General features: G+C 52.0%; 3 protein-coding genes across 5 annotated transcripts; 1 reads left to right on the plus strand and 2 right to left on the minus strand.

The window, feature by feature from the left end:
- The first annotated feature begins 11,362 nt into the window (after nucleotides 1–11,362).
- On the plus strand, nucleotides 11,363–24,105 carry ALX3 (ALX homeobox 3). Its single transcript, XM_029069671.1, has 5 exons — nucleotides 11,363–11,588; nucleotides 14,111–14,236; nucleotides 19,534–19,838; nucleotides 22,567–22,695; nucleotides 23,745–24,105. Exons 1-5 carry the CDS (start codon nucleotides 11,363–11,365, stop codon nucleotides 24,069–24,071), a joined length of 1,113 nt encoding a protein of 370 aa, XP_028925504.1. The 3' UTR covers nucleotides 24,072–24,105.
- Nucleotides 24,106–30,968: 6,863 nt separating this feature from the next.
- Nucleotides 30,969–53,371, minus strand: STRIP1 (striatin interacting protein 1). Its single transcript, XM_029069442.2, has 21 exons — nucleotides 53,147–53,371; nucleotides 48,260–48,329; nucleotides 47,684–47,758; nucleotides 46,579–46,713; nucleotides 46,315–46,435; nucleotides 44,941–45,009; nucleotides 44,291–44,397; nucleotides 44,081–44,208; nucleotides 41,908–42,090; nucleotides 41,464–41,681; nucleotides 39,717–39,782; nucleotides 38,979–39,042; nucleotides 38,779–38,850; nucleotides 37,696–37,770; nucleotides 37,346–37,443; nucleotides 36,078–36,204; nucleotides 34,947–35,047; nucleotides 34,513–34,579; nucleotides 33,425–33,529; nucleotides 32,876–33,080; nucleotides 30,969–31,961 (listed from the first exon to the last, which is right to left on the minus strand). The coding sequence occupies exons 1-21, from the start codon at nucleotides 53,339–53,341 to the stop codon at nucleotides 31,714–31,716; spliced, it is 2,529 nt and encodes an 842-aa protein (XP_028925275.1). The 5' UTR covers nucleotides 53,342–53,371; the 3' UTR covers nucleotides 30,969–31,713.
- Nucleotides 53,372–57,811: 4,440 nt separating this feature from the next.
- AHCYL1 (adenosylhomocysteinase like 1) lies at nucleotides 57,812–100,260 on the minus strand. Of its 3 annotated transcripts, none has more exons than XM_029068834.2 (17): nucleotides 100,056–100,259; nucleotides 73,152–73,263; nucleotides 71,240–71,383; nucleotides 69,580–69,680; nucleotides 69,169–69,271; nucleotides 68,001–68,095; nucleotides 67,115–67,221; nucleotides 66,589–66,705; nucleotides 66,301–66,364; nucleotides 64,535–64,623; nucleotides 63,955–64,025; nucleotides 63,447–63,541; nucleotides 63,247–63,345; nucleotides 62,820–62,888; nucleotides 61,997–62,075; nucleotides 60,854–60,974; nucleotides 57,812–59,791 (listed from the first exon to the last, which is right to left on the minus strand). In XM_029068834.2, exons 1-17 carry the CDS (start codon nucleotides 100,179–100,181, stop codon nucleotides 59,785–59,787), a joined length of 1,599 nt encoding a protein of 532 aa, XP_028924667.1. In that variant the 5' UTR covers nucleotides 100,182–100,259; the 3' UTR covers nucleotides 57,812–59,784. The 3 variants fall into 3 exon arrangements, with proteins under 3 accessions (XP_028924667.1, XP_028924670.1, XP_028924669.1); XM_029068837.2 differs by lacking the exon at nucleotides 100,056–100,259 and adding an exon at nucleotides 74,459–74,483; XM_029068836.2 differs by lacking the exon at nucleotides 57,812–59,791 and having other exon boundaries at nucleotides 60,850–60,974; nucleotides 100,056–100,260.
- Nucleotides 100,261–121,911: the final 21,651 nt, after the last annotated feature.

Below are 121,911 nucleotides of genomic sequence, written 5' to 3' on the forward strand. Positions count from 1 at the left end.
TATTTGTCCCTTCTTGTTTTGCCCTTATCTCTCCTGCCATTCACATCAGCATCTTCAGAACTCCGCCTCTCTCCCAGCGCTTAGCACTTAGCATGGTGTCTTAGCACATAAGAAATTCTCAATAAATACCTAAATAATTACCATCATTAATGGTACTTACTGATCACCTACTGAGTGCTCCTCCTGCCTTGAACTCCATCCCCCTTCAACTCTGCTGGACCATAACTTTCTCCATCTTCAAAGCCTTCCTGAAATCCCACCTCTCCAGGAAGTTTTCCGTGATTATTTCCACCCCCCCCCCACCCCCAGAATGTATCATCCCTTAGGACTTAGATATATAACTGAGTATTCAATTCTCTGATTGTCTATTCATTTTCCTCTACTCTCGCTACTGTCAGCTGTAACTATGATTTTCCTCCTGCTCATTCATTCATTCATTCAATCATATTTACTGAGTGCTAACTGTGTGCAGAGCACCATACTAAGCACTTGGAAAGTACAATTCGGCAACAGATAGAGAGAATCCCTACCCAACAACGGGCTCTCCCAGTGTGTATGTTCTGCCTATGTCTGCTTGTCTCCTCCAAGTGATTTTAAGCTCCTAAAGGGCAGGGACAAAGCCTATGTCTTTTACTTCTAAAGTTCTTTCCCAAGAGCTTGGTACAGTGTTCAGCAAATAATATTCATAAATATGAATTAATTGTGGTACTTATTAAGGCATTTTTATGTAGATACAAGATAATTAGGTCAGACACAGTTCCTATCCCACATGGGGCTTACAGTCTAAGGAAGAGGGAGAACAGATATTGAATCTCCATTTTGCAGATGAGTTAACTGAGACCCAGAAAAGTTGGGACTTGCCCAAGGTCCTACAGCAGTTAAGAGGCAAAACAGAAGATTGTCTATCAGAACTAGTGTGGACAATGATGTTATTTGAGGTCAATACCTTTTTCTGGATATAGAAAAAATGTTTTTGGTTCTAGAACCACCAAACATTATTATTATTAATAATAATAATGACATTTGTTAAGCACTTATTAATGTGCCAGGCACTGTACTAAGCATGGGGTTGGATACAAGCAAATCATATTGAACAAAGTTCCTGTCCCACGAGGGGCTCACAGTCTCAATCCCCATTTTACAGATGAGGGAATTGAGGCCCAGGGAAGGGAAGTGACTTGCCTAAGGTCACAGAGCCAACAAGTGGCAGAGCCAGGATTAGAACTCATGACCTTCTGACTCCCAGGCCCATGGTCTATCCCCTAAGCTATAATGCTTTTAGAAACAAAGCCTAAATATTTCAGGATGGAACACTGTATAATATAGTCGGGAGTGCTGCTGAAGGAAGAATTTCTCTTCTGTTATTGGAAATGGGTCATGGTCTGAGATTTGTTTTGTTATTGGAAATGCATCATGGTCTGAGATTTGTTCTTCCGTCTCCCTCTTTTTATGAAATTTATTGAGCAGTTATTATGTGTCAAGCACTGCTCTAAGTACTGGGGTAGACAAAGTTTAATGAGGTTGGATACACTCCTTGTCCCACGGGGGGCTCACAGTCTAAGTACAGGGAGAACAGAGAAGCAGCGTGGCCTAATGGATAGAGCACTGACCTGGGACTCAAAAGGACCTGGGTTGTAATTCCAGCTCTGCCACTTGTCTGCTAGGGAACTTTGGGAAAGTCACTTCACTTCTCTGTGCTTCAGTTCCCTCATCTGTAAATTGGGGATTAAGACTCTGAGCCCTATGTGGGACAGGGACTATGTACAACTTGATTAGTTAGTATCAACCCCAGTGCTAAGTACAGCGCCTGAGACATAGTAAGGGCATAACGAATACCATTTAAAAAAAGGAATTGAATCCCCATTTTACAGTTGAGGAAACTGAGGTAGAGAGAAGTGCAATGACTTGCCCAGCCTCAGAGAGCAGGCAAGTGTCAGAGCCAGTATTAAAACCCAGGTCCTCTGATTCCCAGCCCCATGTTCTTTCCATCAGACCATGCTGCTTCTCCCTCTGACTTCTTCCTGAGTTGGTTGTTTCCCTTACTGGTGATTTACTTTATTGTGTCTCCCCTGCTAGACTGTATGGTATTTGTGTATAGGCATTATGTCTTACCAACCATACTGTACTCTCCCAAGCACTTAGTTCAGCACTCTGTACAAATAAAGTACTCAAGAGATACAATTGATTGATTAATCGATCCATCTAGAAACCATCTTTTCTTCAGCTGCAATGTCCAGGGCCAGAAATGGTCAGAGAATAAAGTGGTCCTAGCATATTGTTGCTACCAAGAGGGACCAGAGAGTATTCCAAAGGCAATTTTGTATCCTCTAGTCCAGCCAGAAATAAGACCTCCTTGGAAATTGCTATCATCAATCAATCAATGATATTTATTGAGCATTTACTGTATGCAGAGCATTGTGCTAAGTGTTTGGAGAATACAATAAAGTTGTTAGACCCAAACCTTGCTCTCAAGGAGTTTACAGTCGATTGCACATAGAGCACGGTGCTGAAAACTTGGGAGAGTACAATCTATCCCCACTCTCATAGACCTTACAATCAAGTGAGGAAGATTACATCATCTTCCATTCATGCTTACTGCGTTGATGGCTTTCTTGTTGCTCTTCCAGAAGAAATAAATAAAAAAACACAAATTGGGGCATCGTGGGATTGGGGGAAGTGTTCAATCAGCTCAACAATTTAGCAGAACGAATCGAAGCCTCAATTTTTCTGGATGAAAAGCACGGCTAGTGAGATACCCCAGGACTGATGCTAAGAGTGATTTTATTTAACTTTTCATAAATGATCTGTAGAGGAAATGTGCAGTGAAATCTCTGATCTGGTACATGGTACTAAGCTCTTCCAGATGAAACGCTGGGTCGATAGTGAAAGACCAATCAATCAGTCATCGTATTCTTTGAGCAAGTACTATATGCAGAACACTGTACTGCGTGTTTGGGGGAGAACAATTTAACAGAGTTGGTGGATATGTTCCCTGTCCGCATTGAGTTTACAGTCTAGAGGGAAAAGATGGTAGGAAGATCTCCTAAATCAGAGTGAATTGGCAGCAAAGTGGCACTTGAACTTCAGTGACAGCAAGTCCCAAGGGATGTTCCGTGAGAAAAAGAATCCAAACTCTAGCTGGTGATGGCTCTGAGCTATTAGTCATGATTCAGAAAAGACATCAACTTGATGCTGACCTCTCCCCCACTAGACCAAAAGCTTTTTGAGGGTAGGGATCGTGACTACCAGCTCTTTCATATTGTGCTCTCCCCGGGACTTAATGCAGTGCACTGCACACAGTAAGCACTCAATAAATATCTGTGATTGATTGCTTAATTGATCAACTCTTTGAGTTGAGTTCCAAGAGATACAAGCTCCTTGTAAGCAGGGAAGATGTCACTTGCTTGTTTTGAATTTCCCAAGTGCTAAGTACAGTGAGCTGCTATGCTAGTACTATTCAGATCTCTCCAAACATTTATAATAATAATAATAATGGTGGCATTGTTAGGCACTTAGAACATTCCAAGCACTGTACTAAGTGCTAGGGTACACACAAGATAATCAGGTCCCATATGGGGCTCACAGTCTAAGCAGGAGGGAGAATAGGTATTAAATCCCTATTTTGCAGATGAGGGAACTGACTCTCATAAAAGTTAACTGACTTGCCCAAAGTCACACAGCAGACAAGTGCCAGAGGCTAGATTAGAACCCAGCTCATCTGACTCCCAGGCCTGTGCTCATTCCCCTAGGCCACGATGCTTCTCCACCACGCAGCTGCAGCAGTCACAGCAGTAGCCAAAAAACCTACACAATACTGGCTATCAGAAAAGAGAGTGAAAACACAGAAAGCAGAATTTTGATACTAAATGATTTCTGCCCCTGGAATATCGTGTGTATGGTTCTGGTTTTAACTGAGCTCGAGTAGGTACAGAGGAAAATAAATAAAGCAATCAGAAGGGTGGAGTAGCTTTTGACTAATTCTGACTCCCAGGCCCTTGCTCTATCCAATAGGCTACACTGCTTCTGTTTCTCTGACACAGTTCTCTTTTGGTTCTCCTGTCTCTCTGGCTACTCCTTCTCACTCTTTTTCACAGGCTTATCCTCTGCCTTCCACTTCCTAACCGTGGAATTCCTCAAGGCTCAGTACTGGGTCCCCTTCTAGTCTCCATTTATATTCACTCCCTTGAAGAGCGCCTCTCCTCTCATGGCTTCAAATACCACCTCTGCACAGTTGACACCCAAATCTTTCTCACTAACCCTGATCTTCCAGACAATTTCACATCTCCTTCTGTCTCCAGAACAAGTCTACATGCATGTCCTTCCAGCACCTTAAACTCAACTTGTCTAAATCCTATCATCTCTTCCTTCACAACATCTCCAGAACGTAGTCTTTCTTCTCCATTCAATCCACCACCATGCTCATCCCCGAGCTTGTCATATCCCAATTTGACCATCGCATCAGCCCCCTTGCAGTCCTCTCTATTTCTCCCCTCGCCATTCCATACTTCTCTCTGGTGCCAGGATTATTTTTCTAAAACATCTTCAATGGTTGCTCAATCCTCTCAGTGTCAAGCAGAGATTCCTGATGATTGGCTTTAAGGGACTCAATCAGATCTCTCCCTATTTCTTATCTTCATTGCTCTCCCACAACATCCCAGCTCATACGCCGACCTCTCAAGCCAACCTACTCACTGTGCCTCATTCTTGTCTCTGTCACCAATAACTTCTTACTCATGCACTTGAACTCCCCCTTCTTGGATCACCCTCTACCTTCACATCCAGCAAACCGCCACTCTCCCGATCCTCAAGGCCCTTCTAAAATCACATCTCCTCTAGGAGGCCTCCCCTGATTAATCTCACCTGCCCCGCCCTACTCCACACCCCACTACTGTCACTCCAGCACTTCTTCGTCTTATTAACACTTGTGTACTAGCCACTCCCCGACCCCCGCTCAATACCCCAAAGGACTTACCTACATATCTTTATACTCTGTTTCTTCCCCCTACCTGGAATTTATTTTAGTGTTTGTCTCCCCTACTAGATTGTAAGAACCTTAAGGGTAGGGATCATGTCTACTGTCTCTACTGTACTCCCCCAAGCTGTTAGTACAGTGATTTGCACAGAATAAACCTTTGATAAATATAATTGCTTGATGATTGATTGACTGATTCCATACCAAATGCCTGCCGGGATTTAGCACTATGCAGGGTCAGAAGAAATGGTTTTGCCCATACTTAGGAAAGCAATGTGGCTTAGGGGAAAGATCATAGACCTAGGAGTCAGAGGACCTATTTTCTAATTATGGCTTTGCCACTTGTCTGTTTTGTGACCTTGGGCAAGTCACTTAACTTGTTCCTAACTTGTAACTAAACTCTGTTCCTCAGTTCCCTCATCTGTAAAATGGGGATTCAATCCTTCTCCTACCTACTTAAACTGTGAACCCCAGCAGGATAGGAACTGTGTCCAATCTGATGATCGTGTATTAACCCCAGCTGTTAGTACAGTGCCTGGCACATAATACACTGCTTGGCACATAGTAAGCTCTTAAGTATCATGATAATAACAATAATGCTTGTGGCATTATTACTGTGGCATCTGATCAACGGCGAATATTTCAGTGCAAGCTTCCCTTAAAACAGGGATCTGTTGCTCTGCACTTGGTGAGCACTCAATAATTACCATTGATTGACTGATTGGACAAAGAGGGTGCTTTGAAGGTAGTGGAGGCAGGACCAGCATTGGCCACTGGGCAAAAGAGGACCACTGATCTTAGCTCAGTGGAGTCCTCTCCCCAGTGGAGTCCTCACAGCATCCTTTCCAACCAAACTCCATTCCCTCCTCCCCTTTCTTGCCTGTCCACTCTTTCCTCAGTGTCAGCCTCCATTGGGCTAAAAATAGCATGTCATTGATGTGGAGGGGAGCTGAATGTGGAGATAGTGTCACATGCTCGGGCGGAGGAGTGGGAGGGATGGAACTCTGGCTTTGGGGACTCCCAGCTTCCTTTCCCAAGGCCCACCAGGGTTTTAGATGGGGTTCATGCAGGGAAGGGTGGAAGGTGTGGGGCTGAATGACAGCCAATGCCTTGGTTTCCGTGGAAAATGAATTATACAGCTGCTCTCATTCATTCCCAAGAGGTTAAGGGGCAGGAATCATTACTCCCACTGGGCAGGCAATAATAATTAATTATGGTTCATTCATTCAATCATATTTATTGAGCACTTACTGTGTGCAAAGCACTCTACTAAGCACTTGGGAGAGTATAATACAGCAATAAACAGTCACATTCCATGCCCACAGTGAGCTCACATTCTAGTGGGGGAGTAATTCTAGTTTGAGTACTTATTATGTGTCAGGCACTGTATTGAGCACTGGGGCAGAAACAAGATAAGCTAGTCGGATACAGTGCCCATTCCACATGTGAGTCCCAGTCTAAGATGGCAGATGGGAAAACTGAGACCCGGAGAGGTTAAGGCAACTGCCTGGAGTCACCCAGCAAGGCAGTGAAAGAGGCAAGAATCTCCAGGTTTGACAATCAGGTTGGTGTTCTGTGCTCCCAAAGAAATTCAACATTCTCCCTATCCCAGCCCTCTTCTCCTCTGCCGACTCCAGCCAAGGCAGTGATCTGGTTTGCGTGCTTGTCCTAACTGACCACTGGGCACAAATCTTTTGTAGGAGCTAGGAGGAAGAGCCAGATCTGAAGGAACATATTTATCCTCTTAGAGCCGACTACTAGTAAGGAAACAAGCTGCTCTTTTGCACATTGACCTCACTTTTCCAGGGGGATTTCTTTAGGATTTTGCCAACTGAACAAGGAGAAACTATGTCTCTGCTTTCTGTCGAGGGCATTTGGGATCCTTCCACCCTTAGGGAAGCTGGGAACAGTTGTATTCCTCCCTCACACTCTCCTAGCAGAAATCCAGAGCCCAAAGTGGAGGTGGATGATTTCACAGTGAGGGACGCTCACCAAATCTTAGACCCAGATCCGTTTTCATAACTCATCCAACTCTTTCTGGGTTGTTACAGAGAGGAGAGGCTGGGGAAAGCACCTTCAGGTATTATTATTATTATTGTTGTAATAATAATAATGGTACTTGTTAAGGACTTACTACAAGCCAAGAACAGTAGCAGATACATTATTAGCACATCAGGCACACTCCCCATTCCACATGGGACATAGAATCTAAGGGGTAGGAAGGACAGGTATTTGATTCCCATTTTATAGATGAAGACACTGAGGTTCAGAGAAGTTAAGAGGCTTGCCCAAGATCACACAACAAGCAAGTGATGAAGCTGGGTTTAGGACACAGGTCCTCTAACTCCCAGGCCCCTGTTCTTTCCCATCATCATCATCATCATCACCAACAGTGGTATTTATTAAGTGTTTACTGTGTGCAGAGCACTGTATTAAGCACTTGGGAGAGTACAATGCAACAGTTGGTAGACACGTTCCCTGCCCACAGTGAGCTTACAGTCTAGAGGGGTATCAGACATTGATATAAATAATTTATAATAGATAATGTATAGATGTGTACATAAGTGCTGTAGGGTGAATATCAATTGATTTTCTCAATCAATCAGCGGTATTTAGTGAACACTTACCGTGTGCAGAGTGTTGTACTAAGTGCTTGGGAGAGTACAGTATAACAGAATTGGTAGACACATTCCCTGCCCACAAGGAGTTTACAGATCTAGAAGGGGAGACAGACATTGATATAAATAAATGACAGTTATATAGATAAGCTGCTCTGGGCCTGAGAGGGGGATGAATAAAGACCACACCATTTCTTTATCGATAAGGGGCAGGGAGGACAGGACAGGGAAGAGATATATCCCTGACTCTCTAAAAAATTCTGATACCTGAGCCAATTTGAAATGGGATGGAGAGGGACCTAGATCTAAATCAGGAATTCTGGATCCTGTGATTCTAGAGAAGATGAGTAGGGCTGACTAGTGGTTTGTGTGTGTCTCCAAACTATTTTATCTTCCTGACAGACACTAGATGCCAACCCTCAGCTGGGCCTTCGGGGTTGAAGGGAAGTGAAGAGTTAAGATACTTTCCTGGGAACAGAGACCAGGTCTACCCTGTCCAAGGAAATGGAGAAATGAGTATTTATCCCCAGATATTTGCTCCAAATAGACAGACCAAACAATCCAGGCTCCAAAGAGGATTTGAAAGATCTGAATGATCTGGTTGGGCTGTCTACAAGGAGACAATCCATCAGTGAATTGTCCGATCCTCCATTTCTCTTGGTCAGGCAGACTCGGTCAAAATATCTGGTTAATTCAAGCTAAAACCCCGTTCTTCCACTGCCAAGTTTGGGTCTGAATTATCCTGAGTTGCCTCAGCTCTGCTTTCCTTGAGGGGACCAAATCTCTGCAACCAAATTTTTCATTCAATTGGTCATTAAACAGTGAGATTGGGGAATTTATAAACCCTCTTAAAGCTCTCTAGAACATCTGGTAACCAAGGTAATAAAACTCCTCAGGTGTTGGCAGCTCCATTTCACTCCACTTTTCTCTAGTCTTCGAAAAAAACCTTCAGAAGTTGGCCTGGGGTCCAGGCCATTTCGTAAACTGGTTCTGCCACAGAGCAGACGAGAACGACTCCTGACCTCAGTTTCCCCATTTCAAAGGCACCACCTCCTCCCCGTCCCTTCTTTCTCCCCCTTTCCCCTTTCCTCTCCCCACTAAACTGAACCAGTATCATCTAGTTCATGCCTAAGTGCTTAATTCCAAGGAGAGGGAGGCTGAAACAAGTCCCAGCCCAGCTTAACAAGGATGTGGCTATGTGGGTATTGACCACCGCGATTTATGAGCCTTTTCTCATAAGCATGAGAAGCAGTGTGGCTCAATGGAAAGAGCCCGGGCTTGGGAGTCAGAGGTCATGGGTTCGAATCCCTGCTCTGCCACTTGTCAGCTGTGTGACTTAACTTCTCTGTGCCTCAGTTACCTCATCTGTAAAATGGGGATTAACTGTGAGCCTCACGTGGGACAACCTGATTACCCTGTATCTACCCCAGCGCTTAGAGCAGCAGTTAAGCACATAGTAAGCGCTTAACAAATACCAACGTTATTATTATTATTATTATTGTTATTTTCTTCCGCAAGGGGAGGGCCCCCTGATAGTGCCTGCGTGACTGGAGGGGCAAAGAGGCTTGCAAGATCGCGGGTCCTTTCCCCTCCCCCTCTCTCCATCGCAACTGCTACTCAGTAAGGCGGGGGAGGGGAGGTGGAAGGGACGGTGGATGGACTGTAGCCCGGTTTAGAGGCAGAGTAGCCAGGTTCAGCCTTGAATACAAGGGCTCGTTTCACGGTTTCTCTCCTCACCCTCCCCAAACCCCTGCAGGCCTCTCAGCGCCCACGAAATCTAAACGCCCCAACAAACGCCCAGGGTACAGAGGGTGAAGGGAGAGGGAGTAAACCCGGGATCTTGTCCCAGGCCCTTCTCCGGAATGCTTTGCTTTCCAAATCCTCATGTCATTTACAGTAAAATGTGTGCGTGCGGCCAAGGAAACCGCTGCTCTGGTCACAGCCCTGCAGAGGGCGCAGTCACGCGACTCCCTTAATTGCTGCTGCTCTGTTACTCTGGGCCATTGTGTTTCTCTATCGCGAAGAATAGTAATACTAAATAATAATAATAGTACTTTTTAAGTGCTTAGTACGTGCCTAGCACTGTTCTAAGCGCTAGGGTAGATGCGAGTTAATCAGGTGGGACACAGACCCTGTCCCACATGGGGCTCACAGTCTTAATCCCCATTAAAACGGAATGAGGTAACGGAGGCGCCCAAGGTCGCACAGCAGACAAGTGGCCGTTTCGGGATTAGAATCCAAGTCCTTCTGAATCCCAGCCGTTCTCTATCCACTAAGCCACGCTGCTTCCCTATTATCTCTTGCTGCGGCTGCTCCGGCTGCTCTGCCGAAAGTGGGGGCCGCGGGGGGGGGGGGGGGGGGGGGGCGGGGGAGGTTGACCGCAACTCCTTGAGGCCAGGGATCCGTGAGACCGTGGGGGGCTAAAGGCAGAAGCACCTGCAGGTGGAAGAAAGGGCAAAGGGCTCACCGGATCCCAAGGAGTGGGTGCTCCGGTAAGGCAGAGCCTGAGGGCGAGGGCCGGCAGGCCTGTAACCCTGACCCTAATTCTCACTTGTCCCTGACAAATACAAGACTCCAGGTGCTGCCCTGGGATCGCAGGAACTGACTGGCCATAAAGTTTCGGTGCTCGTGTTGAAGGCTTCATAGAGGTTACGGTATGTTTAATAAAGCTTAATGCCTTGTAGCCGGCCTGGGGCCTTCTGGTTTCTGCCGGTGGTGATTTACAGCCCGGCGGGGGCCGTGTGGACAGCTGAGAAGGCCCCTAAGCCCCCAGCGGAAGAGGAAGGTGTTCACACCAGCAATCGGGTTCGATTTTTTTTAATTGTGAATCAAACATCAATGCAAAACTATTTCCCCTCGCTCCCTTTCAGGCCCCTTGCCCTTCCCACACCCAATCATCCACCTTCAACCCCCGCCCCGACACGTCCGGGCTGCTGGAACCTCGGGCCGGGGGCCTGGTCTCCACCGCCAAAAGAAAGCAGGTGACCGCTACCAAAATCCGGGTTGAAAAGATACTCGTCCAGATCATGAAAACTCAAGTTTTCGTTTCTTTGTTTTGTGCCCGAAGCATCGGGGTCACCTGACACTAGACTGTGACCTCATTATGGACAGGGAACGTTTCTGCTAATTCTAAGGTACAGTGCTCCGCATATAGTAAGTGCTCAATAAATGACCACGGATTGATTGATTGGTCGATGGGACTCACGCTGCGGGTCACGTATTCCGGGCCTATGATTAACAAATTATCCGGATAAATCAGGTCCCTTGGATTCTCTATATCGTTTCAATCTACAGGTATATTGTAACGGGACTGACAGGAGGAATGCACAGGCCCAGACCCACCTTTCTGTGGCCGTAGCCGCTCTGAAGACGGGGAGGAGGGGGGGTGGGGGAAAGGCGGGGAAGATCTCAAAGCGCCTAGTCTAGAGCTCGTACCCCTCCAAAGCGGCCCAGCCGGGGGGGGGGGGGTGTGGGGGGAGGAAACTGGACCCCCAGGGGTTAATCGGGGCGCCGCACGTGACGAGATGGTTCGTGGATTAAGTCAGAAGGCGCGCGGACCCCCCTCCCCTCCCTCTTTCTCTTTCCCCCTCCCCCTTCTCCATCCTCTCCCCCCTCCCCCCACCCCCGACACCCCCTTTTCCCTACCCGGCGGCGCGCCTTTCTCCCAGGGGCTGGGCAGGACCCTTCCCCGCTCGGCGTGCACGGTGGGAGCCTGCCGGCCCGCCCGGCCAATTCCCTCCCACCGGACCCCCGAGCCGGGCCGAACAGGGCCATGGACCAGGGCCGCTGTTTGCCCTTCGGTCCCTCCCCGGGCCCCAGGTCCTACCTCGCCGGACCCAAGCCCACCCCTCCCCCGCAGCCCCCCGCCCCCCGGTCCGCCCGCTCCCCGGCCTGCCGCCCCTCCGCCCTGGACAAGCCCCCGGCCCGGTTCCCGCAGGACCCCGGCTCGGCCCTCCCGGCCCTCCCGGTCCGGCGCTACTTCGACAGCCCCGCGGAAGGTAACTCCGGGGTCGGGAGGGCGGGGATGAAGGGGGCATGAGGGATCCACGGCCCACCCCTCAACTTTCCTCCTGTCTCTAGGGTCTCCCGCCACCTGGTCAACCCGAGCTGCCGGCGGGGGCTGGAGAACAGGACCGGGGGGCCGGGGGGGTGGGACAGAGAGGGGCAGGGATCCGCCGTCTGGCCCAGTAGAGAGTCCACGGGGTTCGAGGGTGGCCTGATCCTCCAGGACCGGACCTGGGCCAGAGCCCAGAGGTGCGGAGAATAGGCCAGAGGCGGGCAGCAGCCCCGGGCTAACGTCTTGTTAGCCCACTCCCCTCTTGTTCCGGGGACCCCCGCGCGCTCGAACACCCCACTCCCCCCAAACCCTGGCCGCCAGGACTGGTCACGGTCCCTTCAATCCCAGTCCCCTCTCCCGGCTGGCCCGGGCCCAAACCCACCCGCTAGGAAGATCCCCAGATATCAGCCCCCGCCGCCTGGCCGGAGCCCCGCGCCTGGAAAAGGCCGCCGGACCCTTTCCTTCCCCTCTGGCTGTGCGCCTTCTGCTCCCCGACGCTGGAAAGCCGGGGATCGGGTCTCCCGGGTCCTTGGGGCTGAAAGGGACCCCAAGACGGAGCGCTTAATACAGTGCTCTGCACGTAGTAAAAGCTCAATAAATACGACTGAATGAATGAATGAATGAGTACTGGCCGCCAGCTGGTCGGGGTCCCCCGGGGACCGGGCTCGGAAGGGTCCCCTCGCTCGGCAGAAGCTCCGGGCACAGGGGAAAGCTGGGCGCGGGTGCCGGCCTGGATAGAGCCCGGGCCTGGGAGTCAGAAGGTCATGGGTTCTAGTCCCGGATCTGCCACTTGTCTGCTGTGTGATCTTGGGCAAGTCACTTCACTTCTCTGGGCCTCAGTTCCCTCCTCTGTAAAATGGGGATTAAGACCGTGAGTCCTATGTGGGACAGGAACTGTGTCCAACCCAATTACGTTGTATCAGCCCCAGCGCTTAGAACAGTGCCTGGCACAGAGTAAGCGCTTAACAAATACCATAATAATAATAATTATTATTATTATTATGTCATCTCGGGCTGGACGCGTTAATGGGAAGCGGACTCCCGGACTCCAGAGAAAACGTCGGTGCCGGCGCAACAGGTATCACGTCCAACAGCAGCCCCCCGAAGCCACCTGGACGCTTAGCAAGGGTGTCTTCCCTCTCCTGGAGCCTCTCTCCTCCTTCCCTCCCTCTTCTCCCCACGTTCGTTCTTCTCTCGTTCCTTCCCTGCCCCTCTCTCCCCTCGCCACTTCCCTCTCTCCCGAAGCCCCGGGCTTGGGAGACCCGAGACCGGCTTTCCCATCGTCGGAGGGCGAGGGGTCTCCCGGAGAGGGAAGCGGGAAGCGGCAAGGCCCTGTGATTTACGAGGGATCCCGGGAGAGCCAACGGGAGAAGAGCGAGGATCCCAGGGAAAGGGGAAGGGGAGTGCGACGGAGATATCAAAGGAGAAGGAGAGAGACAGAGAGGCAGAGAATCGAAAGAAAGAATAGCGAACCAACGGAGCGAACGAAAGAAAGTACAAGAGAAGGCAAATGCCGAAGAAGAAAGGACGAAAACGAGAATGGAAAACGAAAGGCAACGAATGAAAAAAGAGGGGGGAGAAATGGAAGAAATCGAAAGAAAGAAGCTACTGGAACGGGAGAAAGCGCGAAGGAGGGAAAGGAAACTTTAGTTCTTATATAGACAACGAAAGAACGAAAAGAGATCGGCGGAGGAGGAAAAGAGGAAGAGCGAAGAAACGAGGGAAGCGGAGAGAACGAAAAAAAGGCAAGGGACGAGGAGTGAAAGACCCATCGGGAACTCAGGAACCGGCGAGGGGAGACCTTGGGAGGCCGAAGCGCCGGGCTTCGCCGGAAACAGCCCGCGGGACCCAGGCTTCCGCGCCGCCCAGCCGGGGCTCGAGGCCCAGTGCTCTGGCCCGGGGGGTCCGGGTTCAGAGGTCTGGGGGTCCGGAATAGGAGGCGGTAGCCCGGGGGTCCGAGTTCGGAGGGGGATAGAGCCATCGGTCCTTCCAACCAGACGTAGGGAGGCGGCGAGCGATGGAGAGAGATGGCCTTTTCCCGCTTCTGGCGACCCGGCTGGTTCGCCCCGGACTCCGAAACTTTCCGGCCAGCTCAGACCTGGGCAGCTGCGCCCCAGCTGGGGCCGGCCGGTCTCCGCTAATTGCACCAACCCCTGGCCCCCTGGATCCTGGCGCCCCGGCCGCCCGGCCCTCCGTCCTCCAGCTCGCCCTCCGACTGCCCCTTTCCTTTGTGAAAGTGTCCTCCCCCTCTTTTTCCTCCTCCTTCTCCTCTCCTGCCCGCCGCCTCTCCGTCCTTCTTTTATGTGTCTTCCTTTTCCCGCTCCACTCCTTTCCTCTCCGCAAAATTACATTTCCCGAAGATCGGTTTTATCCCGTTACTTCAGCCAAGCGGAATCGCAGGGAAACGCTTCGGGAGAATTATCCCCCGTAACCGCGCATTAACTACCGCCGTCCTAACTAAAGTCGTCCGTCAACTTTACTTCCTCAGGTCAGTCTGGCCTCCACAGATGAATTTTGCTCAGAATATTGGCGCCGTTTTAGTTCACATTTTGAAAAATAAAGAAGAAAACATTCCTGGTTATAGGACAGGTATCAACTACTTGTGATTTTCGTTGGACCGACGGAGCTCGATGCGAGGGCTCCGGGAGAGTGAGGAGGCTGGGCGTGCCTGGGTTCTGCCTGGTCGCCCGCCCGCCGCGATCGTCCTGGGTCCGGGGTTCCTTCGGACTCCCGGGGGGCGCGACTGGCGCGGGAGAGGGGCGCGGAGACGAAGACTTAGAGACAGAACTGGGGATCGAAAACAGGCCAGGCCGGACGGGCAACCCGGGACGGAGTTCTGGGCCACGCTTTGATCTCTGATCTTTGATCTCGGACGCGTCGATGTTTAGTGGAGCCGATTGTCGGCGCCTTGAAGGGGGTGTCCTTTGCAACCCGGGGCGCCCCTTACCCTGGCCCCCCGCCCCCAACTCCTTCCTCCTCTCCTCAAGACCTGGAGTCTGAAGCCCTCTCTCCCTCCAGGGCCGGGACCAGCCTCGGACCGGCCGCCGCTGGACGTGGGCCGGCCCGGCCTGCTGGGAAGGGAGGGAAGAGGAGAGGAAGGGGAGGAAGGGAAAGCAGCCCCCCACCCGACTTCCCCGGCCCCCCGCCCAGGCCGGACACCCGTTCGGTTCGGAGAGGCAGGGAGATGGAGCCGAGCCGAGCCTGAAGAGGGAAACGTGGGCTTCCCAAACCCCCATTCCGACCCCGACCCCGACCCCGACCCCGACCCCGCTCCGCTTCTTTCTGCCCTGCCGCCCGGCCCGGAACCAGCCCCGGACAATCGTCAGTCCGCAGCCCGCTTTCCGTCCAGCTCCCGGGGCCGAAGGACGGTCGGTGAGCCAATTCGGCCGGGCTCGGGCTCGGGGTTGGGGACGGCGCTCCGTTCCTGCCTTTCCTTCCGAGACCCCCTTCTCTCTTCCCTCTTTCCCCGTCGCCAGCCCCCCTCACCTCCGACCCTTCCCGGCGGCCCGGACTGGGTGGCTCGGACTGGGGTAGAGCTCTGGGGTTGGCACAAGAAGCTGGGGGCCTTTGCACTGGTGGGGAAATGGAGGCACCAAGAAAGGGGACGTGAGAGAGGGAAAGGTGCAGGCCAAATAAGGAGCTGGGGCTGATCCAATAGAGAACCCCATGCTTCTTGGTATCTCACAAGGAATCACATTTTTCCCCTAGGCCAAGTCCCCGAATCCCACTGCAGGAATCTCATCCACACTGCCAGCCTCTTTCCAGTGTTAAGACCCCCTTTTCACTCTTATTATTAATAATAATAATAATGGTTTATGTTAAGTATTTACTATGTGCCAAGCACTGTTCTAAGCCCTGGGGCAGTTTCAAGGTAATTGGGTTGTCCCACGTGAGGCTCACAGTCTTTATCCCCATTTTATAGATGAGGTAACTGTGGCACAGAGATGTGGCTTGCCCAAGGGCACACAGCAGACAAGTGGCGGAGCGGGAATTAGAAACCACGTCCTTTGACTCCCAAGCCCAAGGTCTTGCCACTAAGCCTCAGGCACTAACACTTGGCAGTCTGTTCGAAGAGGTCCTTTCTTCATTTCTTTTTCATTCTTTCCCTTCTCTAATTTTCCCAATCCTCTTCGGCACCCGCCCCCCCCCCCCGCCCCGCCCAACTCCCATGACCCTGCCCTGAGGGCCTTTTCTCCAGATGCCAGGCTGGAAATCTGGGCATCAAATCATGGGGCACCACAAGTCTCTCGGTCCGAGCGTGCACTGGACCTGGAGCCCCCTCAGGAACCCACAGGGAGTCCCTGAGTGTGAGCCACTTCCTTCCCTTCCCTGGGAGAGTTCTGGGGTCGGGGCTGGACTGCAGCACCTCTCCCCTCCCTCCCAGCACCCCCTCCCCACCCCACAAACACCCCGGGTCTGGAGTCTGGGGAGAGCCAAGCTGGATTTCTCAGTTGAAGATTTGAGGGCTGTCAGGGAGTCAGGAGGAGGAGCCCCTGAACAGGCAGATGGGGGCCAAAAGATGGGGATCTTTCCCCAAGATAAGATGAGAGAGCTACACGTGGTCAGAAGGCCGAGTCCAGGACATTTCAAGGCCAAAGGTCAAGGTTCTGGGGGAAGGACTAACTGGCCCAGCAAGACTGTGGGGTTTGACAAGGACACTGATGGATTGTTCTCCTCCACAGCTTCGGGGAAGTGAACAAGAGGAGATGAAGCAGTAGATTCTGTGAAGGCACATCTCCTCCAGAGGCCTTCCCTGATTAAGCCTTCATCTCCTCTTCTCCCATTCCCTTATGCGCCACCCTTGCCTTTGGATTGCACCCTTTATTCACCTCTCCTTCAGCCCCGTAGCCTTTATGTACCTATCCGTAATTCATTTATTTTAATTAATGTCTGTCTCCCCATCTAGATTGTAAACTCGTGGTGGGCAGGGAACATGTCTACCATCTTTGTTATACTGCACTCTCCCAAGCAGTTAGGACAGTGCTCTGCACACAGTAAGCGCTCAGTAAATATGATCGATTGAGGGAGTCTGCTTACCTCGGATGGGCATGAAAGACTGAAACAGGCTACCAAGCAAGGCTGTGAAGTGTCCATCTTTGATCTGGAGGGTTTAGGGGTTAGACCAAAGGGGCCTGCTGAAGTCCCCTCTCTGGGAGTCTTTGGTTGCAGCTCCTTAACTCACCTACCAATCAACCAATCGTTTAATCAATGGTATTAATTGAGCATTTACTTTGTGCAGAGTGCTTGGACTACATCACAGTACAGAAGATTAGGAATAGACCATCCCTGCTCTCAAGGAGCTTAGATTCTACAGTGTGCAGAGCATGGTACTAAGCACCCGGGATAGTCCAATATAGTTTGTAGACATAATTTCTGCCCTCAAGGAGCTTACAGTTTAAGTGGGGAGAGGGACATTAAGATAAATTACAGGTAAGGGAAGCAACCCGGTGCCAAGATGTGTTGGGACAGGGTTAGGAGGGAATATTTAAGGATTTGGGGGTGGGGCTAAGTGCCCTGGAGAGGCAGTAAGGAATGAAAGTAGTGTGGGGGTGGAGAGAGCTTAGCCCAGGAAGACATCCTGGAGGAAGCTCATCCAGGCTGCCTGCAGGTACCAGTGAGGAAAGAGGAATGTATCCCATCTAATCTTTCTCCCCTTCCTGCCCCAGATTGTGGCACTTCCACCCAGCCAGCCCAAGAGTGGACTAGCAGATGCCCTGCTGGTGGCCTGGGCTTGTGAATCAATCACTTCATCAATCAATAGTATTAAGTGCTTGGAGGAATTCCGTAGAGTTAGAAGGCACAACCCTGAACTCAAGGAGCTGACATTCCAGCAGAAGCAGTGGATCATTCATTCATTCAATCATATTAAGTGAGCACTTACTGTGTGCAGAACTCTGTACTAAGCGCTTGGGAGAGTACAACAGTAAACAGACATATTCCCTGAGCACTCGGACGGCTACTGACTACCCTAACTCTCTGCTTCCCAACACCTCAGTGCCCTTCCCCGTCTCCTGGCTCCCGCCTCTGGGCACCATTTCCCACTGCCTGCCTGGGCTCTCCGGGCACCGCTGCCCACCCAATCCCCAGGCCCTGGTATGTGGCATCTTTGTGCCTGCCGAAAATCTGGTCCGGGCTCCCACTGGGTGACTAAAAACGTGCTTGGGAAGTTTCTCCCCGTGAGGCTGCCCCTTGCCCAGTGGGTGGGGAAGATGTTGATTGGGGAGGGCAGAGCTGGGAACTTCAATCGCAGCTCTGCCAGCCCGACCCCACCCGGTGGCCCCCAGCTGGGAGGCCCCGGCCCCAAAATTCCGAGAAAGCTCCCGTGCCGCCCTTCTCCCCTCCTCCTCCGGCCCCGCTGAAGAGGGTGTGGAGCCAGCTCCAGGGGGAGGAGTAGCAGTGAGGCTGGGAGAATCCACCCTGCATTCCTGCTGTAGGCCCCAGCAGAGAGTTTCAGGGGGAACAGCCAGGGGCAGCTCGTGTTTGGGGGTGGGGGTGGGGGAGGCGGTGACCTATTTCTTGTCATTCCTGGTTTGTGGTTGAACCCCACCAGGATGGTCTCAGAGGGTTTGTACGTCAGAGGGCACGGCTGGGCTGCCCAGAACGCTTCCCAGGTTGCTTTGCAGGTTCATTCATTCATTCAATTGTACTTACTGACCATTTACTGCGCGCAGGGCACTGTACTAAGCGCTTGGGAGAATACAATCTACTTTAGAGCTTTTAAAAACCTTTCAACCAAAACACATCAAGTCAGTGTGGTTATCCCTCAAGAGGAGGTTGAACCACCCTCTCGGGCATCTTTCAAGCACAACCGTGCCTACTGAAACGACCCCCTCCTGCCCGTCTCAGGAGAGGGAAAGCCGCTTCTGGATTCTCCTTGTTCTGTGGCCGGAGATAGTGGGGGCCTGTTCCTTCCTGGATGAAGAGAGGAGGGGGAGACAGGGAGAAACCTCTCCTCTTCTCCCTGTTGTCATCTCTATGGCCCTCAACCTCTCCATCGCACACAGTCTTCCCTCCTAAGGTCCCAGTAAATAATAATAAAGTATCTTTTCAGTGCTTACTATGTACCAGCCACCGTGCTAAGTGCTGGAATAGATGCGATGTAATTGGACCAGATGCATTCCCACGTCCCACATGGGACTCACAGTCCAAGGGCCACTGCAGCCCCTAAAATCCCAGAATCCCTGCTAGCTCCAGCAAGAGATTTGGAGTCTCTAGGAGACAAGATGAGGTGGACACTCTCTGGTTTCTAGTTTTCTCTGCCTCCGTTAAGGTTGCCTCCCTCTCTGTGTGGGTCCTCTGTGCAGGTCTCTCTGGATCTGTGTATGTCTCTGACTCTTTCCTCCCCTCCCACCTCATCAGATGTTGACTTGAGGGTCTGGGCAGAAGTTTCCCCAAGATCCTCCTGGGTTGTCTGGGGGAATACGAGGGGAAGGGGGTGGAGGTGGAGAGATCTCAAACCCTGAAGAGAAGGGTCAAGAGGGGCTAGCCCTGCTTCTTCAACCGTTGGGCGAGGGGAGGCTGGAGCTCAGCCACCTCGCTTAATATACTCACCCTTGGGGTGTGAGGGACAACTGGCCTCCTGCTGTGGAGCCAAGAGAGATACCCATAGAGCACTTCCCCGAAGTGTAGCCCCCCTCCGCCCCCATCTCCTCCGATTCCCGCCCCAAGCCCCATTTGCTCCCGGCCGGACCGCAGAGTCCGCAGGTCCCCGGGGCCTCTCTCTGCCGAAGCTCTGTCATGTCGGTGCCCATAGGGGGTGGTGGCCTGCAGTAGGGGGGGAGGGGGAGGTGGGGCCTGAGGCTCCAGGATGGGTTTTCCCTCCCCTCGATTCCTCCCACAAAACCCCAGGTTGGATTCCACCCCTCCCTCTTGTGTTTCCACCCCAGCCGCCGTCGACGACGAAGAGAAGGTCTCCAAAGCCTCCGGCTTCCTCCCGCTGCCCCTGGGCTGCTGCGACCCCCTGGACGAGCAGCCCGAACTGCTGGCCTCCCCGGCCCCCCGCCTGCCTCCCGGCCTCCCAGACCCCATGGAGCTGTCCAAGAGCAAGAGCAAGAAGCGCCGGAACCGCACCACCTTCAGCACCTTCCAGCTGGAGGAGCTGGAGAAAGTCTTCCAGAAGACCCACTACCCCGACGTCTATGCCCGGGAACAGCTGGCCCTCCGCACCGACCTCACCGAGGCCCGGGTCCAGGTGAGGGGGTGCCTTGATCCGGACTGGGGTGGGGACCAGATTCCCGGTGGCTGTCCGGGGGAGGGCCCCTCTTGGGTTGGATTGAGACGGCTAGAGCGGAAGGAATGGGAGTGGGCTGTTGTCAGGGAAGTCTGGGTCTCTTCCACTCGGCTCAGCTCCAGCCAGCCCTCCTCTGGGAAATGCCATCGACCTCCCAGGCTCCCTGCTCCATTCTGGTCTAAGATTCTGGTTCCTCCTTGGTCCTCTAGTCCCTAAGCAGGATATTCTGGAGGGGAGGATGGGAGGTGAGGGGCCCACACACCCCACCAGAAGAGCCACCGGCAGCAGAGTCAACTCCAACCCCATCACCCACCTCTCTCCCCCGACCCTGAGCGAGGAGGTGAGGATCCCACCAACGGAAACCATCTTGGAGGCCACTGAGGGAGCTCTGCAATCCGACAGGAGATGAGGAGCAAGTGGGGAGAGGGTGGTAGGGAGCAGCAGCTCATCTGATAGGGCACTCCTCCCTTTCCCGCCTGTCCTGCCCACGGGGAGCTAGGGGTCCTAGGCCGGCGAGGTCCCTGGAGGTGGGGAGGGGGGTGGTCTCAGACAGGGTTCCCACCAGTGCCGGCGCCATCCTTGCCTCCGGAGGAGACAGAGGAATCACATGTGGTTTGGAACTGGAGATCAGGCTGGGGAGGGAGGAGCCGGGGTGGGGAATGTAGGAGGGAGAGAGACCATCCAGTCCGTGGCTCCCGGGGATTCAAATGCACATCTGTTCCACAATAAACAGGACTGACACTGGCTCCGTTTGGGCCATTAAACTGGCCGAAGATGGACCATGGTTCGCTGGGGGCTTCCCCAGGAGGAGATCCAGGTGCCCAGAGCGGGCAGGACTAGAGCACAGCGGTTGCCCAGCTAGGACAATGGTCTCTGCCCAGACCTCTCCCCATCCCAACCTTCCCTTCATTCATTCATTCAATCGTATTTATTGAGCGCTTACTGTGCGCAGAGCACTGTATTAAGCGCTTGGAAAGTCCAATTCACGAACAAATAGAGACAACCCCTACCCAACAACGGTATTACAGACAATGTCACCGCTGGCAGGAGCCCAGAGGGGCAGAGACCTATGAGGGGCAGAAATCTGGTGGGGGGGGGGAGGGGGCCCAGGGCATGGCAGAGGATACCTGGGAGATACTGAGGCCTGGGAAGCGCAGAGGCCTGGGAGGAGTTGGGCAGAAGAAAAATGGGGAAGAGAGAGAGCAGCCGAGAGATGAAGGGGAAGAGGCTGAGGCTCAGGGTCTCTGGGGAACCAAGATGAGGACACCGACGGTCCCATGGACAGTGGGATTCCCCTCTCAGGGCAGATTTCTTCTGGTGGGGACTCGGGATTGGGCAGGGATCTGCCTCTGGCCAAAGTCCTGCCCCTCTCCTCTCCCCCCACCCCCCCGACCATGCCCCCCACCGCCCCCTCTGGAGCCCAACACGTAGGAGAGCAGCGCCCTCTGCTGTTTCTTAGGGGAAGGTCCTGGCAGAGATAATGATGTATTTGTTAAGCGCTTACTATGTGCCAAGCACTGTTCTAAGCGCAGGGGGAGATACAAGGTAATCAGGTTGTCCCCCGTGGGGCTCACAGTCCTAATCCCCATTTTACAGATGAGGTAACTGAGGCATAGAGAAGTGAAGTGACGTGCCCAAGGTCACACAGCAAGGGGCCCTAAGGGGTAGTTCTGGTTGCCCAGCCCCAACTAGAAATACCACTTAGGGCCCCATGGCCCAATCTCTGACTCCCAAGCCCGTGCTCTTTCCACTAAGCCACGCTGCCTCTCTGAGATGAAAATGATGAGGGAACCCATGGCCCACAGGAATTGGGCTGGGAAAGGGGCTATACTTTTCCAGTAGCACAGTTTGGGGGGATTCTGGGATAATTACTGGGACTGCCTGGAGGTGGGGAGGGGAAGAGGAGGAGGGAGAGGGAATGTGGAGTTCCCCGGCCCGTGGTCTCTGAACGCCCTTGGGTTTCCCTGCCCTGGATGGTTCTAGCCAAGCTCCTAAACTCTCCAGGGTCGGATGATCAGTTGGCCGGATGGCCGGTTGGCCTCGGCCAGGGAAGCTCTTTCTGCCTCCAGAAAATCCTGAACTGGAGAGGCTCCACTGAAGAGCAGGTTCTCTAGGCTCATTTTAGATTCTAAGACTTGGGAACACACGCATAGACACACACCCACACCCACCCACATATCCACACACATATATGGGTGTAGCCACAGATGCACAATCACACACACATGTGGATTCATGCACATCCAAGCACACATATACATGCACACACAGGCACACGCATCCTTGCACATAAATGGGTGAACACAGACATGCACATTCAGGCACATATATGGATGTGCCTGCCCATCCAAGCTCAGAGACACGTGGAATCTCTCAGTGGATGGAATCCCTCAGTGGATGGAATCCCCACCCCGTGAGGGACTCTAGACTGTAAGCTGATTGTAGGCAAGGAATGTGTCTGTTTATTGTTATACTGTACTCTCCCAAAAATTTAGTACAGTGCTCTGCACACGGTAAGTGCTCAATAAATATGACCGAATGAAAGACTCGTGATCTGGCCCCTGACCCCGAACTCCCATCTCCCGCCCACCTCTGCTGTGTCCGGCACTGAACCTGGTCCCCCTGGAGGCCCCATTACCTCCAAGCCACCTCCCCCAGACCCAACCGGGCCCCATCCCTCCCCCGACAGGTCTGGTTCCAGAACCGCAGAGCCAAGTGGCGGAAGCGGGAGCGTTATGGGAAGATCCAGGAGGCGAGAAATCCCTTCCCTACCTCCTACGACATCTCTGTGCTGCCCAGGACGGATAGTTATCCTCAGGTGAGAGATTGGGGCTCTGGAGTCCAGAGGAGGGGGTCAGGGATGCTTGGGGTTCCCTGCCTCTGACCTTCCTCACCTTCTGCTGCCAATCCCACCCCCTGCCACCCTCCCTGCTCACCCCCAACCAGAAATATCGCTTAGGGCCCCATGGTGGAAGTCTTGGTGGAAGTGGCGTTGGTGGGGGACAGGTGGGAGTTAGGGGTAGGGGAGAGGAAGCAGAAGGAAGGGAGACCAGCCAGCTTGGGACTGAAAACACGCTGGCTGGTGGTGTGGAGAGAGAAGGAGGCTCCACACTTCCTGGCTTGCCACCCCAACTTTGCCAGTGGCAGCAGGCACCTTGGAGGCCCTTGAGGAGTCTGGTGGGGGGAGGAGAGGGCAGGGCCGTGGTACATGCCGGACCCAGTGGAGTATTCTCACCATTCCCACCCACTGTACCCCCGGCACCTTCGCTCCTCTCCAGACCCTGAAATAGAACCAGTTTGCCCGGGGGCGGAGGGGGGAAGGAGGGGGTGGAGGGGTGGAGGCAGATGTAAAGAGTTTCTGGGTCCCATGGTTCTAAGGATCTCACAGGAACACTGGAATTCCTTGAGCTTCCTTCCCACCCAAAACCAAATCCGCTCCAAACCCAAATGCCTGGGGGCTCCCAGAACTGCTCAGAGCAGATTCTTGAAACTGTTATCCTCCAAAGGATCTGGGGTTCCAGTGGAGTTTCAGGATGGGAGGGGGGCTGATGCTGCGAGGGAGCAAGACCCAGAGGGAGAAGAGTTGCCAGCGGAACGACCAAGCAGGGGGGCAAGGAGCATGGGTCCTGGGGAGGCTGGAGGTGCTGGAAGCTATGAAGGAGTTTTGACTTGACGTGAGGGGTCTCTGGAAGCAGCCACCACTGTTTCTCTCAGGGCATTCCCTGAAACCCTTCTGGGCCTTCTGGAACCATCCCCCCATATTTTCCCCATGGGGGCTGGAGGGGTAGCCAGAAAGGGCGCTGAGCAGTGGGCTCTGGGCTCAGCCCTAGGTCGCCCCTAATTAACCCTGTGTCTCTTTCGTTTCAGCTGCAGAACAATCTGTGGTCCAGTCCAGGGTCTGGGAGCCCCGGGGGGCCAGGAGGCCCTGGCCTCATGCCCCATGATGGGGTCCCTTCCCCCTGCATGTCCCCATACTCGCATACCCACGGGAATATGGCTGGCTTCGTGGGGGTCCCGGCTTCCCCAGGCCCCCACCCCGGGATCAACGGTCTCTATTCACTCCATGGCTTCCCTCCTGCTCTGGGGGGCCACGGCTTTGAGCCCGCCCCTGAGGGGGAGTACAAGCCTCCCGGTCTGGTCACGCTGCGCATGAAGCCTAAGGAGCCCCCCAGCCTGCTCAATTGGACCACGTGATGGGGTGGTCTGGGTACCACACATACTGAACTGACTGCCCGCCTGCTGCCCCATCTAGTGCCCCTCCCACCACTCTCTCTGCCTTCTGCTCCCCCGGGCACTGTGCCAGAGGCACGGGGAGACTCTGAGGTTTTGGTGTGGAGGAGGTCCTCTCTACCCTCCCAGGGAATTTTGAACCAAGCCCACTCAGCCTTTCTCCTGCCGCCTTCGACAGCTTCGCTGGAGCCTGAGCGTGGCCGGGCTCCAGGCTGAGCTCCAGGTGGGGATCTCTATGCCAAGCTCCAGGAGGGGCTCCAGGTGAGCTGGAGGACTCCAGGCCAACCTCCAGGTTGGACTCCAGGGAGGGCTGGGGCCCTGTGCACACCTGGAAAAGAGGGAGGAGAAGAGGGAAGTGATAAAGCAGCGGGAGGTTGGGAGAGCACAGTACCCCTTCGGTGAGCTCTGTGGGTTCCTCACAGTTTGTAGAAAATGGGCAAAAGCAAGGCAAAGAGGGGACTTGGTCATCGGGGTAAGGTGGGATGTGGAGGAGAGGTCTGGCCCGGTTTGGTCAATAGGCCTGTGACCGGCTCCTGGAGGGCATCTCATTAGGAGACGGCCAGGCCAGGAAGGTGGGTGCCAGATCCAGCAGGAAGGGGTGGTGGGGGGACTCCGGTCTGATCCAGAAAATGGAGAACGTGCGTGGGTAGGAGAGACGGCTCTCTTCGTCTCTTCCGGAAGAGAAGACACTCTGGAACTCTGAATGGCCCCAAAGTGCCCTCCCACTCCTCTTCCGCCCCATTCCTCTGCAAGCTGTTTCACTCTTTCCCCCTGAGGGACCCAAATTCTGAAGAAAATCACAGACTAGGGCAATTTTCCCTCAACCACCAGCATCCCCCGGCCCTGACCCTTCCACTGCCTTCCCAGGTCTCAGCCACTACGGGCCTCCCCTGTGCCCTCGGCGGTGTCCTCAGCTGTGCTAACCCCCATCCTGCCACCCCTTTCCCTCCCCAAGGCACAGGAGGAGTAGGAAGGGGTGTCCAGCACCAACCAGGGCTTCGGCAATGAAAAGCACCCCCACACCGCGATCCCTCTGCCCACCCTCGACCCACCTCTCCGCCCCTTTTTGGGCCCGGGTGGGCTTGCCGAACCCAATAAACTTTGCACCCATGATGGTTTAAGCAACCTCCTTTTGTACAAATACATCTGCAAATATTTTGTCATTCATATTGAACAATAAAGGGTTTTTGTACGAAGTGATTTCTGGCTCTTCCAGCCTATTCACAATGGAGCCTTCAAATGTTTCACATCTGGGGAGGTGACGGGGGCCGGGCAGCCACGCCCAGGGGAACCCACCAGGCAGGGTATGAGCCCACCATTGTGTGCCTGTCCCTGGGCGGCTGGCTGGCTATGCCCTTGACAAACAGTGGGACAGATCCCCTCCTGTGCCTTTCATACATTCATTCAATTGTATTTATTGAGCACTTACTGTGTGCGAGACACTGTACTAAGCGCTTGGGAGAGTACAATGTAACAATAAATATTCCCTGCCCACGACGAGCTTACCCGTTGAGAGGACCCTGGTCGGGGGTCCGGGACGGGCAAGAGGCATGAGCCCCTGACACCACACCGCAGGAGGGGCCCTGACGGACCCCACACCCCAGCTCCCATCTAGGAGCACACTGCGGGTGAGGTTCCTAATGAACTCAACACAGGGAACAGCAACAGTGGCACTGAGCTGCCCACACAGCAGCCCCTGGCCACCCCCAAGACCTTGCAGCTGGTGATCTCGGTGGCTAACGAGGGTGGGGATTGATCCTTGGACCAACCCAACGGCAGGGCTGCGGATGGGGTCAGGTGAGACAGAGGAGGTGCCGCCGTGGGCCATCTCCTCTCCGGTCATGCCCTTCTGAATGGGGCCTGCCCTGGGGAAGGCCCAGGCTGGTGCTCAACCGGGAGGACCTGTGGCCTCCCTCCAGCTCCTCCTTCCTTCCTATTCTACAGATGGGGGAGTTGAGGCCCAGCGACGTGAAGAGACTGAATGGCCCCAAATTCTGGGGAGAACTCCTGAGTCCCTATTTCCAGCTACCTTAGCTCCCCCTCCCCGAGAACAGTCTCCATCACCCGCAAGGGTCAACCAAGAACAGACGAGCTGATCCTACAGCAGAGTTCTCATCAGGGTGCCAGGAAGAACTTCTGGGCGGTAGGGGCAGCCAGATCCTAGAACAAGTTTTTTGTTCTGTTTTGTTTCTTACAGTATTGAAGTGCTTACTATGTTCCAGGTACTGTACTAAACTCTGGGGTAGATACAAGCCAATCAGGTTGGCCACAGTCCATGTCCCACATGGGGTTCACAGTCTTAATCCCTATTTTACAGATGAGGAAACTGAGGCAGAGGAGTGAAATGACTTATCCCAGGTCACACAGCAGACACGTAGCGGTGTCCGGATTAGGATCCAGGTCCTTCTGACTACCAAACCTGTGCTCTATCCAGTAGGCCACGTTGCTTCTCAACAGGTGACCAGAGGGGATGATTGACTTTCCTCTGACAGTCTGGAGGAGGAGGGGATTTGCAAGGGGAGGGAGAAAATCTGGAGGGCCGCCACGGCCGGGCTGGGTCCCAACTCAGGCGTGGCTGCCAGGCTCTGGGTCAGGGAGGCCCGTGGGGCTGGACGCGATCCCCAGAACTAGCCCAGCTGGCACATCCCTGCTCCCAGACGGCGGAGTAGCGTGTCTGCGACTCCTTGGAGTTACCGGAGCTGCAGGGCAGAGATGAAAACCAGGGCCCTTTCTTGTGGTTTCGGAAGTATGAACCATTCAACCCTCTGCCTTATCTCTCCAGGACCCGCCAGGCTTGCTAAAACAGCCTCTCTCTCCCCGCCCCCTCCTCTCTCCTGCACCCCTCCAGTAAACATAACCACATTGCTCAGAAAATCTTAACCTCCCTGTCCCCGCTGCCCCTCCTCCCCCTCCCCCAGCTCCTCATTTTTCAACCCCTGAGACGACCAGGAACACAAAGAAAATCAAGTCCATTTTTATTCCCTGGCAGGTCCTCGGGAGAGAACCGTTCGGGAGGAAGATTAGGTTTCTCACCGCAGCAGAGACAGTAACAGAACCCAGGCATCCTCGCCCCGCGGCTCCCCCGGCCACCCCAGCTGGCTCCCCTTGGCCTGGGGGAAAAAGTGGCTTCTTTCTTGGTTCCTGGGGGGTGAGAGATCGTTCAGGGACGTCGTGAAGGGTCTGGGGGGATTCCAGTCCCGCAGGCCAGGGCCCGGCGGGCGGCCGGACCCTGGCCTAGGAAACAGAGGGGGGTCAGTGGCCCGGGGAGAGAGGGTGCTGGCTGGGAATCGGGACTCGGGGTTTTCCGCCACGGTCTGTGCAGAGCCTTGAAAGGGCTGCTTCCTCGACAATCATAACAATAATACTTGTGGTATTTGTGAAGTGCTTACTATGTGCCAAGCACTGTTCTAAGCACTGGGGTAAATACAAGGTAATCAGGTTGTCCCACGTGGGGCTCACAGTCTCAATCCCCATTTTATGGATAACTGAGGCGCAGAGAACTTAAGTGACTTGCCCAAGGTCACATAGCATCAAGTGGTGGAGCCGCGATTAGAACCCAGCGCAGGTCTGTGCTCTTTCCACTGGGCCACCATACAGTAGAGTTAGTGAGCAGATTAAAGAAGAGACGAGGGACCGGCTTTCCCACTTTCTCGTACTTCCCCCATCCCCCTCCCCACCCCTGGTAAATAGACTTGCTTTCCCGACCTTCTGGGAGGAGGCTGGAGTGATAAGGTTACCAGGATGGGCTGCGGGAGAAGCGGGGTAAGTTGACCTGAGGGAGGTTGGCTGTGGGGTGATTTACCTGAGGGAGTTGCCAGGATCCCCAAGTGTTTCTATCCAGCAGCTCTGGTGTCTTTTGAGGTTGCAATTCCCTGAGGCCACTCACCATGATCCCCACTCCTCTCCTCACAAACCTAGAATGGCCATTCTCAGAGGGAAGGGGTCCGGTAGTGTTTGAAGCAGTGTCTCCATGCCCCCTTGGGTCCCCCATGATGCCATGGATTCAGAAACCAGTAACCCACCCTCTCTCCTTGCCCTGGGCAGGTCCTCTCTCTCTCTTGCCCCCTCCCCGGGAGCTGATGACAGAGCTGCCATCTGAGATGGAGTCCAGTGGGTCCCGGGCCCTGCAGGACCGGATGACATGGCCTGGAGCTCAGGCCAGGGAGGGGAAAGGGCTCGGGCCTCCAACAGACAATTACTTCCTTATCGAAGGCACATCTCCTCCAAGAGGCCTTCCCTGTCTAGGACCTCCTTTACTCTTCCACTCCCTTCTGCGTCATATTCTCTCCATTCCGGCACTCATGTACATAGCTGTAATCTATTTATATTAATGTCTATCTCCCCCTTCCCCTCTAGACTGCAAGCTCGGTGTAGGCAGGACACGTGTCTATTTTTGTATTGTCCTCTCCTGAGCGCTTGATACAGTGCCCCCCACACAGTAAGCGCTCAATAAATAAGATCGAATGAATGGGGTGCAGGGGCGGGGTGGGTCAGGCTGTCTCCTCCTCATTCGTCTCCAGCCCACTCTCGCCAGCCACGGAAGACACAGAGCCAGACCCGAAACAGAGCCAAAACTCAAAGCAGCTGTGAAGCGGAGAGGCATCTGCCAGCCCAAGGAGGCTGGGGAGGACGGTCCAGCTCCTTCTAAACTCCTGGACCCCACCTTCAGAACCACTTTGATCTAGCCTCCGCATTCCACTCAGGACACGCTCCAGCCTCCAAGCTACACTGACTTCCTGGGAAGCTCCAGGCGTGGGGAAGGGGGTGGGAGAGGGACCAAGAAACGGGAGGAAAGTGGAAGAGGAAGGGTCCTTCTGCTCCAATCCAGACCAATGGGCAGGCAGCAGGGCCCTAGCCATGAGCCTGAGACTCCCAAGAGTCCCGTGCCATGCAGAGATTTGTGTCCGACCTGATTATCTTGCATCTACCCAAGCGCTTAGCACGGCGCTTGGCACAGAGTATGTGCTTAACAAATACCATTTAAAAAGCAAGAGAGAAAGAGGAAAGCAGAGTTCACAAAAAGCAGAGAGATGGGAGAGAAGTGGCTAGCGAGACCCAGCTGGCAAGACAAGGAGGGAGAATGAGAGAAACGAGGGAGACAAGCGAGAGACTGCGGCCAAGACAGGGAGATGGTCAGAAAGGAGAGAAAGGGAGACCCCAGAAACACCCCAAGGGGAAAGGCGGCAGAGACAGAGAGAGTGACAAGGAGGGAAGGAGGGGGTGTGACAGGCCAGTTCCTGACTACTGGCTGAAATCCCGTGGAGATCAGAGCACAGCTCATATTTCTCTGGCCTGTGACAGCTAAATGAAGAGAAAGCAAGCTTCACAGCCAACCGCTTCACACGTAATGAATATGAATGGGAAGCCCAGAACCTGTTTCTCCGTCTTATCTCAAACCCGACAGGCCTGGCCCCTGCCAGTCCATCTCCATAACTCTGGCTGTCCCCTCTCACCCCTCTCCCAGGGGCAGGGCCTAATTGGCCCCTCCGCCTGCTTCTCATTATCTCGCCTTTCTGACTCCTCTCCTGCCCCCACCAAATCCCGCCAAGGTCCTGGAGGAAGATGCGAGTATTTATGAAGCACCTAAGTGGCCTCCGTCAAGCCCTCTGCCCTGCTCAACTTGTTCTGGCCGGCTCCGCTCGGCACCCCCGGAAACATCAGGTCTTCCACGATGCTCCTCTCCTCGTCGACCACGCAATCGTTGCGCTTTGGTTACCTCATCTCTAAAATGGGTTTAAGAGGGTGAGCCCCGTGTGGGACAGGGACTGTGACCAACCTGATTAACGTATCTACCCCATTGCTTAGAACAGTGCTTGGCACTTTACAAGTACCGTAATTACTATTATTCTCATCTCAGCCTTCCACTTCTGAGCATCCCACCTGAATTCTTCCTCCGTAGCTTCTGGCCAGCCCTCTGGTGTCTGTTGCCGAGTTGTACTTTCCAAGCGCTTAGTACAGTGTTCTTCACACAGCAAGCACTCAATAAATACAATTGAATGAATGAATGAAATCCTAGGATGATGGGGAAGGGGAGAAGGAAGGCAGGCTGCTGCTTCTTGTTAAAGATATTTAATCCCCACTCCTCACCTCCCCCAACCATTTACACATCAACTTAAATTAAAGAACAAAAACTCAGACCTTCTGCAGCAACCAGTGCCCTAGCCAGGCCTGCTAGCCAGCCTTGCCAAGGGAGGCGGGGGAAGGAAACAGGGAAGTAGGGAGGGGAGACAGGGCAGGGAAGGACGACTAAACCCAGGTGCAGTGGTTTGCTGGCATCTAACCCCTGCCCCAAAGCCCAGGGCAGGGCAGGAAAAGTGACTCTTGGGAACTTGGATCTGAAGCCAGGGGAAGGTCTCCCCCACGTACCACACTCTGCTCTAGCGAAGTGTCAAGTAATAATAATAATAATTGTGGTATTTAAGAGATAGATAAGCAGCAGCATGGCCTAGTGGAAAGAGCATGGGGCTGGGAGTCAGAGGACCTGGCTTCTAATCCCCATTCTGGGACTCGTCTTCTGTGTGACCTGAGGCAAGTCACTTAACTTCTCTGTGCCTCCGTTCCCTTATCTGTAAAATGGGGATTAAGACAGAGCCCCATGCGGGATAGGGATTCTGTCCAACCTCATTATCTTCTATCTACCCTGGCCCAGGGTATAGTGCCGGACCTACGGCAAGCATTTAACAAATACCATTTTTAAAAAACGTAAGATTATCAGGTCAGACATGGTCCCTGTCCCACATGGGGCTCAGAGTCTAAGGGGGAGGGAGAACAGGTACTGAATTCCCTTTTGACAGATGAGAAAACTGAGACCCGGATATGTTAACCAACTTGCCCAAGGTCACAGAGCAGGTAGGTGGCAGAGCTGGGAAATAGAACACAGGTCTGCCAGCTCCCAGGCTCTTTCCCTAGGCCGTGCTGCTTCTCAGATGGGCAGAAGAGACAAAGAGGATTCCTTCCTTTTTAATGTAAAGAGAACACACAAATACATGGAAAAACCATGGAGTGAGAGGACGCACACAGATTTATATATATATATATATATATATATATGTATATATGTATACGTATGTATATATATACACAGCAGGCTGCTGAGAGCAGAAGAGGGCCAGGCCTCTGTTTCCCACGGGGAGATTTCCATTCCTGTCCCGCCTGCCCCCCCAGTCCCTGGCTGGCAGGAGTGGTGAGCGGCAGTTGGCCAGGCATGCCTGAGGCAGAGCTGGGCTGGTGCCCGTAACACTGGCTCCCGGCCCCCGGCCCGCACCGGGACCCTCGGGCCTCCGGGGCGGGCTCCCGGCCCCCAGGAGCTCCGGCCTCGGGCAGGCCGTTTCCAGGCCGGAGGCGGGAGGAGGTAGGGCCGAGATGCTCGGGCTTGGTTGCCGACGGTGCCCGGGAGACGCGGTTGTCTCCCGGGCCGGCCGGCCCACCAGCCCAGCCCGGCCCGGATAAATTCCCGCAGGGGGCTCAGTCGCGGCCGAGGCCCGCGGGGCCGTACCGCCACCTGGAGGAAGAGCCCGGGATCGTAACCCGCAGGGGGAAGACTGACGGCGCCGTCGCCGGAGCCCCTCGGCGGGGACGGGGGCGGCCCCCGGCCGGGTGGAGACCCTTACTGCAGCAGCTCTTCCCAAGAGATGGGTTTGGAGAAGACCTCGCGCTCCAGCCAGAGGTCATAGTTCATCTGGAAGTCCTCCGGGAGCTCCACCCGCTGACCCAGGACGCTCTGCAGGCAGTTGTCCACGGGCAGGAAGTCGGGGTTGTTGTGCGCTCGGTCGTAGCGGCGGGAGTTGAAGCGCTCGATGTTGGCCCGCAGAGCGCACTCCTCGGCCTGGAAGTCCCAGGGGCGGGCATCTAGATCTGGGCAGGAGCAGTAGCGGCGTGGGTCGGGGTGGCGGGGGGGTCGCCCCCGACTGCCCCCCGCACCGGCCCCCACGCCCCAGGGAGCCGAAGACCAGGCCCTCGCCCCCGGAAGGCACTCGGAAGACGCCAGACTTCCCGGAGGAGGCCCCGGACCCCGGGGGAAGGTCTCCTGAGCTGGAGATCTAAAGGATCTAAATTAAGATCCTTCTTGGAAGGAAGACAGGGACTCACCTGAGCCCTAGCTAATAACTGTGGAATGTAATAACTGGTTTTTGTTAAGGGCTTACTCTGTGCCAAGCACGGTACTAAGCACTGAGGGAAAATACAAGGAAATCGCATCAGACACAGACCCTATCCCTCATCAAGCTCACGGTCTGAGTGGGAGAACAGGTTTTGAACCCCATTTAATAATAACTATTATTATTATGGTATTAGTTAAGTACTTACTAAGTGCTAGGCATTGTGCTAAGTAGTGGGGTAGATACAAGGTCATCGGGTTGTCCCACGTGGGGGTCATAGTCTCAATCCCCATTTTACAAATGAGGTAACCGAGGCACAGAGAAGTGAAGTGATTTGCCCCGAGTTGCCCGACAGGTAAGTGGCAGAGCCGGGATTAGAACCCAGGAACTCCGACTCACAGGCTCAGGCTCTTTTCGCCAGGCCGGGCTGCTCGGGCTGGGGACGGACGTGGAGAACGGAAAACTTCCAGGCCCACATTCTGTTTGGGGAGCGACGGGTGTCCCTGTACGGAGGTTAGCCGTCCCCGGGAGGCCCCTTCTAGTTGTAGTACCTCAGGCCGGACGAGTCTAGGCACCGGTGGCTCAGTCCCTCCCCCCGAGGTGGGTAAGGGACAAGCGAGGGAGGGAAAGGCAGGAAACACCGGTGCAGGGCAGGGTCCGCCCGCGGCTCACCATTCCCGTAGGCCCAGTCGTCATTGAGGCGATGCCGCACTTTCTGGTAGATGGCGGACATGGTCTTCATGTTGCTCTTTCGCCACTGGCGGCCCAGGTACTTCGTCTGAACCTTAAGCAGCTTCAGCACGTACAGCTGCATCATGGCCTGCTTCACCTTGAGGGCTCGTTTCAGGATGGGGGCCGACTTGAAGACCACCAGCATCTGCCACACAAGCGGGCGGAGGTCGGGCCCGCGGACAGGCAGGGGCGAATCCAAGGCACCGGCCACCCACCATGCGGCTCCCGTGGGCGCCCGGGGGTGGAGTTGGGGAGGTGGGGGTTCCGGGAGGAACGCGCCACGGAGCGATAGGCCCTCTGGGAAAGGACCCAAGCGTCTCCCCGGGCTCTATCCTCATGGACAAGGATTTGGGAACCTGGACGGGACTGGGCCCCTGGCCTGCTAGCAGTTCCCTCGGTTCCCCTTGACTCATTCCTTCTCACTCCCGTGAGGCCCGGGCTCGCTCCAGGTGCCGGCACAGCCCCTGCCCTCTGCGCGGCCCCCCTTACCATGGTCCGTGAGTGCTTCCACTTGGTCAGCTTGTTCAAGATGCGCAGCAGGTTGATGCAGGAGAAGAGGTTTCTCCAGCAAAACTGGTTGTTGTCCCCGGCTTCCTGTAGGGCAGACCCGACCGGGGGTGGGTGAGGGGGGCCGGTCGGGGGAGGGGTGGGGCTCAAGCCACAGAGAACCCTGGGTGGGAGTGGCCCCAAAAGACCGGTGAGACCAGCCAGGAGTGGTACGGGTCCGTCACTCGCCCTGGGGCAGGTAGAAGGCGGTTTCTCACCGTCGACTCCCTCGACCCTTCGACTGTCACTGGCCACCAAGGGACTCAAGGCCACTGCAGGATGGGACACACTGGCCCCAGGCATATGAGCCCCAGGGAGTGGAGCTTGGCACCAAAATAGGGAAGCAGCGTGATCTAGTGGAAAGAACAAGGGCCTGGGAGTCAGAGGACCTGGGTTCTAATCCTGGCTCTGCCACATGTCTGCTCTGTGACCCTAGGCATATCATTTCACTTCTCTGTGTCTCAGGTACCTCATCTGTAAAATGGGGATTTAATACCTGTTCTCCCTCCTACTTATACTGCAAGCCTTATGTGGGGCCTGATTATATCTATCTCAGCGCTTAGGACAATGCTTGACACACAGTATGCACTTAACAAAAACCACAATTGTCAGGTGGGAGAGGCCAGGACCCCAGCTCTGACGGCAATTTCAAAGAGCAAGGCTCCGCAGTCCCTTTTCTGCACCTCCCCACCACACGACCACCCAGATGCCCCAGAATCAATCACCACCCTCCTAGGAAATGGCAACCTGCTTCGTGGGAGATCCTGTTGCCCCTGGGGCCAACGTGGCCTACTGTAGACAGCACAGGTCTGGGAGTCAGAAGGACCTGGGTTCTAATCCCAGTTCTGCATGTCTGCTGAGTGACCTTAGGCAAGTCACTTCACTGGGCCTCAGTTACCTCGTCTGTAAAATGGGGATTAAGAGTGTGAGCCCCATGGGGGACGGGGACTGTGTCCAACCTGATCAACTTGTGTACACCCAAGTGCTCAGAATAGTACGTGCTTAACAAGCACTATAATAATTATTATTACCAGGCTCTCTGCGGTCAGCTCCGGGAGCTCATGCACCACACAGTGAGGATAATCCAGGACAGAAATGCTGCAAGGAGAGGAACCCATTGGAGGTCTCTCAGCCGGGCGGAGGTCGGGGAGAGTGTCCAACTCCCCTCCCTGGCTCTCCGAGACCAGTTCCTCAGCCCGTCACGGGATCTCAGCAGCCCATGCAGACCCATCACCCCGGAACCTGTTGGGAGTGGCAGGACCAGGAGGGTCAACTCCTCTTGCCTCTTAAGCACCCAGCCTATGTCTGTGGCAACCCCCGAACCCCAGGGGAAGGCTCTCAAGGGGCTGTGCAGGCTTGCCAGCTTAACCCACCAGGCCCAACCAGCTCAATGCCAGGCCCTCCAGCCCCTAGACTCTAGTCCCATGGGCCTGGATCCCTCCCCTCCTCACCCCAGCACTTCTACCTGTTCTTGGCAGTAATGTAAGACATGATGTTTTGATTGAAGAACTTCAGGATCAAGGGGATGCAGTTGGCAAATACCAGGTGCTGGGCCATGTACTCAAACTGGAACCAGAGAGTGAGGGAAGGAGCTCAGGGTGAGGGAGAAAAGGGAGAGGGAGGGAGGAAAGAAATGGAGGAAAGGGAGAGGAAGGCTCCTGGCCTTCTGTCTCCTTCTATCCCCAAAGACCAGAGAGTTGGGCCTCCATTAATCAATCACTGAGAATTATTCAGCACTGTGTGCAAAGCACTAAGCTAAGAGCTTAGGAGAGTCCCACAGAGTATGGAGACCCGCTCCTGCCCTTAAGAAACTTACAATCCAGCAGAACTAGACTTGAACTCATTTGATATTAAGTATATTCATTAACAGGCAGGGGAATAACTGTCTGGTGAGCGGGCAGAGGTGGGCGGGCTGCCAGTTAGAAAGGTCTCGACTCCAACGCTCTCTCGGTTGGGGGAAGCTGTTTAGACAGGCTCATGTACAGGGCTCATTTTACCTGAAACTACGGAATGTTAACCTTCCCCAAGAATATTCTACTGTGTACGTCACAGACAACCCACACCCCCATCAGCCAGCCCCGCGGGACAGTCTCCCAAAGGAAGTCCCAGAACCCAACAGGGCAGCGGGAAACGAGATCTGCAAGCTCAAGGCCTTTCCCCTCCCATGGGAATGCAGCTCTGGTGATGCGTGGCTGCCTCAGGCTCTCCAGCGTGGCGACCGGAACCCAGGGTGCATGTGCTCACACGTGTTTGACGCACACACTCACAGCTTTGGGACGGCGTGGCTGCTCTGGCTCTCCAGCATGGCCAACAGAAGCCAGGGACCGTGTGTGTGTGTGTATACACCCCCACCCCCCCCCCCACACTCTAGAAAGGAGTGGCCACCCCAGCTCTCCAGGGTGGCAATGAGAATCCAGGGCACCCATGCTCACACACACGATGCACACACACCTCCCCACCCCAATTTGGGGAGGTGTGACTGCCCTGGGCTCTCCAACATAGCTACCAGAACACAAGGCGTGCACCTGTCAATTCCCCACAATGCTCCCCCCACCCTCACACCCCTCTGCACATGCATGCAGTTAAGCCCGGGCACCTGGTAGACGTGGTTGAGCTTGAAGTGCTTCAGCAGCAGCAGGAGGACGGCAGAGATGGCTTTCACGATGATCTCCTTGTGCCGGTTCACGTCCACTCCCAGCTTCATGCTCTGGAGCACCGTGGTGCTGAAAATGAAAAGCTGTCCGGTGACCCCCCTGCCCCGCACGCCCCCTATTACCAGGGGTTCTCTCTGCCACACACGCCCGGCTCACCTGTCAGAATGGAATCTCAGTTCTCCTCCAAATCCCTCTCTCCACATCTCTGGACCTCATCAACGTTCGGCTGGGGGCAGGCTACTGTTCACCCACAAGAAACCCCACCTGCCATCCCCTTGACCTGGACAAAACCTGCCCCTTCCTGTTCTTCCTTCCTCTGATTTCCTGTCCCCCACCCCACTCCATCCAGGCTCTTCCCTAGTCCCTGAAAATCAAACTGGCTCCCACTCCTTCCTCCCCAGATCCCATCCCCCAAATCTGACAACTTTGATCTCCTCCCACAGTGACTTTTCTGGATGGGTCCTTGGGCTGAGGACCCTCAGCTAGATGGAAGGGGATAGGGGGTTGGGGGAGGGGCAGGCTGAAGATTAACCAGACGGCTGGGTTATTTAAGCAGCGAACATCAATATAGAAAGGTTCCCTGAGATCGCGGGGCCTGGGAGTTGGGGACACACACCATTTGTTTCCCTTACCCACCGTCACCGGCAGAACCGAGGACCACCCGGAGCCCAATTTTCTTTTTCTTAATGGTGTTTCTTAAGCGCTTCCTCTGTGCCGTTGTGGGCGGGGAATGTGTCTACTGTTATAGTGCACTTTCCCACGTGCTTAGTACAGTGCTTTGCACACAGTAAGGGCTCAATAAATACAACTGAATTGAATGACTGAATGCCAGGCACTGCACTAAGGTAGTCAGAATGGACACAGTTCATATCCCAAAAGGGCCGCTCAGTCTCATTTTACAGATGAAGGAACTGAGGTACAGTCAAGGACTTGCCCATGGTCAAACAGCAGGCAAGTGGCAGAGCCAAGATTAGAACCTAGGTTCCCTGACTTCCAGACCCGAGCTCTTTCTAACTAGGCCAGAATTCGGGTCTGTATCCCCTGGAGCTGCCCCGAGGTTGACCCCACAGCTTAGCCATTCGCTGGGGTGCCCGGTCGGCAGATACCCCAGCTACACCTGGAGAGTCTGGGTGCTTAGTCCACACAGGTCCCTGGAAGCTTCCAGGATGGGCGGAAGAAGATCCTGCCCGTTCCTGGGAACGGTACTCACGGCATCTCCTCGGGGAGGACGTCAGCCAGGATGTTTATCGAGTCTGTTTTGGCTTTGGATGTGGGAGCCGCAGCCAGCAGGATCTTCAGCAGGGCGATCTGCGTTGGGGATCGGGGGAGGGGGTGGGGAGGAACGAGGCCTCAGCAGCAGCGAAGAGGCCGGACTTCAAGGGTCTGGGGACAGGCTGGCCCGCAGGCTTGGGTGGCGGGAGGAGAAAGGGCAGCAGTTGGGCAGGTTCCCAGAGGGTGAGGGGAGACCCCGACCTAGGCAGGATCGCGGCCGACAAGGAAGTAGGAAGAGGCAGAGTAGGGGGAGACGGAGGTCCCGACAGGCCCCAGCGCAGGACTCACCATGTACTGCGGCAGGCTGGGAAGCAGGCCCTGGTACAAAGTTTCCGCCGGAACCTGCTCCACCTCCTCTTCTCCCTTTGAACAGCAAAAGCCGGTGGAACCAAAGGTGTCGAGCTGGGGCCGGGACCATGGCAGCTGGTCGGGCCCAGCTGTTGCAACTGGGGCTTCCCGAGGGGCAGCTCCAGAGACTGGGGTCCCTCCCAACCCCCTAAACCCAGTCCATGTAACAGGCCCGGCATTGCAGGAGGGGCTTGGCCATCAAGTGATAGCGTCTCCCAATCTGACTTCAACGGAGAGGCTGTAGGGTGGAAAGGGGGCAAGAGGTCCGGCCAGGGCCGAACCCGACTGGACTCTGGTCCGGCCCAAGGCCCAGGAGCGAGAACCGTAACTGACCAAGCCAAGGTAGGATTCCACAAGCTCGGCCAGTTGGGTGGTCGGCTCGGCTCACAGAGGTCCCATAGAAAGAAAGAGAAGCTGGTGCCAACAAAGCCTGGACAAACAGCTGGAAGATCAGCCACCCAGTCTGCCCTATGGAGCCCCAGACTGGGGGGCCTCCGGCAGGGCCAGAGAAAAGACACAGGCGGGCCTGGGGATAAACCAGTCTGATGCTGATGTGGGAGAGTAATCACGCAGAGCACGCACACGCACATACACCCCCCCCACACCCCCCCCCCCCCATGCCTCCGGTACCAGGCACCACGGGGATGTGGTAAAGAAATAAGTTCCTGCCCGTCAGGAGATCACAGCAGAAGTGTAAACATGCCAAATTTGTGAGGGAGAAGGTAGAGTAAGGCAGAGCTAATCTGGAAGGGCTTCAGGGCGGGCGCAGGTTTCTGGCCAAGCTGAAAAGGAGGATCGCAGTTTGGCCAAGAGAATGAGGGAAGCAACTCAGGCAGGGAAAAGAGTCAGGGCAAAGGCTTAGAGGCCCAACAGAGCTCATTGTGGGGTGGGTGGCGGGGATAGAGGGGGGGAAAACTAGGTCATTTGGGAATCACAGATCTTGAAGTGAAAGGATTGGGGATGAAGGCGGAGACATGAGGCAGGAGGGAGGTGCTGAGTTCAGGAGTCCCCTCCTACACTTACCCCTGACAACGGGGAACGCAGGTACTCCTCTTCCATCTGTGCCTGGACCTCTGCGATCGACGTGTACTTGTGCTGTGGGAGGGAGGAAAGGGAAGGTGTGTACTTGTGCGGCAGATGTCCGGGCCCTCCCCTGCTGCCTCCCGGCCCCACTGCCGCAGGCCTTAAGGCCACTTGTTTCTCTCCCCACCCCAAGCCCTCACCAGCTTCAGGGTTTTGATGCTCTCGTGGATCGGCCTGGGTAGCCCCACCACAGTGTTGGTGTCACTAGGAGGGAGAGACGATAATAATAATTACTGTACTTGTTAAGCACTTACTTCATGCCAAGTACTATTCTATGCACTGGCACAGATACAAGTTAAATAGGGTTGGACACAGTCCCTATCCCACATGGGACTCACATTCTACATATGACAGGGAAAGGATTTAATTCCCATTTTACAGATGGGGTAACTGATGCAAATAATAATAATGATGGCATTTGTTAAGCTCTTACTATGTGCCAAGCACCATTTTAAGCGCTGGGGTAGAGCCAAGGTTATCAGGCTGTCCCACGTGGGTCCCCATTTTACAGATGAGGTAACTGAGGCTCAGGGAAGTTAAGTGACTTGCCCGAAGTCACACAGTTGATTAGTGGCGCAACCAGGAATAAAACCCACCACCTCTGACTCCCAAGCCCGTGCTCTTGCAAAGAGAAGTGAAGTGACTTTCCCCAGGTCTTACAACCCAGGTCCTCCAACTTCCAGGCCCGAGCTCTTTCCATGGGGCCACACTGCTAAACTAAGACAGGCCCATCTTTCCCCCTGGACGGCGAAAAGGCCCCAGCCCAGGCCCCCAGCCATGGCTGACAGCCAGAGGGGAGGCGGGCGGGCTCCGGAGTATCCCGAACCGCAGACCACAAGGATCCTCCCCGCAACATGCCCACAAAGGTCCAGACTCACCTGCCTAGCGTGTAGCCAATGAATTTACTCCGACTGGATTCCAGGAACATCTCAATATCTTTCTCCCTGCCAGAAACCAGAAGGGAACAGAGCAGGACAAGATAAGCAGTGGTTGATCATTGGGGTGAAGCCAGAGCACACCCAGGCCAGAATCACGTCTGGCGGGGTCCCCAGCGGCACCTGGAGGAGAGCGCTGTGTCCCACCGCAACAAGCGTTTTCATTCTAGGGCCCAGTCAAGGAGTCAGGGACCCTCGCCTGAGAAGGCCAGCCCGTTTGGAAATGGCGTCCCGCGCTGGTGTGGGAAAAAAGTCACTTGTGTGCTCTTGTGAGATGTCAGAACGGGAAAATACTGCAAGATGGGTTTTCTAAGAACACAGTCCCTGCTTGGCAGGAGGCCCGGGGGAACTGTGATGACTGCCCTCGCTGGAGATGGAAACTTTCACAGATGGAAATGTTACATCCACCACCCTTCTAATAGCACACTGTGGAACTTGCATCCTTGAAATGATCCAAACCCTCCTAAAATCTGCTGACATTTCAGCCTTTGCCAATCTCTTACTGCCTGAAGAAGTGTGGATGTAACATTTCCCCTTCTCGATCCTTCGCCATTCCACATGGAGATTTCTCCCCCACACTGCTCAATCTGACCTCCCTTTCCTGGATCTCCTCCACCTCACCCCACCTAAGATGTGGCTTCCACAGGCTTTCAATCAATCACTGTGGACCCTCTTGTGGTCAGAGGTCCACAGACCCAAGAATTAGGGAAGAAATCACTAAACCAGGGTCTTTCCAGCAGAAAGGTGACCCCTCAGCCCCTAACCCTGTTATTCCATTAAACCCCATAAATGGCATCATAGGAGTGACGCCAAGGAGGGTCACTCCTCCTTGGGGTCCTCAAACCCCACTTGAGGGCAGCATTTCTCAAAGCAGGCCAGATGGGCAGCCCAGGCGCGGTATGGGGCGAGAGGGTCGAACCCAGCTCATTCATCGCTGCCCCACCTGATTCGCTCCTGGTTCTTCCCCTGCCTCCCTTTCCGCCAGGGTCAAAAGTCGCAGTGACTCCAAGAAGGGGCAGAACTTGGAGTTCTCGGAGAGGGAAGCTGTGGACGACAGGACCTGAACCCCTTCAAGCACTTGACTTTCTCCACCTCAGCTCCACATCACTCTTGTCCATAGCCTTTCTCTCCACCATGTCCCCCCATCTGAAATCTAGCCTCCCTCTCTAGACCTTAAGTCCTTTGTGGGCAGGGAACATGTCTACCAACTAACTCTACTGTAGTGTTCCTCTCCTTCTAGGCTAACTCCCTGTGGGGAGGGAACACATCTAGCAACTCTGTTATACTGTACTCTCCCAGGCACTTAGTAGAGTGCTCTGCACACAGTAAGCGCTCAGTAAACACCATTGATCATGAGATAAAAATAAACTCAGTTCTGCCTGGCCACGTGCTTTCGCTGCTAGAATGTGGTGGGTGGCCATCTGGGGGTGGGGGGCATCCTTCCCACGATGCACTGTGAGGCTGAGGAAAGAGTCACATAGTGCCCAACCAGGAGGAAGCATGACGGCAAGTGTTTTCCCCAACGGGACAACCTGCAAGAACACCCCCTGTCACCGCCAACCCCTGTCACGGGAGACCTAGGAGTAGGTGATAACCTACACCCCACCATTCAGCATCTCCAGCCAAGCCCAGGGGATTTAGGAATGGCTTCCCGGGATGGAGAGCTTGTCCTCCAGGAACAAAGACTTACCGGACCTTAGGGGCCCACGGGAGCCCCTTGGGGCAGGCAAGCCGGTCGCTCTGGGGGTGCTGGGTGGGAGGGGGCATCACCTCGTCCCGCTCCAGGGGGAAGGTCTCGCCCTCCAGGCTGTTGTCATCGTCGTTCTCCTCCTCCTCCTCGCGGGAGTCGTCGGGCTTGTAAGGATCCCGCTCGTTAAAGGCGTCCAGGTTGTCCTGTTTGATGAGAGCCTGAAAGCGAGGGAGGGAAGAAGGGAGAGACTGAGGTGGGGGAAGCAGGGTCAAAAAGGCCATTTGAAGGGCAGGGGGCCGGCAGAGGGAAAGCCGAGGGAGACCGGTCCCCAGGGGGTGGGTCCCAAGAGTCAGACAACCCAGCCTGCACCCGAGTTCCCACCCCTCCCGGTGAGGCGTCACGGCCCAAGCTCTCCCAGCCACCGGGGGGTTCCCGAGGCCCCACCTTATGCTCCCGCCGGCCCCGTTTCTGCTGCTGTTCGATCAGGTCGGAGGCGGAGGCGGGTGGCGAGGCAGCCCGCATGCTGCGGATCACTTTGATGCTGTCTTCAGGCAGCGGAGGCAGGCCCAGGATCTCCCGCTTCTCAGCTTTCATGATCTGGAGCTCTTCGAACCCTCCCAGGGTGCACTGCCAGGGACAGCGGGCACAGTGGTCAGTGATGGACTCGGCAGGAACAGCACTCAGGGCCAGGCTAATGTCCACGGGCCCCGGCCCCCCGAGAGAACAGGGCTGGCAACCTACATCCATCTCTACCTCCCCCAGCACAAGTGAGAAGTAGCGTGGCCTAATGGATACGTCAAAGGCCTGAGAGTCCGAAGAACCAAGGTTGTAATTCTGGCTCTGCCACTTTATCTGCAGTGTAGCCTTGGTCAAGTCACTTAACTTTTCTGTGCCTCAGTTACTTCAGCTGTAAAATGGGAATTAAGATTGTGAGCCCTGTGTGGGACAGGGACTGTGTCCAACCCAATTGGCTTGTATCCACCCCACTGTTTAGAATGGTGCCTGGCACACAGTAAGCGTTTAACATATTCCACCATTATTAAGTGAGCGGCCAGGCTGCCCAAGGCGACAGTCTCTTGGGGAATTTTCCTACTGAAAATCATGCCTCTGTTAAATCCTGGACAAGGAAAGCCTTCTGCTCAATCCTAGCCATCCTTAGTGGGGCTTGAGAACAAACTAATAAACCGGCCTCCACACCGATCCTAAGACGCCTGATGTCATCCCAGTAGGGAGGGTCTCAGCAATTGTCAATGGGCAGCGGTGGCCAGTAGTAAATGACAACAGGACAATAAAGGGCGGTTGGACACAGACACACAAGCCAGACAGACACACACATTTATTCTCTCTCTCCCTGCCTCCCTCTCTCTCTCATCTGCTTGACCCCAAGTGAACATTTTCCAGTCCTTCAGGGTGCAATTCCAGCAGAAAGGAATACCCCAAGCCTTCTTGCTAAGGAGTCAGACCACACGAGCTCCAGTAAGGGACAGATGGGACCTGTGGACGGACAGGATTCATCCTGCCACCAGGCTAGTCTGCTGTACCTGGGCAGGATCTTGGGCCTCCGTAACCAAGACAATTGAGGCAGGGACTGGGGTCAGTGTTGGCACCGGAAGAACTGAAAAGCCGGGGCAAAAGAAGCAATGTGATGGAGAAGTTTGAGAAAGTGGTCTCGGGTAGCGGAAAGTGGGCTGGACTTCAGGAAGCCTAGGTCCCAGCTGAAGCTCCACACTGGAACACACAGATGTGTCCTCATCTATTTAAGGTGGATGACCATCCCTGCCCCTTCTGGCAGACATTGGGGGGGCCAAGATGGTTACGTAAAGTGAGCCACTCTGTTAGTGTCAGTGTCTTCAGAAGTCCACAGACAGCGACACTCCTCAACTGGAGTTGGCGAAGTGAGCTCAGCTTTTAGGCCGAAGTCTCACCTGCCTGTCTTGAATGAGGAGGGCTCTTGGGGGAGCCTGGTGGCTTCCAAGATGGAAATATAACTGCCACCCACTGCTCTGGATCCACCAGGTCTGGGCCCAATCCAGGCGAGATGATCCACAGAGTCCAGGCAGAGGTTTGCTCCTATGCAGCCTGCGGACCATGTGTTCTCGCTCCCCCAGGCCCGCCTCCCTGGCCGCCATCCACCTCAGTGCCCTCACTTTCCCGCAGAGTCCCAACCACCCTGACCCTCGCTGCCCAGACTCAATTCGCTTTGCCCCCAAATTGAGCAGCATGGTGTAGTGGACAGAGCACAGGCCTCGGGCTCCAAATGACATGGATTCTAATGCTGACTCCACCATTTGTCTACAGCATCACCTTAGGCAAGTCCCTTCAGTTCTGTGCCTCAGTTACCTCAACTGTAAAATGGGGACTGAGACAGTGAGCCCCGCAAGGGACAGGGACCGTATCCAACCCGATTTGCTTGTATCCACCCCAGTGCTTAGTATGGTGCCTGGCACAAAGTAAGCACTTAAATACCACAATTAATATTACTATTTCTGAGCTCCAGTTGCAGAACGGCCTCCAGAAAGGAAGCAGTTCTCTGGGGGTGGGGGAAGCAGTGCCTGACCCTGAGGGGCCCTTGGAGTGTGGGCCTTTTCGTCTCCCAGCCAGGGCAACCCTTCCTTACCAGCACTGTCTTCCAGAGCAGTAGCAGGACCTTCTTCATGGGGAAGTGTGGAGCATGGCCACTGCAGAACTTGGTCACCATCCCCAGCAGCATGATGGAGAATGGCTCGTTGTTGTACAAGGGAGAGCCTGAGGGAGGGATGCCCGCCGGTCAGAAATTCTCCAATCCTCTCCTCCCGCCCACGGCCTCGCTCGGCGACGGGAGCCTCACCTAGCTCGGCCCGGAAGGTCTGCCTCATCGTCTTCCAGTCAGCTTTGTCTCCTTCGCCCTCCTGGCGGACGGTCTCCACGATCAAGTACATGATGTTCAGCAGGACCCTGAACGAGGCGGAGAGTCAGGCTGAAGACAGGCCGGGGCCGGACCAGGAAGAGGAGGATCCCAGGCCCTACCCTGGGACTTCCGCAGAGGGGTAAAACTGCCATTTCTGAAGCTCGGCTGTCTCGCAGGCCCAAGGTCCTGCTCAAGTCCCATCTCCTCTGGGACGGTCTTCCTGCTTGAGGGCCCCCCTCCCCATTCTCTCCCTCTCTGACGCTGCAGTCCAAGACCACCTCCTCAAGGAAACCTTCCCCACTGAATCCCAGCCACGGCAGGGTCCTTGATGCGTCCTCCCCCGACCGACTCAACCTCGTCACTGCCGACGCCACGTGAACTACGTGTCTGTCCTGCCTCCCTGCCTACATCAGACAAGGAGCTACCTGAGGGCAGGGACCTCATCTTCCTACACAACACTAACCGCTGAGCCCCGTTCATGGCCGGACGATGGAGAGCAGGCATGACAGGAGAGGGGTCTCTGACCCTTGGGGCCGGTCGGACCTCCCTCAGTGGCCCGCTCGCAACGTGGGGCTCGGCCGGGGCCTCACCTCAGGTCTGTGCTGTCGGCCAGGGAGATGGCCGGCTTCCTCACGGCACTGCTGCAAGCGGCGCTGTTGCTGAAACGAGAGGCTGGCAGTCATTCTCCAAGAGCGGTCCCCACTACCTCCAGGAACAGAACGGGTTAGGGTGGGAGATGGATGGAGAGCTCCTCCAGGGCAGGGATCCGGTTTACTAATTACTGTCCTCTTCCAAACGCTTAGTACCGTGCTCGGCCCAGAGTCAGCACTTTATAAAGACCATCAGTTGATCGACAGGGTAAAGAACTCAAACTGGACGGTCCTCAGTGTAAACCTGGGCCCTCGAGGGGAGGATAATGGGCCATGGGGGGTTTGAAATGATGGGTTCTAAGGTGCCTCTTTCCAGGAGGAAGTCACCATTTTTTTTTGATGTTTTTGTTTCTTAATGGTACTTTTTAAGCGCTTACTATGTGCCAGGCAATGTACTAAGCACTGACGTAGATTTTTTTTTATATGGTACTTATTAAGGGCTATGTGCCAGTCCTGTACTAAGCCTGGGAGTAGATTTTCTTTTAAATGGCATTTGTTAAGCACTTACTATGTGCCAGACAGACAGGGCTCACAATTTTAATCCCCATTTTACATATGAGGGAACTGTGGTACAAAGAAGTTTAGTGACTTGCCCAAGGTCACAGAGCAAACAAGTGGTGTAGGCAGGATTAGAACCCAGGTTCTTCTGCCTCCCAGGCCTGTGTTCTATCCACTAAGCCACACTGCTTCTCACCAGTTCAGGAGCAAATCCCCATAAGGTGAATCCAGGGACCCAGGCCACATCCCCTGGAGACCTTATCTGGTCTGTTGAACCTGAACTGCATCAGAAACACTGGACTCGAGGCTAAACACAAGTGATCAGGTCCTCCCTCCCAGCTGACCCGCAAAGGGCAGGACCCAAACAGAATCTGCTGAGTTTCAGTTGTTTGAAGAGTTGGAGTTTCTGGGGGTTCTTTTGGGGGTCACCTGGAGGTTTGGGTCAGGAGCTTCCCTACTGCCCTGGGGCAACAGGAATCCCTGCAGCTCAGCCAGCTTGTGCTCACCGCATCCTGCATTCAGATCAGTTCAGCCTCCTGGCAATCAATCAATCAGTGATATTTCTCGAGCATTTACTCTGCGCAGAGCACTTTATAAAGTGCTTGAGTACGATAAATTTCGTAGTCACGATCCCCACCCCCGGGGCACTTCCAATCCAACATGGCAGACAGGCACTACGATAAATTGCCAGTAGCAGCTCATTGGGATGCCCTCAGGAAAAAATTTCCCAGAGCCCAGTACCCGGGTGTAAGAGAAGGACGACACACCCCCTGCTTCACCTCCCTTTCCGCCAGCACCTCCCATTTCAACACTCACTCAATCTCCATGTTCAGGAGCTCCACAAGAGCATTAAACGTCCCCACCTCCAAGAGCAGGAAGATGTTGTACCGCATCCAGAACTGCACTTCCACTTCTGAGCCGCACTCACCAAAGGTACCTGTGGACCCAGAACACAGCTCTCTCAGCTCTTTCATCCTGCTCCGCTAATTAGAGGATGCTGGGAAATCCCGTAGGCCACCCGCATGGGGCGGAGGGGGAAAGGGGAAGGGGGGTGTTGTGGAGGTGAGGACATCTCCTCACCTTGGGCCAGGTAGAGAATCGCCCGGGCTACTTTGAGCCTCCTCTCCCTAGCTGTGACCTCCAACCCATCCAGGAGCCTCATGGCGTGGGTGCGGTGCTGACTGGTGTCCAAGCTGGTCCATTTCTGATCGGCCACTGGAAAGCAAAAAAATACTCAAAACCACGGGTCCAGGGAGGAGTTGGGGCTTTATGACGGTTAAGAGAGACAGGGCGATGACCATCTGGGTCAGGACATCAAACGAGTGGTCGGAGGGCTCTTCCTCGGCTGGCTTGGGATTGGCCTATGCTGCTGTGTTTGACCCCACTCCAGGGCTGGAATTCTGACATAGCTTGACTACAATAAAGACTGTAAAAGGAAATGACTCTTACTTTCGGCATTCTGCTCTTATCTTGTATTCCTGCATCCACCAAGGACACTTAGGACAGTGCTTGGCACGTAGTAAGTATTTAATACTATTATTATTATTCTACAAAGAACACCCAGGTAGGCAGCTGAGCAGGGATGCCTCGCTGGCTGAGTGATTTCTGATGTCTCTTCCAAAGGCACTTCAAGTCTCTCACTTGCTTATGACCCCTAGAAGTCCCAAATTATCACCCTCAAAAGTATTCACTGAGCTTTTTCAATAAGCACTGTGCCCAAGCGGACGGAGAAAGGTCCTGGGTCCCAATCGCACTCCACTTGCTTGCTGGGTGACCCCAGGCAAGTCATTTAACTTCTCTAGGACTCAGTTTCCTCATCCGTGAAATGGGGATTCCCATTCTCCCCCCATTTAGACCGTGAAACCCATGTGGAATAGGGATTGTGTCCGGCCTGATTATCTTGGATCTACCCCAGCACAAATACTGCGCTTGGCACAGAATAATACCCCACTTCTTATTTTCCAGTGCCCATGATGCTCCGCCAGGCTCTTGGGGAATCCCCAGAAAAAATGGAAGAGGAAGTTCTCATTCACGGGAGTGCACAATCTGGTGGAAGGGCTAAAGGTGGCTCAGGTCAGCAGAGTGGGCTCCATCACCGCCCCCCACCCCCCATTCTCGGTCCAGAGGAGGGATCTGGACCCCAACATTCCAATGAGACAGATGCGAGAAGGAGTTGCCATCTTACCGTGGATACTGAAGTCTTCCTCAAAGCATTTGCGATTCATCATAAACTCGGGCCCTTCCGTGTAACTATAGAGTTCTGCCAAGAACACAACCACCGGTCACCTCCGGCCCAGTTTCAGCACCCACTACAGACTGCACACGGCCTAAGCCCGGGTCAGGGCATCCAAGAGCTGCAGCCCCACGAATAGCTCAGGCAGAGGCTCCTGAGATGACCGTCCCAGAAGGAAATGGGAAGCACAAAGCTCCATCTAAATGCTGCTTATTTCCCCTCGGGAGCGTTTTCCGGCCGATTCCCTCTAAGCTCCCCAGAGCCTGAGCTGCCCTTAGGTTGCCAGCTTTCTGAAGGTAGGATCTGCTGGTTTCCCTTAAATAATGCTCGTATTCGGGGACCAGGAGTCCCCCTCCATTGCCTCTTAACCAACCATCCAAGATCTGGAATGATTTCCCCCAACTTTTATGAGCTCACCTATCAATGTAAACTAACCTCCCCACCGCCCCCGCCCAAGACCCACCGCTTTAATCAGATGCAGATATTGCCAGAGAAAATGAGCCCTAAGTAAGTGGGATTCTCCCTTACCAGAGAGCTCTGCAGCCCACTTGTCCGTGTCAGCATACTCAAACTCGAGGTCCGGGGACTCCGAATAGCCCTGTTAGAGAGCAAAGTGTGGCTTAATCTGTAAGAGTACCCTGGGATCCTCCTACAAGAAACACAGCCACGCTTCCCCTTTCCAGCCTCACTCTAACCCATTGGTGGGCAAATCAGAAACGGTGTAGCCCAGTGGAAAAAGCACAGGGCTGGAAGTCAGGGAACCTGGATTCTCATTCCAACTAGCCCCTGGCTTGCTGTGTGACCTTGGGCAAGTCACAATAATAATAATGGCATTTGCTCAGCGCTTAATTATGTCCCAGGCACTGTACTAAACGCTGGGGGGATACAAGCAGATCTGGTTGGACACAGTCCCTGTCCCACGTGGGGCTCACAGTCTCAACCCCCATTTTACAGATGAGATAACTGAGGCCCAGAGAAGTGAGGTGACTTGCCCGAAGTCACACAGCTGACAAGTGGTGGAGTAGGGATTAGAATCCATGACCTGTGACTCCCAAGCCCAGGTTCTTTCCACTGAGCCGCGCTGCTTCTCACTCTGCCTCAGTTAAATGGGGATTCAACACCTGTTCTTGCTCCCCTTGTGAGCCTCATGCATCTGATCTAATTGTATAGTACCTACCCAAGCACCCAGTAGCGTCTGGCACCCAGTAAACACTTAAATAACAAATTATCTTTTTGAGCTGGCGATTCCTCGAGAGGCTACTATGACACCTACTCCCCACTCCCCATCCTACTCTACATAAAAAAATCCAGGACTGAAAGAAAGAGAGCTCAGGTGAGGGGGTTGGTGTGAAAGAGGCCGAAAGGCCCAGGTGAAGCCCACACGTCCCGCATTGGGTTGCCTTTCCTGAGCTTCCAGTGGCCAGGGTTCAATATCGACTAGCGAATGGCTGGGAGCAGTGGAGGAGCACTGATGATTGGTGGCAAAAGGGACACAAAAAAGAGAGGCCAAACTGCCCGGCTGCTCTGGCTGGACGTCTCATTGATAGCGAATTCTGATGACTCCTCTAACTCCCCCCGCAAGTATTCCCTGCTGGTCCAATGAGGCAGGTGGTTTGTATAGTGGTCTGCACAGAGAAAGCACTTAATAAATACTCTGAATGATCCACATAAAGCTCTCCTAACCCGCTCTGAGCAGAGCTTACTGCCCCACCTCCCCGCACCCATCAGCGCTGTGCAACAGTAATTTCAGGGATCAGGACTGGCAACATTTTGATGCGAGACTCATTACGCATTGGATCCCTGAATCAAAAAGGACACACGGACTTGGTTCGGGCCTAGACGGTGTCTAGATTTGGGTTAGGTCAGGGGCTACGGCCCGTCGCAGATTCCCAAGGTTCACTGCTCGCCATAAAAAAAGAATTAAGTATGAGTCCATCATTTCCGGTTGACCAAACATACCGGTCCTCCCACTTCTACACTGCCACACCTCCCAAAGGAAATGACACTTCCCTTTACCTCTGTCCGACAAAAAGAAAATGAAAAAGGCACAGGGCGTGGCCCCACCACACCTCTGACAGGCAGGGCAGGTAGAGGGGGTGGAGGAGGACAATTTTTCCAGGTTAAACCCAAAGATTAGAGTTGGTCCCCTTAGTGCTCTCCATCCCACTGGGGCTCTCCTGAGCCCTGTGTGGACAGTCTCGGACCCTCAAATGATCTTTCTGAGCTGGCGATTCCCCAAGAGGCTACTATGAAATCTTCCCCTCATTCCAGTCCTATTCTGCATAAGAAACCAGAACTGGGAGAAAGGGAAGCTCAGGTGAGGGGGTAGGTGTCAAAGAGACCAATAGACCTAGTAGATAGACCATAGGTCTGGGAGTCAGAAGGACCTGGGTTGTAATGGCACCTCTGCCACTTGTCTGCTGGGTGACCTTAGACAAGTCACTTAGGTTCTCTGTGCCTGTTACCTCATCTGTAAAATGGGCATTAAGACTGTGAGCCCCACGTGCTTGAATCTCTGACCTAACCTCGACACAATAAAGGCAAACTTTGAGCTCCCGGGTTCCTAAAGCCCACGAAGGAGTGTGGGGGCATTATCTATTATTAATAGTCATAAGCATTCTCTACTTCATTTTGTGTTCCATAAAATAATGGGCCCATCCACTCAGAGTCTACTCTTCATCAGTTGACACCTGGGTCCAGCCATGGCATTAACCTCAACAGTATCGATTGAGCACTGACTCTGGGCAAAGCACTGAACTGGATGAGGAACAAAAGTAAAACATGGTCTCCAGCCTCAAGGAGCATGCATGTTTTTGGCATCTTGAGGAACAGATCCGCATCTGTCCAAGGCAGGTTTGGCACTCTGCTCACCACCTCGCTGTCCACCGTTCTCTCCTGTCCCACCGTCGACCCCTGGCCAGGAATGCCCTCTCTCCTCACATCTGCCAAACTAACTCTCTTCCCCTCTTCAAAGCCCTCTGAGAGCTCACCTCCTCCAGGAGGCCTTCCCAGACTGAGCCTCCCTTTGCCTCTGCCCCTCCTCATTCCCCCTACTCCCTCCCTCTGCTCTTCCCCCTTCCCCTCCCCACAGCACTTGTGCATATTTGTATTATTACCCTATTTGTTTTGTTAATGATGCATATATCTATGATTCTATTTATCTTGATGGTATTGATGCCTGACTCTTGTTTTGTTGTCTGTCTCCCCCATTTATTCATTCATTCAATAGTATTTATTGAGCGCTTACTATGTGCAGAGCACTGTACTAAGTGCTTGGAATGGACAATTCGACAACAGATAGAGACCATCCCTGCCCAATGAGGGGCTCACAGTCTAATCAGGGGAGACAGATGGACAAAAACAAAACAACATAATCACAATATATAGAATCAAGGGGATGTACACCTCATTAACAAAATAAATAGGGTAATAAAGATATATACAAATGAGCACAGTGCTGAGGGGAGGGAAAGGGGGCTTAGCTGGGGGGAGGTAAAGGGGGAAAGGGGGAGCAGAGAGGGAGCAGAGGGAAAAGGGGAAGCTCAGTCTGGGAAGGCCTCTTGGAGGTGAGAGAGAAGCAGCGTGGCTCAGTGGAAAGTGCCTGGGCTTGGGAGTCAGAGGTCATGGGTTCGAATCCTGGCCCTGCCCCTTGTCAGCTGTGTGACTGTGGGCAAGTCACTTCACTTCTTTGCGCCTCAGTGACCTCATCTGTAAAATGGGGATGAAGACTGTGGAGCCTCACATGGGACCACCTGATGACCCTGTATCTTCCCCAGCGCTTAGAACAGTGATCTGCACAAAGTGCTTAATACCAACATTATTATGATTAGTACAAGGGGAATTAACTGTGAGCCTCACGTGGGACAACCTGATGACCCTGTATAATAATAATGTTGGTATTTGTTAAGCGCTTACTATGTGCTGAGCACTGTTCTAAGCGCTGGGGTAGATACAGGGTAATCAGGTTGTCCCACGTGAGGCTCACAGTTAATCCCCATTTTACAGATGAGGTAACTGAGGCACCAAGAAGTTAAATGACTTGCCCATAGTCACACAGCTGACAACTGTCGTATCTCCCTCAGGGCTCAGAACAGTGCTCTGAACATAGTAAGCGCTTAACAAATACCAATATGATTATTAAAATGGGGGTTAACTGTGAGCCTCACATGGGACAACCTGATGACCCTGTATCTCCAGCACTTAAAACGGTCCTCTGCACAGAATAAGCACTTAACACACACCAACATTATTATTAAAATGGGACTGTGCGCCTCATGTGGGACCACCTGATGACCCTGTATCTCCCCCAGCGCTTAGAACGGTGCTCTGCACAGAGTAAGCGCTTAACAAATACCAACACTATTATGATTATTAAAATGGGGATTAAGACTGTGAGCCTCACGTGGGACCACCTAATGACCCTGTATCTCCCCCAGCGCTTAGAACAGTCCTCTGCACAGAATAAGTGCTTAACACACACCAACATTATTATTAAAATGGGACTGTGAGCCTCATGTGGCACCACCTGATGACCCTGTATCTCCCCCAGCGCTTAGAACGGTGCTCTGCAAAGAGTAAGCACTTAACAAATACCAACAATATTATGATTATTAAAATGGGGATTAAGACTATGAGCCTCACGTGGGACCACCTAATGACCCTGTATCTCCCCCAGCGCTTAGAACAGTCCTCTGCACAGAATAAGCGCTTAACACACTCAACTGTATATATTTTCGTTACCCCATTTATTTTGTTAATGAATTGTACATCGCCTTGATTCTATTTAGTTGCCATTGTTTTTACGAGATGTTCTACCCCTTGACGCTGTTTATTGCCATTGTTCTTGTCTGTCCGTCTCCCCCGATTAGACTGTAAGCCCGTCAAACGGCAGGGACTGTCTCTGTTTCCGACTTGTTCATCCCAAGCGCTTAGTACAGTGCTCTGCACATAGTAAGCGCTCAATAAATACTATTGAATGAATGAACACACACCAACATTATTATTAAAATGGGACTGTGAGCCTCATGTGGGACCACCTGATGACCCTGTATCTCCCTCAGCGCTTAGAACGGTGCTCTGCACAGAGTAAGCGCTTAACAAATCCCAACATTATTATGATTATTAAAATGGGGATTAAGACTGTGAGCCTCACGTGGGACCACCTAATGACCCTGTATCTCCCCCAGCGCTTAGAACGGTGCTCTGCACAGAGTAAGCGCTTAACAAATCCCAACATTATTATGGTTATTCTGAGCCCCCAACCGGCTGCCCCTGCCCAACAAAGCCAGCTCGGCAGGACCGGCCCTTCGTCCCGCAAGGCGCCCGCTGCTCCTCGCCCTTCGGCCACCTCCCCGTTGGTTTCTCGCGGTGCCCCCGGCCGGGTGCCCCCCGTGCCCACCCCCCCAAGGCCCGGACCTCCGAGTCCTTGCGCTGGTTGCGGTTGAACTCGCGGCCCTTGCCCCCGGGCAGAAGCGCCCCTCCGGCCCTCGGCCCCGCCAGCTGCGGCTGCGGAGACGATGGAGGTGGCGGAGGCTGCTGCTGCTGTTGCTGCTGTTGCTGTTGCTTGTTGTTTCCAACCAGCGTCCCTGGGCCTCCTCCTCCCACCTCCATTTTAGTTCCTCCACCCTCCCTCAGCCCGGCGAACGCTCGGAAGGCCCTTCCAACTCTCGCGAGGCTTGGCCTGACTGAAGCGACGCCATCTTGAGTGTGGCGGGGGGGGGAACACGACTGGGCAGCCATTTTGGGCGTGATTCTAAAAAGTGGTATTTGTTAAGCGCTTACTATGTGCAGAGCACTGTTCTCAGCGCTGGAATAGATACAGGGTCATCAGGTGGTCCCACTTGAGGCTCACAGTCTTCATCCCCGTTTTACAGATGAGGGAACTGAGGCCCAGAGAAGTGAAGTGACTTGCCCACAGTCACACAGCCAAGTGGCAGAGTGGGATTAATAATAATAATAATAATAATAATAATAATAATGTTGGTACTTGTTAAGCTCTTACCATGTGCAGAGCACTGTTCTAAGCGCTGGGGGAGATACAGGGTCATCAGGTTGTCCCACATGAGGCTCACAGTTAATCCCCATTTTACAGATGAGGGAACTGAGGCACAGAGAAATGAAGTGACTTGCCCACAATCACACAGCTGACAAGGGGCAGAGTCGGGATTCAAACTCATGACCTCTGACTCCCAAGCCCGGCCTCTTTCCACTGAGTCATGAGACAATAATGTTGGTATTTGTTAAGCGCTTACTATGTGCAGAGCACTGTTCTAAGCACTGGAATAGATATAGGGTCATCAGGTGGTCCCACTTGAGGTTCAGTCTTCATCCCCGTTTTACAGATGAGGAACTGAGGCCCAGAGATGTGAAGTGACTTGCCACAGTCACACAGCTGCCAAAGGGCAGAGGCTGGATTCAAACCCATGACCTCTATGATTTTTATTATTATTATGTGCCATCGAGTCGTTTCCTTTTCAGAGCGACCCCATGGATATACTTTCCCCCAAAACTCCTCACTCTTGGCTCCAAAGCTGTCCATCACCGTGCCCCCTCCTACCTCACCTCCCTTCTCTCCTCCAGCCCAGCCAGCACACTCTGCTCCCCTCCTCACTGGTCCTCGTTCTTGCCTGTCCCGTTGTCAACCCCTGGCCCACGTCCTACCTCTGGCCCGGAATGCCCTCCCTCCTCACATCCGCCAAACTAACTCTCTTCCCCTCTTCAAAGCCCTACTGAGAGCTCACCTCCTCCAGGAGGCCTTCCCAGACTGAGCCCTCCCTTTCCCTCTGCCCCTCCCCCCATTCCCCCTACTCACTCCCTCCCTCTGCTCTTCCCCCTTCCCCTCCCCACAACACTCCTGCATATTTGTATATATTATTTATTACTCTAATTAATGATTCAATTGATCTTGATGGTATTGATGCCTGACTAGTTGTTTTGTTTTGTTGTCTGTCTCCCCCCTTTGAGACTGTGAGCCCATTGTTGGGCAGGGATTGTCTCTCTCTGTTGACGAATTGTACACTCCAAGCACTTAGTACAGTGCTGTGCACATAGTAAGTGCTCAATAAAGAAAATTGAATGAATGAATGAATGAATGAATGGTTCTTCCGTTACCGTTGTTAGTCTCCATCCATCAAGCTGCTGGTCTGCCCTTCCACGTTTTCCTTAGACTTTTCCTAGCATTAATCACTAGTTTTTTTCAAAATTATTATTACTTATAATGTTACATATAATAATGTTATATATGCAATAGTCTATTAGATTAATATTAGAACAGTGCATACTATAACATAGACATATATTATTGCATCATACATATTATATATAATAATGATCATTGTGGTATTTAAGCACTTACTACATTCCAGGCACTGTACTAAGCACTGGGGTAGATGCTAGATAATAGGGTTGGACCTAGTCCCTGTCCCACATTGGGCTCCCGGTCTTAACCCTCAATTTACGGATGAGGTAACTGAGGCACAGAGAAGTTAAGTGACCTGCCCAAAGTCTCACAGCTGACAAGCGGCTGAGTCGAGATTTGAACCCATCATCTCTGACTCCCAAGCTCATGTTCTTTCCACTGAGCCACGGGGGACAAGGCCAGGGAAAGGAGTAGGGAGCAGGAGAACACTTGCCATCCTGAATTAATTTCATTCATACTGCATACAAAAGCAAGGCCAGTTGACCTGCTGGTTTTGAAATGACACTCAATTAACCTTAGAGCTCCCTACCTAACTTTCCTCTGTAATAGGGTGTCCATACATGTGGCTTTAGAGAGTGGGGATTTCAGTTTGTTTGGCCCCATCCTTCATTGCATACTTTAATGTTAGCTCTACGGCAGATACGAGTTAATCATTTGGACACAGTTCCTGTCCCACATGGAGCTCACAGTCTAAGTAGGCAGGAGTAGGATTTAATCCCCATTTTACAGACGAAGGAACAATAACAATAATTGTGGTATTTAAGGGCTTACTATGTGCCAGGCACAGTACTAAGCACTTGGAGCGGATCGAGTAGGACAGTCCCTGTCCCACATGAGGCTCAGTCTTAATCCCCATTTTACAGATGAGGTAACTGGCCCAGAGTAATTACGTGACTTACCCAAGATCACATAGCAGACAAGTGAGAGAGTCAGGATTAGAATCCAAGCCCTCTGACTCCCAGGCCCGGGTTCTTTCCACTAATCCTCGCTGCTTCCCTACTTATATAAAGAGTTGTTCTTTGTACTTGAAGACACTGCTGACGGTGAGATTCACCTATGGGAGTGTGGGTGACAAACTTGTACAACTACTCCTGGCACCAGACCCTAAGTAAATAATAACGTTGGTATTTGATAAGCGCTTACTATGTGCCAAGCACTGTTCTAAGTGCTGGGGTAGATACAAGGTAATCAGGTTGTTCCACGTAGGGCTCACAGTCTCCATCCCCATTTTACAGATGAGGTAACTGAGGACGAGAGAAGATAAGTGACTTGCCCAAGGTCACACAGCTGACAAGCAGCGGAGCCAAGATTAGAACCCATGACCTCTGATTCCCAAGCCCGTGCTCTTTCTGCTAACCACATGTTCATGCCTGGGGAATCCACACTTTTGTAGATCCTAAGTAATATGGAGATTGGCTGTGGTGCCAGGGGGAGAGGGCATCCCTCCAAACAACAGCCACCAGAACCTAGGGGTCAGGACCGACTTAGCTGAACCCTAGCTGCTTCCTGAGCCTTCTGGACGTTCATCAAACCACCAGGTTCACCAAGAGTCCTGACCTAGTCTCTAAAGAACAGAGGGCATTAGGAGCCCGAGGTTATCCCTGGGCATCTTAATGTAAAATAATAATAATAATGTTGGTATTTGTTAAGCGCTTACTATATGCAGAACACTATTCAAGCGCTGGGGTAGATACAGGGTAATCAGATTGTCCCACGTGAGGCTCACAGTCTTAATCCCCATTTTACAGATGAGGTAACCGAGGCACAGAGAAGTTAAGTGACTTGCCCACAGTCACACAGCTGACAAGTGGCAGAGCCGTGATTGAAACCCATGACCTCTGACTCCCAAGCCCGGGCTTTTTCCACTGAGCCATGCTGCTTCCCATAAAGTCAGAAGCGGCGGCAAGAGAGTAATAATAATAATTATGGTATTTGTTAAGCACTTATCAGGTGCGAAGCACTGAACTAAGCGCTGGGGTGGATACAAGCAAATCGGGCCAGACAGTCCCCGCCCCAAGTGGGACTCTCAGTCTCAATCCCCATTTTACAGATGAGGTAACTGAGGCTGAGAGAAGTTAAGTGACTTGCCCAAGGTCACACAGCTGACAAGCGGCAGAGCTGGTATGACCTTCTGACTCCCAGGCCCGTTCTCTATCCATTGCATCATGCTGCTTCTTCCACCCAGTTTCATTCCCAGCAGCGACATGATCCACAAGGGCTCGACCCCTGTGCTGTAGAAGACGGGACCGGGAGTTTTCTGGACAGAGGCCTCCTGAAGAACTACTATCTTTGCCCACTGATGGCACTATCATAATAATAATAATAATGTTGGTATTTGTTAAGCGCTTACTATGTGCAGAGCACTGTTCTAAGCGCTGGGGTAGACAAAGGGGAATCAGGTTGTCCCACGTGGGGCTCACAGTCTTAATCCCCATTTTACAGATGAGGTAACAGGCACAGAGAAGTTAAGTGACTTGCCCACAGTCACACAGCTAAGTGGCAGAGTCGTGATTCGAACCCATGACCTCTGACTCCAAAGCCCGTGCTTTTTCCACTGAGGAGGGGGTGCCGAGGGTAGTATTTTGTCTGGGCCTGGGTTTAGGATCTGCAAGGGAGAACCCAACTCTGATCTAACAAACTCCAACAGCAACTTAAAGGCCACGGGGAGACGGCGGTCAGTGCCAAGGTAACCACAGCTCGCTCCAACTACTGGTCCCGCTCCACGGGGGAAGCCCAGGGTGGAAATGGCCCCAACACAGCTGTTGCCGCTCCCACCCTTCCTGCAGCTAGGGATTCCCGGGTTTCGGGACGGCGAGGACCCCAAGGGCCCCGTCAAGTAACGCACCCACTGATCGGCCCAGAACGACCCAGAGAGGCGCAAGGTTTTCTCATCATTTTAATCGACTTTAATGATTATTGCTCATCTGCGAGGATTAATATTGCATTCATTAAAAATCATTCATATACAAAATAAACCTATTCCATCCAGGTTGCTCTTAACATGCTCCCTCCGCTGTAAGATCTCATTCCACAGTCATCTCGGTTACATGGCTTTAGGGAGATGGAGCTTCTACCTAGTGACACAGTAACAGATACAGGAACGGAGGGGCGAGGGGGCCCTGGTAGGAGTGTGGACCTTGGCCTTCTGGAAGAACCAGACCCCGCGGAGGGGCTGTCCTCACCCCGCCAGTGGACGGGATATTCTGATCGGCTAGGTGGGTGCCCACCGGGCCACCTCGGACAATGGGAGCCGACCCGCTCGCAGCTCCGGAGGTAACAGGGGCCACTGTCCAAGAGGGAGAGGTGAGAGGATGGGCCTGATGGTAGAGATGCTGGAGGGCAAGAACCTAGGCGGGAAGTACCTGCTAGGCATGAAGAAGCAGGCTGGAAGCCTCCCTTTTGTGTGGTCCGGATGAATCTCTCTGCCCAGGGTGGGGGATCGGGGAGAGGGGGAGGCTAGTTCAGAGAGGGAACTCTGCCTTCCACCACTAACTCTTGGGCAAACCCACAATGAGTCGAAAGAAGGGTTTGAGATCCTGAGCAAGTGTCCCTTGCACTCCTGAGCACCAAGCTCTCCTGACCAAACAGGGTGCGTGGGAAGCTAGCAGAAGTTTCTCTGCCCCGCCCCAGTGAGGCCACAGCCCTGCTGCTGCCTCTAGAGTTGGGGTGACCCGAACCTGGAACCCACACTGAAGCCCAGGGGCCTGGCTGCTCTTTCCTCCTTACCCACTGCTGGAACTTTTGGGAACAAAGGGACAGCTGGCCAGGCAGTGGTTTGCTCTTTGAGGAAAATCCCAAAAATTGAGCTCAACATCTAACCCAGCGACAGGTTGGGAAATTCACCTTCGACCCCCATGAGAAGCTGGTGGATCTGACCGCTTAAGCTGCTTTAGCCCCAACTCCTGGATTCTCTAAGTTACAGAGCTAGAAACAAAGTGGGCCACATCTCCATGGGTCTCTCCGGACCCGAGCATCCTGTCACACCAATTCCGAACCCTCGCCCCAGATGAGCAAAGGAGGGAAAAGAGAAACCAACAGCAACCACCCCAACAGTTCCACAGTGTTAACGCTAAAAGTTTTCCTTTAAAAAAAAATTTTTTTTTTTTTTTTTTTTTTACAACAGAACAAAGTGGGGAGGAGGCCCCAAATGTCCAACTGGGTAAGGTGCAGTTTGATGAGAAGCTACAGGAAAATGAAAGGTTGCACGTTTGAACTCAGGCGGGGTGAGGCTTGCAATGGCCGATGCTCGGGGGAGGGGTCCTTCTCGCAGCCGGCCATGGAACCACCTGACGCAGGAAGCAGGGCTTGGGGCTTCAAGGGGAAAGTGCCCCAGATGCCCCGGGTCCTGCCCTTCCCGGCGGGAGGGGTGCGGCCGTCTCCTCCAGCACAAATTAGGGAACACTGATTCAGCAGCAGCTTTTAAGGCAATTTGAGAAATTGCAGATTGTTCCCCTTTAAGAGGGAGTACCTCAGCGTTCCCCAGTAGAAGGTACCACCCGGTTAAGACTAAGGTCCCTTGGAGAGGGTGAAGAGAACCGCAGGAAAGAATCAACCCTGCGAGTGGGGACGCGGGGATGGGGCTTCACGCCTTTTCAAGTGAGTTGGATGAGAGGCCCGGTTGAACCCTCAAGGTTCACCTGTACACCAGAAAAGCAGAGTCCCTCTGTGGTCTGAAGAGCTTAGACAAAGACATGAGGAAGGGTGGGGCGGAGGGGAAATCACAACGACAGAGAAACCGGAGAGGGAAGGAGCAAAATGGTAGGTAGAATGAAAATAAAAGCTGTTGTCATTTTTTTAAAAAAATTTCTCTTCTAAAGGTGTCGGGTACAGTTCCGGTCCCATGGACTGTGGCCCGTCAGTACCTGTAAATCAATGAGAATCAGTCAATCGGTGCTATTTATGGAGTGCTTAATGAGTGCACGGTACTGGGAGAGACTACAATACAGACGGCAGACTCGATTCCTACCCTCAAGGAGCCTATAGTCTGGTTAGAGGAGGCAGACATTAAAATAAATTTCAGGTTAGGGAAGCATGTGAGTATAAGGATGTGTACCTACGTGCTTAAAGGGTGGGACTAAGTGCAGAGGTGAGGCAGCAGGGAGGGAAAATAGGGTTGGTGGGGGGTGGACGATGACAGCTTCTTTGGGGAAGGCTTCCTGCAGAAGATATGACTTCAGCAGGACTTCGAAGATGGGGAGGGTGCTGGGCTGTCAGATGGTTAGGGGGAGGGAGTTTTAGGCAGGAGGGAGAGCGTCTGCAAGGGGTCGAGAGCAGGTGAGGTGAGCGGGAGAGAAAACGGGCAGGGTCATGAGAAGAGGTGGATGGATCGGATTCTCCGTCCCAATAGTCTGGTAGAGGATTCTGGGAGATGGGAACCTGGTTCCCCTTGAGCGGTTGATGCCGAACTCCCTCACAGTCACCTCCCCATATTCCCATCCCCGCTCTGGCAGCCTTCTCTAACCGGGCAATTCCGTACCATATTCATCTGCTTCTGCCCTGGTCAGAATCTGTCCCTGTTCGGACCATACCCCTTCCTGGCTGTGCTCTTACCTGCTCCACCCAAGATTATCGTGGTAAACACTCCATAGGTGCCCAATCACTGTGCTAAGCATTGAGGGAGATACAGGTAATAAGGGAGAGTGCAGACTCAAACTCTTTCAGGGTTCCCATTCTAAGAGTCGGGGAGAGAGGTCTAATCCCCATTATACAGATGAGGAAATTGAGGTTCGGAGCAGTTATGTGTCTTGCCCAATGTCACCAGATTGGAATCTGTGCCTACCGACTTCCAGTCCAGTGGTCTTTCCACTAACCAAGGGAGTTCCATGTCCCGGTGACGGGAGTTTGCCAATCCTGGGCTCCACGCTCCCCTTTCAGAGACAGAAGGGAGCTTCCCTGTCCTTTGGCCAAGCTCCCCTCCAACTTACCTGTAATAATTGGGCTTGAAGGGCCCGTTCTTATTGAGTCCCAGGTATTTAGCTTGGTCGTCTGTCAGCTCAGTCAGGTGGGCATCGAAAGAAGGCAGGTGTAAGCTGGCCACGTATTCATCTGAGAAGAGCAGAGGGCCAAGCCGGTTGCTTTGGGCCGTAGCTTCCAGCTGCAAAGCCAACACCCCCGCCCATCCCGAACCTGGAAGACCCGTGGCTCGAGGGCTTGCTTAGTCCTTCAAAGGGCAGAAGAGAAGACACCAGCAGCTAAAGGCTCCAGCTAACCACCGGCACCTTTTCTGGGGCCCAGTTCTCCACATCAAGGTCGTAAGATGAGTTTGGTGGGTGCCTCAGGCCCCGTGGGGGCTCATCACCGGCTGTGGTCTTCACCACCAGACCGGCCAGTCCATTAAACTCCGCCAGCTGCACGACCACACAACGATCCATTTCCTGGGGTGGAGGAGCACCCGGCCGGCCTATTTCAGGGGAACCGCAGATAGCCACACTCAGAGACAGATGAGGTGGCTTCAGGTCTGGGACTCTTGAGGAGAGAACTGGGACCAAAACCTGGTGAGCTCTGGGAAGGTGAAGCTAAGGGTCCTGGAGGCCACTTTGACTTCTCCTCAAGAGCGATCCTTGCTCCTGGCATTTGTCTTCTCCCATCCACCCCAGAACCTCCTAATCTTTTCTTGCTCGGGGCCAGGGGCCAGTCACCAGGCAGAGCAGCAAAGCGGGAACGGAAAGGGGTGGAGGGGAGGTGTCTTCAGCAACGGTTGGCCCCCCCGGGCTCTGGTTGTCCTTGGATCTGTGACCTTAAGCATTTGGATGAACCTCACCTACAGCCCTAGAGCACTTAATGTACAAATTATTTATTTATAGTCATGTCTGTCTCCCTGCCTAGGCTGTAAGCTTGTTGTGGGCAGGGAGCTTGTCTACCAATTCTGTGGCACTCTGCTACTCTCCCAAGCACTTAGTACAGTGCTTTGCACATAGTAAGCGCTCAATAAATAACAGTGATTGTCTGAGGTGAACCCCGGGCCACTGAGTACTTGACCTCCCCAACTACATAGGAGATCTAGTGGGAGAGCCTTTCTCCTGAATGTTTTGAGAGGAAGGGGCAGCTCCCTGTTACTTTTCGCTCACCCATCTTCTTAGGCAGCAAGTACACATCCTGCTTGTAGCGGCCGTCTGGGGCGTTGTAGAGTTCTATCAGCGCCAAAGCCTGGGGGGTGGGAGAAAGACGGACAGAATAAAACTACATCGCTCTGGGCTACTTACAAGGAGCTGGGGAAGGTGCCGCAGAATCAGATCACACCCTGGGCTGAGGCCAGCACCAGCCCAAATGGGCCTTAAACCCCAATTTCCCCAGTCCATGGTTGCTCCTCTATGGAAGAGTGGAACAATCTTCTCGGCGATCTGGGGCCGGAAGTTCCACTTCAGGGTCCCTGGCTCTCCGGGGAACGTGAAAGTAGGAGTCGGGGGGGAGAAAAGAAAGGGGGACTGGGGATTCCCGCCGGAAGCTCCACAAATTCCTGTTTCACAAGTCCCAACTCCTAAGAGGAATCTGCCTGCTCCCAGATGTTCATTCATTCAATTCGATCATATTTACTGAGCGCTTACTGTGTGCAGAGCACTGTACTAAGCGCTTGGAAAGTACAATTTGGCAACAGATAGAGACAATCCCTACCCAACAACGGGCTCACAGTCTAGAAGGGGGAGACAGACAACAAAACAAATAGACAGGCATCAGTGTGCTTCCAGAAGGCCGGAGCTTCCCCAGAAAGAACCGACTCAAAGCAACCAGGATTGCTGGGACCCTGCTCCTGCCTTTGCCCCTCCCTTCCAGGCTCTCTTCCAGGCTTGCCAGCCTAAGCCCCTTGCTAATAACCCCAGGAATCAAGAAAGCCAGTGCCAGTGGGAGGGAGGGGAGGAGGGAGGGGCGGCCGCCAGGCCCCCAGGCTCATACCTGAGTGGTGGCTGTGATGGACAGGACAAAGGTAGGGACCGTCGAGCAGCTCAGATTGAGAAGGCGACCCTGAAGAGGCGGTGGGAAGGTGGAAAGGGGGTCAGGATGGCTCTTATTTTCCAGAGCTCCGCCCAAACACCACCTTTTCCACCGGGACCACCAGAGCCAGATGAGGTCTGGGCCGGCTGGGGTAGACAAAGGGAAACTTTTTCCCAGACCCCCTACCCCATGTGCACGTGCACACACATACACACACCCACACATACACACACTCTCTCTCTCTCGGGGGTCAGAGCCCACGGCTATCTCGGTGAGCACAGGAGTCCAGAGCACCCCTTCAACCCAAGGTACCCCCCGACCCAACCCCGCCTTCAGTCTCCTCCCTCTTCCGGCCCTCCGGACCAACTCCCCTCCCCCGGAGACAGACCTCAGCCAGTAGAACGACGCGCTTGCCGTCAGGCCAGATGACGTGGTCCACCTGTGAGCGCACTCGCTCCCACGTCAGTTCAGGGGTGCGGAGGCTGGTCTGCAAGGGACAGGACGGGGTCAGCTGGTCTGGCATGGAGGGGTGGGGGGAGGCGGTGGCATGAAGGGGGCCCAGCTCCCGAGGACGGGCACCCTCCTCACCACATCAATCTCCGTGTTGGAGTGGCCCATGTTGCACACGATACAGCTGTTCTTCATGCGGTCCAAGTGCTCCCGGGTCACCACATTCTTGTTACCTGGCGGGAAGGGGACAGAGGCTGAGGACGGAGGGGGCTTCTGGGCTCAGTCAGAGTTGGCGGAGGTAGCCACCTAGTGCCAGTGGCTGGCCCAGGAAGCGAAGGGGAGGGATGAGTCAGGGTGGGAGGTGGAGAAGGGAGAGTGAACGAGCAATCCGGAGTGGGCTACAGAGCTGAGCTGGGCAAGGAAGCGGGCAGGGCTGAAGGGCCCTGGGAGAGATGCTTTGATCCTGGAGCCACAGGCAGGGTCTTGATGTGCCTCCCCTCAGCTTTCAAGCTGAACTCAGGGCCCAGCTGGTCAGGAGAGCAGTAAGCACCTCCCACAGGGGCTTTCCAGGATTCAGCCTCACGTCCCTCTTTGTCCTTGGGGGAAAATCAGACTCCCACCCAGCCCGGGCCCCTTGGGAATCTACCTGTGCAGGTTATAACCACGTCCACTTGCCGGATGACTTCATTTAGTTTCACCACCCGGAACCCATCCATGCTGGAGGAAGAGGAGAGAGGCTTGTGAGGACCTGGTGGGCAGCCCGTCTGGGCAAGCCAAGAGGGGAGGCAAGGGGATAAATGCCAGCTGCAGAGATCCTGGAGATCCAATCACATCCTGAGAGCCAGGCCTAGGGCCCTCCCCACATCATTCTGTGGAGCAGTCTGGCCTGTGACCAGTTGGGCAGATCGACTGAACAACCACCCCAGGAGCCCCAAGCCTCTAACTATTGAGGTTAAAAGAGGGGGTCACCACTGTCCTGGGACAGCCATCACTGTGGATTCGGGGGGGGGCCGTCAGCCCCCATCTGCCCTGGGCCAGCCAAGAGCTCTGGAATTGTTACAGGGGAGGAGAAGGAGGCCCAGATTATTCCCTAGGCAGTAGGCTGCACCTCGGCTTCCATCTCCCTCACAGGCTGGAGACCCAACAGAGAGCACTCAGCAGTTGCTCCAGAAAGAGAGGAGAGCTCATAAGGAGTCCCCAGGACCATGGACCACCCTGCTCCTTACCAGGCCTGGAGAGCACAGATGGGGTCGATCTCCGTGATATACACTATCGCTCCTAGAGCCTTCAGAGCCGCACAGCAACCCTTTCCCACCTACAGAGCAGGAGAGAAAGGAGAGACACACAGAGCAACAGAGAGAGAGGACAGAGATAGCGAGACAGGGAGAGAGGCATGGAAGAGAGAGATGTGGGGCGGGGAGAGAGGGAAAGAGTGTGCGGGTGGGCTGCCAGAGGCCTGTCATGCTTAGGAGGGAGGGCCTAACTCCCTCCTTCCCTCCCTCCCTCAGAAAAGACCCTGCTCCTGAGGACAGACAGGGCTCAGCCTCATCTCAGCCCAAGGGGCAGAAGCGGAAGCGGCAGCACGGCCGGCCGGAAGCAGAGGTGTGCCAGCCGAGCCCTCGGGGCCGGACAGCTGTGCCTACGACAATAAGGCGGTTCCGGGCCTAGACGGTCACCAGATGGGAACTCAGGCAGGCACACGGGGGGGACCGTGACCCGGGGGGACTGAAACCAACAGCAGCTTCCAATCACTCAGTCTTCCCAGACCCAGTTCCCCAACCACCAGTCTCGTGAACTAACACAGTAGTCACCTGGTCCTCGGGTGTATAAATTACATTTGGGTCTCTCCTGGATCTTCAATCAGACTAAGCTAATGGCAGGGACCGTCATCTTCTTTGGTCTCTCCACAGTGGCTGGTAGAGGGCCCCATACAGAGTGTGTGCGCAGGACAGACCGTTGGCTGTCTGGTAAGCCGGCCCCTCTGGTCTAGCGCCCACCCCTCTCTTCCAGATCCTTCCCGGGCCCAGTCATCTGCCAACCCACCCCTGGTAGGGGCCCAGGCTAACACTCTGCTCTGGAAGGCAGGTGGCTGGCTTTGGGTTCCTCTGTGCCCACTGGATGTGTAGCCAGTATTCCAGATAAGATGAGCTCTCTGAGTTGGAGAGCCGGTACTCTTCACCTTCTTCTGCTCATTTCAAACTCGCTGGCCAAAATATAGGTGGGCACCACTGGCACTTTAGAGTGGAATTAGGGAAATGAGGCTGGGCTACCGTTCAAGAGCTGCTCGAGACCAGTGCCAGGAATAATTCCCCTGAAGATGAAGAAATTATGAGAAGCAGCATGGCCTAGTGGAAAGAGTGCACGAGCCTGGGAGTCAGAGGACCTGGGTTCTAATCTCGGCTCCGCCAACGGCTTGCTGTGTGACCTCGAGGATTCACTTTATTTCTGTGCCTCGGTTTCCACAACTCTAAAATGGGGATTCAATACCTGTTCTCTTTCCTAGACTGTGAGCCCCATGTGAGTTAACAACTGGATCCATCGTAATTAACTTGTACCTAACCCAGTGCTTAGAACAGAGTTTGACACACAGTAAGCCCTTTACAAATACTATTTTAAAAAAGAAGGAGTTGGATAACAGGTCACACGCCACTGATTCTCAACCGAGAATGAACGAAGTCAATTTCCTCCGGGCCCATGCCAATATCGTGGCCTGGAGCAAAGCTCAAGGGGACAGTTTGTGCTAATTTGGGTTTGCTTGGGGTAGAGGCTCTGGCTACTGTGGGAGGTAAACACTGGCCCAGAAAAGAAGTGAAAATTTTACTGGCAGTGCCGGACAGGCTCTGGGCCACTCCCCTCTATTAGACCGGAATCTCTGCTGCACATGTGGCGGGCCCTGGCTCTGACACTGGAAAAGAGAGCTATGGCAACTGTGAGGGAGGCAGGTGGGGACAACCCGCAAAGCAATGTCCCTGTCTCTAACTCGCGGGCTTACCTCCCCATAGCCACACACTACAACTTGCTTCCCTCCAAACATCACGTCAGTGGTCCTCTTCAGGCTGTGGAAAAGAGACGAGGGCTTGAATGGAGGCCGCGTCCACACCCCTGGATGAGCTACGTGCCCAGACCCACCCGGCCCGAAGGAAAATGCCGTATTAGAGCCCGCGGTGCTCGGCTAAAACCAGGACGTTTTTAGGTCCTTGAGGACAAGGGTGGCTAGGGGCACGGATGACTTCTCTGAGGTCCACCCGCCGAGGGCCGCCATCCTCACGCTCCTACTCACCCATCCAAGATGGACTCTCGGCAGCAGTATAGGTTATCAAACTTCTGTTTAGTAACAGAGTCATTGACGTTCATGGCTGGGACACACAGTTTCCCCGCCTTGGAGAGCTGGTACAGTCTAGAAAGAGAGTCCAAAAAAAGCCAGGTGATTGACAAGCAAAATGCCAACACTGCCCAATTTCCTTCCCCACCTCGTCTACCACCCCCATAGCTCATCTAGCTAAGTAAAAAACACCAACTCCTTGTCTTATAGGGACGCACCATCACATCTTTCAAGAGTGTCGCAAGATTTGGCATTTCCCTGAACCCTGAAGAGCCCGAGAGAGAGGACTTAATTGGGAATTGAGTTTTCCTCCATTCCACCCACCTCTCCTTGGAGACCACCCCAGCAGGCTGGAGTAGTTGGATACGTCACAACTCCCACAACAGGGGCCTGTGGGTAGCTGCTATGGGCTGCCCTACTCTGTCTGCCCCAGGAGAGGTGACTGACATCATCTGAAGCCTGGGTAAGTAGTCAGAGCCATTACCTGTGCACGCCAGTCACGCTCTCTTCCACAATGCCTCGGATCTTCTTAAACACATTTGGGTACTTCTTATAAACCCAGTGGGTTAAATCTCCCCCATCATCCAGGATCTACAGAAGAGCCAGAATACTGCTTTGGGCCTCCAGCTCGGCGAGAGCCAAAAGGAATTTTTAGCCCGATTTCCTCAGATGCCAGTCGAGTGAACCTTGCAGTGGTCTTTGCTGGTCTACAGCAGAAGAAAGCTTATGCACTGAAGATGCGTGCTGCAGCATTTTGTTTTTAATGGCGTTTGTTACGGGCTGATTACGTGCCAGGCACTGTACTAAGCGCTGGGGTAAATTCAAGTTAATCAGGTGGCAAAAAAATGGGTCTAGGAGTGATTTCCAAGACTGGAATGCAGACTCCTGGCTCTGTTTGAGAGCTCTGCCAGAAAATGTTAGGTAAGAGATCACCCTGGACCTCGGTTCACCTCCCACATTTTCTCATTACAGGGAGGAAGCTGGCGCTTCAGCTGAAAAAAGAGTATCTGCAGCCAGAAGCCCGGACAGGTCATTTCCTCCTAGGTCCCCCCCGCCAAAGGCACGCTGACGGGCCACGCCCACCCTTCCTACGCTCAGGCACCTTCCACGTCGGCAAGAGGGAAGACGTCTGCTCCTGCCAGGCAGCACCACCTTCGGGAAAAAGAAAACCCTCAGAATTTTCCATTAATTAGGCGGCTACAAAATGGCGGAAATGATCTGAAGGGGAAAGGCGAGGGAGAGAAAAGTCAGGAGGGAAACTCCATCGGCAGGAAGGGGAGGAAGGAAGGAAAGGAAGATTGTGGGAGAGGGTGGGAAGGAAGCCCTAGTGGGCAGCGGGGCTGGAGAGCTGGAAAGGAAGTTGTTCTTACCATGTTAGCCTGCCAGCCGTCCATGCTGACACAGCGGTCGATGCACCACCAGAAATCATCTTCCGATTCTCCCTTCCAAGCAAACACTGCCACACCTTGAGATAGAAAGGTAGAGTCCGTCAGCTCTTCTCCAGACTCTTAAGACCATAAGCTCCTTGAAGGCAGGGATCGTGTCTACCATCCCTGGTGTTGTGTACTCTTCCAAGTGCTTAATACAGAGTAAGCGCCTAATAAGTGCCATTAATTGATGGATTCTCCTTCCTGACCAGAGGTCCCTTAGGGAGCCATTTGCTCGGGGCCTCATGGCCTTCTGAAGATATGCCCCTTGCAGGTCACCAAAGGCCCAGCACCAATCCAGAAGGAACTAAGGAGAAGAGAGAACATGGATCCTGTGCTGTAGCCTGGGGGTTTCATTCGGTACCGATGGTTTGGAGGATGAGATGTTCCTTGAGGAAGTATTACAGGGCCTCAAAAAGGGCCTGCCTGGTTGGAAAATATTGTGGGAACATGGGACTACGTGAAGCTGAATGCACAGAAACTTGCTACTGAACATCCCAGGCTGGCCCACTGACCAATTGGGACGAGCTCCAGGGATTGTCCTTCTGGGAATTTCCCAGAGAGAGGGGCCAGGTGGGCTAAGATTCACCTCCTTCTCCGCTATACTCTTTGGCAGTCTCCATCACTTCACCCCGGCTGAGCTGAGGGACACCTCAGGCTCCTCTCCCTCACCGGAAAGCTGACCAAAAACCTGGCTTGGGGGTCCTGCTGAGGAAGGGCTGAGGAGAGCAATCGAACAATCAATCAATCAGTGGTATTTATTGTGTGCTAAATGCACAGCACTGTACTAACTTCTCAGGCGAGTACAATATAATAGAATTGGCAGACATGTTCCCTGCCCAAAACGAGCTTTCAGTCTAGAAGATGAGCTTACGATCAATCATATTTATTGAGTGCTTTGTGTAAAGTACCATACTAAATGCTTGGGCGAATGCAACATATCAGAGTTAGAAGACACATTCCCTGCCCACAACGAGCTTACAGCCTTGAGAGAATACAATGGAGTTGGAAGACGTTCCCTGCCCACAACAAGCTTACAGTCTAAAGAGGGAGATGGACATTAATATAAATTACAGATATCCGTACCTAAGCGCTGTGGGATCACACTTACCCGCTTCAGCCAGGGCCGCTGCGACCTCATTCTGGGTCGAGTAGATGTTGCAGGCGGACCAGCGGCACTGGGCTCCCAGGGCACACAGCGTTTCAATCAATACCTGCAGTTTCAGAGAAGCCCGGGTGAGGACAGGGAGGCTAACGGCAGTCGGAGGGAGCGGGGGAGGGTCGTCGTACAAACCTCGGCGAAAAGCAACGCCCACCAAAGCCGACGGTGTCATGTTCTAATCAGTTGGCATAATAAGACCACCCTGCCCTCTGGCAACACTGGTGACAACTTCCCACTACGTAGGAAGTTATCGGAATCGGGAAGGAGCGGAAATCTGGGAAAGGTTACTGCCGGGCCCAGACCGTCTCTCCTGCCGCCGCCCCGGCCCCGCCCCGAGGCCCGGCCCCTCCGACCACTCACCGCAGTCTGCGCCGTGATGTGCGTGCAGCCCACTATCTTAGCGCCGGCCAAGGGCTTCTCCCCCTGTGCACGTTTCCTGAGTGAAATCAGAGCAGACATGTCTGTGAAAGAACAGAGGGTTTGAGCTAGGTCTGCGCCCAGATCGAATCAGTCCCGTCCCAGCAACCACTGGGGCCGGACTGACCCGTCCCACGCTGGGCCTGGAGACCGGCCCAGTTGACTTCGGGTAGCACTGTGTTTCTTTCCCGATCCCTGGAAGGATCGAAGGCGGTAAGGGGAACCAGCAACGGGCCCGGCAGGAAAGGCTTTTCTGGAGCAGGTCACCTTCCATGCACGAACTGCCTCGTTTCCTCCATCGCTCAATCTGCGTGTGGCAGAGAAAGATCTCGAGGCGCTGGGGATGGAGGAAGGAGAGCCCCATATTGAGCAGGCTGGTGGGAGGCCCTGGTCCTCCACGGAAATGACAGCTCTGACTAACGTACAGTGAGTCAGACCAAGGAGAGACTTCACCCTCAGCGGAAGCCGCTTGCTTTGACTTTTCCATGCTGTCTCATCCCATCCTGGAGCTGTGACTGGCTCCCCATCTCCCTCCCCGCACAGCACAAGCCTGAAAAGTGAAAGCGACATAAGGGTCACTCGGCACTTCCGGGGCAGGGTGGGCTAGTGGGGTGCCGAGCTTTGATTGGTTTTCCTGCTTCTCCAGCAGGGGGCACTCTAACACAGAGCAACCGTTTCACCCCAATATCCACCCCAAAATTTCATGCCTCTCCCCGCCTTGGCTTCTGGAAAATTTGTCTTCAAAAACGGCAGCTTCGGTGGTCCCTGTGGTCAAGAGACCATTTACCTCAAGAGTCACCCTGCAGTGCTAACAAGGGGTCCAGCAAACACACGACCCTCTACAGTGGATGTCAGAGGCGGGCGGGGAGGAGACGGTTGGGAAGACAAAAAGGAACCTTTCTAAATGGGACTTCTGCTCACTGATGAGGGAGGCAGGAGAGAGAGGGAAAGAGAAAAGGCCTCAAGACTCCAGGGAAGGGTGGGAGAGGCTTCTTTTTCTGCCCCGGAAGCTATAGCTGCTACATGGCGAGAGCAGGCGTGGACTAGCAAGAGAGGAGACAAAGATGTGAGGGGGCAGAAACCGATCCCGGAACTAGCACCCATCAGTGGTACCTGTTAGCATCAAACATGAGGCAGTGTTCCCCTCAGCAGCCCCCTCAGGAGGGTGGAGAGGGGCCTCCCGGAAGAGCTGCCTCCAAACTCTCCAGTGACCGCAAACTATCAAATGAAAGGACCCGAGTGGAGCTGGCCATTCCAAGTGGTCTCTCTTGATGGATCACTGAGCTCCAGGCTGGGTGCCTGCTGAAAGCCCCAGCCCGGTGGGGCTCTGGCAGTGCCCGGTTTGGACTCCCTGTGGCACCGGCCCCCCAGTCTTCAAATCCCCCTACCTCCATCGAGCATATAAATACGGGGCCAGGTGGGTCCCACGGCTCTTCTGAGCCACCTGCCGTGTGCAGAAGCTGAGTTAGTTGTGCCCTTTGGATCCCAGGCCCTCAACGGGGGGTGGGGAGCAGGGTCAGGAGGAAGGGGTCACCTAGCTGTATGGCCCATGGGCTTCAGCACCTGGAGGGGCTCGGCAGGATCCCGGTGACCACCCCTTTACCTTGTTCCGCAATCTCAATCTCCCGGCGCCCAAATTCTGCCTGCTTGATATTCTTCACACAGAAGTTGCTGCTGCCCTTGGAGTTCGTCTGCTGCTTCTCTCGGGGGGAAACCTCATCATCGGAGCTGTCGGTATACGATGCGGCTAGATCGAGGAAGGAGAGAGACCACAGCCCCAAAACTTAACATTCCCCAAAGTCAACTGTGGGGCGGTCTCCTCTGGGGTTCCCTTCTGAGGGCCAGCCCTTCTCGGTCACAACTACAACTGGCCAATTCAGTCATAGCAGAATACCCCCTTGCTCTGTTTCCCCTTGTCTTGCAACCCAGTCCCTTTCCCAAAATGCCTGGTTCCCTCTCCCTGGGCTACTGCCAAGTCTCCTACCACCTACTTCAAGCAGGCATCCACTCCCACTGTCCTATCAGACAGTCAACATTCACTCCCACTGTTTTGATCGGGACCTGGCCCTTCTCAAACCAGCCAATCCTACCCCGGGATTCACCAAATTCCCTCAGTCTGCCAGGATCCCCTTTGATCCAACCTAAACGTCCCTGCTCCTCACCTTGTCAGTGCCTCACTCACACTTTTGGCTACAATAAAGAGCCCATGCCCTCAAGGAGCTTACAATCTAACTCTTGCATCACCTGAACAGCCTTTCTACCGGTCCTACCACTCTTCAAAGACCAGCACCCCTGCAGCTGGGTTTCCTCCAGTCCCTATCCCTGGCCTGGCTGCCTGCCAGCCCCAGTGAACTATGGAAAAGCTGAAAATTCCACCCAGAGACAGGGTCATCAAGCATAGGGTGAAGCCTGCCAAAGGGCCTCAATAAATGGGAGCTGAATGACAAGATGATCAGTTCTAGGTGCTGTGCTCCCTCCTAATGAAGGTGCCCTGACTTTGGAGTAGCGAGGCTCCCCTCCTTTCCCATCCTATCCCCCCGCCCTCCTTCCCTAAGGAAGGAAAGCCTTAGGAATTGAGCTAGCAGCCTGCACTGCATCTCAGGGAAATAGGTCCCTGTAATGGCATGTGCTTCTAGGAAACCCATCCTGATTCGGGGAGGGAAGGGCTAACATTTACATTCTCTAATCTGTAAACTAGTGGTGGGCAGAGAACATGTCTACCTAAACTGTTGGATTGTATTCTTCCAGGTACTTAGCACAGTGCTCCACACATAGTAACCACTTAATAAATATCATTGATTGGCAACCACCTTTTCTCTCCACATTAAATTGGCACTCCAAAGACACAAGGTCAACCAATCCTGTGCTCTCTCCCGGATCTCCCGAAGAGGCAAAGCTTGAGAGGTGGGGCTCTTCTCTGGGACCCCAGCCCCTCCCGAGCCCTAGCCCTCAGAGGATAGAAATAAAGCCTGTTCTCTGGACTCTGTTCTTGCCCAGCTGGGCAGGGCCAGGATACGAGGGTAGAGCTGGGGACAGGGGCATCGAGGGCCAGTCCTACTCCTCCCAAAGGTCAGGACCCCCTGGCAAGCTGCGGGAGCTCAACCAGGAGAGTCTGGTCTTCCTACTCCACCAAAACAAGACTCGGGTAGGGAGGGAAAGGCGCAGCAAGATGGTTGGGGGGAGTGTGGGATCTACTTTACCAAAAAACTGCCCTTGTTTGGAGGGACAGCTGAGTTGTCGAGTGAATTTTAATAGCCCAAATGCCACCCAGCCTTTCCTCTTTCCTCAAAATGGAGCGGGTGTACCCAGGGACGGGCACAGCTCAGCATCACCGGCGCCAACGGGCAGCTGGGAGCAAAGGTTCAGGGTGGGCAGGGGAACCAAAGCCTCCCCAGCAAGGGGGCCATTGGCCAGGAACCCAGTCCCCAACCAGGCCTCATCGGCCTCCAGCCCAGGTGTCACAGTCAGGCAGCCGTGGATCCCCAGGGGCGAGCTGGAGTGGGACGTCTGCCTACCTGAACTGTAGCTGTCAGTGGACGACTGAGAGATGGAGCGAGACAGGGACCTCCGGCCGGTCTTGGTGGGAAACTTGGAGAACTCCTGCATGTCATCAGCAAACTGGATTTGCTGTGGAAACAACACAGAGGAGAGGCCGGACAGTCAGACCCCCCACTCCGAGAAGGGACCCTCCGCAGCAGTCTGCTGGAACAGTCACTGGTTGCCAGAGTAGCCGAAGGGGGGCTGCTGGCTCTTCTGTGCTTATTCATTAAAGCAGCAAGCGGGATTCTCTTGGAGCACCTCCCGCCGCGTTCTCAGCTAAATCGGCCAACTGGGCGGCTAAATGCCAGTGAGAGAATGAGCCCCCAGACCAGAAGCCCCTTGCAGCCCTGGCGTTCTCCTCCCTGCCATTCCAACTCTTGTAGAACAGTCTTCTGCTAATGGCTGCCCCCAGTATAGGAACAGTTTCCCCAAACTCCCCTCAGCTGTCCAGGTACTGACTTTTCACTTATGGCAAATCGAGCACATCTTCTCCCACCCAGGTCTCCTCCTCCCGTTTCAGACTACTCCCTTGAGGCTTACACCTCCCGAACCAGAATCCCAGAGCTGCCACCGGACCTTTCTGCTCCCTTTTCCGCTCACTCCAGAATGCCCACATCCTTTCGAACTTGGCTCGTGCCACGGCTTCCGGGTCCCAGCTGCTAGCCTGGAACCGTGGCCACCCATGCTCCAGGGGCAGGAGGTACTGAAACAGGTGGCCCAGGTGATAAGCAAATGAGGTCTCAGAAACACTCCAGAACCCTCAAGCCTGGAGAAAAGGTACAGCCCAAAGCTGCCACCCAGGCGGAATTTACTTATTTATATTAATGTCTGTATCCCTCTAGTCTGTGAGCTTGCTGGAGTCAAGAAATGTGTCTGTTTACTGTTACATTATACTCACTCAAGTGTTTAGTACTATGTTTTGCGCACGATAAGTGCTTAATAAATAAATAAATCCGGCCAGGATCCCCTCCCATCAAAGCCTGGGCCAATCCAGAGACATGGTGGATATCTGGGCATAACTGAGTAATGACCAGTGGGTGCTCCACACCTCCAAAAAGGGTTCCCCCTGCTGCAATGCCAAGACAAGGCAGAAGTCACAAAAGAACCCTGAAACCGTGCCCTCCCCATCCCCCACCCACCGTGAGAGAGCCTCAAGAAGCGTTTCTGGAAATAAACTTCTTTCCACAATTTTGGGATACGCCAAGAGCCAACTTGGAACCAGAGTGTCTAACACCCATAGGGCTACAGAGCACTTTGCTGACTGGCAGCTGAAACTTCCCACCTCCTGGGGGCTTGGAGTGTCCAGCTGAGATCCCAGCTGCCAGCATTAGGAAGAATTGATGGGTGTGGCCTAGGCGGCTGGAGGCCCTCTGGGCTAGCAGGAGTCACATGCAGAGCAGGCAACTGTGACAGGCAGCAGTGGCCTCGGTTTCTATCTGGGCGATGGCAGCTTGGGGGCATCGACAGGCTGAAAACACACCAGCCACAACAATCAATCAATCAGTAGGATTTATTAAGCGCTTACTGTGCACAGAGGACAAAGGATAAGAATTCAAGAAGAGAAGTCCTGGGGTGACAGCAGGGGACAGCCCCGGTTCCACTAAACCTTGGCCTTCAAACCTCTTTCAGTAGCACCGAACCAGAGAGATCTGTTCTGCCTGGGTCAGCCTGGGGACCAGAAAGCCTGGGATCAAAGTCCCATTTCCTGCTTGGGGAAGAGTTTCAAGTTTTAACATGAGAAGCTAAAGTCCCCGGCCCACATGAACAGTAGCTCAAACTCCACAACCATTCTACTCTGTCAAGGGCCTTAGGGCCTTTCTTGAAATGCAAGCCCCTGAGGGCAAGGCCTCTGGACTAGAGAGGAAATGGCCACATCTAGTTAAAGACAGAGGCTCCAACTCTACCCACACACCAATCAGTGGATCGATCAATCAATGGTATTTATCAAGCGTTTAGGATTAGCAAACGCTCTGCAGTTTAGATTCCATCAATAGCACCTCTGTGTACAGAACACTGTAAGAAAATCTTAGTAGAATACTCTAGAATTAGAAGACCTGAAGCCTACCCTCATGGAGCTTGTCATTTTGCAGAAGAACCATGCTAATCTTTGATTCAGAAGTCTAGATTTTAATTTGCAAGCAACTTTGGGCTGAAGGCAGGGCTGCGTTTCAGAAATTCTTTTCAAGGAACCAGCAGGTGAGGGTTTGCTCTTGGGGATAGAAGGGGCCAAGCATGGTTGACACATGACTTGGGCGAGCAGAGGAGCTAAATCTATTCAAGACTTGTTAAAGGCAGATTTTGGGTGCTGCCTTTCACACATGTCTATTATTGTAGGTGGAAAAAAAAAAGCCAAATCCAGGGACCCTCCCAGCTACTCCGCATCACCAACCTGCTCACCCTGTCCAAGAGCCTACGCCCCCTCCCTTATCCATCTTTTCAGAGGGATCTGAGCCTGCTCCTAGTCCCCACCCACAGCTCTAGGGAAGGCAACCTTTGTGGTTGCAAAAAGAATCACACAAAACAACAACAAAAAGGGGGGATTCTTTTTTCAAGCTAGAAACTTGTTTCTTTAGCAACCGGGAGCTGAAATAGCAGCCGTAATCCCCAGCCAGGAATTAACGGAGCTCATCAGGAACCCCAGAGCTTAGCAAAATCTGCCCCGTCTAAAAATACTAAGACGGTGCCACAAGCAGCTTTACTACCCAAGAGAGTTGCCCCCATCCATCGAACCACTACATAAGGGATCCCTGGCAGCTAGAGTTGGGGGAGAAGCTAAAACGGTTCTTGAGCCGGAACGGATGAGGACCCAATTACTGTTACTCTTTGCTTCCCTGACTCAGATAAGCCGGAACTAGTGGGGACTGTCACTCAGTGTTACTCATTCACCTTGCTCCCTCCTACTTCACCTCATTACTCTCCTACCACAATCCTGTCTGCACACTTCGCTGCTCAAATGCTCACCTTCTCACCATACCTCAATCTCGTCTATCTCGCCGTGGGCCTCTCGCCCAGGTCCTGACTGTGTCTCTTGTAACGCCCTCCCTTCTCATATCCAACTGACAGTGACTCTCCCCATCTTCAAAGTCTTATTGTGAAGGCACATCTCCTCCAAGAGGCCTTCCCTGACCATGCATTCTTTTCCTCTTCTCCCACTCCCTTCTGTGTTGCCCTCACCGGCTCCCTTTATTCCTCCTCCCTCCCAGCCCCACAGCACCAATGTACACATTTGTAATTTATTTATTTGTATTGTCTGTCTCCTGCTCTAGATTGCAAGCTCCTTGTGGGCAGGAAATGTGTCTGTTTACCTCCTTGTGGGCAGGAAATGTGTCTGTTTACTGTTGTATTCTCCTAAGTGCTTAGCAAAGTGCTCTGCACACGGTAAGCACTCAATAAATATAACCGAGTCTTTGCTTTCCTGACTCGGGTGAGCTGAACTAGCGGGGACCCTTCTCAGCCCTGACTCGGATGGGCACCTGTGTCTTCCTTTGCTCTTGGATGACCCCCAGAGTGCCTGGCTCCCAGGGAGCTCTTGGTGGTGTTAAGTGACCATCAACCCAGCAGCTTAAAACCCCACCATACTCCCACCCCCACCCTGTCTTTACAGAGCAAAGACCACATCACTGTTGCCCACCCACTACGTTGCGTGCCTCTATGGACGGTCATCTTCCATCGGGCCTGTGAGTTCCGCTGTATGTATCCAACTGCCTCTCAGCCTGGGTGGCCCCCACCCTCGGGTGATAAAGAAGCGCTGGCCAGAAGCCACCTTTGGGGTCACAAGCTTTTGGTCCAATGGACTGCCCCTCCAACCTGGCTCTTCTGGGTGGGTGGCAGACCCAGCACTGAAAGCTAAATACAGTCATTTGGGACAAAGAACAAGAGCTGCCCGGAACCCATTCCAGTCTGGTTGCTAACTGCTGCTTAATCAGGCGAATGCACTTTTGTGCTTGTTTTCCTCCAAACCCATTACTGCTGACCCCTGAAGCGAATTGGTTCAGAGATCACCTCTGGCCAAGGGGGCTTAAACACTGTGGGACAACCTATTTTTTTTTTTATGAACGGGTTCTTTAGCACTCAACACCGGCCAATAAACAGAATCGCTGTGTGACCCTGCCCTGGGCTAACAGAGCTGCTGACCAAGGCTAGGAGGATAGAGTGGCTTCTTCCCCAACAGCTGGAGACCATTCAGTTCCCTTTTACTGGCTGGGATCACAATTCTCAAATCGGTGCCGCCCGGGACAGTGCATAAGGGTGGCTATCTCTGGTTTGGGCTCTTGGGAGAGGTGTAGTGGGGTCTGGAGGAAGGCACTGGGGTCTTAGAATGGAAGGGCCAAGAAGACCAGAGAAGCAGAAGTTGGAAGAACATCCCAAAGGAACAGCAAGTCAAATCTGACATGATCCTAAAATGAATTCAGGCGATTTTTCATTGAGAAGGGCAAGTTGCAGGTGATGGGAGAGGCTGAAGGAAGCTACAAGCTTCAAGTGTGGGGGAAACAGTAGCTTATAAACACCATGGTTTTTGTTAACTATGTCAAGCACTGCTCTAAATACTGGGAAAGATACAAGATAACCAGGTCAGACACAGTCCCTGTCCAATCCGGCATTCACAATATAAGGAAAGTAAACAGGCATTGAATCCCTAATTTACGGATGAGGTAACTGAGGCCCAGAGAAGAGAAAAGACTTGCCCAGTATCAGAGAGCAGACAAGTGGCGGAGCTGGAATTAGAACCCAGGTCCTCTGACTTCCAGGCCCGTGCTCTTTCCACTAGGACACACTGCATATCCACTGGGCTGGAACCGCTACCTCTCATCCCTCAAGCCTGCAGCTCCGCTAGGATGCGTTCAGAAAAAATGCTCCAGATACACCCAAGAGGTGTTCCCAAACTGCCGAACCGCATCCTGCCCTTTCAGTTGCTTCCTCTGGTTCCAAAGCAGAAGCAACTCAAACACATGCAGGGTTTGGAACTGGCTGGATCTTCTCGCTTTCCTCCCAAGTCCTGGATTTCACGGACGTCCCGATCGCTCTCCTTGTCCTGACCCGCCCGTTCCCCTCCCTCTCTCTCCGGTGCATCTCCTCAGACTGCCAGAGGGGAAAAGACAGACCAGAGAAAAGAGCTTCTGGAAAGAGTCCAAACTCGTTGGCAGAATCATGATGAGCAGTGGCTCTTTTCAGCCAGGCTGGGGAGTCGTCCAACTCCCCAGAAGCGTTCCGAGTAGCAGTTGTTGGCCGCTCCTTGGGCCAAGAGCTGCAGAAGCCGTCCTTGAAGCACCTGGGGGTGACTCACCTGGAGGTTCAGGGCAGGACAGCACCTTCGGCAGGTCTGGGCTGCTCACGCCCCCGCCTCAGCCCTCTTCCCCGCCCCCGATTTCGGAAGCAGATGGGGCCTGGGTGAATTCTGGAAAAAGGGAGCTGACTAATCACGGCATGGCCTCCACCTCTCACGGCCCACGTCTCCACAGTTACAGGACACGGGACACGCAGCAATCACAGGTTCTGGCTTCCAACAGAGCTCAACCTGATCCATCCGGGTTGGTTGGAGGAAAGAGTGGAGTGAAACCCAAAGCCTGGGTTATTTTATCTTGGGGGGCTTGTCGGCCCTCTGCCCTTCCCTGCACGTACGACTCGGGTTTAATTGCTCTTCTACTGATTCCTCACAGCGAGTGGTGAAGATCAGGGCCTGATAGGGCAATCCAGACCCCGATCTCCTAAAGGTGGCCACACAGTTTGAAGGAAAAGAAAACAGTGCCAGACACTGCAAACATCACACCAATAAATAGCACTTATTGAGTGCTTATTATTAATAATAACACTAATGATGGTGGTGATGATAATAATAATGATAATTGGATTTGTTCAGCATTAGTACATTCCAAGCACTGTACTAAGCACTGAGGTAGATATGAGAAATTCAGATCAGTTTTAGTGCCTGCCCCAACCAGGGTTCACATTCTAAGTAAGAGGGAGAACAGGTATTGAATTTCCACAGAAAAATTAAATGACTTACCCAGGGTCACACAGGAGATAAGTTGCAGGGCGGTACTAGAACTCAGACCCTCCAACTCCCAGGCTCTTTCCACCAGGCCATGCTGTTTCTCATCGTGCATCCAGAACCCTGTACTAAGCACTTTGGGAATACAATACACCCCTAGAGGAAAGCTGAGCCCTAAAGTGCTCTAGATTGTAAGCTTGCTGTGGGCAGGGAATTTACATATCTACCAACTTTGGTATATTGTGCTCTCCCAAGGGCTTAGTACGGTGCTCTGCACACAGTAAGTTCTCAATACAACTGATTGAGCTGGGAGACATGATCCCTGCCCACAAGAAGTTTAAAGTCAAACATGACAACACAACACGGGGCAGCCTTTTAGTGTGCACAAAGTGGCTGGCACTGTGGGTGCTGCCTTGGTCTTTTCAGCCACAAACACTCTCTTAGGTGTATTTCACTGCCAGGGGTACCTTCAAATGTGAGGGACACACACACACACGTATGAAGACCAAAAACTAGACTAGAATTTCTCGCCAAGAGCCTATGCTCAGAGGATTCTGGGATTTTTCTCTTTCAAAAAGATGAGAACTTGCCAGCTGCCCAAATCTACAGCAAGGTCATTCCCACTGTGGGATGTAGGGGTTGGGGAGAGGAGTAGGGAAGAAGAATAGAGAGCACTGTGCTAGGCGCTGGGAAGTACAGAAGGCGCTTGGGTAGTACAGTTTTACGTTCCCTGCTCACTTGGAGCTTGCACTCTAAAGGGGAAGATAAATAAAAAACATTAAAGTATTTACTTGGGTAGTCAAAAGATAGAACTGAATTATTATTATTATTATTATTATTCTGGTACTTGCTAAGGACTTACTATGTGTCAAGCAATGTTCTAAGCACTGGGGTTAGTACAAGATAATCAGGTTGGACAAAGTCCCTGGCCCACATGGGGCTCACAGTCTAAGGAGGAGGGAGAATGGGTATTGAATTCCCATTTTACAGTTGTGGAAATGGAAGCACAGTTGAATGTATAACTGAGCAAACAAATACACCGGAATGCTGGAAATAGGTATAAGTTCAAAAGTGCTAGAGTTGGCTGATGGGTTTAAAGGATGCTGAGAAATTAATCAGGGAAGACTTATTGGAGGAGATGCTCACTTGCTCGCTCAATGTGCTCACTGAACTCATCTATTTCAACGCTGAACTCTTTCCCACATCCCCCCTTTGGTCTGGAACTCCATTCCCCTCCATATTCGCCAGACCACCACTCTCTCCATCTTTAAGGTCTAAATAAGGTCACATCCCCTCCAGGAGCCCTCTTTCTCCAACTCCCTCTCCCTTCTGTGTCACCTCTGCCTTGGAGCCCTACCCTCTTGGGCAGCTGGTATAATAATGATGGTACTTGTTAAGCGCTTGCTATGTGCCAAGCACTATTCTCAGCCCCACAGCACTTATGTACACATGCATAATTTATTTATATTAATGTCTGTCTCCCTTTAATGTCTGTCTCCCTCTCTAGACTGTAAGCTCACTGTGGGCAGCAATCCTGTCTACCAACTCTGTTGCACTGTAATCTCTCAAATGCTTAGCAGTGCTCTACGCACAGTAAGCGTTTATAAATACCATTGCTAGATTGATTTGAGATGGGATTTTTGGAGGGCTTTGAATATGGAGAGAACTGTGGTCTGACAAATTTGCGGTGGGGGGGGGTGGGGCGGGAGGCGGGGAGATCCACACTGTGGGAACAAGCGTCAGGAGAGTCATGAACAAGGAACGGCCAGAAGATTGGCTTTGTAGGAGTGAAGACAGTGAGCTGAGGAAAAGTGAGTGAAGAGAGCAGATTGGCTCGAGAGAGTGAGAGCCTGGAAGCAGACAGGGAGGAGTTTTTGTTTGACGTGGAGACACAGGAAACTGGGGACAGTTGAGGAGGGGAGACATGTGGGTCAGGCGGCGGTTAAAGAGGGTGATTCGTGAGGCTGCCTGTGGTACAGATTGGAGTGGGGAAAAGTTGGAGGCAGGGAGACCAGCGAGGAGGCTGACGCAACAGCTTCTCTGCAACAGGACCACAGCTCGTACCCATGGCGTGAGCCGACTGGGTGGAGAGGGAGGGAGGGGATCTGGGAGATGTTGTGTAGGAAGAACCTGCAGGATCTGACGGTAGACTGATAGTGACAGTTGGAAGGCAGAGAGGGGTGGAGGTTGTGGGCTCCTGGGACAGGGAGGGAGATGGTATTATTGACTGGGAGGGGGAAGAGTGGGCTTAGGGGGAAAGATGAGAAGCTTGCTTGCATTCATTCATTCAATCAATCGGATTTAATGCCCGCTTTCTCTGTGCACAGCACTGTACTAAGTGTTTAGGAGAGCACAATACAACAGACATTCCCTGCCCACAACGAACTTACAGTCTACAGCGTAGACTACGCTTTAGACATGTTGAGTTGGAGAGCAACAAGCAGACGTGGCTTTCGATCCATCGACTTCTGGGTTATGGGCTCAGCCGAGGGTCCGCAGACTACAAGATCCATAGGTAGGGCTGTGGGATCCCATGCCCCACCTTCGCCAGCTTCCCCGCCTTGGCTGGACCCTAGAAAATGCCCAGCTGGCAGTGGAGGAGCGACATCTCTTGCAGATCCCACTCAACCAAACCAAGCAGATTGTTCTTGCCCCAGATCTGCATCTCTACAGGCCAACCTCAAACCTCCAACATAGGGTTTCAGCGGCAACACAGATGAGGGTGTCCCAGGGCAGTCGGGGGAGGAGGGAAAGATACGAGAGCAGGGCTTGCTAGGGGCCGGGGGAAGGAACCCTCTGGGTGACTTTTTGGATGAAAGAAGCGGAACTGGATTGGAGCTTTGGAGAGGAAGTTCCTTCTCTCCCCTGGCTTGGCCTCTCTGCTCTCACCCACAAGCTTGGTTACGGACGAAAGGTCCTAGGTCTCCCCCACCACCACCCAGTTCACACGGCTTGGGACTGGATGGAAGCCATGATGCAGCCAGCCAATTGCCCGGGCAGCCTCAGCTGGGCCATTGAGAGGCAAAGGCACAGTGACGGGTAAATCTTGGAAAGGGTTTTTTCTACATGCAGGCACCTGGCCCCCGGTGGCAGAATAGCCCAGCGGGCACCATGCCCGAGATCAATGGAACAGAAACTACAGCACACCTCAGACTTTTAGTAAAGGGTCGGTTCAAGGACGAGACCAGACGCAACTCAACGTTAAAACAAATGGGATTTTAAGGGTTACTCTTTAACCACAGCGGTAATTGTTCCAGGATCCAAGCCCAACTGGAGCAAAGTTGAGAATTTTAGTGATTCTTTGTGCTCAGGGTCACGCTGGAAATAGGGGAGACCCAAGCAGAGAGGACATAGGAGTCAGAACCTGACTTGCATTCTAGCTCTGCCCCGGGCCTGCTGTAACGCCTTGGCAAGTCCATAACCTCTCTGGGCCTCAGTTTCCTCTGCTGTGAAATGGAGATAAGACATCTGTTCTCCCTCCTTCTTCAAATGTGAGTCCCCTGTGAGATGGGGTCTGGCTCTCACCTAATTATCTTGTATCTCCACTGGCACTTAACACAATGCTCAATGAATACCATAACAATACTTATTATTATTATGAGGTTTCATTCCTTCAAGGACAGAAGAGCACTAAGGTGACTGGGTTTTGTGTTTTTTTTAACAGCTCTAGGAAATGTGAAGCCTTTTATCCCGCACAATGGGAAACACTTTTGTTATGGTATTTGTTATACGCTTACTATGTGTCAGGCACTGTCCTAAGCGCTGGGGTAAATAAAAACTTACCGAGTTGGACACAGCCAATGTCCCACATGGGGCTCAGTCTTAATCCCCCATTTTACTGATGAACTAACTGAGGCCAGAGAAATGTAGTGATTTGCCCAAGGTCACATAGCAAACAAGTGGCGGAGTCAGAATTAGAACGCAGGTTCTTCTTACTTCCAGGCCTATGCTCTATCTACTAGGTCAGGCTGCTTCTCTAACTTGGAAAATTTAGTCTCTCTTTGATAAGAACATGGCCTAGGGGAAATGGCCTAAGGAGTCAGAGGACCTGGGTTTTAATCCTGGCCCTGACACTTGCCTGCTGTTTGACCTTGGGCATGTCACTTAACTTCTCTGTGCTTCAGTTACCTCATCTGTAAAATGGGGATTAAGACTGTGAGCCCCAGGTGAGACAACCTGATTACTCTGTATCTACCTCAGTGCTTAGAACAGTGCTTGCACATAGTAAGCGCTTAATAAATGCCATCATTATTATTATTATTCTCTGGGTCTCTGTTTCCTCATCTGTAAAATGGGGATTTAACACCTTTCACCCTCACAATTAGACTGTGAGCCCCATGACACAGGGAATGTGTCCAACTTCTTTTACCTTGTACCTACTCCAACACTTACTGAGGTGATTGGTACACAGTAAAGTGCTTAACAATTACCACCATTATTATTAATTCAGTCAGTTTAGGCACGTTTGAAAAACTGGTTTCCCACTTCTCTTTTCTTGAGTTTAAAAGATACCATCCTGGGAAATGATTTCTAACCTTTTCTCCTCATCAGTCAGATTCACCCTCTTCCCTAACCCAGGAAAGGTGCTTTCAGTGAAAACCTTTTCACAAGCTGCAGGGGATTTTGTGGGTTATAATGAAGAGTTTACAAGGTTCAATCGCTCCATTTGCTCAGGACAAGCTGAGGAACCTGAGGAGTTCTGAAAAGACATTTCTGTTTGGTGGGGAGGTGGATGAGTAACCACTGGGGGTTCTTGAAAAGTGGGGGGATGTGGACTGAACTTTTTTTTATAAAAATGATTCAGGCAACAGAATTAAGAAAGGAGTGGAATACGGAGAGACAGGAGGTAGGGAGGTCAGAGAAGAGGTTGATGCAGTAGTTAAGGTGGGATAGGCTAAGTGTTTAGATTACCAGAATAACAGTTTGGATGGAGAGGAAAGGGCAGATTTTTAGCAATGTTGTGAAGGCAGAACCGACAGGATTTGTGACAAACTGAACAGGATAATGCCAAAGTTATGAGCTTGTGAAACAGGGAGGATAGTGGTGCTGTCTACAATGATGGGAAAGATGAAGAATTCTATTTTCAGGAGGAAATAGGGGACTGCAGAGAAGACAGTTCAGGGCTGTAGAGGTAGACTTGGGAATCATCTGCGTAGCGGTGGCAACTGAAGCCATGGGATCGAAATCAGTTCTCCGAAGGAGTGGGTGTGGATGGAGAATAGAAGGGGACTCAGAACTGAACCATGAAGGATTCCTAGTTTAGAAGAGCCTGTGAAGCAGACTGAGAAGGAGTGGCCAAAGAGATAGGGGGAGAACCAGGAGACGATCATATAATCAAATTTCTGAAAGAATCATAGTTTCAACTGTGAGCATCCTCTCCTGATACAGACCCCATGAAAAAGAATGGTGAACAAAGCCTCCCCCAGGGCATTTTCCAACCTGGATCTTCACCCATCTAATAATAATAATAATAAAAGTAACACTACTTTCCTCAGTGCGAGATCATGGAGCTGGATTCTTCTTCATGCTAATTTTTAAAATTAACAACTTCTTACAGAATTAAGTGCTCACTATATGCCTAAGCACTGGGGTAGATACGAGAGAATCAGATGAGACCGCCCTTGTCCAAGTAAGAGGGAGGAAGGACAAGCATTGTTTTCCCCGTTTTACAGATAAAGAAATTGAGGCAAAGAGAATTTAAATGACTTGCCCAAGGTCAGTGGTAGAACTGGGTCTAGAATCTGGGTCTCCTGACCTTCAAAATCACAAGGCTGCCACACACAAAGGATTAGTAAAATGATCTATCACTACCAGCAGAGACTTTGATTTCTAGAGTGATTTTAAAAACAAGATTCTTGGGGTTTTTTTGGTATTTATTAAGTACTTACTATGTGCCAGGCACTTTTCTAAGAGCTGAAAACAGAAGAATGCCAGCCTTTTTTTTTTAATGATATGTTAAGTGCTTACTATATGCCAGGCACTGTTCTAAGCACTGAGGCAGATACAAGGTAATCAGGTTAGACACAGTTCATGTCCCACATGGGGCTCACAGTCTGAGCTCACAGTCTTAAATCCCCATTTTACAGATGAGGTAACCAGAGCACAGAAGTTAAGTGACTTGCCCAAGGTGGCAGAGCCAGAAATAGAACCTAGGTCCCTCTGGCTCCCAGGCCTATGCTCTACCCACCATACCACACTGCTAAGGGGCTTGTCACCATTCTGCTACAGCTGCCCAATCAGTCAATCAATCAAATCCTGGTAGAGGAAATGTGACCTCCAGGTCCAAGAGCAAGGAATCAGAGGGACTGGGCTCTAATCCTGGCTATTCTACTTGCTTGTTGTGGACCTAGGGCAAGTCACTTAACTGCTCCATGCCTTGGTTTCCTCATCTGTAACATGGGGATTCAAAACCCGTTCTCCTTCCTCCTTAGACTGTGAGCTCTGGGGACTGTGTCCAATATGACTACAATGTTGTCTACCCCAGTGTTTACTACAGCGCTTGAAGGCCCATAGCAAGCACTTAAATACCACCATTATGACAACTAAGGCTTTGTTTCTGAGGACATGGTGGCCACGTCTCTCTTTCAAGGACCCTGCAGCCTTTGGCTGAATGAAGTCTTAATAATTGTGGTATTTGTTAAGGGCTTACTATGTGCCAAGCAGTGTTCTAAGCTCTGGGGTTGACACAAGGTAATCAGGTTGGCCCATGTGGGGCTCACAGTCTTCATCCCCATTTTCCAGATGAGGTAACTGAGGCATGGAGAAGTTAAGTGAATTGCCCAAGGTCACACAGCAGACAAGTGCCAGAGCCGAGACCAGAACCCACTTCCTCTGACTCCCAAGCCTGTGCTCTTTCCACTAAGCCATGCTTCTTCTCAAGTCTTCCATGCCCAGAGTCCAAAACGTGCCCAGCAATCATAGAGGCTGAAGAAAAGGGTGGGTTCCAGTTCCAGGAACAAGACGTGTTTTGGGGATTTAAGGTAAGACGTGCTGCAACCCAATCCTCAGCAAAGGCAGTAGGTGGGACTCCAATGAGGAGCTCTTTGTTTTTACTGTGATCGGATGCACTTCGTGGGGCCCGGGCGGGCGGCTGCGTGCCACCAAATACAGCATTCAGAGCCATTGGAGGGATCCCAGCCGAGGTAACCTTTCCCAGAAGCAGTGTGGCCTAGCTGCTAGAGCTTGGGCCTGGGAGTCAGAAGGCCCTGGGTTGCTAAGTCCAGCTCTGCCACTTGTCAGCTGTGTGACCTTGGGCAAGTCACTTTACTTCTCTGGCTTCAGTTCCCTCGGGTACAAAATGGGGATTTAATACCTGTTCTCCTCCCTACTAAGAATGTGAGCACTATGTAGGATCTGATTATCTTGCATCTACCCCAGCATTTAGTACAATGCTTGGCACATAGGAAGCTGTTAACACAAACTACGGTCACTGTTATAACTATTAATAATAACATTAAAAAAATTGATTGACTAGCATCCAGATAACACAAGTCTAAGAGGAGAAAAAGTCTCTCTGAGTGAAAGGTTCTCAGAGACGAGTTCTGCTTGCTCCCACTTCATCTACTGAACAGACCTCATGAGAAAGAATGGCGACCAAAGCTTCCCCCAGGGCATTTTCCCACCTGGATCTTCACCTATCTAATAATAATTATAATTATAATAGTGGTATTTGTTAAGCGCTTTCTATATGCCAAGCACTGTACTAAGTGCTCGACTGTACTAGACTGTAAGCCTGTTGTGGGCAGGGATTGTCTCTACTGCTAAGTTGTACTTCCCAAGCGCTAAGTACAGTGCTCTGCACATAGTAGGCGCTCAATAAATATGACTGAAAGAATGAAAGCGCTGGGACGGATACAAGAAAATCGTGTCGGACAGGCCCTGTCCCACGTAGGGCTCACACTCTTAATCCCCATTTTACAGGTGAGGCAACTACGCCCAGAGAAGTGAAGTGACTTGCTCAGGGTCACAGAGCAGACATGTGGCGGAGCCTGGATTAGAACTCATGATCTTCTGACTCTCAGGCCCGTGCCTGATCCACTACGCCATGGAAAGCAGAGAGTCATTGGAAGATGCAGGAGCAAGAACCAGCCGCCCGTAGTTCCAGCGACCTGAACAGGCCCTGGAGGAGAGCGAGTAGGATAAACAGCAGTAGGAGGAGATGGTGCAAGCTCATTGTGGGCAGGGAAGGTGTCTACCGACTCTATTATTTTGTACTCTCCCAAGTGCTTATTACAGTGCTCTGCACACAGTAAGTGCTGAATAAATACCATTGATTAAGCGCTTAGTACAGGGCTTTGCACACAGTGAGCACTCAATAAATTCCACTGAACGAATGGAGAATTGGCTCCACCCACTGGCCATTCGCTGGAGAGATTCACCATGAGAAGCCCCCAAACTACAACCCCTAAACCCTCATTTCCCCTACTCCCTCCCCGTCCTGCATTGCCCTGGCACTTGGACTTGTAATGATAATAACGACAATAATAATAATAATGGTATTTGTTAAGCGCTTAACTATGTGCCAGGCACTGTACTAAGCGCTGGGGTGGATACAAGCAGATTGGGTTGGACACAGTCCCTGTCCTATGTGGGGCTCACAGACGCAATCCCCATTTTACAGATGAGGGAACTGAGGCCCAGAGAAGTGATGTGACTTTCCCAAGGTCACAGAGCAGACAAGTGGCAGAGCCAGGATTAGAACCCATGACCTTCTGACTCCCAGGCCCATGTTCTATACACTTCACGATGCTGTTTCTCTAACATGTACCTTTTGTACCTTTTACTCACCCCACCCTCAGCACTTAGGTCCATTTTCATAATTTAATACCTGCCTCCCACTCTAGACTGTAAGCTCTTTGTGGGCAGGGAACGTGAATATCACTTCTGTTATACCATACTCTCCCAAGCACTAGTACGGCACCCTGCACCCAGTAAGTGCTCAATAAATACAAATGATTGACTGATTGACAAGGTCAGTTAAGATGGCCCTTTCCCTGCTTTCTTAAATTTCTGTTGAACATTTTAATTTTTCCAAAACACCTTCACATTAGTGATCAATCTCATCTTGTCCTGACCACATCCCTGGAAGTTAGGGAGGAGACATGTATAATAATAAGCAATAATAATACTAGTACAGGGACTGTCTCTGTTACCGATTTGTACATTCCAAGCGCTTAGTACAGTGCTCCGCACATAGTAGCGCTCAATAAATACTAGTGAATGAATAATAATAAACGTGGTATTTGTGAAGTACTTACTATGGCCAGATAATAATGATAATAATAATAATAGTAATGCACAAGGCCACCCAGCAGACAAGTGGCAGAGCCAGGATTAGAACCCAAGTTCTTCTGACTCCCAGGACCGTGATCCATCCACTAAGCCCTGCTGCTTCTCTATCACCACCCCCGTTTTACAGATCAGGAAGGGCAGCACGGAGAGGTTATGAGATTGGCCCCCGATCCCGCAGCAAGCAGTCTGGGAACGTTTACGTTCTGTGGGATGGGAAGCTTAAACTAGGCCTGCCCACTTCTTTGAAGAGTAAGCAGAAAGCGCTGCTTCTCCCCTGGATGGAGGAGAAGCTCAGCGAGGGCTACTGCGTCCGTCCGTCCATCCGTCCTTCCCTATGGGGGAGCACAGCAGGGGCTCAGCTCACCTGCAGTGTCGGTTCACCTGGGAAAGGCTTGGAAAGTTCCACTTCCCTCTCAGGAACCGGAGTAGGCTTGCACAGGGCCACCTTGGAATGACTTTGGCCAGAGGCTGCGTTCGACCCCAGATGGAGCAGGGTTGGGGGGGAGGGGGCTTTAGAACCCATCCAATTCTGCATAAAGACTGGGCTTCCTCTATAATTTCCTCTCTCACTTCCCTAAATTCAATTTCCCCCATGGTTCTCCATGGACACGTCTCGCTCTGCTCTAGGCCTGCGGCCAGCATACCGCCCTCTTCCCTCAAGTTTTTCAGAGAAGCGGCGTGGCCTAGTGGAAGGAGGATGATCCTGAAAGCCAGAGGACCTGGGTTCTAATTCTGGCTCTGCCAGCTGCCTGCCATGTGACCTTGAACAAGTCACTTAACTTCTTGCTTCAGTTTCCTGATCTGTGAAATAATAATGTTGGTATTTGTTAAGCGCTTACTATGTGCAGAGCACTGTTCTAAGCTCTGGGGTAGATACAGGGTAATCAGGTTGTCCCACTTGAGGCTCACAGTTAATCCCCATTTTACAGATGAGGTAACTGAAGCACTGAGAAGTTAAGTGACTTGCCCACAGTAAAACAGCTGATTCGAACCCATGACCTCTGACTCCAAAGCCCGGGCTCTTTCCACTAAGCCACGCTGCTTCTCGTGGGATTCAAAATGGGGAAATGGGGATTCAATATCTGCCCTCCCTCCTATTTAGACCGCGAGCCTCATGTTGGATTGAGGCTGAATCCAATCTGATTGTTTTGAATCTACCTCAGTGCCCAGTACAGTGCTTGGCACATAGTAAGAGCTTCTTAACAAATACCATAATAATAGGAAGATGAATTATTAGAGGGCCCTGGACCACCCACCACTAAACCCTGGTCCAGCAAGCAGCCTCACCTCCTACAGCTCGATTTAAAAACCACCCTTTCTGGCCAGGGGTGAGTGGAGCAAACTCAGGAGATCTGTGCTCCCAGCCTGGGGACAGTGTCTTTCCCCTGTCTCCTAAGGGTTTCGCCTGCGGTAATTAGTCCATCCTCAATCAATCATTGGACTTTATTTAGAGCATTACTGTGTGCAGAGCACTATACTAAGCACTTGGGAGAGTACACTACAGCAGGATTGGTAAAGACTTTCCCTGCCCAATAGGAATTTAGAGTCTGGAGGCAGAAAAACGTGTCAGCCATCTCTGTTATATAGTAATCCCTCAAGCTTTCAGTATTGTGCTCTGCACACAATAAGCGCTCAATAAATACGAATGATTGAATTGAAGGGGACTCAACTCTTGGGGCATTTTGCTTCCAGCCAATCCTCAATATCACCTTTGCCCATCACTGATCCTGACCAATATGATTATCTTGTATCAACCCCAGCGCTTAGTACGGTGCTCGGCACATAGAAGTTTCCCCACCTCAAGGCTTCATCTCTTAATTCCTGAGACATTCTGCTATATTCTGGAAGTGGGAAAGAAGTAGATCCAATAATAATGATGATGATAACGGCATTTGTTAAGTGCTTAAGATGGTATTTGTTAAGTGCTTATTATGTGCCAGGCACTGTACTAAGTGCTGGGGTGGATACTGCTGTACTCCCAAGAGCTTAGTAGAGCGCTCTGAGCCCAGTAAGTGCTCAATAAATACAACTGAATGAATGACAGAAGGGCTTCTAGGGCACAGGTTCTTTCGAGGGGCATGGAGATGAAAGTAGACGAGCCAATCAATCAGTGGCATTTATGGAGTGCTTACTATGTGCAGAGCTCTGTACTAAGTGCTTGGGAGAGTACAACATAATTAGCAGATATATTCCCTGCCCATAATGAATTTAGATTTTGCACACCGATGGCAAGCAGTCACTTCTACAGCTTCATGGGTGCTTCTGCCACTGTCCCCATAACCCTGCTCCCCTTGGATCACTATTTCTCGGTCCCAAGCCCCTAAACCAGCAGTTTACATGGATGGGGAGATGGGCAGGGATCCCGGGCTGGACATAGAGGCCTGAGGTCAGTAGGGCATAGGGTGCTGATGGGTTGCAAAACCTTGAAGCCACAAGGAGAGGGGCAAGATTGCTGGGCCACCCGGTGACCATGTGATGGGGGTCGACCCAGAGTGCGGGTATCAGGGCAGATGGAGTTGCCCAAGGGAGACAAAAGCACCAGTCTTGCGACAGTTTGATCCAAGCTCAAAAAAAAGAACTGGCAAAGTGCTCTCATTCCACGCATGCCCGGCTCTAGGCTAATCACCCCCCTGTGGGGTTATTAGGGAATGTGCAAAAATCTGAGCCCTTAACTGGAGGTGCGGGGGACAGCAGCAGCCCCTCTAAGCTCAAATCACCAAGCCAGACAATGGGCTAAAAGTCTCTTTTTTATGGGAATTGTTAAGCGCTTACTTTGTGCCAGGCCCTGTAATAAAGGCTGGGGTAGGTACAAGGTTGGACGCAGTCCATGTCCCACATGGGGCTTACAGACTTAATCCCCATTTTACAGTAGGGATTACAGTGTGCCTCTGAGAAGTGAAGTGATTTGCCCAAGGTCACCCAGCAGACAAGTGGCAGAGGTGGGATTAGAGGTGGGAGTCCTCTGGCTCCCAGGGTCCACTAGGTTTAGCTGCTAGCTCCCACCAGTTTCCCTACCTCAGCCACGGGGCTTTCCCTGATCTCTGAACCACTTCAGAGTTGGTGTACGCTCAACTGGCCCGTGAGAACGTGGCCTGCCCAGGCTACACGCTTTTCTCTCTGGTTCCACCGGCGCTGGGGGCCAAGAAGCAGCCTCCCGCTCCAGGCTGCTTCCCTTGGCATCACCGGGCAGTTTGTTACTCTCAGAACAGCGTGTTCCCTTCCCCGCTCTGTTCCCGTTCCGCCTGAAACCGGCAGTGAGCAGATTCTCCCGCAGCCAGGAGCCCGTTACCAAGGCCACCGTATTGATCAGATGGAGAAATTAACATTCGCCACTCATCCGGTCCAGCAGAAGGGGGCAGTTGGGCCGTGCCCTGCATGGGGTGAATGATCGGGCCCGCCTTGTCCTGTTTGCTCAAAGTCCCGGTTCTCAGAGACTGGGCTCAGCTCCTCGCCCTCTCACGATACCTTGGTCGAGCTCAGATGTCACCCGGCGCCCAGACTATGCGTTTGCAGTGACTGGAAAGAGCTGGGCAGTAAAGCCTGAGGGAGGGTCAGGCTGGCCCGGGGTTTTCTGTCCATTCAGGTTTCCCTGGCTGGGCTGGAGGCGCAGGAACGAGCCACTAAAGCACTTCAGATCCAAGTGGGTTCCCAGGCCTTAGCTGGAGTTGACACTGCCCTGGTTCCCCACAGACTGGCATCCTCCAAGACTCCATCTGACTCTTTCCCCTTGGCTTCCCAGTTGGGTCACAGCAGTAAATCAGGGCGGTGGACATGGGGCCAGGCCTCACAAAGGCTGTTCCCACTGTCCCTAGTAGAACCCCAGCTGTCCCCACCCCCTCCCACCACAGGAACCTCAGCCAACCCTGCTCCACTAACAAAGGGCACTTACGACCCGTGTGCCGGGCGCTGCGGCCGGCACTCCCAACTGCTGCAACAGCTTGGGGGCAGCGACTCCCTGGTTCTAGGGTTCCAGGGGTCCAGGGCTAGCTCTCCTGTGGTTCCGGCCCCAACACCCTGCCGCTTGCCCCGGCCGGGTGAAGAACCAAAGGTTGCCGCTTTTACACCGAGCTCCTACCCTGCCTCCTCCCGTCTCCCTGGCAGCCTGAAGGGCTCTGCTGAGCAGTTTGGAAAATTCCAGAAATCCCTCACCTGCACGTTCACAGAACTCACTATCGCCCAGCGCGTGGGAGAACCATTCCTAAAACACGGGAGACAGGCCCAGGCCAGGGTGCGAGCCAGCTCAGCTAATCTGGCTCCAGGCAGGGCATCTCGCGTGGAGCCTCGTGGAAAGGAGTCAGATTCCAGACGGTGGGGCAAATAGCTGGGCAACTCAGGACATTCTACAGCAGGCCCTGTGGGACTACTGCTAATGATCCAGCTTGGACTTGGTCTTTAAACAAGCTCAGTGAATCTCCTCATGCCAAGTGTCCCCACGGGTCAAAAAAAAGATTCCCGCACCCAGGATGGGATCTGGCAGAACCTGGCTGGCAGGACCGATCGCCGCTCAAGAAAACTTTCTAAGTGATAGGACCGACTGGCATGACTTCGACTCCCCCAGCGGGGCCCTGGAGACATTTTTAAGTGGGAGAGGCAGAGAACCCAGGAGGTGGAGAGCACGTGGAGACCCTCAGTCTGGTTCCTTCCCTGAGGAAGGCAAGCCGCAGGCTGGGAGCGTGACCTCCCGTCCTGGCCCAGTGAACCCTGCCCCTGCAGGTGAGGCGGGTGCTCTGACCTTCAGCCTCCCTGGCATTCGATTGTGCCACCTGCCTCTTCTCCTGATGACAGGAAAAGGGTGTTCCAGGCAAACTGTTCTGTTAGCCACTTTCCCCGCAACCACTTCAGTCAATCAATTGTATTTATTACTTTTGGTGTGCAGAGCACTGTACAAAGCACTTGGGACAGTACAATATAACAGAGTTTGTAGACTCACTCCATGCTCACAAAGAACCTGTCCAGCACACTTCAGAGCTCAGTTTTTCTCTAGGGGCCTCACTTGCCGGTGGGCTGGCTGAGAGAAAGACCTTGGGGAGAGCCGGCTAGGAATAGTTCTGGATTACTATCCTGCCTCCCAGAATCCTCTGGCCACGAAGCGCAGAATGCTGGGGTAGCCCAGCGAGTCTTTCCTGCAAACACCTGAGTGGCATAGAAAGCAGTGTGGCCAAGTGGATAGAGTGTGGGCCTGCGAGTAAGGGGGCCTGGGTTCTAATTCTAATTCTGCCACTTGCCTACTGAGAAACCTTGGGCAAATCACATCACTGCTCTGTGCCTCAGTTTCCCCAAATGTAAAACGGGGATGAAACATCTGTTCACACTCCTACTCAGACCATGATCCATGTCAGACTCGACTAAGTTGAATCTTCCCCTACGCTTACAGCAGTGCTTGACATAGTGGGTAGAGCACGGGCCTGGGAGTCAGAAGGTCATGGATTCTAATCCCGACTCCATCATTTGTCTGCTGTGTGGCCCTAGGCAAGTTATTTCACTTCTCTGTGTCTCAGTTACCTCATCTGTCAAGAATCAGGGGGCACCGACTCCTTGGTTCTGGGGGTCTGGGGGTCCAGGGGTCCAGGGCTAGCTTTCCTGTGGTCTTGGCCCCAGTGCTCTGTTGCTTTCCCCGGCCAGGCTGAAGAACTAGATGCTACCACTTTCACATCGAACTCCTCTCCTGCCTCCCCCCATGTCTCTGGGGATTGAAAGTGTGAGCCAGGGACAGGGACTGTGTCCAAGCTGATGTGTCTGTATCCACCCCAGCACTTAGTACAGTGCCTGATGCATAGTAAGTGCTCAATAAATACATCTATTATTATTACAGTAAGTTCTTTACAATTGCCATAATAATTATTATTATGGGGTGGGGGATAGTTGGGGGAAGCTCTTTTCCCTGAATGACAGTTCCAGATGTCGGGGTGAAAGGAAGCTCTTCACTTTCCAGCTCAGGACAGAGACTGGGACGGTAAACTGGAGAGCACAGATCGATCGTCCTGGGGCCAGTGCCAACTCAGAATCCAACTGGCTCTAGGCTAGCCGGGACCGGGAAGGCCACGGTACAGAACTTCAGGATCTTCCTCACCCAGTGGCTTGCAGAGAGCTTTGCCCTAAAGAACTAACCAAATCAGAGGCCCCCCCACCCTCCCCGACCCAGCTTCCCTCCCCAACGTCCCACCCGACCGGCAGCCCACACACAGCAGTAGTGCCAACCACCTCTCTCTCTGCAGAACGGCTGCCTATTAGAATTCTCCGAGGCCCTTGAAGCTCACAGGCTCGGTGCAGTCTCCGCTGCTGCCATCATACGCCTGGTGGGTTGGCAGAGGAGAAAAAATAGAAAGAGCTGGCGGAGCGGGGCTCCAAGGAAAGCGAACTGAGCAAGCAGCTTCTTGGGCTGATGGAAACCAGAAGATGATAGCCCCCTCTCCTACTGCAGTCCCAGCTCTTTCACTCCAGCCCACTGTATGCTGGCCACGGCTGGAGTAGGAAGTCGGCCCCTGGATCAGGTGCTGGCCAGGGCTAGCGATTGACAGCATTTATAGAACACCCCCTGGGTGCACAGCACTGTACAATGTCCTTGGAAGAGCACGACAGTCTTAGGAGACACAATCCCTACCCTCGAGGAGGCTTCCAGTCTAGCAGTGGGGAAGATAGAGCCAAAAATAATTTACAGATAAGAGGAAGAAGGAAAGTGAATTGGTAGTTGGGAGGCTAGGGGCAAGGTGGCCAGGTTGGTTGGCCCATGGGAACCAGAAGAGGGAAGAAGAAGAGGGAGAAAAAAGAGTGGGGAGGAGACCGAGGTGAGTCCAGAGAGATGGACCCTGTTATATTTCTACCAGAGCACCTCTGAGTTCAACACTACATATCTGCCTCCTTCCAAATGGCCAATTATATGGGAGAATGAGAGCAGTTTCACCACATACAGCCTATGGGGAAGGAAAGAAGGGAGGGGAGAGAAACTAAAGCCAGAAAAAGATGGACAATCAGATTTCTCAGGGAGAAGGCACCCACCACATCCAACTCACGGAGCATGGAGCACGGAGCACGGAGGGGAGGATGTACACATTTTGGACACCACAGAGTAAGAAGTCTGAACTGTTCAACTCTAGAATGAAGCTTACTGTGGGCAGGGATTGTGTCTGCTATATCGGTATACTGTACTCTCCCGAGTGCTTAGTACAGTGCTCTGCACACAGTAAGCACTCAATAATCAATTGAGGCAACTGCCAGAATTGGTTGGTTTGAGAGATCCTGAACCGGTGTGAAATCTTTCACCCAGTTTGTCAACTGAACGGAAGAAGAGTCCTGAGCTACACCTAGGGGATGACTGGAAGATCCGGGATTACGCCCAGGGCTAGCCAAGCCACCTAAGGAAATTACTTCCTTTGGTGAAAGCCGCAGCTGGCCTTTTCATGAACCCGTAGAACATGAGATTTCTCCTCCTCGGTGTATCAAGAAAACTAAGGTCAAAGCAGCCTCCTCACTCAAAAGCAAAATGCTGAGGGTAGTAACAGCATTTACTGTGCACCTCCTGAGGGCCATGAAGTAGGGCTCGTGAGAAACTACAACCGAAAGTGGATTGATCTGCCCCAGACCAGAAGGGACCTGTTCTCTCTGAGCGTATGTGGAGGTCAGAAAGAGGCACATACTCAACATCCATTAGATCAGGTCTCTCAACTACTGAGGAGGTCTAAATGGGGTCACTGAAATGGGGCCAACGTTCCAGTAATTACCACGGAGCTCCCAAACCCAAAGGGACGGCCAGTTTGGAGCAGCACTGAGGGATCCGGCCCAGCTGCAGGTCTTCTCCTCACCAGGGAAAATGGAGCAGTTGCAAGAAGAGTCGGGATTCAGGCTCTGAACAAAGATCGGTGGAGGAACCGCCCGGCCTCCCAACACTACTCCAAGTGGGTCCCTCTCGGGGCTAGCTGAGCCCCTCGAATCCGAGCTACACTTCTGGGGTCTGGTCTGAGTCGCTGCAAGGGTGAGGGTGGGGAAGTAGTGCTCTGTTCACCAGGCACTTGGCTCCATTTCCTTCTCTAGGAGAAAGGGGAGAAGCGGCGAGGCCTAGTGGAAAGAGCATGGGTCTGGGAGTCAGAGGACCTGAACTCTACTCCTGCCTCTACCAATTGCTAGCTGTGTGACCTTGGGCAAGTCACTTAACTTCTTTGGGCCTCAGTTTCCTCATATGTAAATGGGGATGAAATACCTGCCCTTTGCCCCCACTTAGGCCATGAGCCTCATGTGGGGCAGGGACTGTGTCCAACCTGATCAACTGGTAGAGAAGCAGTGAGGCGTAGTGGCTAGAGCATGGGCTGGGGAGTTAGAAGGTTGTGGGTTCTAATTGCAGTTCTGCCTCTTGTCTTCTGTGTGATCTTGGACATGAGAAGCAGCGTGGCTCAGTGGCAAGAGCCCAGGCTTGGGAGTCAGAGGTCATGGGTTCGAATCCCTGCTCCGCCACTTAGCTCTGTGACTGGGGGCAAGTCACTTAACTTCTCTGTGCCTCAGTTCCCTCATCTGTAAAACGGGGATTAAAACTGTGAGCCTCACGTGGGACAACCTGATTACCCCGTATCTACCCCAGCGCTTAGAACAGTGCTCTGCACAAAGTAAGCGCTTAACAAATACCAACATTATTACTTCACTCCTCTGTGCCTCAGTTACCTCATCTGTTAAAAGGGAATTGAGACTGAGCCCCATGTGCACAGGGACTGTTTCCAACCCCATTTGCTTGTACCCACCCCACTGCTTAGTAACGTGCCTGGCACATAGTAAGCGCTTAACAAATACCATTATTATTATTATTATTATTGTATCTACTCCAGCAGGCAGAACTGGGCTTGACACAAAGTAAGCACTTAACTAATATCACAATGATAATAAAGGGGAGTTTGGGGTAGCCCTTTGCTGGGGCAGACTAAGAGGCAATCTGGTAACCAGCCCTCTGAGGAAGTGGCCGCTGAAGTTCCCAACTCCAGTTCTGCCTGGCCCCTGGGACCACTCAGCTCGGATCTCGGGGCTGCAGCTAGTCCATCGGCAAAAGCCACGCTCCTTGACTTTACTGAGGATGAGGAAGAATTAGGATCACAAAGTGTTACAGGTAACTGAACCCCAGAGTTTCAGGAAGGCCAGACTTGCTGAGAACCAGAGGGGGTTGGGGGAGGTGTTCACCGGCAAAAGAGACCCAATTATGGGCTCTGGGTCTTCCCACATCACTGGTAGGATCTCTTTCAGCTAATGGACTCTGAGCCCGTGAAACAAGAGCACTTAACCTAGCAACATGGCACATTAGCAGCTGGGTGGGGGGAGGAGGAACAGGGAAAAGAGAAAGGAAGCAAATAGGGTAGCAAGGAGAGTGAGAAGGAGACAAGTGTGTTGAGGGGAGGCAAGTGAGAAGGGGTAAGAGCAGGAAGAGGAGACAAAAGGGGAGTAAAGAGGCAGGGGACTTTCCACTGCCGGCTCAACCACCAGCTAGCTGGCCAGGTGGATTTTCAGGCAACCGAGACCAGAATCCCTGGCTTTGACAACACAGACATTTCCCGGAAAAGCACGAAAGCACCAAACCATCTTACAAGTCGGGGCTCTCTGCCAAGGGATGATGGGCCTAAGGTGGTGAGCACGAAGCAGCAGTAAGACAGCGAGAGATGGAATTTTCTTCAGTTTACCCTGGAGGCCCTGGGAAAAGCCCAACCATGTGTCCATCTGTTCCTGGGCATTCTATCAGGAAAGACTTCCACAGGGCTGGTATGAGGCAATGAATGGCCACAATCTTTACATCTCAATCCTCAGCACCACACCATCCACAACAAGATCGGAGGGGTTCTTTGCTTCTCCCCTAAATCCACTGACGTTTCAGTAGTATTAAATATTCCCTGGGCAAGTCAGGTCTCTTGTACGGGGCGGGGAGGAAGAGGAGGGGGATCGAATGCCAGAATCAGACACTGCTCCTGGACTGGAAGTTCCGATTCCTTCCTAGGGGAGACGGCTCTGCCCAGGTGTAATACCTCCGGTGCCCGGGCCGTCCGCAATGCTGCCTTTGCTGGGCTTATGCAAGCTCTGCGGCCCGAGGAAGGTTGGGTCTTCGTGCCAGTTCAGAACCCAATCCCAGGCCTACGCGCTCTCCCACTCGATGTTACCTGCTGCAGGCAGCCAAGTCTTATATCAATTCAGATTTATAAACCAGGCTGTGCGCTAGTCATGCTAAAAATCCAGGATGCGACTCTCAGGCTCACTGCTCTCCCGGCCCCAGGACCTGCCAGAGATCTCAGGGATCTCGCCAGGCACAATAGACTCCACTTGCTCTGCCTCAGGAAAAGCAGTGAAGGAGGAGAAATTAATCCTGGCCCGCAGTCCACCAAGGGGCTGCTCCCTGGGGCTGCCTTGATTCATATGCCTCTCTGCTGTCCTGGTCGCCAGTGTGGTACCCGCTCTCCCATCTCTCCATCGTTTGGTACCAGGGGCACGTCTTGGAAGGTGATCCCGACCGCGTGGCTTCCATTTTGCCACCCCTTGCCCCTCACTCTGCCACCCTGTGCCCTGCTGCCCCAAGAAGGACTTGGCTGGGGGTGACCCCACTGGGCACCTTGGCTGTCCCCCGCTGCTCCTCGTTTTGGGGCAGATGGAGCCCCGGCAGCCGGACCCATCGGAGCAGTGGTGGGGCAGCTGCGGGCTTGGAAGCCTTGTTCCCCCCCGCCTTGATCCCCAAGACCCCCGAAGCCGAAAGCAGAGGGGCGCCGGCCCGATCCGGGGGGGCTGCCTCGAGACCTAAGAGGTGGGACGGGGGGGACGGGTGGGGTGGGGCACAGAGGAGAGGGCGGGACTTGGGAATGGGCCACGAATGGGAGGGGGTGGGGGGGTGAGAAGGGGCACGGGGGCTGGGGGGGAAGGGGCATGGGGTGGAGGGGAGTGGGAAGGAGCACGGGGTGGAGGGGTGGGAAGGACATGAGGTGGAAGGAGGTAGGAAGGGGCACGAGGTGGAAGGGGGTGGGAAGGGCACGGGGTGGAGGGAATGGGAAGGGACAGGAGGTGAAAGGGGGTGGGAAGGGGCACGGGGCGGAGAGAGTGGGAAGGGGCAGGGGGCGGAGAGGGTGGCAAGGGGCAGGGGGCGGAGAGGGTGGCAAGGGGCACGGGGTGGAGGGGGATGGAAAGGGGCACAGGGTGGAAGGAGGTAGGAAGGGGCACGAGGAGAAAGGGAGTGGAAAGTGGCACGGGATGGAAGGGGGTGGCAAGGGGCACGGGGTGGAAGGAAGTAGGAAGGGGCACGAGGAGAAAGGGAGTGGCAAGTGGCACGGGATGGAAGGGGGTGGCAAGGGGCACGGGGTGGAAGGGGATGGAAAAAGGGGCACGGGGTGGGAAGGGGTACAAGGATTTGTCGGGGAGGGGCCCTGAGTGGAGTCAGTGGGAAAGACCCCCCGGGCCGCAGAGCCCAGGGTCAGGGCCGGGAGAAACAAAGGGCGGCGAGGCGAGGCGAAGGCCCGGCTCCGGACGCCACGAGTCAGCGGGGAGGAAGGGAAGGAGGGAGGGAAGGAAGGAAGGCGGGCCCGGACCCCTGGGCCCTCTGCCCCGCTGCCCCCCGGGCCCCCCGCGCCCCCCGGGCCCCCCGCGCCCCCCGCACCTTCTTGGGCGCCTTGGTGACGGTGGCCATGAAGGAGAACTTCTCGGCGTCCTCCATCTCCTTGGCCTGCTTCACCTCGTCCCCGACGCCCGCGGCCGGCAGCGGCACCGCGTCCGGCAGCGACATCCCGCCGGGAAGGGGCCCCGCACAGCCCGGCTCCGCTTCCGACCCCGGGCTCCGCTTCCGACCCCGGGCTCGGCTCGGCTCGGCTTCGGGCTCGGCTTCGGGCTCGGCTCGGCTTCGGCCCCCGGGTTCGGCTCGGCTCGGCCCCCGGCTCGGCTCGGCTTCGGCTCGGCTCGGCTTCGGCTCGGCTCGGCTTCGGCTCGGCCTCGGCAGGCGCTGCGGCGTCGGAGCCGGCGTCCGTCGGCCGAGCAGCAGCACGGCGCTCCGCGGGGCCGCGGCGGGCACGCACTGTGAGGGCAGAGCGCGGCCGCGCCACGTCGAGTCCTGGCAGGCGCGGGGCGGTGGGAGGGGAGCGCAAGGCGGAGGACGCAGGGAGACGTCAGCGCGCAGGAGCCTGGCGCCTGGCGTCTGAAGCCCGGCCGCGGCCGCCCGGTGGCCCGCCGGACGCTGCAGGCGACGAGCCGCCAGGTGGCGCCTTCAGCACGAGGACCAACCTGGCTTAGACCCCCCCCCCCCGCCCCCCCGCCAGAGCCTGGAGGAGCGTTGCTAGGGCTAGCGTCATTCATTCATTCATCCATCCATCCATCCATCCATCCATCCATCCATCCATCCATCCATCCATCCATCCATCCATCCATCCATCCATCCATCCATCCTGTTTGTCTCCCCCGATTAGACCGTAAGCCCGTCAAACGGCAGGGACTGTCTCTATCTGTTGCCGACTTGTTCATTTCAAGCGCTTAGTACAGTGCTCTGCACATAGTAAGCGCTCAATAAATACTATTGAATGAATGAATGAATGAATGAATCCATCCATCCATCCATCCATCCATCCATCCATCCATCCATCCATCCATCCATCCATCCATCCATCCATATTTATTGAGCACTTACTAGAGAGAAGTAATAGAGAAGCAGCGTGGCTCAGTGGAAAGAGCCCCGGCTTGGGAGTCAGAGGTCACGGGTTCGAATCCCTGCTCTGCCACTTAGCTCTGTGACTGGGGGCAAGTCACTTCACTTCTCTGGGCCTCAGTTCCCTCATCTGTAACATGGGGATTAAGACTGTGAGCCTCACGTGGGGCAACCTGATTATCCTGTATCTACCCCAGCGCTTAGAACAGTGCTCTGCACATAGTAAGCGCTTAACAAATACCAACATTATTATTACTATGCGGTGAGCGCTGCTCTAAACGCTTGGAATGGACAATTCGGCAACAGAGACAATCCCTGCCCAATAACGGGCTCACAGTCTAAACGATAATAATAATGATTCATTCATTCAATAGTATTTATTGAGCGCTTACTATGTGCAGAGCACTGTTCTAAACACTTGGAATATACAATTCGGCAACAGGGTAGACACAAACCCTGCCCAATAACGGGCTCACAGTCTAAACGATAATAATAATGATTCATTCATTCTTTCAATAGTATTTATTGAGTGCTTACTATGTGCGGAGCACTGTACTAAGCGCTTGGAATGGACAATTCGGCAACAGAGACCATCCCTGCCCAACGACGGGCTCACAGCCTAAACGGGACAGATAACAAAGCAAAACAGAACAGAACAAAAACAAGAGAACATCATCAAGAGAAACAGAATCAAGGAGATACACACCTCATTAACAAAATAAATAGAGTAATAAGTAATATATACAAATGAGCACAGTGCTGAGGGGAGGGGAAGGGGGAATGAAGTTTGTTAAGCGCTTATATGTGCCAGGCACTGTACTAAGAGCCAATAAATTATTATTATTATTATTATTAAGGGAGGAGGGGAATAGGGCCATTCATTCGATCGTATTTTATTGAGCGCTTCCTGAGTGCAGAGCACTGTACTAAGCGCTTGGGAAGCAGCATGGCCAGCTTGGCTCAGTGGAAAGAGCACAGGTTTAGGAGTCAGAGGTCATGGGTTCTAATCCCAGCTCCGCTGCTTTCTTTCATTCAATCGTATTCATTGATTGATACTATGTGCAGAGCAATGTACTAAGCGCTTTGGTTCGGCAACAGATGGAGACAATCCCTACCCAATAACGGGCTCACAATCTAAACGGGGGAGACAGACAGCAAAGCAAAACAGAACAAAACAAGTAGTCTGGAGAAGATATCATCAAGATAAATAGAATCATAGATATATACACGTTATTAACAAAATAAACAGAGTAATAAATACTATATACAACTATGCACAGTGCTGAGGGGAGGGAAAGGGGGAAGAGCAGAGGGTGGGAGAAGGGGGAATGGGGAGGAGCTTTGTGACTTCGGGCAAGTCACTTCACTTCTCTGTGCCTTAGTTACCTCATCTGTAAAATGGGAATTAAGACTGTGAGCCCCACGTGGGACAACCTGATCACCTTGTATCCCCCCCCAGCGCTTAGAACAGTGCTTTGAACATAGTAAGCGCCTAATAAAAATGCCATCCTTACAATTCAGCAAGAAATAGAGACACTCCCTACAACAACGGGGCTCACAGTCTAGAAGGGGGGAGACAGATATCAAAGCAAGTCAACGGGCATCAATAGCATCAATATCAATAAATAGAATTATAGACATAAAGACGTCATTAATAAAATAAATAGAATAATAAATAAGTCCATAGGTTCACAAGTGCTGCGGGGTGTGGAGCAGAGGGAGGGAGTCGGGGTGATGGGGAGGGGAGGAGGAGCAGAGGGAAAGAGGGGCTTAGTCTGGGAAGGTCATTCTATTCCCTAATGAATTTGCTGGACATTCTCGTTTTCAGCTAGTCTGAGCCTCTGCCTCATTTAGAGATGACACCAAATGCTCTAATGTCTTCTATTTTATTATTATAATGATTATATTGGTTAAGGGCTTACTATGTATTTGGCATGGTTCTAAGCACTGGCATAGATACAAATTAATCAGGTCAGACACAGTCTGATATGTGACTCACATGGACTCAGCCTAAATAAGAGGGAGAACAGGAATTGAATCCCCATTTTATAGATGAGGAAACATAGACATGATGAGTGACTTGCTCAAAATCACACCACAGCCAACTGACTGAGGCAGGATTAGAACCCAAGTCGTCTGATTCACAGGTCTGTGTTCTTTCCACTAGGTCATACTGCTTAGAGAAGCAGCGTGGCTCAGTGGAAAGAGCCCGGGATTGGGAGTCAGAGGTCATGGGTTCTAATCCCGGCTCCGCTGCTTGCCAGCTGTGTGACTTTGGACATCAGTTAACTTCTCTGTGCTTCAGTTACCTCATCTGGAAAATGGGGATTAAGGCTGAGAGCCCCACGTGGGACAACCTGATCACCTTGTATCTCCCCAGCTCTTAGAACAGTGCTTTGCACATAGTAAGAGCTTAACAAATACCACCATTAGTATCATTCATGCTGCTATTTTTATTTGAAGCATCTAGCTTCCCGACGCTGTAGCTCCTGCCGCTGAGTTCTAAGGCTCAGAAGCGATGCCTGTGTTCACAAGAGCCTGGAAGAGGAAGGCAAGGGTTCTGGAGACATTTGGGGTGGGGGTGGGGTGGGGGGGATAGAGGCCTCCCTTGGAGAAAAACTTCAGGTTGAGGATTTCTGCAAAAGTTTCCACATATCATTATTCTGTTCCATTATGTAACCAGCATAGCACACATAGTATTACAGCGTGTGTCTCTGTTACTTCTGGATTGGCAAAAATTGTCCAGTATTCCCGAGGGCCATTTACTGGGCAGATGGCTCCAAGAATTCAGCAGTCATGTGAGGTGACACTCTGGAAACTGGAATGGCTTTGGGGCAGTAAGGCTGGGTTCCACCCACCAGGAAGGTCAGCCCTTGACCAGTGCCCGGTCATTTGCCCCTTCAGCCCACATACTTTTTTTATGGTATCTGTTAAGTGCTTAACTACGTTCTAGGCACCGGAAGCACGGGATAGATATTAGATAATCAGATTGGACACAGTCCCTGTCCCACATGGGGCTCACAGTCTTCATCCCCATTCTACAGATGAGGTAACTGAGCCCAAAAGAAGGGAAGTGACTTGCCCCAAAATCATACTCCCTCCCTCCCCGCCACACAGCAGTGTATCTATGTACTTATTCATTATTCTATTTATTTTATTAATGACGTGTACATGTCTATAATTCAATTTATTTATATTGATGCTACTGATGCCTGTTTACTTGTTTAGAAGTGCCAGTGTCCGGATTAGAACCCAGGTCCTTCGGACTCCCAGCCCCGTGCTCTATTCACTTTGCCGCACTATTCTCTCGTCTGTCTCACCACATACCCCTTCCCCAAATCCTCCTCCCCTTCATATAGGGCAGACCACCACTCTCCTCAACTTCAAAGCCATAAAAAAATGACATCTCCTCCAAGAACCCAAGAGAAGCAGCGTGGCCTAGTGGATACAGCGCGGGCCTGGAAGTCAGAGGACCCGGGTTCTAATCCGAGGTCTGCTATATGCTTTATGGCCTTGGGCAAGTCACTTCTCTGGGCCTGTTACCTCATCTGTAAAACTGAGATTAAAACTATGAGCCTCGGTTGAGCCATGGACTGCGTCCAACCTGATTAGCTGGAATCTATCCCAGTGCTTATTACAGTGCCAGCACATTGTGTTACACTGTTCTAAGCACTGCACTAAGGAGAATCCACGGCATTTTGACTCAGTAATGGTCCCTGATTCACAGGTGTTCATGATTTAGAGTAGTGTGGCCTGGGAGAAAGAGCACAGTCTTGGGAGTCAGGAGACCTGGGTTTTAATCCCTGTGTCACCTTGGTAAGTCGTTTAACTTTGCTGTGCCTCAGTTCTCTCCCCTGTAGAATGGGAATTCAAAACCCTTTTCTCCCTTCTATTTTGTTTGTGAGCCCCATGTAGGACCTGATTATCTTGCATCTACCCCAGCACTTAGTATAGCACTTGGCTCAGAATAAGCACGTAACAAATACACAATTATTACTCCATATGCCAGCTGTGTGACCTTGGGTAAATCACTTCATTCCTCGTGGGAAGAGCATAGGCATCCGAGTCAGAGGACCTCGGTTCTAATCTTGACTTCCCCACTTGTCTGCTGTGTGACCTTGGGCAAGTCACTTAATTTCTCTGTGCCTCAATCACCTCATCTGTAAAATGGGGATTAAGATTGTGAGTCCCATGTGTAACATGGACTGTGTCCAATCTGATTAGCTTGTATTTATGAGTGCTGTACAGTGCTTGGGACATAGTGAGTGCTTAACAGATACTTTGTTATAACTCTGGTTGCTTGCTGTGTGACCTCTGGTAAATCATCTAATGTCTTTGGGTCTCCATTTCCTCATCTGCAAAATACCAGTTCTTTCTTAGGCTTTGAGTCCAAAGTGGGCAGGGACCGTGTTGTGATCCAATTATTTTCTATCTACCCCAGTGCTTGGCACATAGTAAACATGGAACAAATACCATAATTATTGTATATAATATTATTATTATTACTGCTCAATAAATCCAACTGAATGAATTGTTATTAATTAAAGGTGGGGAGGACAGAGCAAAAAAATACAATGAGAGCAGCGTAGTCTAGTGGAAAGAGCACTGGCTTTGGGAGTCAGAGTCCTTGTGTTCCAACTGTGGCTCCACCACATATCTACTAAGTGACCTCGGGCAAGTCACTAAACTTCTCTGTGCCTCAGTTTCCTAATCCATAAAATGGGAATTCAATATCTGTTCTCCCTCTTACTTAGAGAGTGAGCCTCGTGTGGGACCTGATTATCTTGTATCAACTCCAGTACTTAGAAATAATAATAATTATGGTACTTGTTAAGTGCATACTATGTGCCAAGCACTGTTCTAAGCACTGGGGTAGATAGCAGTCAATCAGTTAAGACACAGTCCCTGTCCCACATGGGCTTGCATTTGGTGCATAATAAGTACTTAACAAATACCGCAATTATTATTATTATAGTGAACAATCAAAAAGAGTGACCATAAAATCATCAGTTCATCATGGTGGGAGAATGGAGGGGTTAGGGTGGCAGGTAATAATAATAATAATAATTCTGGTATTTGTTAAGCACTTACTGTCAGGCACTGTACTAAGCGCTGGGGTGGATATAAGCAAATCAAGTTGGATACAGTCACTTCACACCATCACCAACTACCCCCCCACCCCCCAACACATACACCGCTCTCTTTTCTTCCCTGTGAGACCTTAACCACCACCCTTCCCCTCCGCCCCCCGCCCCCAACACACCCCCCCCACCACCCCAGGCCACTGCCTTCCAGTAGTCTTGACTCTCCCACCTCCTCCTGGGACCTGGAAGTGGACCTGTCCCACTCCCCTCTCCTCCTCCCTGTGAGGCCTTCACCCCTGCCCTCCCCTCGGAGCTGATTGCCAGGCCCCGGCTCCAGGGGCAGCAGGGGAGAGGGCTAGTGGCCCAGCAGGGAAGAGAGAGGGAGCGTCCAGTCTGGCTGGCTCCCTGGGCCCAGGGCGGGTCCGGATTGCATCACCCTTGGAGTGGCCCCGGAGTTCTGCAGCCAGCCTGGCCCCTGGAGGAGGGAGGCTCCTTGTTTTTGCACAATTAACCATTTCCCCCCATCCCCCTCGCTCAGCAAGGGTCCCAACCCCCAGACTGGGGGGAGGGAGAGCAGATTCGCCTTTTCCCCAGGGCCCAGGGCCCTTAGAGCTTGTGGGGGCTTCCTCCTCATCCCCCTCAAATGAATGGGCCCCTCCTTCTGGGGGCACCGGTCCTGCTCCCCCACCATGACGCCGGGGGCCAGTCCATCCAACCCCAGTCCATCTGCTGGTGTGAGGGAAGGGTTCTTCTCGGCCAACGTGACCTCATGTCCTGGACGGCCTCCAGGCAGAACCTGCTCCGGTCGAAGGGGTCGGCTCAGCTCTTTGGGTCACTGGGCGGAACTGGACAGGAGAGACGAACACAGGCCCCAGGCCTCGCGGGAGCCTCGGCTCCCGGCCTATCTTGAGTCTTTTGGACTCTTCCTGGCAAATCAGTTTCTCGCTTTCCCGAGTCTCGGTCTCCTTCTCTGGGCCTCGCGGAGGGATCACCACGGGAGCTCTTTGGAGGCCGGGAGAGCGGGAAAGCGGCTGAGAGCCTCGGGAAGATGAACTCTGTTGAGAACACGGTGTTTTGGTAAGGCGGGCGGTTCACCAGGAGTCACCACAGGAGGAGCCATGGGAAGACAGAGGAAAGTTAGGTCACGCTAACCTACAGGGCCAGAGCTGGGCCAGACAGTGGAGAGAGCGGTCACCCTAACCCGGCAGGGGGTAGGGTAGGGGTAACTAGCTGCAGGGTCAGAGATGGAACATAGACACCATAATTTTTCTATTCATTTGTACGTATTAAGCACTTACTGTGTGCCAAGCACTGGGGTAGATACGAGCTAAACAGGTTAGACTCAGTCCACGTAATAATAATGAATGTGATATTTGTTAAGCACTTACTATGTGCCAGACACTGTACTAAGCACTGGAGTAGATACAACGTAATTGGGTTGGACACAGTCCCAGTCCCACACTGGGCTCACGGTCTTCATTCATTCATTCAATCCTATTGATTGAGTGCTTACTGTGGGCAGAGCACTCTACTAAGCGCTTGGAAAGTACAATTAGGCAACAGATAGAGACAATCCCTACCCAACAACGGGCTCACGGACTTAATCTTTTGCAGATGAGGTGTCTGAGGCACCGAGAAGTGAAAGTGACTTGCCCAAGATCACATAGCAGACAAGTGGCAGAGCAAGGATTAGAACCCAAGTGCTTCTGACTCCCAGGCCAGAGGTCTATCAGCTAAGACACGCTGCTTCTCATGTCCCATTTGGGGCTAACAGTCTTAATCCCCATTTTATGGATGATGGAACTGAGGCCCTGAGAAGTGAAGTGACTTGCCCAAGGTCATATAGCAGACAGGTGGTGGAGCCAGAATCAGAACCCAGGTCCTTCTGACTCCCAGGTCCGTGCTCTTTTTCCTAGGCCTTGCTGCTTCTAGGGACAGGAATGGAGACTCAGACAAATGCCAGTTGATCCAGCTCCAGCTTCTACTAATAATAATAATGTTGGTATTTGTTAAGCGCTTACTATGTGCAGAGCACTGTTCTAAGCGCTGGGGTAGACACAGGGGAATCAGGTTGTCCCACGTGGGGCTCACAGTCTTAATCCCCATTTTACAGATGAGGTAACTGAGGCCCAGAGAAGTGAAGTGACTTGCCCACAGCTGACAAGTGGCAGAGCTGGGATTCGAACTCATGACCTCTGACTCCAAAGCCCGTGCCCGTGCTCTTTTCCACTGAGTCACGCTGCTTCTCCGTCCGTGCCCCTCCTGGGCTTTCTGGGAAAGGGGACAACTGACAGCCCTCAGAATATTGGATACCTCCTTGCCGCTGCCCACATAGTGGACTGTCCAGTAGGAAACTGGATGGATGGATGGTCACATAATAATAATAATAATGTTGGTATTTGTTAAGCCCTTACTATGTGCAGAGCACTGTTCTAAGCGCTGGGGTAGATACAGGGTAATCGGGTTATCTACGTGGGCTCACAATCTCAATCCCCATTTTATAAATGAGGTAACTGAGGCCCAGAGAAGTGAAGTGACTTGTCCACAGTCATACAGCTGACAAGTGGCGGAGCTGGGATTCGAACCCATGACCTCTGACTCCCAAGCCCGGTCTCTTTCCACTGAGCCACGCTGTTTCTACCCCCTTATCCTTGGGGCCACCTCCTGGTCCAGTCCAGGCCCGGCCTATTCCATAGTAAATGTCTCCCTGAGGGCAGGAAGAGAAAGCAAAGGGGTGGGAGGGAGAAGCAGCGTGGCCTAGTGGGTAGAGCAGGGCCTGGGAGTCAGGACCCGGATTCTAATTCCAACTCCTCCACTTGTCGGTTGTGTGACCTTGGGCAAATCACTTAACTTCTCTGTGCTTCTGTTCCCACATCTGTAAAATGGCAATGAGACTGTAAGCCCTATTCGGAACAGGGACTGTGTCCAAACTGATTGGCTGGTATCAACCCGAGCACTTAGTAAGACAGATAGTAAGTGCTCAACATACCATTAAAAAAAGAAAGAAATGAGCTCCTTAGGGGCAGGGAATGTGTCCATTAATTTGGTCATATTCTACTCACCCAAGAACTTAGTATGGTAGTAAGCATTCAATAAATACCACTGATTGATAGATTACCCGATGTACTGCCTCTTAGACCCCACTCCTTGACTCAACACTGGGGTAGCATGACCTAGTGACAAGAGCACAGACTTGGGAGTCAGAGGTCATGAGTTCTAATGCCGACTCCCCTATTGTCTGCTGTGTGACCTTGGGCAAGTCACTTAACTTCTCCATGCTTCAGTTACCTCATCTGTAAAATGGGGATTAATGATAATGTTGATATTTGTTAAGCGCTTACTATGTGCAGAGCACTGTTCTAAGCGCTGGGGGAGATACAGGGTCATCAGGTTGTCCCACGTGACACTCGCAGTTAATTCCCATTTTACAGATGAGGTAACCGAGGCACAGAGAAGTTAAGTGACTTGCCCACAGTCACACAACTGACAAGTGGCAAAGCCGGGAGTCGAACCCATGACCTCTGACTCCGAAGCCCGGGCTCTTTCCACTGAGCCACGCTGCTTAAGAGCGTGAGCCTCATGTGGGACAGGAACCGTGTCCAGCCTCATTACTTTGTATCTACCCCAGCGCTTAAAACACTGCTTAGTATAGAGTCAGCGCTTAACAAATACCACAATAATAATTCATTTAGTGAAATTGCTACCCCTCTGCCGCAGGGTTATGGCTAATTCTGCCCTCCTGCTTTCACCGTAAGTCTCTCAGCTCCAGATGGAATATCATATCATGACAGATGCAATATCACAACCATAATTTATTATATCTAGGATTGATTTATTATATCCGTAATTTATTTATATTACTGTCTGTCTCCCCCTCTAGACTGTAAGCTCACCGTGGGCAGGGAATGTACTACCAACTCTGTTGTACTGGACTCTCCCCAGCTCTTACAACCGTACTCTGCCAGCAGTAAATTTCCGGTAAATACAAGTGATTGATTGATGGCTCCTGTCCTCCACTACTGAATTTATTATAGGCCTCTAGGGTAATGGTTCCCAGCCCATCCCAAGAAGAGCAGGCAGATGGAGGAAGTATTGTTTTTCTAACTGGAGGGGCTGAAAGCAACATGTCCTGGTAGAAAGAGTATGAGCCTTGGAGTCAGAGGTCCTGGATTCTAATCCCAGATCCTCCACATGCCTGCTGTGTGACCTTGGGCAAGTCACTTCACTTCCCCAGAGAAGCAGCGTGACTCAGGGGAAAGAGCACAGGCTGGGGAGTCAGAGGTCATGGGTTCAAATCCCAGCTCTGCCGCTTGTCAGCTGTGTGACTTCGGGCAGATCACTTCACTTCTCTGTGCCTCAAGTATCTCATCTGTAAATTGGGCATTAAGACTGTGAGCCCCACATGGGACAATCTGATTACCTTGTATCCTCCCCAGAGCTTAGAACAGTGCTTTGCACATAGTAAGCACTTAACAAATGCCATCATTATTATTATTATTCTCTGTGCTTCAGTTATCTTATCTGTAAAATAGGGATTAAGACTGTGAGCCTGCTGTGGGACAGGGACTGTGTCCAACCTGATTCATTTGTATCTACCCCACTGTTTACAGAAGCAGCGTGGCTCAGTGGAAAGAGCACGAATTTAGGAATCAGTAGTCATGGGTTCTAATCCCGGCTCCGCCACCTGTCAGCTGTGTGACTTTGGGCAAGTCACTTGACTTCTCAGTGCCGCAGTTCCCTCATCTGTCAAATGGGGATTAAGACTGTGAGCCCCAAGTGGGACAACCTGATTACCCTCTATCTACCCCAGCGCTTAGAACAGTCCTCGACACATAGTAGGCGCTTAACAAATACCAATATTATTATTATTATTCTTAGAACAGTGCTTGGCACATAGTGAGCCCTTAGCAAGTACCATCATTATTATTATTGCTATTATTATTACTTTCACCCACCCTGTCCCCCTACCCCCAAGCAGACTTAGTGCCATTTACTGGTCAGAGAGGGCTGAAGCCACATTGTGGCACGAGAGTAATGGCAGCAGAGGGCACTGTTGGCACGGAGTGAGGGAGAGTGTAAACTGAGGAAGAATCACAGAGTCACAAAACCCTTGGGTCAGAAAGAAGGCAGGGGTCAACAGTTAGTACCTCCATACAGATCCACCTGGTGTAAACTCTCCACTAGATTGGAAACCCTCCCTCCAGATGGTAAGATCCTATAACTAGAGGGTAAGAGCCTCACTAGATTGTAGGCTCTTCGTTAGAGTCTGCGAGTCCTACTGCTTCGTAAGATCAATCATTCGCATTCTTGGAGCGCTCACCGTGTGCTGAGCACTGTACTAAGAGCTTGGGAGAGTACAATACAACAGAGATGTTAGAGTTGGTCGATCAGCTCTGCCACTTGTCTGCTGTGTGACCTTGGGCAATCCACTTAACTTCCCTGTGCCTCAGTTACCTCATCTGGAAAATGGCAGTTAAGATTGTGAGCCCCATGTGGGATAACCTGATTACCTTGTATAGACTGCAGTGCTTGGCACATAGTAAGCACTTAAAAATACCATAATAATTATTATCATTATCCTCCCTAGATTGTAAAGTTTTCATTAGATTCTAGGATTCCTACTAGTGTGCAAGATACTCACTAGGTATAACATTCCCACTAGGTTGTAAACTCTTCCCCAGCTTGCAAAATCCTCATTAGATTGTAAACTCCTTGAGGGAAGGACCCCAAATACTTGGTACAATGGTTTGCACACAGTAAACACTCAATGTTTTCCATTTCTCTCTTTTTTTAAGAATAGTGTCACTTGTCAAACACTCACTATATGCCAAGCACTATATCAAGTGCTAGGATAGATTCAAGATAGTCAGGTTGGACACAGCCCCTGTTCCACATGGGGCTGACAGTGTAAGTAGGAGGGATGAGGAATGAATCCGAGGATTAAATATCATTATTACTATTATTATGAGAATCCCAGTTGAATGAACAGGGGCCAGACCCCCCCAATTGGAGTAGAATGGCCACTAATGGGACTCAAGAATATAATATCAGGAATATCAGTCACCCTCTTCGCTGGCTCTTTCTTCCTCCAGCTTACACACATACCACCAATATCAGACAGGGGACAGACCATTCATTCATTCATCCAATTGTATTTATTGAGTGCTTACTGTGTGCAGAGCTATGTACTAAGTACTTGGGAGAGTACTATATAATAAGCAGACACTTCCCCTGCCCACAATGAGCTTTCAGTCTAGAGCAATTGGAATCCAGACTACCCAGTATAAAACCAGACATGTGTACACCTTCCCAGTTGAAGCTGAGCAAGAAGTTCTTTCACTGATTAGAAAATTGGTTGGGGTGGGTGGATTCTCCAGGCTCATTTTCCCTTACTCTAATAATAATAATAATTGTATTTGTTAAGTGCTTACTATGTGCCAAGCACTATTTTAAGTGCTGGAATAGATACAAGGTACACTCATGTTGGGTAAGGATTCTCTCTATCTCTTGCCAAATTATACTTTCCAAGCGCTTAGTATAGTGCTCTGCACACAGTAAGCCCTCAATAAATACAACTGAATGAATGACACAGTCCATGTCCCTTGTGGGACTACGCCTGTGAGCCACTGGTTCCCAGAAAGCATCTTCCCCTGCTGCACAATGACCTGGGGCCTGGAATTGTAAGTAGAGATAGTATTTATTAAGTATTTAATAAAGCAGTATGAGAAGCAGAATGGCCTAGTAGATAGAGCATGGGCCTGGGAGTCAGAAGGACCTGGGTTCTAATCCCAGCTCTGCCACCTGTCTGCTACCTGTCCACTGCGTGACCTTGAGCAAATCACTTCATTTCTCTGTACCTCGGTTGCCTTATCTGAAAATGGGGGTTAAGACTGGGAGCCCCATGTAGGATGGGGACTGTGCCTAACTTGATTAGCTTGTAGCTACCCCAGCACTTAGTACAGTACCAGGGAGATAATAAGTGCTTAACAAATACCGTGAAAAAAAGTGCTGGGGTAGATACAAGATAATCAGGTCGGGCACAGTCCATGTCCCACTTGGGGCTCACAGTCTCAATCCCCATTTTACAGATGAGGTAACTGAAACCCAGAGAACTGAAGTAACTTGCCCAAAATCAAACAGCAGGTAAGTGGAAGAGCCAGGATTAGAACGCAGGTCCTCTGATTCCCAGGCCTGTGCTCTTTCCTCTAGGCCAAACTGCTTCCCCCAACAACATACACCTATATCCTCAGTTTTACTGAAACACCAAACTATGTATGAGAACAATGTTCAATGCCCAGGATCTGAATACTATAGCCAACCTATAATAATAATGATGGTATTTGTTAAGCGCTTACTATGTGCCGAGCACTGTTCTAAGCAGTGGGGTGGGGGGGGAGGTGACGGGGAGAATACAAGGTAATCAGATGGTCCCACATGAGGCTCGCAGTCTTAATCCCCATTTTACAGATGAGGGAACTGAGGCACAGAGGAGTTAAGTGACTTGCCCAAAGTCACACAGCTAACAAGTTGCGGAGCTGGAATTAGAACCCATGACCTCTGACTCCCAAGCCCGTGTTCTTTCCATTGAGCCACGCTGCTTCTCTAACCTATGGGAATGAATCAAACAGTTGTATTTATTGAGTACTTACTGGATGCAGAGCACTATACTAAAAACTTGGGAATGTACAATACAACAGAGTTAGTAGACACATTCCCTCACAAAGAGCTTGCAGTGTTTCAAATAAAGTTGGTATTTGTTAAGCACTTACTATGTGCCAAGCACTGTTCTAAGCGCTGGGGTAGACACAAGGGAATCAGGTTGTCCCACGTGGGGCTCACAGTCTTAATCCCCATTTTACATATGAGGTAACTGAGGCACCGAGAAGTTAAGTGACTTGCCCAAAGTCACACAGCTGACAAATGGCCAAGCCAGGATTTGAACCCATGACCTCTGACTCCAAAGCCCATGCTCTTTCCACTGAGCCACGCTAAGGTTAATAGTGTTAAACATTCCACACTAGAGCTTTTCTCTTGGTTTTCCCACTTGATATTTTCCCAGTAATTTTTCAATTGTGAAACAGCTGAGAATTAACATCGGTTTTCAAAGTCAGTAGACAAGAAAGTAGGAAAGCAGCGTGGCCGAGTGGATGGAGCCCAGACAGGAGCCAGAGGACCGGGGCTCTAGTTCTGACTCTGCCACTTGCCTGCTGCCATTTACCATTTAACTTCTCTGTGCCTCAGTTTTCTCAACTGCAAAATGAGGATTCAATACTCAATACCTGTTCTCCCTCCTGCTTAAACTGTGAGTCCCATGTGAGACAAGAACCTGATTTACTTGTATCTACCTCATAGCTTAGAAGAGAGCTTGACACATAGTAAACTCTAACTCCCCCTAAAAAAAAAAACAACAAAAAGGCAACTATCTGCCCCACATCATGTAATACAGATATTAATTGTCCTTTCCTGCTGACGTTTTAGCAAGAATGTTAACTACAAGCTGATTTTCATTTTGATCTTGGTTTCCTAGGGCTTCTAGGCCTCCTCTATGCTCCAGTTCCCTCAATGGCAAAATGAGGATTCAATGCCTGTTATTCTTCCTACTTAGACTGTGAGCCCCATGGGGGACCCAATGATCTTGTATCTACCCCAGCGCTTAGTACAGTGCTTGGCACGTAGTAAGCACTTAACAAATGTCACAAGTATTATTGCTATTATCATTATTTTTGCGAGTTGAAAATGCAGCTTTCCCCTTGTGTTCCCCGAAAGTTCCTGTGAGGCCTTAGATATGGGTTGCTCAATTTGGGCCTCCTTGGTAGGCCTTAGCTACTCAGCAAGTAGTTCTTTTTTCATTTGACTTGATTGGGCCATAAACCACTTACAGTTATTTTTTCACAGTTGGCACATTCCAGGTGTTTCCTCATTGCTGGTTTCTCCATCCACTGGGTTTCTAAAATCCAACAGCCAAGTGAGCAAGTCCTCAAAATTCTACAGCTCTGTTCACTGCAAGGGGGCAGAGAGTGAAGCTATGCACAGTTGAATGGGCTTTTTAAAAATTTTTTGTTCTGTTTTTGTGGCATTTGTTAGGTGCTTACTATGTGCCAGGCACTGTTCCCAAACTAAGCGCTGGGGTAGATACAAGGTAATCAGGTTGGACACAGTCCCCGTCCCACATGGGGCACACAGTCTTAATCCCCATTTTACAGATGAGGTAACTGGGACACCGAGAAATGCGTGACTTGCCCAAGGTCACAAAGCAGACAAGTGGCAGAGCTGGGATTAGAACCCATGACCTTCTGATTCCCAGACCCGTGCTTAATTCACTACACCATGCTGCTTCTCTGAGCACAAGTGGGTGAAATCCACCCAGTGTTCAAAAAAGGTGCTCACTTGGTTGGAACAGTGGTGGGGGGTTAGAGATAAAACCAGGGCTTGGGAGTCAGAAAGATCTGGGTTCCAATCTCAGCTCCACCACTTGTCTCCTGTGTGACCTTGAGCAAGTCTCTTCACTTCTCTGTGCCTCCGTTACCTCATCTGTAAAATGGGGATTAAGACTGTGAGCCTCAAGTGGGACATGGACTTGTCCAACCTGATTAGTTTGTAACTACCCCAGCCTGGCAGTCAGTCAATCATATTTATTGAGCGTTACAGTACTAAATGCTTCAGAGAGTACAGTACAACACTAAACATACTCATTCCCTGCCACAGTGAGCTTACAGTCTAGGGAGGGAGACAGGCATTAATAGAAATAATGTTTAACAAATACCGTTTGAAAAAAGTAGGAACAAGCGGGTCAGTGGAAGCAGCAGTGGGGTTTGTGGTGGCCTGGGCAGAGGGAGAGGGAAAGTGGCAGCCAGAAGGAGGCTTTGGAGGATGGGAGGGAGGAGGGAAGGGAGGAAAAGAACTGGCTGGCAGAAGAGGGCTTTGCTGCCTGGGTCAGGGCCCAGGCTGGGTGGGGCTGGCAGGGCCTGGGAGTCCTTCAAAAACAAATCCGTTGCAAACTGCCAGAAAAAAAGCACAACTTTCTGTTACCTAGGACCTCTCTGTCCATTTCCAAAATGCCTACAGAAAGGAGAGAGGGTGTGGAGCTGCAAGGCAAGAGGAAAACAGATTGGAAAGACAAAAAACAGGGTAGGAAAATAGCAACATATCTTGCTCAATCAATCACTGAAAATGTGTCAGCGGCATGAGGCCATCTTTAACTGGCAAACAACGGAGATAGATCATTTCTGAAGGGAGATGGCGTTACTCAGGTCCACGTGGTGAACGAAACTTGTTTGCCTGATTTAGAGGAACAAAATACCCAACTGAACAAGAGTTGCAAATGAATGAAATCTATTTTTTTCCTTTCTCATTAAATGTCATCGAGGAGGGCCCTGAGCAATGGAATATTTTTTGCATGGGACTGTTCCTGGCCCCTGAAATTTCTGTTTGAAGTCCAATCATTTTTTTTTTTTCGCTTTTGCTTTGCAATGGGAAATGCAGTTTATCAGTAAAGATGGAACACACTGTCCTTAGCTATTCTCCGGAGAACCTGACTTTTTTCTTTACTGATTTTTTTTTTAGCCTAGGGTGCATGAATTACAACATTTTTTGGGTGGGGGACATGAGAAAGTAGAGGCAGACCACTTCCCCGCAGTACTTATGTGCATATCTTTAAATTATGTATTATAGATTACTTGTTTATTTATATGATTGTCTCCCCATGAAGTCTATAAGCTCATTATGGGCAGGGAATGTGTTTAATTCTGTTGTACTGTCGCAAGCACTTGGTACAGTGCTTTGCACATAGTAGGTGCTCAATAAATGTGATTGATTGATTGATTGAGACAGTCAGGGGGTCTTGAGGAACATAAAAGGCGTTACTTGCCTTCCCAGTGCATTGGGTGCCAGGGCCGGTGATCAGAAATGACATCACTCCCTTTCGGGAGGCCCTGCGGAGAGAACAGACTGTAGACCCTTCAATTGTATTGTATTCTCTCAAGCGCTTAGTACAGTGCTGTGCACACAATAAGTGCTCAATAAATATGACTGACAGGTTGATTGATTGAGAATGTCAAGGGCAAAACAGTCGTTATGGGAAAAGGGACGTAATTAAAGTTGACAGAAAAGTTCAGTTAGCAAGATACAAATTTGAACAGTGAATCAGGGCCCTTTGGGTTGCAACTCAAAGATCTGTCTACTTTTGAAAAGTCTCAGCTGAGAAGCAGCATGACTGATTGGCAAGAGAACAGGCCTGGGAGTCAAGGGAGTTGGGTTCAAATCCCAGCTCCGCCACTTACCTGCTGTGTGACTTTGGACAAGTCCCTTCATTTGCCTGTCCTTCAGTTTTCCCATCTGCAAAATGGGGATTCAATACCTGCTGTCCCTCCCCATTAGAATGTGGGACAAGGCCAGTGTCTGACTTTATTATCTTGTATCTTAGTACATTGAAAGTGCTTAACAAATACCACAATTATTATTTTGATTTCCTTATTCATTCATTCATTCAATCAATTGTATTTATTGAATGCTTATTGTATGTGGAGCACTGTTCTAAGCACTTAGGAGAGTACACTATGACAACAAACAGACACATTCCCTGCCCACCAAGAGCTTACAGTCTAGAGGGGGAGACAGGCATTAATATAATAAAGTACAGATATGGTTACCTACAAGCATCTCTATTCCTATGGCTGGTGAAATTTAAGGAAGGAAAAAGGATGCAATCAATCAATCAGTTGTATTTCCTGAGTGCTTACTTTGTGCAGAGCTCTGCACTAAGAATTCAGAGAGAACAATACAATAATATAACAGAGTTGTTAAGCAAGTTCCCTTTTCACAACAAACTTACTGTCTAGAAGGGGGGCAGACATTAATATAAATAAATAAATTACGGATATGTACACAAGTGCTGTGGTGTTGTGGAAGGAGTCAATAAAGGGAGCAAGTCAGGGTGACGCAGAAGAGAGTGGGAGAAGAGGAAAGGAGGGCTTAGTCAGGGAAGGCCTCTTGGAGGAGATGTGTCTTCAATAAGGCTTTGAAGGGAGAGAAATTGTCTGTCTGATATGAAAAGGGAGGGCGTTCCAGCCCAGAGGCAGGACGTGGGCAAGAGGCCGACTGTGAGATAGACAAGATGGAGGTATGGTGAGCAGGTTAGCATTAGAGGAGTGAAGTGTGAGGGTTGGACTCTAGTAAGAGAGCACTGAGGCGAGGTAGGAGGGGGCAAGATGATTGAGAGCTTTAAAGCCGACGGTAAGGAGTTTCTATTTGATGTGGAGGTGGATGGGAAACCACTGGAGGTTCTTGAGAAGTGGGGAAACATGGACTGAATGCTTCTGTAGTAAAATGATCTGGGCAGGAGAGTGAAATATGAACTGGAGTGGGGAGAGACAAGAGGCAGGGAGGTCAGCAAGGAGGTTGATGCAGTAATCAAGGCGGGATAGGATAAGTACTTGGGTTAATGTGGTAGGCGTTCGGATGGAGAGGAAAGGGAGGACTTTAGCGATGTCGTGAAGGTTGAACTGACAGGATTTAGTGACAGGTTGAATGGGTATGTGATATATGTGACGTACGTGATTCTTGTTTCTAAGACAACAGTGAAATATCCCAGGTACAGTATCAGGGATTGGTTCATTTGTGGAGCCTATTAGAGGAGCCTGCTACCACAGAGCCTAAACCCCCAGTGTCTCTAAAACTCCAGCAGGGGCTTCCTGATTCAGAGTGACTCCTTGCTTCTCCGTTCACTATATACAGGGAAAACATTCCCACCCTCCACAGGAATGGAGGACTTCTGTCTGCCCCTTATAACAACATTTAGAAGGAGGTGAAGAGACAGCTTGTAGTGGCATAAGCAGGAGTGTAAGCTTATGTGGGCATGGGACATGTCTACCGACTCCGTTCATTCAATTAATTCAATAGTATTTATTGAGCACTTACTATGTGCAGAGCACTGTACTAAGCGCTTGGGATGAACAAGTCGGCAACAGATAGAGACAGTCCCTGCCGTTTGACGGGCTTATGGTCTAATCGGGGGAGATGGACAGATGAGAACAATGGCAATAAATAGAGTCGAGGGGAAGAACATCTCGTAAAAACAATGGCAACTAAATAGAATCGAGGCGATGTACAATTCATTAACAAAATAAATAGAGTAATGGAAATATATACAGTTGAGCGGACGAGTACAGTGCTGTGGGGATGGGAAGGGAGAGGTGGAGGAGCAGAGGGAAAAGGGGAAAAAGAGGGTTTAGCTGCGGAGAGGTAAAGGGGGGGTGGTAGAGGGAGTAGAGGGAGAAGAGGAGCTCAGTCTGGGAAGGCCTCTTACAAGGACTCCGTTGTATTGTACTCATCCAAGCGCTCTGCACACAGGAAATGCTCAATAAATGTTATTGATTGATTGATTGACTGGACCACCCCCTTCTCATGGAAACATTATCTAACCTTGGTTTCAGTGGTTTCACTGGTTTCACTTGGTTTCAGTGTTCTCTCCTGGTTCTTCTATCTCTCTGGCTGCTCATTCTAAGTCTCTTTCCTGGACTCCTTCTCTGTCTCCCACCCTCCCTTCTTCCCTCCTTGGCTGTCATCTTCAACTGTTTACTTTCCAATGGCTTCTTCCCCACAGCTTTCAAACATGCTTATGCACCCCCTTTCCTAATAAAACCCTCCCTTGACCCCTCAGCTCCCTCCAGTTATTGCCCCATCTCCCTCTTACCATTTCTCTCCAAACTTCTTGTGAGAGTTGTTTACACACACTGTCTCCACTTCCTCTCCTCCAGATCCCCTCCAATCTGGCTTCCGCCCCCTTCACTCCACAGAAACAGCCCTATCTAAGGTAAATAATGACCTTCTCACCAGATCTGATTACCTCGTCTCTAACCTAACCCATCTAGACCTTTCAGCTGCCTTTGAAACTGTAGACCACCACCTTCTCCTTGATACTTTATCAAAATTTGGATTCACTGACACTGTCCTCGCTTGGTTTTCCTCCTATTTCTCTGACTACTCCTTCTCAGATTATTCTGCTAGCCTCTGCCTCCCACTCTCTGACAGTGGGATCCCTCAAGGCTCAGTTCTAGGTCCCCTTCTATTCTCCATCTGCACCCACTCCTTTGAGGTACAGACTCACCTCCATAGCTTCAACCACAATCTCTACATGGATGATTTCCAAATCTCCATCTCCATCCCTGACCTCTCTCCTTCTCTGCAGTCTTGCATTTCCTCTTGCCTTCAGGGCACCCCTACCTGGATATACCCCCGACACCTCAAACTAAACGTGTCCAAGTCTGAACTCCTCTTCCTAGCCAAACCCTGTCCCCACCCTGACTTTCACGCGTCACTGTAGGTAGCCCTATCAGTCTCCCTGTAACCTGGGTATTGTCATCAACTCATCTCTCTCACTCAAACCCCCACACTCAATCTGTCTCCAAATCCTAACAGTCCTACCTTCACCTCATAACTAAAAACCACGCTTTCCTCTCTAACCAAACTGTTTTACACTCATCCAAGCACTTATATCCCACCTTGACTTCTGCATCAACCTCCTTGTTTACCTTGCTACTGCCTGTCTGTCCCCATGCCCGTCCTTACTTCACTCCATTCCCCAGATCGTTTTTCTAAAAAAAAATGTTCAATTCACTTCTCCCCACTCCTCAAGAACCTCCAGCGGTTGCCCATCCTCTTCCGCATCAAACAGAAACTCCTTACTTTAGAACAGTTTAGAACACTTAATCAGCTCCCTCCCTCCGGTATTACCTTGCTAATTCCTACTACCTCCCAGCCAGCATGCTTTACTCCTCCAACTTTAAGGTCCTTGTGGGCAGGGATCATGTCTACCATCTCTGTTGCGTTGTTTTCTCCCAAACATTTAGTACAGTGTTCTGCACACAGTAAGCATTCAATAAATACCATTGATTGATTGACTCAAGACTCCAACATCACTATCATCAAAGTCAGATGCTATGGAAAATACCCTCAGGTTAGATAATATTTTTCTGGGAAATCATTTTGGATGTTCACCTAATGAAGAAATGGTTCACTGTATCTAAAAACAAGTACCATCTATACAAGTTTGAAAACAGTGTTAGTCCCAGTTGAGTTTGATAATAATGGATTTTAGTGACTGTCAGAAACTCCTTTACTGATGACGGTGGTATTAAGAAGCACCTACTATGTACCAGTGGCTGCCCCAGACAGGGCTGTTAGTCTGAGGGAGGGAGAATCAATCAATCAATCAATCATATTTATTGAGCACTTACTATGTACAGAACACACAGTAAGCTCTTGAGAGAATACTTTACAACAGAATTAGCAGACACGTTCCCTACCCATGACACATTTATAGTCTAAAGGGGGAGACAGATATTAATATGAATAAATAAATCATTTACAATAGATAATTTAAAAATAGGCATATAAATGCTGTGGGGTTGGCGGTGTAGCGAATATCAAACTTCCATAGGTCACAGATTGTAGCACATAGATGACGCATAAGGGAAAGTAATCAAGGGGAGGGAGGGCTTAGTCAGGGAAGGCTTAATAATGCTTTGAAGGTGGAGAGAGTCTTGATCTGGCGTATATGGAGGGGGAGGGAGTTCCAGGCTAGGGGGAGGATGTGGGAAAGGGGTCGGGGGTGAGATGGATGAGATTGGGGCACAGTGAATAAGCTGGTGCTAGAGGAGCATTGTGTGCGAGCTGGACTGTAGTAATTAATTAATGTTGGTATTTGTTAAGCGCTTACTATGTGCCGAGCACTGTTCTAA

Source organism: Ornithorhynchus anatinus, chromosome 7 (assembly GCF_004115215.2).
Source record: "Ornithorhynchus anatinus isolate Pmale09 chromosome 7, mOrnAna1.pri.v4, whole genome shotgun sequence".
Lineage (NCBI taxonomy): Eukaryota > Metazoa > Chordata > Mammalia > Monotremata > Ornithorhynchidae > Ornithorhynchus > Ornithorhynchus anatinus.

Excerpts from the sequence above, each read along its gene's own strand:
- ALX3 (XM_029069671.1), top strand. The coding sequence starts at position 11,363 with ATGGACCAGGGCCGCTGTTTGCCCTTCGGTCCCTCCCCGGGCCCCAGG. Across the intron at positions 11,589-14,110 it reads CTTCGACAGCCCCGCGGAAG|TCGTCCGTCAACTTTACTTC; the intron begins GTAACTCCGGGG and ends TCCTAACTAAAG. Across the intron at positions 14,237-19,533 it reads CATTCCTGGTTATAGGACAG|CCGCCGTCGACGACGAAGAG; the intron begins GTATCAACTACT and ends TTTCCACCCCAG.
- STRIP1 (XM_029069442.2), bottom strand. The coding sequence starts at position 53,341 with ATGGAGGTGGGAGGAGGAGGCCCAGGGACGCTGGTTGGAAACAACAAG. Across the intron at positions 37,444-37,695 it reads CCAGCCTGCCGCAGTACATG|ATCGCCCTGCTGAAGATCCT; the intron begins GTGAGTCCTGCG and ends TCCCCAACGCAG. Across the intron at positions 36,205-37,345 it reads GTCCTCCCCGAGGAGATGCC|CACCACGGTGCTCCAGAGCA; the intron begins GTGAGTACCGTT and ends TTTCATTTTCAG.
- AHCYL1 (XM_029068834.2), bottom strand. The coding sequence starts at position 100,181 with ATGTCGCTGCCGGACGCGGTGCCGCTGCCGGCCGCGGGCGTCGGGGAC. Across the intron at positions 71,384-73,151 it reads CACTGACAGCTACAGTTCAG|CCGCATCGTATACCGACAGC; the intron begins GTAGGCAGACGT and ends TCCTCGATCTAG. Across the intron at positions 64,624-66,300 it reads TAGTGTGTGGCTATGGGGAG|GTGGGAAAGGGTTGCTGTGC; the intron begins GTAAGCCCGCGA and ends CCTGCTCTGTAG.